Here is a 116,250-nt window from a genome sequence, read left to right as displayed (position 1 = left end):
TTGCTTGTTCTCTGTATGCTTCGACTCCTTGTGCAACGGCTGCATGTTGAAGGAAGACAACAGGGCAATGGAGATGGAAGTACACAGGGAACTGACAAGGGCAACAGGAGAAGCAATGAACTTCCAGGAGATCTCAATTGATTTGGACAATGTTTCAAACACTGCAAAAGTTGGCCTTCTATTACTTCTTGTATTGATGACTGTGAAACCAAATGGGATGAATTTGAATGGCTTGTCCAGCACACATGCTCTTTGGGAGACTTCAGCTGTGAAATAAGGATGGCAATCCCTATTGCACACACACAAAACTGCACAGTCAACAGCTGGCCCTCTGTCCTCTTGAGTGACTCAAAGCTGAATGTAAGCCAACTCTTCACTGAAGTGGGCTATTTCCTAGTTAGTACTTCTTTCACAAAGCACAAGAGATGTTAAGATCTGGATGTTTCTTTGAATATGTATTGCATGATATGAGAGTGACTCATAGCAGGGAGTGACTTTCCCTGCTAGAAAGTTACAGGCACTGAACTGCTTCAAATTTGTGATGAGGTGTGAGAGAGTTACAAATCAGCTTTCTATTGCTAGACACAGAGATTATCTATTAAGGATAATAAATTGATATTGTAATCAATATTCAGATGTTGCATTTTATTATTGTAACCTAGTAGAGCTATTGCATGTCATATCTGTGATGAGTTCTTGTCATTTCCCTCTTATATTGTAACAGTGAAGAGCCTGGGCTTGCAAAGACATCCTGAAGGGACTGACATTCCAGAAGGTACTTCAGCTTTCAAGTGCTCCTTGCAGCCACAAGCTGTCCAAGTTTTCCTGTTGCTTTCTTGACTAGGGGCAATTGTATTCTTGCCTCTTTCTGGAACACCAGAGGCTCCTCCTCTACAGCTCTGGCCCACTTCCAAGGCAGCACAGACCCTACTCTTTACCCACTTGTACCTTAGGGATGAAATACCAGACACAGTTAAAACAGCAGCTCTGAACTCCCACAGCCCTGACAGACTCCTCTTCCTGTGACAGCAAATACTTCCATGAAAAGATTAAAGAATGCAATCAAATAATAATTAGGAATGTCATTCTAATTACTGCATACATTTTCTAATGCTAGTAGTGATAGGAAACACTGTCTTCTGTGGAATGAATATTTAAACTTGTCAGAGAAGTGGGGAAAAAATGCCAACTGCAGATACACGTATATTGTAACAGTTTAATTTTTAAATAATATGGCACCCTATTAATAAAAAGGCACAGAAGATCTGTACATGAAAAAATAGAAAATATATGATCACAGTGACCTCAGAGCACAGCATTCAAATACAGTTACAACCCCCTCAAAACAGGCTTGAATAATATATTAATAATTACATGTGGTTATTTTAATTAGCTTTTCCTGTTCCTCTTTTTTGGATTCATAGGACTCTTTGAGTCAACTAGACAGGTTTAAAAATTAACTCTTTCTGAAGTATTAAATTATATTCTCATCAATTTAGAGAAATTCAGGAATAAGAACTTCAAAAATATCTAAAATTGCGAAAATTGGCACACTGCAATCAAAACAGCTTCTGAAGGCATTACATGCCCATTTACATTTTTCACTTTTCTACTGAGCAAATGTGATGACACTGCTTCACCAAGGAAAAGACTGCCACAGGTTGCAAATATTTAACAGTTTGGAATAGTAGCCAAACTCCCAGTTGAACTGAAATAAGTTTAGAAACAGCCAAACACTGAAGTTACTGCAGGATGTAAGGCTCAGTACACAAGTATATGCTAAAGATCTGGACTACCAGCTGTCATTGCAGAACACAGACTGCAGAAGTAATATGCAAAGCCTATTAGGAACACAGTGTTAAACAGTAAATTAACTAGAATATAAAATCAGAGAACAGAGGACATATGGTTCATCTACTACATCTCTTCATGTCATCTGCTGTACTGCAGCTTAGCACAAAAATATAAATACAAAAATAATAAATCAGTACCTACTACATACAATAAATAACCTTTTTGTATAAATTATGAAAATACAACTATGGTAAAATCAGTGCAAAAATGACCAAAATGTAGTGAAGGAACACAGAGTCCTGCCTGCCAGAATGTGCATCATAGAAAACCCATATGGACCTAGTGCAACCAAGCACTGACAAAAATTAAAAAATGCAAGATGCACATCACCAACTGTGCCATTCTAAAATTACATCTATTTCCAATATCAGACAAATCAAATTAAAACAACACACGTTACTTGAACCATACACTTCATTCTTCCTCATCATTTTACTGAATTTGAAATAACTTCCTCTTCCCTAATTGATACTCTAAATGGAAGTTGCTCTTGTGAGTCCATGTTTGCACGAGCAGCCTTTTTAGAATTAAGAAAGTTCTTTTTCTTTTTCCTTGGAAAATTATGCAAAGCAAGTTTTGGATCACTTGGCTCACGGAACAAAAGGATCTTCTCCCCTGTGTCTAACAGCTCTATGGCTTCAGCAGCTGCAGAGCTCAGAGAAACTGGTGGATCAGGCTGTTCCACGGGAGGGTGTGCAGGTGAACATCCCAGATGAATGAATGCTGCTTTTTCCAAGACAGCAAGTCGCTTCTTCTTAATGAAACTACGTTAATGAGAAAAATTGAGTTGAAAAGTGAAAACTGAGGCAAAAAATGCACAACATCCTATGTCATATCTTGCCACCGAAGTGGTGACTTTGGAAGTTAAAGAAAATCATATTTAAACAGAGAGAATTGTAGTTTTCATTCTAATTCCCAATAATTCACATATCATTTTCTGAAATACAAAGTTGCAAAAGGAAAGGCAACCTCATAATAAATAGATCTAGGGAAGATGAGCAATGTATGTGAAAAATGAGAATTTTGTGGATGTGTACAGAAAAATCTTTTTAGGTATTTACTATATTGCTGATTATGTGAAAATATGTTGTAGGAAACACAAGCACTAGATAGAGCAGTGTTAGAAAATGCATACTTATGAACTAATTTTCTGATTTCTAAGAGCTTTAAGAAGAATCTTGGGACATTAAATAAACTATAAACAAAAAAAAACCAGGTATGTTTGTTCTGGTTTTCTCCTTACCTGTCTTTTCTTTTGTTTAGAGAAGAGATCTTTTCTAAACTTCTGTTTATCAGATCTTGCCTTATTTTGTTCTCCAGTGTTTGCCACAACTCTTGGCTCTTCCTGAAGGGGCAGGAAAGAAAAATTCCCAGCAGCAAATCCCCAAATACACACATTTTTCTTCCCTCTCTGACTTTAGCTACCAAACCCATGATGGCAACAGCACAAATGCAGTCAGTAAGAGTGTTCAAGTTCTTTTGCTGCCCTGCCACAAATCATTGAAATCAGTTAAGATCACACCTCAGGGCATGGTACGAAGGACTCTTATCTGTTCCTTGAGAACCCACAGCTGCCAAGGACTGGGCTCAGTGCCACATCATCTGCTTTTGTCTCCTGCCCAGGCCATGGCAGGGAGTTGGGAAAGCAGGTCCTGAGCATCCCTTGGTGTTACTGCACAGAGTTCAGTTCATGTTAATGGGGCTAAAGGGGAGTGACAAAGGCTCTGAGAGTCTACCAGTGTCTGTGAGAAAAGGGAAACTCAGTGCCCACTTCAAACTTAAGTAATTAACTACAAAAGGACAGACATCTGCAAGGTTGCAACTTTCACTATTAGGAAGGAGGATCTCCTTTACATCTTTAAGAGATACAGACACCTAAAACCTGGTGCGTCATGAACATTATTAAAAAAAAGTGGAAGGAAAAGATTTTTAAAAACACCAATTCAGAAAACAGAAAGAAAATGATCAGAACATGATTTATAAATCTATGAAGTAAACGTTTAATTAATAAACTTATAAAATTATATTTTAACTTTTTATGAATAAATTTATTATAGTTAGAATATTTCACAAAATAAGGTGGCAGTTTTAAACTATTTTTACCCCAGAAAAAGTTCAAAAGGAAACTTTTGCACCTGTGATTTTTTTCTATAGCTGTCAATCTCATTGTCCAGCAGACAGATGTACACATAAAACAACAATCTTGTCTTGTAGTAGTCTACCAGAAAACATCACACCTACCTTTTCCTACAGCTGCCAGACTCCTCTGCATTACTGTCACTTTCAACAGCACCATCTGAATATCTACTGATGGAATCGAGGACAGAAAGAACCTCACTTTGTGAGCTGGAGGGCAGCAGCAAGTTCAGGACTCTGTGCAACACCCCCAGCGGCACCCTTGTCAGTTTAGCTAAATAACCTGCCAGACGGAGCTCCTAGAGGATAAATGAGTAGAAGACAGATAAATTCAGCATTGAAAATAAATGTCAGCCAATCTTAGTTACTGTTATTAAATAAATAGTCATTATGGAAATAAAAAATATTACTGGAGATTATTTTAGTAGTGACAATTTTGGCATCAAGTGCTCACACTTCCATGTTTCCTGTTTCTACCCACAGTGGCCCATTTATATCATGGTGGTTCCTTTCATTTGGGATTTTGGCAATGTAAATGCTAAATAACCAGTTGATCTTGGCATATCTGCTTAGGGCATGTACTTGGTTTGAAAAATAATAAGACAATTACAATTCTAACATGTAAGGTTTAACTAATTCATGGATTCTACTACTATAAGGAAATCATTTCAAGATAGCAAGGAAGCAATATGGCATTCCTTGGTCTGTGAAATTATGGAGGGAAAAATAGTCTTGAAAAACTTTACACATTGTCATGGTAGATCACTTCATTGTTCAGCTTCTCCTAACACCAGATTTTTTATAAGCTCAGAGAACAGCTTGTTAAAAGGTGAAGGAAAACACCTACTTTTCTTTTGGTAGTATTTTTTTATTTCCAAACGTCCTGCCCATTTTTTGCCCTAAGGTCAGTAGTAAAGCACATTCATACAATGTTCAAATAGACTGAGTTCAAATTTAGTTGTTCCATAGACACCCAGCCAGCCCTATCTCCTGCCCCACTCCAAACATCAAAATTCCATTGCTATTTTCTGCTCTTTTGTCATCAATACAGGGTCACCAGGGTGTTTCTGCAGATCTCTTGTGTGTATCAAATAGGAAAAGTCTACAATATATTGAGGACTACGTGAAAAGGAAAGAGTAAGGCAAATAAAAGCAAGTTAAATGTCTCAAAGAATGCCAGAAAAAAAGTTGCTGTTGTCTATTCAATCCATACGTGTAACTCAGGTAGCTGAATTTAGGTAAGACATGACAAACGTGATGACTCATGACAGCTGAGTTATCACTGCTCTGCAGACCCTCCTGCAAGAGTTGATGGAGGAGATGACTACAAAGCCCCTGTGACATAAAATCCCACAAGGTCCCACCATGCAGGAAGACAGCCAGGTTCTTTGTCCACAATAGTTTCAAAAAGTCACAGCATATGTTTGCCTCCTTTACTGTATGACAACTTTTCAGAGAGTGAATTCACCTAGGAGATCCTTGGATTATCTGAATCCTCTTTGGAAGAAACAAAGCATCACCAGTAAGGCAGTCTTAAGCCAAATTTAGACAGCCATACCAAATAAAGAAATCAATCAACCTCATTTCCCCTTAGTTGTCCTTCAAGCAGAGAACTCTCTCCAAAAGGTAAGAAAACACTTTCCAAAGTTTTCTGGCCTCTTTAGTGTTGGTATAGATTTTACAAGGAACCACTGAGATCACACAGACTTAACAAGACAAAATCCTAAGACTGATGAGAGATTAGTAAATTCGTACAGTTCTTAAAATATTTTCAGCCTGACTAGGCACCAAATTTGAACACCAAAGAGATGTTTGCTCAGACTACTTAGTGAAAGAAATTATTTTATTCTTCTTTGGAGAGGAATGCAAATAAGAGTGTAAATCTTAATACAGATACCCAAGTCTAATTTCTATAGTACTGTCTTGTACTTCTGGTCTTTAAACACTGTTCTTCTCTAAACTTACAAAATGCAACATTAAGTGAGAATAAACATGACAGATCTCTGAGACCTATTCTGGTCTCTTTGGCTAAATCTTCTCAGGACCTTTAAACCAGTTTTGAAAACAAGAATGAGTAATGATACTAGAAAATTTAACTAGCAGTCTCTGCTATCATTTAATTTTGAAACACAACCAATGCAAATAATTCTTACTGCTCATCAAAATCTAAACAAGACCCTTTTTTCATTACATGAAGATTTGACTGTAAATCTGTTTGCTAATCAGAAAATCAGGCACTTCAGCTCTCCATGGAAAGAAATGCAACAGGACAAACCCTGAAAAGATTTGTAAATGAATAAGCAGAAGTGTAACTCAGTAAAATTCAAAAGGCTGAAAGTAGCTCAGAATTAGCTGAAGTGACTGACAGTATAGGCTGCAAACTGGTAGCAACTACTAGCAGAGAGTAACTCTAAATTCATCTAATGGTTCCCATAAAAGAAGAAAAGCTGATATCCAGATACAGCTGTAATTTAAACTTGGAAGCTTTGTTCAATTTCATGCTTACCTGACTATAAATTGCCAAAAATGCATTCGTTTCTATATTTTCCAGGAGATCTTCAAGCACCACGCAATTCCATTGCTCATCTCTCAAGCTGAAGTGAAAGACAGAATTAACATTGAAATCTTCCCAGGTGCAATGACTGTATCATAGGAAACAAAATTGGAAGGTCACCCATTTGGGAAGCATATCTATCTGTCAGCAAATCTGCTGTGAGCAGCCTAACTTCTAAAACATGCCAAATTCTCTTCCCTGCTTCCCTGAACCCCCAAGCAACCATCAGAATCTAAGGCTATGCTATTGTACACAATTCAAATCTGGATCCCTCCAAAGCAATGTGATTCAACCTGTCCCCATCCTCTTGCCTTCTTTTTAAATTTCATCCCACTTTAAGGCAAGTTGTGGGTCTTTTTGTAGCTGAAATATGATATGAAACAGTAAACCTCCTCACTGCTGGTGATTATTTTATTATTTTTTCTTTTCTAGACAAAAACACGATGACATCATGTACCAAAGTACAAACCTTGTTCCTTCCAGTAAGTTTTCAAGTAAAGCCTAGCTGCAGTTTCTTTGAGGTTTCCCTGATAGGTTACCAGCTTGTGAATACTCGTGCAGAGATTTATCTGATCGTCTACTGACTCTTTACTTCTGCAACAGGAAAGCTGCTCATCTAAACTGAGCAAAGCTCCAGCTTTTTCAGAATTAAAACAGACTTACCACTATCACAGCCATTTTTAATATATCAGTGGTTTTATGGAAAACCACTTTCTAATGGAAAACACTTTGAGGACATTACATGAAGCTTGAAATGTGCTAGGCTTTTAATACTATGCAATACACATGGAAATGTCATTTCTACCTCCTGTAACCCTAATAAAAGTAATACAATAGGCTGCAATTTTGCAAATTATCACCCATTTTTGCTAGGTAGCCATTATGGCAAGACAGATATTTCTATACACCTCCCAGGAGGCATTTTATTTGTCGCTGATATCTTTACTTAAAAACTGGCCAGGGAAAATTGAAATTGAAGAGGAGTTTATACATCTCATCAAAAATAATTGTGTGCCAGGGAATTCAGTCTACAGTATGACAATGGAGATGGAAATTCAATTTAAATTGTCTCAGCTATTTCCTCTGACCCCAGCAGATCATGTTGCTCTAAAGTCCCTCCCTATCTTCCTGGGAGACAAAGTAATAGGAATAAAATTATTTTCCTCCTTAATGCTAAGTAGTATCATTATTTTTCCACTACCCCTGTCAAAAAAATGGTGACTGCAACGCAATACACAGCACCATTTATATGCTACTAAGTTATGATTATTTCATGTTTCTTATTTCAATATTTCCAATTCCTCAGTTATGCTCTGGGCCACAGCACAAGAAGGCAGAGATCAAATACAGATGCATGGTCCCTCCCCAGTAGAGCAGAACATTCCTCCTGCTGTTTCTCCAGAGTATCTTATGATCCATAAGAACTGAAGTAACATAGTAAAAACTGAGACCAAAGAACTTACCTTTGCTGGTACAGGTTTATAAACTGTCTACATTTATTCATGGCCTGTCTTAACAGAACTGTCACATGTCTTTCTGCATTAGTGTCCACAGCTTCATTTGAGAGTCCCAAACCATCCAGAATCCACCTCTGCCTACTCATTAGATGCTGCTGCACTGACTCCTTATGCAACATCTCATACTCCAGCTTCTTTTCAAGTTCTTCAATCTCCTAGAGGTTGAAAACGCATGATGATAAGAAGTTATAATTTAACTTGAAAGAACGAATCTCATTTGGAGTGAAGAAAAAAGATGATGGTATCAGATTTTCTGATATTACTTTATTCATTTCTTATTCTACCCAGCCACTTGCAGTCATTACACTTTTCAATTCATTGCACAGCTTCAGTAAACATGACTGGCACGTTATATATATATCAGAACAATGAGGAAAGCTATGACTCAATTTTCATTGTGTAAAGTCAATGCTCTCTGAAACCTTCCACTGTAGAGGACATCCAGCAACTAGACTGTCAGCATGGCTGAGATCAAAACTAAGGAACCATTCAAATTCATTTGTAAGCTGCATAAACCCACTGAAACAGCTTGAGAAATTCAGACTAACTAATTTTAGTTATACCAAATTAACAGCTAATATCAAAGGGATTTAAGTTAAAAAGCAGTAATTCATAATTAGTCTGATAAAGATAGGGTTAAAATAAAATGCTCAAAAAATTGAAAGGTTAAAATCCAAAGACTTCAGGGGACTGGATCCCCCATACTAAAAATCTCACTTTGGTCAAAATGTCAAACTGGACACCAGAAGGAAAGCTTCATAGTCCCATTTCCAATGTCACTTGTCTCACCTCAACTTTTACATTGCTTACTGTCTCAAAGCCCCACTTCCTAACCTGCACCTTGTACAAAATGCTGAATTTTAATCCATTCCTTTACCTCATCAGCTGTATTTAACTCTGTGTTAGCTATTCTAGGTCTCACTTCTGCCCCTTCTTCAATCCTTTTCCCTCACCTGTTCAAGAACAGAGAAAGTAAAAGAAACTTCTCTGAAAAGCCCCCTCACACTTATGGCATAAAAGGCAAAAATACTCTTCCTACACTGAACTTTCACTATTTCCTACAGCTCTAACACAAATTCAAGCAGAACTGGAGGCATATAAGCATTCTAACTGCCACTCTATGAGAAACTCTGTAGAGATGACCACATTAAAATTTAACAAGGAATTTTCACAGCAGTAGCTGTCTAATGATGCCCTCTAGCAAAGAGGTTTTTCTCAAAAACTCATTTTGTTTGTTCTACTCCAGTGCTCTCCCCAAGCCTCACTTGGATGGTTTTGAATAGCAGATGCAGAAAAAAAAGTCCTTGTGAAAACAGAGCACTGAAGTATTAAAAAAGGATTAGAAAATTGGCACATATCAAATATGTAATAAATATGGTGAAGGGAAGAGGTTTTTTCCAGATTTTCTGCTATTTAAACTGCATGAGTGTGCCTGGAGTGAGACAGGTAGGAGGTTGCATAGATAATCTCTAAAAACTTCACAATTGAAGCATATCCTGTGGTTATGGATTTTGCATGTGGACAGCATTATAACATGAGTAATTCTGTAGGACAGACACAACAATTTACTCTTCTGTCATGAGTCCAAATCACTTCTCAACTGTCTTTCTTTCAATCAATAAAATATTAAGTAGCCACCAAAATACTGCCCTTTCTGCCTGCATGCAACTGTAACAAAAATAAAAAATAAAAATACACCATCTTCCTTGGCTCTCCTTCTCTTTATGTCTTTTACTGAATGCACTGAAGTGCACATACTCATAGAAATTAAAGTCTGGGCCACCAGAAGCTGCAAACCAGCGGCTAAATCAAAGATGCTCTAATAGTGGCTGTTTCCTAACAGGATTTTTTCCTTTAACAACTGCATTACTTACAGGATTATGTGCTTCTAAAATTTGAACACATTCCAGTTTTGACAGGGTTTTTGATGCATTCAGTTGTTCAAAGAGCAAAGCTTGCACATTTATGATAGCAGTATACAGCTCCAGCATTTTGGATTTTTTAACAGTCTTTTGAAAGGCTAAAGAAGCACTATACTCTCCAAGTTTGTTTTCCAGATTGCGCAGGTGACACTCTTTTTCAAGCTGCAACTCATACTTAATCTAAAAAAAAACAAAACCAAAAACCAAAACACAAAAGATAGATTAACAGAAACTCTTACATGCACACTTATGATTTTAGTACTCTGTAAATAACAAGCAGGATTATGACAGCAAAGAAATCAGTGCTGTTATCTTATAATGTAATACACTGTTTCAAGAAGTGCTTTTAATCTTCAATTCCAAGTTTTTACTGTAATCAAAAAAACTACAGTACAGTCAAATACTGTAAAGAGATCAGGCTTTCTTTTTGAGTAGTCAAAACTGAAATATCAAGTGTTAAGCCAAAACAGAGGGTCTATATAATTTTTATTATACTAAAATTAAAAGCTGGAAACGCAAATAAATCTATGGTTACCTATGGTTAAGATAAAAATATGCCCTTTTGCTTAGAAAAAACATGGAACTCACAGAAAGACTGCATCTAGCTTCAAATTGGCAAGTGTCAGTTAATGCTGACTGATGACATTCAACCATTCTTTGAGCAAATAACAAAAAATCTTATATAAAACAGAGTTAAACTGTAAATCAAAAGTCTATTGGCAATGGATTTCAAATAAGATTAGAACTGGATTGGATCAACATCAAACAGCACAAAATCAAAGTGATTTAACCCAATAACTGTGTTGCTGCCACACATTTGATGGAACATCCCCAGAACCATTCAAGGGTGAAAGGCAAGTGCAGCATGTGCAGGCACACGATCCAATGCATGTGACTGATGAGCTCCCCATGCTTTACCACTGACACTGAGAGCCAGGGACACTGCACTGTGACTACTCTTCTGTGGGATAGTGTCTATAGCAGCCAGCTGCAATTACCTCCTTTAGGTGCCTCCATCTGAGTTTGCACTATAAGCTCCCTTCACACTCAAAGAAAAGATACTTCTCAGTAGGTTGCATATCCTAAAATATGGATTTCCACTGCCATGTAAGAGGGATGTCTAGGTTAGACACTGATGGCTCCACTGCATATCTAACATTTAGGTACCTGAATCTTCAAAAGACTACAGAAACAATTACCAGTTTGTTTTTAGTCTCTCCCCCTTTACTATTCACTTGGGCCCAAAGAGTTGGATTGTAAGAGAGAAAAGACAGAGAAAGCACATGCAGCCCTGAGAGCTCCAACTCCACTTCTTGATGTTTTAAAACAGTTAGAAATATTTAATCTTATAAATGTATTTATAAATGCATACTTTAAATTAATATTAAATTAATATAAATATTTTAAAATAGGAAGGAGTATTTCACAGTATTTTACAATGAGAGTTGTGAAACACCTTCAACATTATACAGCAAATGAACTCCTCTTAAACAAAAAAATGCTGCATCACTCAACTGGTATTGCTATCTACTCCCAGCCACATCAGTTTCTTTCTGACTCTTGCCAGCTCTGAAACCAGCCATACAATTAGAATGACAACAGCTATGCCAGATGGTGCATATAAAACTGAACAAAGAGGTTTGGAGAAACTAAATTTCCAATTTTAAAACAAGATTCTAATAAAAATGTAAGACAGTATTTACTGCCTTACATTTACCAAACAAGTACTCAGTACTTTTTTGCCTCCAAAGTTTAGCCCATAATCTGATGTACATCCAAGGAAGAGAACCAAAACCACCTAAAGTTTGAAGATCGGGGCATTAGGTATTGATGTCAAAATTACAATGCCTCTATTGAAGGATTAGAAAATTCTCAGACCACATTTATTAAACTTGTGAAGAGTGCTAGAACACACTTGCCTTATGGTTGCAGTCTTGCCCAAGAACCTGCTCTCACTTTCAAAGATTGGGTGCTAGACTAGATAAAAAATTCACTTTTATCATCTGCAACCAAATCAAACAATGTCTTGCTCTCACATAAAAGTGAAATTATTTCTGAATTAACATGTTGACCCATGAATTTTCATTTTTCAGGATACAGGTATAAGCATAGGAAAGAGGTATAAAAATAGCTTTTTGTCCAAATTGGTACTAAAATTGATACTGCAATCTCTTTTGAAACTATTTTTTTTGTCTACCAGTTTTAATTACCAATGACACCTGCTTGTCATGCATAGTTTCTACAGTTGTGCACCATCTGTGTTTAACGAACTTATCATTGCAATGTCCTCCTGACATGCAAAACTAATATTATCCACATCACATACATGTGAAAGATCTCTTGGAACATCTACTAGCAGGGAAGTAAAAAGCCTTCAAATCCTGTATTAAGATCAGCCCCACTGATTTCTCAAGGATTATCCTTAGAATGTGTGTTTTTAAAAGGGGGGGGGGGGGGGGGGGCTTCCTTTCAATTAGCTCTGTACAAATAAACTCAGACCCTACCTAAAAAGCTTTTGGATCTAAGAATCCATTTTTGGATTTTCAGCAGCATTAGCAGATGTCCAGGAACAAAATGCTGCTCAGCTGAAGCATGCATTGAAGCACCTTCCATGTTTTGAGAGTCTTCCTAGACAACCACAGGCTCTAGGGGAGCCTTGCAATCTTGCACACACCAAGCCCAGAATCATTGGAAGAAAAAGGAGTGAGACATGAAACCAGTTCTGTCATTAAGATGCAAAAATCAAAACAAAGCAAAAGCTAAAAGCGTGAAATACAAAATCTTGATAAAGGCAGGCAAGAGTAGGGAGATGCATCATGCCACTATACCTTACACCTTTTTCCTCTGGTTCTTATTCACATTGATAGAATACTGTTAATCTTTAATTACTAAAGATCTAGATTTCGACCTCAGTCCAGAAAAGATTGTACTTACCCTATTCAAATTTTCACCTTTCACTGAGTCTTCATAAATTAAAATTTTGTCCTGTAAAGATTTCTTCAGAATATCTAACTTATGTTTATTCCCGGATCCTGTTTTTCCCATTTTAGAATGCTGCTGTAACAAGATGAGCAAAAATGCTTTATTTGTAAGAGATATATGAGGATGCTAATGTTAAAATTATTACTTGGTATTATTGGCACATCCCAAATAATCAAAAACTTGGAAAATATGACTTTCACTGAGAAAGTATATCTGAAATGAAGGTGCTGCCTATTTATTCAGAACATTAATTTTGGACATTCAGACAAAGTTAGAATTTTTTTAAAAATTCTTTCAAGTAGAATTATATATTCATCCTTTCCATGAAAACTCGTAGCATATAAATTTGATTTTAAACAAGCTTTAGCAGTGATAATAAGAGAAGATTTTAACTGATACGTTGTCTCCTCAGCACAGTTAAAGATGAACAAAGAATATTAATTTAACATCTACATTGTTTTCAACACACAGTCTGTGAATCACAAATGAACCATGATAATATTAAGAAGCACTGTTCCATGTAATCAAATTACTCTTGACCTTTCTATTTCTTTACAAGAATACCAACTAAGTATATGTACTCTTGGGGAAATGATAACATCTGTTCAACTGTAAGGTTTTGCAAAGTCATTTCTCTCCTTTAATACTTTAGGAACTATTAAGGCTTTGAACTAGGCTAATTCCTAGCACAATTAACCCAGCATAGTTTACATGTTTAGAAAACATAACTGAACCAAAACAAAGCAAGGGCAAGCTCTCCTTTTTAAGATGGCATCAGACACAACTAATACAGGAAACATTTTTGGCCCCCATACTTTATAAGAACTGAAAACAATTTATAATTCCAAAGCCTTTATACTTTACTGAAGGAATTAAACACCCCTCACAGGGTTCTTTATAAGGTGCCAGATTCAATAGGCAGATAGACTCCCTGTTGGAAACATTTCTCTGAACTTTGACTATGCCTTATCTTCTACATATTTAGATGTGGGGAAATAGCCCCAAACTGTCTGCATACACTTAAATCTTTTGGAAACAAGAAACAGAAATCATGCCAAATTTCTTGCCAAGAAAGGCCGTCTAACTCAGGAACTTTACTTTCCTAAACAGACAAAACAATGTAGAAGTTTCTTTTTCAGAAACTCCCAAAACTTTCACAAAAGCAACAGAAATGCACAGGTGTATGTGAAAAAGACCTATTTATCCAACTGCTGCCCAAACAGTTATCTTTAAGTCCAGTGGTCTATGCAAACAGGAAAAGTGTACACTGCTCTTGCAGCTATGAAGAAGGTACAGACCCAGACCTGCTGCCATGGCAGCAGCCACAGGTACCCCCAGGAACCCCTTTTCCACATCCCCACACCGATCCCACACTGTTCCCACCTGTTCACTGGTCATTGCTAAATTCTGCTCAACTTTCAGCACCTCAGCGTCCCTCTGCTCCACTTCAAAAGCCTGAAGCAAGGTTCTTGCTCTTATCTTGGGCCAAGCTAAGCTGCTGTCCACCTGAGAGAAGCAGCAGTGCAACTCTTGCCTCATTCTAAGCAACTCCTCTTCTGAGAGTGAGAGGGGTAAACTTAGCAGTTGCCTGTTAAAAAAACACAAGAGCCATTTGCTGTTTAGTGATTTAGGCAATATTGCATAAAATGTAAGAGACATGCACATACACTTTACTCAGCGGTGATCATCCTTTTTTGGTCTATTTCATGTATCACTTATTGATTCCACACACAGCAATGAACTGCTCAGCATGTACAAAATACTCTTGAGGATACCATAAATTCTGCATACAGAGCTTCCTGGGCTGTAAAACTTCATTTTCAACGGAAAACAGTTTTTGAATATTTTAAAAATAAATTAATATTTTTAACACATTTCCTATGCATAGAATCCTTCCACCTCTTCAGACAATACAATCCCTGAACTTCAGCTGAAATCAAGATAAAAGCTTCCCATAAACCCCCCCTGTGCTGTTTCCCAGCACTCAGCAGCCACATCTACTGAGAAAGAAAAAATAAAATCTCTCTCTATTATAAATGCATATGCCATCTCTTCGATCAACAGATAACAGTGGTTCCAGCAGTTAATTGTAAAAAAAGGCACTCTGCAGTCTGAAAAATGCAATATATTTTAAGAGTAATTTGAATTACTCAAAGTTCCCATTTTGCAGAAATAAGGTTCTCAACACAGATCTCTAAGGAACTGATCATTGGGTCAAGCTGAAGTTGACTTAAAAATAAAACATGCTCAGTTCTGATTAACCATACACTACACTCATCTTCTTACCTTGTGTATCTTATTTCCTTAAGAATATTTCACAAAAAATAACATACTTTTATTTGTTTGGAAATTTCTTTTATTCCACAAAAAATGTTTGTATTTAAAATATGAACACCATGTTTTTTAAAGAGGACTTTTCATTGACAAAAGTATTATGCTGCATGTTTCATTAGTACTGATACTTTTATTTAATGTATACCAGACCTATACTATTTCACTAAAATATTTGAGTTTAGAAATCCTTTTTTCTTTCTACTGATTAAGCAAAGAATAGTTGATACACTTTTAATGCATGAGGTTTTTCCCTTCAAAAAGTTGTTTAAGACAAGACTACTCCAAATGATTATTTATAGTATACTTAACCATTTTTCATCTTGTCTTAGACTGATGGAAGAAAAACCATGCTATAGATCCACACATATTGATATATATAGAGAGATATGAAATAAAATATAGCAAATAGAGTTTTGCTATATGTCTATATTTAAAAAGGACTGTAAACATTAACAAGCTTCACACATCCTTTGGACTAACCCATGGTCTCTTTAAAAAGCAACAAAAATGAAAAGCTATCATTCAAAATAATGCTTTTTGAAAACTAGACAGCAGATGAGAACAAAACATGAGAGCTGGCATCTGTCATCAAAATACCATAACTGACAGACAATGGACTGGAAAAAGACTGTGACAGATTCTAAGGGGCTGTTGGTAGAACAGTTGTTGCTGCATTTTCTGTATATATTTTCCTGCATTTTACTGAAAAAAAAACCCAAACAGCTTACTGCTGCTTCAAATAAAGATAGCATCTAACAAATATGACAGGCACACTGCAGGTTGGAACAGAGTTATTATGGAATACTAACTTAGAAACAGTAAAGTCCTGCTGGGTCATACAATCTACTTCCATATTCCTGCAGGTCTGCTCTTGGCAATGTAAGCAAGAGATAGTTAAGACAAGCTAGCAAATCCGTATAAATGACTCACAGAAAAGTATTTAAAATGCTGAAAAAAATAAAAAGTCCTTGAAATTAGAACCAAAACAATGGGAAAAAATGGAATTTTCTTCTTTAGCAAAGCAAATGCAATGGCTAAAGAGACATTTCTTTTTACACTCCTGTTATATGGTTTTACAAAATGTGGCAGGAAAACTTATTCTGTCTGAATAAAACTGCCCATACAAATCTATTTTGGTTTAAAGAAGAGATATAAAGAAGAAACTTTAACCAGTGTCTTTTTTTTACTTTTTTTTTTCTTTTTCCCTGTTCAATCTCTTATGCCTGGTACATTTTCTTCAGAGCTACACAGCTTATTATAGGTTTGCCTGTTACAGTTGCTTCCCCCTACAGCTGCAATTTTACTTTTTCATGTTCCCATGTCTCTAACAATGTCTCTTATTAAATAGACATTGTATAGGAAATGTACTACTGCAAATATTCAGGCAATCAAACAACCAGACATAAATGTACTTGAAAGCTAAGAAAAAATGCTCACCAACATTCCCTGATCTCTCAGGGACCTTGCTGCCTGCTGTGAGAGGCACAACCACCCCTGGCCACAGCCATGGGCTCTCCCTGTGCAAGTTCTCCCAGCTGTGGCAAGGCCACCACCTGCTTTCCCACCTCCCCAGGGTCACATTGTAGCAGGCAGCAATGGCCCTAACACTTCCAGGGGCCAGAACTCCTCTCTGCAGCACTGCCTGTGCCACTGCCTGTGTCTGGCTCAGGGCTTGGTGCCAGGGGCTCTCTGTCCACAGGCCAGAGCAGCCCAGTGTGACACGTGGAGCCATGTACTGGACAGGCAGATACTGCACTGTGTACTTAGGGACTACTTCTGCCAAAGCCTAAACCAAACCTGATGAGTAAGGCTTGACTTGTGGCTAGAAGGAATATATTCAACTTAGACTTGGGGCCAGTTAGGTCTGACATACTAATTGGCATTTCCAATGTGTGGGAACTCAAAGACTGAGAATAACAATGAAAGATGTGTAAGTGATACCTCCCATAGAATGAATGGAAGTTTAAAACCTTTATTCCACAATTCTATCTTCAAGACTGCTGCTTCCTAGGATTTCCACTGCAGTGTTCACCCACTGGTACTGCATGGGCTGAGGACTTTGGGAAAAAAAAAAATCAATTCCCAAGTGCCCAACAGAGACCTGATCATTAGGAATTACAAGTGGACAGGTGTGAAAACTCCCAGTTCCCTTCTACTTGCCATAGTAACTAAAGAAAGAGTGCAGAGAGATACTTGCATGAATACTGACTGCTCCCAGCTCCTTATTTTCTTTTGTTCCAAGATGCCTGTTTCCAGCTCTTGGCTTAGCCTCTGCCTGGTGAGCTGAAGCAGCTCTTCAGCAGCCATGCTGTTCTCATGTTCTTCCCTTTCAAGCTGTGCATGTTTAACCACCATCTCTTTTTTGTGCTCCTCCACAGCTTCTAGCAGGAACAACTTTGGCACATTGAGCTTCACCAGCTCTTGCACAACCACTCCACACTGAACACGTTTAAGCTCTTCAATGGCTTTCTCTGCAAGGCTAAATAGAAGCTCCTTCAGCTCTTCGCTGGCCTCATTGTCAAGCTTTTCAGTAAGTTCTTCAAATTCAATGGTGTGATCACTCAGAAGATTTTTCCAGGCTCTCAGGTAGTGAGAGATCTCATCAGCAGTTTTGAAGGGGTCTCCAAGTGACAGCTGCTCCTTCTGATGCTCTTTCTGCTGATTCATTTACCAGAAGGAGGAACAAAGTTAAGAAAAAAGAACATTTTGAATTCTAGCTACTCAAGTATGAATTTCATAGCAATGCAAAATTTCATACTTTTGCTTTTCCATGTTCTTGAAACTGCTTTTCATTGTCCAGAGGCTCACCTAGCCCTCAACAGATTGGCTTTGTGAGCACCTAGGAGGTCTGTGATAACTCTGACTGTTGTTAGATACAAGGGCTGTGATAATATGGACTGTTTCTAGATAAAAGAGCTAACACCTAAACAAATGCATCATCATGTGGTTTGACAGCTATGAATTACTGCATGACTAATACAGAATATGGTGGTACACAGCTAAAACCAACTGGCACTTATTTTATACCATGCTCAGCATGCAGTGCTGACCCCTGCTATAAGAACTACATCTTATTTTTCAATTAATTCAATTTCTAATTCATGATAAGCCCTATGAAAATAAAACTATTGAAAATAATTACCTTTTGCAGCATTTCCCGCCTTCGTTTGGTAATGAGCTTCTGGCAAAGCTTCTGCTTTTCTTGTTTTAAATCATGATCAAATTTCTGTTTAACAAAATTAATTTCAGCCTCAGCTCGGTCCAGCAGGATTCCCAAATGACTTTCAGGTAGATGACCTGCTCTGTAATAACAGTGTTTGAAGGCTGTTATCCCAAATTCTTAAGAGCAAAAGGATATATGAGGCAATTAGCGCCATAAAAAGGCACAGCAAAATAGACACAAAGAATGATCTTAGTTTCTTTAGCAGTGATACCCAGGAGAATCAAACAAGGAAGGGGATAATTAGAGGACAATCTCAGAGAAGAGCACAGAATTGAGGCAGTTTGTGAAGGTGTATAAAAAGAATCAAGAAGAAGGATGGATGGATGGGAAGGATAGACAGAAAGGACAGATGGGAAGGACAGGCAAGTGCAAAACCAATTACACATCAGTTTGTAATGTAAGTGATTTTCAAATGAGACATTTTAAACCTTATATATTAAGCATATTTAATTTTTTTCATTCAATACCCCTGGAGTGCCATTTTATATGTCTTTTACAACTCCTTCTCCTTATTAAAACAAATCTCTCTTTGAAATATGCCATCAAGTAAAAAGAAATATTCTTTTCAATCATATCCACAAAATACTTATATTCATACTTTCTACTATTTTTACATCAGAAGAATTATAAAAATTTTGAAATAACAGCAAAATTCAATTATCTGAAACACAAATTGTCAGTCATAAGCCCACAGTGCTTTCAAGTGAAGTTCAACACTATGGTCTACCTCCAGCTGCTACAGTATTTAATGTCAAAGAGAAAACAAGATCTCGACAGTGGCTGCAACAGTTAAAAAACATCTCCATCTCCACAAACTCAAATTGAATTTCAGGACTTACCTGCTATTACATTTACACTACAAGTTCCCCAAATCTTTCTTATTCAACAGAAGAATAAAAGAACATCTTAATTCAGACCAGGCTGTTGGATATTTGTGAGTTTTAATTTCTATTAAGCACAGTGGACTTACAAAATATGATGTTGAAAAGGTCAACACAAAACTTTGAATTGAAAGCACCAATGCCTGACCTGAATTAAGATGTTATACAGATACCTTCTAATTTACCTATCCAGTCCCCATTTTCTCAAAGATTACAGAGTCAGGACTCAGATGAATCCAAGCCTTTCAAGGTTTCATTCTAGAGTGATACCTGGCCCAATTCCTAAATTAAAGTTGTATCTAAATGTGGTAAGCAAGCTCTTCTCCAGAAAGGAGAGTCTTATTTTGGTTTATTAGGATTTATTGCTACGGTGACAACTTAATTCCAACCAAAACCCTCAAAGTAAGAGCTAAAATAAAGCAGAAGACTACCAAATTAGCTTGTTTGCACCCACTGCACTGTAACCAGGGTGGCCAGAACCCATAATTCACACCTCCTGTCTTCTGCTCAAGCATCCACAACTATCTGAGCAAGCCATGAAACATCACTCCTATATAATGTATGTGCTGGATAGAAACTCAGATGTGCTTTATAACAGTAATGTCAACAAAACAGATCCTCCTTTTGCAGACCTTTTTCAAAGTCTATTGCATTTCTTTAATCTGCAAAGAGGATTAAAATACCTTTCAGTATTTTGCAAGTAATCCACCAAGCATCATTCTTGGCCAGGTAATTTCTGCCTTAAAACTAATCAATCTTAAAATTCAGTGTTATGTCAAAACCTCCCTAACAGCCCCAAGTTTTTTCGGTAACTCTAAGTCCTCCCCCTCCTTTTTGACTGAACCCAAGGGAAAAGATAGGTGAATAAAGGTAATTAATTATGGTGAGAAAGCGAGGAAAGATAATAACCAAGATATTATTTTTAACACCTTCATCCTTTCTTGTACTGAGGAAATAAACCCAGGCTCGCTGCATCCAATTAAAATCCTTGTCCAGAGCACTGAAAAGAGTCTACAATAGAAAAAGATAGATGTGCTGGAACCACACAGCAAATGAAAGTTTAAGAAAAGTCATGCAACACAGAATGATAGGAAGATGATATATAGCTACCTATTTTTAGGATTAAAAAAGGGCTACAGTGTTTCAGTTGGTTTATTTAGAGATCCAGTATGTCCACAGCTAAAACTGCAGGTGATGCAGTGTCCCACCACAGAAACTTGTCTATGTGCCAGCTTATATTAATTGGTGCTATGGTAATTCCTAAAGGGCTCAATCCTGGCAAGACACCTTCATTTCTGGTTTCATATAAATACAATATGAAAACAATTAGGAATAAAAAATGTCTCAAAGAACTCTCAAAGAAATGCAAAACAAAAGGAGAGGAGAAAGGTAATGAGACAGTATATAGTGTATGATAAAACTGCCTGGTCTCAACATACCAGAAATTTAATCACTGAAGAAATGTGCAGGCACATATCTTCGAACAAAGAGAATTTTAATGAAGGAGAATACTGTAGTAATGCCAAGGATCTTTAAAGGGAGATCCTCCCAAAGGCAGTGAGCACCAAGGAAGGTACAGAGATGAAGTGTGTGGCCAACAGCAGCAGTATCACAGGTCAGGCAGAGAGAGACCTTGACTTCTGTATTAAATGAAAGTCAACAACTTAAGGAACAAATACAAAGTGAGAGCCCTGAAGTGAAAAGCAGGACTTTGATGTTACAGGGAATCAATGTTCCAGGATGCTGGACCCCAGCAAAAGAAAATTGTTTTATGAAAGCTAGAAAAGGAACAGGGGCATCACTAAAGCAATAGGGAAATCAATATAAAGCAGAAAAGCTGTACAGGCCTGAATGTACATGGAGGCTGAATCACATCACTATAGAGAAACTACAGAGAGAACTTGCATGACTCAGCCCCTGCTACTCCAGCTACATAAGGATTTCACCTGCTGAATTGGCATCTTGCGGTAAATAATTCAGGGCAATAAATCACCCCTCCTATGTAGCAGAGTGCTACAAGCAGAAAAGGTTTTAAGAGATATTAGAAAACTTCATACTGATGCTGACTTCCAGAAATGTCCAGCCAAGACCTTGCTGGAAAACTACCTTCTATGGACAAGGTCCATATAAATGGGGATTATTAAGAAGAATGAGACCAGCATAAGGTGCTTGCTTTAATCTTTTGACCACTTTAGAAACACAATACACAGGAAATCCTGAGGTCTTAAAAAAATTTAAGTTTTGGGAGAAATTTATAAAGAAGCTTGCAACTGTTTGTATCTAATGAGTCAGAAAAACTGCATTAGACTTTTAAGAGACTGAAGATGGATGAAAGAAATTTTAAAGAATTGAATTCAATTTTTAAGAGACTGAAGAAGAAAGACATATCTTGTGAACAAGAAGATACTGGCAAAAGAATAACACAGTGTTTTACCAGTGTTATAGTTTAAAACCATCAAGAACCTTGCACCTCTGTTGATAGCAAGAACAACCCAAGATAAACACTGCCTCAAGTATTGCCCTTTTGCCCATTATTCTTTAAGAAAAAGTGTAAAGAGCCTATGTAGCCATGCCTCAAATCCATGATTACAGATTTTATTTTAAATTCTCCTTTCCTGCTTTTTGGCACTGCAATCCAGACTTGATTTTCAAAAGACACTGAGTACTCAAATACTAGTCCAGACAAATGGGAGATTTTATTTAAATACAGCATGAAAACTCTGGCTGCTCTATTTCATTTACAATGTTCACAGCCCTCCCTAGAACTGATTTGGTTTTATTTTTTTTTTATAACATTCATTTCTAGCCACACATCCTTCTCACATTAATTTGAAATTCCCTAGCTTTTTGATAAATTTTAAACATACTAGTAAAGCTTCATTTTAAAAACACTTCTCTCCTCAATATCTATCTGCTGGTTTATCTTTCTGTGGTATATCTAATGTATATCTTTTCTCTCTTCTCCATTTAAGTTTTGTATTTTAGAATTCCATTTATAACAGAAAGTTTAAGGCACTCTTTTATAAAGCTGGACAAAACAGATTAAGACAGAGCTGTATCTATATTTAGCAAGCAGATTCAATGGTAAAGTGAAAAATAAGAGGATACTGTGGTTACAAATTTAAAGTACAATTCAGACTGGACTGCTCTTGCTGCTCAAATTATAGTGCTCCAATTTGTAAACATTCCCAAAACCAAATTCTAGTAAGAAACTGAAATACAAGCCTATGTTATGCAATTAGGAATTTCTCATGAGTCATACTAGGCTATTTCAGTTTGCTTATAGAAAACGAAACAGTAGCAAATAAACTGAGATACTACATTCTGGAGTTTTATAACCACACCAGCTAAAGAATGAATTGTAAGAGTTTGGCCAACATTTGTCTGAGAAGAACTACTGCAGTAGGTGTGGGAAGTTACAGGAAAATAACTACTACTAAGCCCAGAAAGTCACATGGGATTTCTTCTCTCCAAATGATATCTCTAACTATTGGCACATGTCCTTTCTCCACAGACAACCAACGAATGCATACTCCGAAATTTTAATAGGAGAGTGCAAGAAAAATTAATTCTTCATCTTGGTAATAATACTTGCTGCTTTTGGAAGTTTGGGGGTTTTTGGAAGGTTTATTAATACATTTAGTAAATTTCTGGGGATGAGATCCATGAGGTCTTCGATTAATTCTATGCCTTTCTGTTAAATAGTTGATTTATTTTGTGACTGTTAGGTGGAATGATAGTCATTAAACAATGGGTGAAACCGATTTTTCCAGTTAAAGAAGTCCCATTTGTTCACTGCAATAGTCATACAGTGAGGTTCTCACAAAGGCTTTTCACATAACCACATCATCAGAGAAAACATCTCAGACCTTACAATACAATTCCAAAGAGAGGCATGAACTGATGGAAGGGAATTCTCTGTGAAAGACATATTTCCTATTCCAGGACTTTGTCTGTGAGCCACACTGCTGCAGACCTTAACAAAACATGGCAAGAATACTGGAAGAAGCTCTTTCCAACCAATGAATGTGGGGGCTAAATCCAGAGTGATTCAAGCTAAACTTAGAGTATGATTCCAATGAGGCAGAACACAGGACAATCAAAAAGGAAAACAAGGAAAAGATACCTAAATACCCTGATAAATTGTTTTGTCACATCAACAGATGCAATCTTTGATAGCTTTTAACAGACTTCCTGCTTCCTAATATTATGTTACTTTTAAATTAAGTAAACATTATGGAAGAAAAAACACACCATAAAGATCAGTGTTCATCTAGTTCTCTTAATGCACATTTCACATAATGTCAGTGACTGACATCAATACAGACATCTCAAATGCACAAATAAAGCTGCATGCACAGGACCAACAGCAGCAGTGCTAACATATTTTGCAGCCCTGGCAGGCTCCTCACTAATCTCTCCATATGCCAAATGAACACAGTTCCCTGCATGGCAGCACAATGCCTCCCTCAGTGCTCCTCACAGCCACACAATTCTTAATAACTACGTCTCTGTGTGTCTGCTGAGTCACCATTTCTACCTCTCTACCTTGACTCTGAGTACCCATCACAGAGTACTCAGTCAACCTGGGTCTGGTATGATATCCCAAATAAATTAAATGTGTGTATTACAACCGTACATTTCCAGGTCTACTTTTTACTTCCCTGACATCTACCTTTTAATTTCCTGCAAAAGGTGTATTCTCTGCTAGTCAAAATCCTCCAGTTAAATTATTTATAAACTTAATCTATTTTCTTTAGAAAATACTCATGATTTCCAGTTCAAAAAGAGAAACTATATATCCAGCTCCTCAAACACAGTCAATCACAAGTGAATCAAAATTGCTATTTTCTGTTAAATCCAGATATTTGTGTATAAAGCATGCAGACAAATGATCTTCACTAGTACATGTTGCAATGGACTCTGGCATGAGTTTTCACATGACTGACTAGTATTCACACAAATAATGGATGCATTGAGACATTGAGAATCTTACATGAATCTGGTTCCTACTGAACTCAGAATTACAATCAGGTACTACATATATTTCCAGCAATTCATCTGTGCTGTACAAAGTGGACACAGACAACAAAACCTCACCTTATAACCCGCTGGAATTTAACTAACAAAGTCAATCAGTTACAAAATATTTTCTTAGAATTAACTAAAAGATAACATTTTATGCAACTCTCCCGCTAGGTAACACAGAAAAAAGACTTTTGAAGAGCCTGTTGACGGTGAGATAATGTAGTCAAATGGCTGACAAGTAAAGATTTGAGTTCTTTACCTTTCTGTCTTGTTAATGAGACTTGATATCTGGGCTGCTGCGGCATTTATAAGAGCAGAGACATGAGAATCCCTTGACTGTATCTTACTTATAAGATATTCTCTGTAAGAAAATCTTTTACTCAGATGATATTTCTTGAAAGCTTGCAAAAAATCCATTAGCTCTTCAATGTCACCCTACAGGAAAGAATATGAACAAATGTGAACATTTAATTAGATGTAATGCTAATTTCAGCTAACAACCGTGAGTATCAGAGCGGATTTGTTCGTTAACAGGGCAAAGTTTAAAAACTCCTACAAGTGTAAAATAATAAGCTTCTATCAACTTAACTCTAATGATCACATTAAATTATTATTATTATTTCAACAACAACAACAAAAAAAAAAAAAAAAAAAAAAACCAACAAAAAACAAACCAACAAAAAAAAAATGTTCAGAGCTTTTGGCCTGATAATACTGTGTGTACTTTCCTGAACAGCTAGTGCATCTCCTAAGTGCCCTGAGTTAACAGGTCATTTGATCAGATATTCACAATTACATACACATGCAACCCTACCAGTGTTAGCAGAACTGTTCTTTACAATGTACTGTACAATTACATAAAGGGTCACATCTTCAAAGGTGTCTGTAAGTTTGCTTCAAAGCCAACTCTTCCACCTATGTTGAGTATAGCATGGGGAAAGCCAAGCCCACTACACACAGGCTGGCTTAGAAGTTCCCCCTTCCAACAGTGGCAAACAGGAAGGCATTAAATACCTACAGGTGGGTCTGGGCAGAGACCGGAGTTAGGCCCACAGTGCTCTGTAGCAGACATTCTGCTAGCATAAATAGCCAAGACAAGTTACATGCTAGTTACATGACCCATGTCTGAGCAGCCAAAACATAGTCAAACCTTTTTTCACCTGCTCTACCTCTTTGATCTGGCTGCTTAACTATCTTCTGCACAAAGTGCTTGCTGCATCTCCCTTTGCAATGGCCCCTGTGTAGCTTCTGTATTAAAGGTTGTGCATCAGGTTTTAGGAGTGGGCCTTACATGCTCTGACAACTACTTTCCAGATGTTGCTTTTCAACCTCCCCCTCAACCTGCAGAACCACAACAATCATACTCTTCCTCAAGAAGCAGCCAGAAGAAAAATGCCCAGAAATTTTGTAATCCAAAGCACTAACTTTCAACACAAATGGAGTAAAAAACAACCAAACAAAAAAAAGCAAACCATGAGGAAACAATTTAAGCTACTCTACTGCGAGAGGTTTAAAATGTAGCTGAAAGCAAAACTTAAGTCCTGAACATACTCTTCATCAGTATCCATTGATAATATAACCTGGAGATACTCAACCTAAGTACATAATCATAGTACTTCAGACACACCACAATTTCAATAATCTACATATTTAGATTGGGGAGCTCAGTACATCTCTTGAAGTATATAAGGGCACTTGGTGCCTAGGGGGTTTTGAATATGTGCATGTATCTCAATATTACAGTTGTGTAGATGTCTAGATGTGCATAATGAATGCATTATAATTTTTAAATACTTTCTACGAAAGCTTGTTATGAAAGTGATAACATTAATCCTGAAACAATTCTTGAAAGTTCCTGCAGGTTTGTATTTTGTATTCTGTCTTTAGGTTAGGAATGGAGATATCATCCTATTACCTGTACTTTAGAGTAACCTTCCACCAATGTTTTAGCTGCTTCCACCTTCAGTTCTCCCTTTGAAGTGGCATTTGTTATTTGCGTAAAAAAGATGGTATGCAGCTCTTTTCTTTGGGTAACAGCCAGCTCTCTATAAGCCTTTGCAAAATATTCCTCCTGCTTTATGAAAAGGAACCTCTTCAGGCAGTCCTGCTGCAGCCTGTGAAGTTTGTCCAGAAGACTTCTGTATTCTATAGCCGGCTGGAGAAAAGAAAGAAATAAATGCATCAGAAGTGATTTTCAGAATTCAACATATTTTAAAGTATCAGTCCTACTAGCTCATATAAATTTTATAAATATTTTAGTTACTGTCATTTTAGGTTTATGTGAAGGCTAATATTGAACCAGTGTACACTTTGCATAGTTTTCACCTGTTTGGATGGCAGGGCTGTATAGTTGCCAGTTTCTAATCCAGATATCACTTCCAATCATAATAAAGTCCTTTTAAAATTCATAAGTCTTATATCACACAAATTATATAAAATGCCATGAAGTTCAACACAAAGACTATATATTAAATTAATTTTTTAGGTTTCATGAATCCTGAAACATTATTAAAATTAAACAGACTCAAACTCATATAGCACATACCAGTTATATAATAATAAGCATAATTTTAAAAACAACATAAATTAGAAATAAACCCATTCTACTAAAAATTTTGAGAAGTTTTTTATTATTGGTGACCCGCTTTAACCATCAGTTTCTACAAATTAATCCAAGAGTATTGTTTTAAATTTACATTTACAACCATGGAGCAGAATTAAACGGCAATTACTTTAAAAGCTTTTTTGGCAGAAATACTTCCTCTCAGTTCTCTAGTAAGACTTACATATTCATAGTTTTAATCTCAGATGGCATAAAGTCATTATAGAATCAAAACATACATGTCCCACCGAGCAAAGAATGCTTCTTATGCCAGCAGAGCTACCTAACAGTCACAATGTCAGTTGTCTAAATTTCATACCAATTATCTTGAGCAGAACTGCCCTCCGCACTTCACTTCTCTTTCCCAAGAGACACACTGCAGGCAGCAAATAATTAATCAAAAAGGAATAGAAATTCTATGTCTTGGCTGAGAAGGGGAGGAGGTTATTGCTCTAGTTGTTTTCCACTGCCATCCCTCGGGTGTCAGTACACCTGCTGCCCAGGAGAGTGGCTGTGAGCCAACCCTCACGCTCAGAATGTCCTTCTGCACCACGGGCTGTGGCACATATAAAACCGGGTCCTTCTACAGACAGAAAAGGCAACAGCAACGGCAATGATAGGATATGGTAAATGGATCAGGACAGTACTGGACTGGCCTTAATTGCTTGCTTGACTCCTACTATTCAGGATTTTCAGTACAAATCAGACTGACCCAACACCAATACATTTCTTACAAAGCAAAGCCACTTTGTTGAGAGTATATTTAGTGCGGGTTCACACACTGAGTTTTTAGTCTCTCTCTGCAAAGGCAGGACTTTGTGAGGTCTAGGCTCCTTCTATATCCACCTGAAGGAGAAAGGGTACAGTTCACCTCATCCTTAAGAAGGTGTCCCCAAGTATCTCTCCCTTCCCACCTCTTGCGTATCTAGCACCTCTAGGAGCTAGTTCAGGATAGGCATATCCTACAGGCATGGAAAGCTACACAGTCACAATTTAAAATCCACCTGAAAACACCAATGAAATTCTACTGGCTCACTAGCCTTGTGCCATCAATTTTCTCTACTTAACAGCCTGATAAAACAAAGTACTTCCTGAGAGCCTCAACATACTGGCGTACCTTTAATGGGTCATGATCTGCAAAAAAAAATTATTGTGTCAAAACTTTAAGAATGAATTGTCATAAAAGACCTAAACAATTATGGGTATGTGATATGCAAATACCACTTGTGATCCAGAAGCAAAGCCCCACTAGTAAGTAACAAACTGCACTATTTGTTCCCACCAAGTCACCCTTTTTAAAAACATGAAACATCAACTTTGGGCATTTTGGCGTTTTAAGCTTACAGAGATGAAATATTCAAAACTTACCAGAATCCTTCCAAGCTACAGGAAGTTGTTAAAAATAATAATAAAGGGTGGGGGGAAATCAGTTTTATTGTAAACATCCAATATACTCAAAAAAAGACATGGAAGACTGGAGCATTATAAAGAATCATACTCTGACTTCATTCATTTATTTATTTATTTATTTATTTATTTATTTATTTATTATAGAGAGGCTATTTCCAAGAGAAGTCTACTCCTTGCCTCCTTGCTCTGTCTAAAATATGGATTGTTCACAGAATTCACAGCAGGACTAGGCTGGAAGAGACCTTAAAGATCATTTGAGTCCAACCCATGCCCTGACACCTCAACTAAACCATGGCACTGCTTGCCTTCACTCATTTCAGAGGGAAATCAGCCTTTGCTTGTGCTTATATTCTAATTTTCTTCAAAAACAGAACATAAATATTAGAAGCTTTTTACCTAGACTGTAAGGTTTATGATGCAGGGAATTTGTTCTGCTCTGAATATGCAAAATACTTCACACAGTGTCTGAAATCTCAGAAAGTGCTGCAGTAAAACACAGTAAATAAAAGTACACATCTTTGCAATAGTATAAGCGATTATACAAAATCCCCAAAACAAAGAGAGCAATGACAACCCTTTGTCTTCAGATGTCACAGACTTTCTTCAGAAAAAATCATTTTCTGGTGAATTAAACACAAGAATAACTACCCTGATTATGACATCTGAATGTTTGAACACATTTCATTGTAGATCTTTACTCTTCTAGGAGGATAACTAAGCTATTCTAGTCTAAAAGAGAAAACATCTCCATAAAACTACATATGATGCAAAACATCTTGGTTTAAAACCAGATCTACCTTTTCATTAATTTTCTTCATTAATTCCTCAGCCTCTTCATTTGCAGCTCGTGCTTTCTGGCATTGAGCCTCCATTGTTTTTCTAGTTTCCAGATTACACTCAGCTGTTAAAGCCACCATCTTCCTTTCATACTCCTCTTGAATCTCTTCCTCCATTGCAAGAAACTGCTTTTTGAAAACTGAACTTATTTTCTTCTCCACATGAGGAAAGAGGCTGTGATTTAAGACCATGTTCTTCAACATCATAGCAATCACTTCTTTACAGATCTGTGTTCGACTGGCCTCCAGATCGGCATCTGCCCGTGTCAGGCTGGCAACCTCCAAACTGTGCAAAGGTAATCAGGACTGTTAGAAATTGCAGATTATGGGACATTTCTGTCAGAAAACAAGATCCTTGTACCTAGAGCATTCAATCTCTAGACTGCATCTAGATTCATTCAATAATGGGTAATGAAATGGCAGTCAGAGATGTGCAGAAATATGACAGTATATGAGTTTATTAATCATGATAGTAATCATTCATTAAACAACAGGGTGAGTCAACTTCTACTACAGCAACTTTAATGAAGTATGTCCACACTTCAATTTCCAATTCAGACAGAAAAAGAAAACTCTTTTCTTTACTAATACTCAAAACATTCCCTCAGACAAAAGCCAATAGAAATGTCTGAACCCTGTCCCCCTTCCCGCCTCCCCCCCAAAAAAAAAATTAACCCAAGCTGCTATCCCTGTTGGGAAGCAGATCAAATGGGCACCTGAATAGACTATAAATTTTACTGACTTTGTAAAATAGTTCTAAACTCACTGACCCATCTAGATTGATACATCACTGTTTCATATTCTTGGCTGGTGTACTCCCTTCTCTGCAGGGAAGAGTTTCAATTTTATGCTAATACAAATAAAATAGCTGGTATCTGTCTCTCATGAAAATTAATAGAGTTCTAGAAAAGAGATCAAAACCATATAGAAAAACAAGACTTTTAGAAAATGTAATATGTCATGTTGCATATAAATACATTCTCATTTATCTGTGGAGTTAAATTGGAATTATAATTATTCTAATTTAATATACAATGTAACTACTCTAAATTCTATACCTGAACTCAATTCCACACTGGAAAACTCAGTGGATTTTGCTCCTGCATGTCAAATTACATGAATACACAACACTGTGTACTTCTGTGTGTGGACCATGTATACATAAATTTCTTTGTGACCTAAAAACATATTTTTAGGGGCTTAAACCCTTTTTTTTTTTTTTGCTTATGCTAAATTACTGGTCTAATTTTTCTACAGAAAAATCTCAGAATATATTTTAAATCCATAGCAAAGATCTTGGCAAGACTTGCAAGAGAGTGGAATGATACTACATTCAGAATCGTATAAATGAAGACATGCAAATCTAGAAACACTTTGCTTTGTCCAACTTTCCTTTCCTTATGAAAGCAAGTAAAGTTTAATTAAAAGTAAACCACTGACATATCACCACTGCCTCCCTGACAGCACAAGAGATGTATTCTCCCCATCCTGAAATTGATGGGGTGGAATTGTTTCCTCACAATGACTCAAATACTTTAAGTATTTGGGAGACTAGCTTTGAAATGTAATCATCTACCACAGACTGATTTTCTGTTACAATTTCTTGACATCACAGAAACACCCTGGTGATGGCTGTCCTCATCATGGCAATCTGCTGCAGGGCTGGCTGGTTGGCTGCAGCTGCTAAACCTCCTCCATTTTACCCCCTCATATACAAGAACAGAAATTCCTGCAATTGAAGTATCGTGAACCTGAAACATTTCTCACAGTAATCTGAAGATCCTCTAAGAGCTAATACTTGCTATAATATCCCCAAGGCAACACAAGCATCCAGCTTCTCTGTCCTGTCTACAGATGGACACTGCAGCTGGAGGTACACAGCTTTCTTGGGTAACATTTCACCTACATTCATGGTAAAGTACCTCAGGGCACTGATTCCTGGGCAGAGTCCTTCTTGCTCCAGGAAAGAGGGCAAGTGATGGAGGATCAAGGTATCAGGATGTATATTTTCTCTTAAGTCATTTTGCTTACAGTCCCAGGACTTTTGCTGACACAGCCAGCCATTATCAAGCTGTTTTTGACAACTTGAAAAAAAGAGTTGTATAAATGCACTTAAACAAAAACAAGGAATCAGAGAAGGGGAGCTTTTTGCTATAATATTTCTCTAATGACTGTGAGGCAGTGGTAGGAGGCTTTCCTTCATAGATTCACAAATTCATTACTAGCCTGTGTAAAATCCAAGCCACCAGATTTATTTTTCTTTTTTACTTCCTGCTCTAAGTTCAGCAGCTCTAATTTAATTGAAGCATATCTGTATTCTCTGAGAAACATCCTGGCTTTCAAGCATCCCCTAACAAACAACTAAACATTTTAATCAATTGTTCCACTAGGTAATTTCTCCAAAGAATGCCTCATCCTCAGAATTTTATTAGTTACAACTTTCAACTTTCTTTCTTTGCTGTAACAACAAGTTCCTTAGTCATTATTTTTATGTTCTTCAAGCATGCAATGATAGATGGTTGCCCCAGCACCTACTAACCCTTTCTTACTGAGATGTGAAAGACTGAATTCCTCATCCCTGTCCTTGGAAAGTAACATTTCAAAACTCTACCACATTGTTACATAGCTCATAACACATAATTTATTCCTTATCACCAATACAAGATTTTTTTAAAGCATGCCTCAAAGAAGATTAAAGCTATTCCTCACCCACCTCCCTGTTACTTTTCCACTCTTCTTCATCATTGATCCCAAGAATGAAAACCAAAATGAAACACCATCAGAACATTTCCTGTTATCTTTCCCTCAGTCTTCCCACAGCACTTCTTCCTGTTTGCTGCAAGTCACTACAGACTCAACCTGATTCCATTTTCAGCAAGATTCCCATGCTCCTTTTCACCCTCAAGGAGAACCACAGTACCCCAGTAACTCCACATGATGAAAAATGCAGGAGGAGCAATGGTAAAAATCACCTGATGCTGCTGTGTCAGCAAGTGAATAATGAGGCCCCTGGGATCTCAGGTGTATTTAACCTGCAACTCACACTCTTCATTTTCCTGACAGCACATTGGTGAAGAAGGCAATGGAAGAGAAGTTTACGAACTGTTCCACCAAAGCAAGGATAACAGCAGAGAGAAAAGTAATCACAAGCCATAGCTCTCCGAGGTCACATCTTTGAAGATAGCACCCACACCATCACCTTTTGGCAGTAGCAGCTGAAGAAAGGTTGTGGCTGTAAAAGCATGAAAGCTCCCCTCCATCTGATGTGCTCTGCTTCTGGTCCGTGATCTTCACACAGCAGCCAGCAGAAATGAGACAAGCTCATCACACATATCAGAAACCTTGCTTCAAGCTCTTTACTCAAAACAGAGAGGTTGAGGACACCTCTAGCATGCTGCTTCACACCAACAGTCAGTAAAACAGGAATCCTGTACATACTGAATGCTTTAATTTGGTTTCATTCAAGTCCCTCAGAAGAACAATGTTTACAATCAACCAGATTAAACGTTTCATGTCACATAGGGAATAAAAATTCTAGCCTGACACTCTGTCTCCTCAAGTCAAGGCACATTTAATAATTTGCTTTAAATGCTCTGCACTCTGCTTGTTACAGTAATTGATGTTTAAAAGGTCTTGCCTCACTTCCTGAGCATATTCAGCATCATAGAAACATGAAAGCTAATGAAGTACAGCTAGCTGATGGCAACCTATTGATGAAAAAGTTGAAAGCTTTTGCTGGACAAAGCATGCAGAGAAAGGATGAGAACAGTACAGAGGGCAGGGGACACAAAAGGGTAGGGGAAGGAAAGCTGAACAGACATATAGAAAATAAAACTTCAAACAGCAAGTGCAAAGCTTTTTCACTCACTTGAAGAGAAAGAGGTTTTAAAAATCTGTTAGAGAGATCTGGAAGGGGAGAATCCCAGATGTCAAACACAGAGAAGCAGAAAGAGTTCCTGAGCAACTGATGTCCTCCACAGACCTAATGAAAGAATACAGGAAAGCAGCTGAGGTCAGGAAACCAAATATACTTAATTCAAAAAACAGACAGACCAAAACACAACACACTACAAAAAATTGAAACCCCTCATTAATGACCAAGTAATTGTGTCTTTAAGTCATTATTCAAATTACAGGCCCACAAAGAGAATTTTTGAACACGAGAACTTATAGCTGCTGAATTTAACAGCCCTAAAAATAACTAATGGCTTTCAAACACATTTTTAAAACTAATTCTGAATTTATAAAGATAAGAAACTACTGTGACACAACTTTCTGAACTCTAAAAGGGAGAGAAGCATTAAAGAAATTCCCCTTCGATGACATTTTCTCATCAAAACAGAAAAGCCTGTCATTCTCAGAAGGCTCATCTCTCCTCTGCCAGTGGAAGCTAATTAGTAGCACATGTATTAAAACAGTATCCAGAGGAGACTGGAGCTCTCTTGTAGATGTTTTTGTAAAAGTACTGCTTCAAATACACAAGGCTCCTGAAAAGATGTAATTAAGTAATTTAGATCCATTTGTGGACACTTTGTCTCCACTGTTTCCACTTCAGCAGTGACTCAGAGTCCCCAGGCACAGCAGTTGCACCAATTCCGAATGGAGAGAAGAATGGAAAGAGGGAAGGACGGACAGACAGACAAGCACCCCAGCCCAGTGGCATCCACTGTTACAGCCAAAGCAGCACATGTCCTGTACCCACAGTGACGATGGGACAGCTGCAGTGAGGAAAGAAATGGGAGAACAACATCCACACATTATGGTCCATGTTGCCTTGTCACACTTCAGAGGAGTGCAGATGGAGAACGACAAGAAGAATCACAAAGAAAACTGTTCCTGCAGTGCTGGCTTTAGTCACAGTAAATAAAGAAAGCCAATTTGAGCATAATGGCATTAGAGGTCTTCGAAAGCTATTGATGTGCTGTTTCACAAATTATCCATTTATTAGTAATACAGCATCAGTAAACTGGGCTGTCTTTTGGTTTTTTGTCTGTTTAGTTTGTTGCTGTGTTTTGTTGGTGGTTCCTTAAAGAATGTCAATGTGACCCCTCTGTGTAGCCCCATACCCTCCTCCCTTCAACACTTCCCTCCTTTTTTCCTTCCTTTACATTCCAGGCTCTTCTCCTAGGTCCAGTCTCAACAGAGGCTGTAAACACTTCAGGGCTGGGATTTACACAGCTGCAGCACGACAAGGCACAAACCTCTGCAGGAGACTCAAACTGTACTAAAGTAGAAGCAGAGGCAATGGCATGAGGTCTGAACACCCACCCACAGCTACTGGCTGCCCAAACCCAAATTCTTCTGGCACTCCTGTGCCAGAGTGGGATGTGCTGTATTTCCCTGGTCCCTGCCTGCTGCCAGGCTGTGTTAGCACAGGTCTGAAGGATATTCTGTGATACACCAGCAGCTGTACTGGCCTGCAGCCAGCTCTGAACTCGGGGAGTTCATCCATCAGTCCTGCGGCACTTACACAGCCAAGCGTGAACTCAGCACAGCTCACGCAGCAGCCTTACAGGGAATACAAACATCAGACCAGCAAATGAAATTGCTAAGAAAGGTACATGAGCACTATCTAAGGATGCTTTCACATCGGTGAGTCATAGGTTAAGTTTAGCTTTCCAGAAGTCAGACTGCTGACAAAACCAGCAGTCTTCCTGATATACAGCCGAGAAATAATAATTAAATAAAAAACGGAAAAAGATGAAAAACTGAGCTAAGAGACCAGAAGCTCTTCAGAAAAACAAAAGTTCATGAACACCTGATAGAAAGTCTAAACATCAGATCTGGCAGCAGTTTCACCTATCAAATTCCTTTAATTCTCCACAGCAATATAAAGAGAGTATTTCAATTCTTATAATTATCTGTTTAGAAAACATTTTTAAAATACAGCATTTAAGAGACTGAGAACCTCTGCATTGCTTGCAGAAAATAAGAAATATGACAAATCAGCGATCTTCAAAAAATGAATTTTAAAAATACATCTACCTATAATACTGCTGCTGCAACACAGTTCAGAAAATGGTCATTTCACTCTTCTGCTCAGAAAAGATACTATGCAAAAAGACTGTATGAAAGATTCCAATTCTGCTTCTGCTGAAGTCATTCACACATTCACACATTTCACCACTGATTTCGAAAACAGCAACTTCAGCCTGGATGCTAACAAAATAAGTATTATTGCTATATGCATTATGCATTAATGCCTGAGGAGCTTCCAACTCTGCTATGATTTCCTCAGATTCTTCTGATCTATCCACACAGGGTGAGTATTTGGATGACAGAAATGGTAGAACATTTCAATCTTCATTAAAAATTATATGGAATAAAGCATTAGGAACAGCACAACTCTCAAAAGAAGACTCTCTTTTGGATGAGATAAATTGTTCCAGGTAGACAGCAGAAATGACCCTTATAATTCTAAACACTGCATAGTTAGCCAACATCAAAGAAAACTGTCATTTTTAAGGTGAAGAAAGATATGCATTTATCAATTTTAAATTACTTGTTTTATTCAGCTCCCCAGTCTTATAGGCTCCTATCATATACTAAACAGCTGATCTCTGATAAAAAAAAAAAAGTATAGTTTACACACTTGTGAAGTCTCTAGCAGCACTCATAACACAGAACCACAAATGCAGGGTTTGGAGTTCATACCGTGAGCATTCACTGCATCTTTTATCAACGTGATTACTGTTTAGTTATATTCCTGCATTGTAGACATTTCACAAAAAGAGAGTACTGAATATGCTCTCCCTTCAAAAATTCTAAACTTTTAATCACATTCTTTTCATGTTATGAAAACCAGAAGTTTAGCTCCTCATAATTTTTTGTACTAACTATGCAACTACTTCTCATCATTTTCTGTGTAGGAATAGTCAAGTCTAGGTGCTATGACAACATGATCATTTATTCCTCATCCCTGGCAGTGTGCAAAGCCAGGCTGGACAAGGCCTTGAGCAACCTGGTCTGGCGGGAGGTGCCCTTGCTTATGGTGGGAGGGTTGGGACTAGAGGATCTCTAAGGTCACTTCCAATCCCTTAAGATTCTATGATTCTGTAATTCTTACTTTCCATTTAAATTCAGGGTTCAAAAAAACAAGAACATTTGCTCCATAGCAAATCAAACTGGCATGTACAGCAAGAAATTTTCATTTTAAAAGAAAAAGTGAACTTCTAAGATCATGATAAATAGTTTTTCTTTTTCTATGAAGGCTCTTTGGAGACAGTTTGATTCTGCTCTCTAGTACATTGGCCTCAATGTCCTCTACCACAGGAAAAAATCAGCTGCAATATACACATATTACTTACTCATTTACTAAAATAATTGGCAGTATGTATTGTGTACCAGCAGGCAAGTTCATATTCAGCTAAAGCTTTGACAAACTCAAGGAAGCACAGCTTAAAAAATGAAGATTAAAAAGAAAAGGTGTAGTAGTGAAAAGCCATTTAAAGAAATCAAGTTCACTTTAACACATCTGTATCTTTTGAGACTATGAGAATGATCAAGCTCCATCACACTGGACACAAACCCAAATTGCTCAGCTTTCTTCATATTCTCCTGCAGACATAAAGAAAGAGACCCACAACATTTTGGAACATTATCTTCTAGTATGCATGTCAAATATCCAAATCATATAGCTTCCCCTCATTAGTACTCACTGCCCAGAAGCCAATTTTCAGTAATACACACTGCAAGAAACTTACTGAGAATAAAAGCCAAGCTATTTTGCTGCATAATGTACATCAAGGATATGTCTTATTAAGACAAAATTCACAAAATGAGTAACCAAGAAGCTTCCTTATGAAACATTAAAAGTACGCTTTGCTCTCTACCCAATCCTCCTGACACTGCAAACTGTCTACACTCCAAAGCTGTCCCTGTCCATAAATATTGAACACATGCTCCTAAACAATTTGGCACTGTCACATCTCAGAAGACAGAACAGCTTTATGTTGCAAAGAAGAAAACAACATGTGGTCTTACTTTTCAGAGTATTTTTCTCATTTGTATCTGAAAGATCAGAATGATTCCAACAATGAGAGTGCAATGAAAAGGATGCTATCAATTATGCAGGCAAGCTTGTATGTGTGTCACACAAACAAAAATGAAACATACCTGCACCAACACACAGAAGGAATTACCAAGCTAGCATACAAGCTAGATGATGCTGGTTGTCTGAAAATACCTATCACCCCTTCAATCATCTTTCGTAGCAGAAACCACTACAACTCTGGATACCTTTGTGGTCTACCTGCTATCCTCACCCTGGAAAAGGAAAAGATAGCTTAGAAGGTGAAGCAGGTTAGTGAGTGCTGACTAATGGGCATCTACTTTATTCACTGCAATACTCTACCTCTTTAGAGGTAAACAAAACAGAAACTGAGGAAGGAAAAGGAAGCAAGAGACATATGCACTAACTTCATAAAAACATTAAAAAACTTCAGCCTCTGGACACATATTCACACAAGGCTACGAATCCTGTTTTATAGGTTTAGAAATAAACCTGTTATAAAAATAAACCTTTAGAAAGGTCTGCAAGAATATTTACCTTTCTAATCCATAATGTATGTGAAAATAGCCCAGAAATTTTTTTCAGCCTAGCTAGATACTAACTATCCCTGAAATAAATTAATGCTAAAGTGAGTTTAAAAAAATCTTTGATCCTGTTCTTCTTAATATTCACAAAATTATTTTCAGGATAAGCCTTCTCAAAACCTGAGTTGCTATACAGTTATAAAAGCAAGGACCAATGTGCAATTTATAGAGATAAATTCCCAATTATCAGGGAAAGGCAGAAAATAATAATGCTATTAGTTACCCTTCAAGAAAGAAAATTCCATCCACGGTCCTGTAATTTTTCAGTTTCTACAGATTTTATAGTTGCATAATACTGCCTTTAAGCTCACTTACCAGGAGGTAATGATATGACTGCATAAACATTTGCTCATCCTCACATAAGACCTTTTTATAAAATTCAGCTGAAGAACAGATGACCTTTAGCAGTAGCATGTTTCTGTCAAAAAGCCTTTCAACAGTACCAGGAGTGTTTCCATGCTCTAGCAAGGGGTCCCAGCAATCACAGGTACACAGTATCTTTCTGGCAGCATTACAAACTGTCACACCTTAGACTCTGATCCAGCTGTTTTCAAAATACACTGCTGAACAATAATTCACTGGCACTCAGCAGGGGCTCTCTTTTCTAGGACAAAAGCCACCCTTTTGAAAGCAGAATGTGTTAAGCAATAGTAGAATACTGTGTTTCAACATTTTCTTGCACACCAAAAAGTTTCCTTTCACATAGTGAACCACAGGGAGACAAAGCAGAGTGTTTATTTGGATTGGAAACTTGCATGTCTAAGGCCTAGATGGTGTTGTGACTTCTACAAGTGAATCAATATGAAATATGATGGCTTTCCCTTCCCATAGATGATTGTCTAAAACAGTTCAAAAACCTAAGGTAGTTCAGTAATATGTGTAAACAAACACTATTTAAAAAAAAACAATAAAGAGGAGATACTCAAAACATATTCAAAGGTTTGGCTGATGATAAAAATAATAAATGTGATGTAATAGCAGTGAATTCTTACTCTTCTAAAGCCTGATGCATGTCCCCAGGTTCTTCAAAGGACAGAATATCAATGATTTGGTCATTCATAATTATATCTTCACTAAAGAGATCACCTGAATTAAATTGAGAATGCTCCAGTTTGTGATTTTGGCTTAAATCAGGCTGTATCTCCTAAAAAAAGAAAAAAAGGGAGAAAAAGTAGCAAACTTTAGATTATACAAAAAAGGAATAATGAGTGTCTGATCTAATTTTATTTTAGTTTAACTCTGGGTGAGAAGGTTTCTACTTCTACAATCAACCTGTAAAGCTGGAAAGAGTAGAAAGAGGTTGTGCAATTCAGAAATGCATCTGAAATCAAATATACTAATTTTATTTCAGACTGATATTTTTTAAGATATAACTGATCTGGAATACAGATTAAGAAATGAAGAACACAGAACACTTGTGGAAGTCATCTAGGAAGTTGTCTTCCACTTCAAACTTTCTAGGTAATTTTTTAAAAAATTGCCATGGTATACAAATTACATACGGCAATATTACAGTATTATTAGGTGAACAACATGGAAAAATGAATCCTATCCATGATGGAAGTGACCCAGTTCACAGAGACTTCAGACTGAGGGCTAATAATATTGTGTAAAAACCCCACTATAAATATCTGATGCTAGACCAAGCTGGACCTTTATTACTAATTCATTATCACTAATTCTTTTGTAAAAGGAAACAAGTCACATCCTTTTCATTGAAAGATATTTATTTTTCAGACCTAAAATAAATAAAAGTTACTGATGGTGTAATTTTCAACAGCAGAAAGGCTGTAAGTGATTTGTGAGCTACTCTGGTCAGTCCAGAGGGATGAGAGATCCACCACCTTTTTGGCAGACAAGGGGTTCAAAGCTCTCAGCAAACCTCTCTTAAGACTGCTCCAATCACTGTAATATTCTCACAAAGGTCACTAGCTCCCTCCCAATGAAGTTGTTAGACTTTACATAAATACAAAAATAATAGTAGGAATGGCTGGAATTACACCAACTTGATTACTATATATCAGATTCTGTATTTTCTTTCTCTGGTGCAATATATACTGAAATACTTAAAAATGGCACAGAACAATGAAAATACTTCACCCTCAATCCCATCTGTTTTGCTTAATCACTGAAGATATTATTGCACATTGAAGAAACTAAGACCAAAACTCAAATCGCTATTCCTGATAATCAGAAAAAAAATTTGCACCAAAGTTTCTGTGTTCAAAATAACCCAGAAACATTCTGCTTTTTATTCTAAGGGATGGAGGGGAGGAAGAGAGGAATATGGGAAGACATGAACAGGCAAAGGGTAATCCCCCTCTGATCTAGAGCCAACATCCAGGTACTGACAGCAGACTTTTTGCTCAGGGTATCATTCTTATACTCACCTCGAAACCTGACTGCATTTAAATTTAGAGGATGGAGAGATTACATTATCTGTGAGCCAAATCACTTGGTGGAATATTCATCTTCAAAAACTCTTCAGACAATCTTAGCAAGTTATATCATCACATATGATCAGTGAAAAAAATTAAATAACTGACCCTGGCAGACAGTACAACTCACCTGGTTTTTACTACAGAAACTCCATTTTAATATTTGGGTCCGGTAAATGATGAAAAAGACAGCACATGTCAACACAAGGGAAACGAAAAAAGCAATGAAGAATGCTGAAGCACTGATGGCATGGCTGTATAAAATCTGAAATTAAAAGATCATTTAATTAAAATGTTATTTTTAATATGTAAAAAGGTCAGTTCATAACTGTAATTGAAACTGTAATTGAAACTGTAACTGTAAGCAAACTGTAAATTATTTTTAAATGGCTTCACACAACTTCAGGATTTGTCAGCTCTATGTTATTACTACATTTTGATGAATATTTTCAAACAAGTCTGTATTTTCTATAGGTTTCCAAGCCAGCACAGTTTGATATGTTCACCCTGTCCAAATTCCTGTGTAATCCAAGCAAGGGAACCACACAGACTAAATTTTTTTGCTTTGACTTTTGGGTGCCCTGTACTTAATAGCCTATTTTCCAAAGCTGCCACTCTCCTAAGAACTCTCATTGAAATTTCTGGCATTTGATTTTGCTCATAGGCTCTGGAAAGTCAGTCAGATGTTGGCTACTTTAATTAATGGCCATTTCTTGATTCAATGAAACTGAGTAAAAACCATAGGGAGAAAGTACTAATATGAATTCAGAATAAAAATGCAACTGACACCCACCCAATCTGGGTGCAACCTTGCAGCTTCTCCTGAGTCAGAAAAGGCTGGCAGGACCATGAGCCACAAACAACTTTTCAGACCTTTCAATTTAGCTCTTAACTTAATCTTTAAACTGAATTGCATTAAAAATTAATTTTTACTTCATGCTCTATGTAGCAAAAGTTAATTCAGTGTTTGTTTAGTTCTATGAGATCTTTCAATGAAAAACATAGCACTGCTATTAGTATAATATTTCACCACGGATCATTCTGCTGGGGCTAGAACTGTAAATAATTAACATACTGTTTGCAAGCTGGGTTTGGTTTTTTCTTGGAACAGAAACCTGACAGCATTCCACAGAGTCAATGGTAATTCTGCATAGGAAATGATATTCAAACATGGCCTACAATTTGAAAATAATTTATTGCAATTTCACACCTCTGTCACATCAGGACTCTGACTGAGATCCCTCCACTTTCAGGGAACAGGAGATGCCACAGATAATACTTAGGGAAAAAAAAGCTGTTTTGAAACCACTTCATCATTTTGTCTGAACCCACTTGCATTTGTCTTATTTTCATGCGTTCTGTGAAATTTAAGGATCTCTCTAGGCTTCTGGGGAAAGCAAGGATCTGGTGAAGCTATGGATTCAGTGAAGATGGAAAGAAGCTGCTTAAGAAGCTGCTTTTCTCTTGGTGAAGAAAAAGCACTGGCTATGGAATGACCCTGTGCTTTCTAAGTAACAGGTGAGACCCATGGTGGGACAGTCAGTCTGCATGAGGGAAGGCAGTTTTGTCTGTCCTGTTATACTTAAAGAAAATGGGCTTTGGAAGGACAGTCTATGTCTTTGGGGGAGCTGTCAGTCCAAGCAGAACACAGCAGGTGCTTAATGCCATCTGAAAGAACCACAGCAGATGGTGCAGGGGAGGTGCCAGAGCCCTGGCTCAAGTCAGGGCTCTCAACCAGTGTTGGCCCTACAGAATGACCTTCAAACCACAGAAACATCAGCAGGCCTCAAAAGCCATTCCTGAAGCCAACCTCTAAAGCCATCCCAGCAGTGGGAAGAGGCATTACAGGCCCAAGCCTCTTTCAAGAGCTGATACGCCCCCACTGCTTTGCATGATGCCAAGGGAAGCAAGCCTCATAAAGATCAGTGTAAAGGAATTATTATCATCTCTCCCATTCAACAGGCTTAGATGGACAACCTCCCTTTTCAGCAGTGTCCCATTCAGCACCAAACTCCGCCAGCCAAGGGCAGAGGCACAAAATACTGACAGGCCCTGAAGCACTGTGGGATGACATCTGGCACAGATACTCAGATGAGCAATATCGTATTTTTTTCATAACCCACAAATTTACCTTGTTCCAAGCAAGCACTGTCATCCAGTGGCACAGAAGAGAAAGGGTTTGTAAAACTTTAAAGAACAGCATAGTATCTAAGTGCTCAAACAAATCATGTGAAAGCTGATGGGACCAATGTAGCATGACACTGTCATGACTACATAATTAATTCTTCACTTGTCATTCCCAAATACTGTCCACTTAGTCACATATGTCGTTGGCTTTAACATATCCATGAACAGGCTTAAATAATTATTTTTAATAAATAAATCTGAGATGGAGAACATTTATGAAATAAAATGTATCACACCTTCTCCAGCTAATACTAATTTCCTTGCACAAAGTAGTTTCATTCCAAAACACCTTATGCTTGGCCACGGCAAATATTATGCATGCGAAACATGATGTGTTAAATAATTTCTAAGCTTTATTTTTGAAAAATTTATGATATTTCCCACACATCTTCACCACACATTTTAGTTACAAAGCCTGTTCATTTACTAAGTTCAAATGCAGCTGAGCTAATATTACCTACCTACGGAACAGTTCACAAGAACTTTTTGAGGTCTAAGTATCAAGTTGAGGTCTAACTATCAACCTTCAAGTTCAAATTGGAAAAAATAATAAGCACAGTAAAAAGGTTTTATGTATAATAATAGATTGCAGAAATTTTCATGGTCAGTTGAGACCAATTTACAGTTCTGGCTTAAGACATCAGCAACTGCTGCAAATCAAATCACACCAAATTTTACAAAAAACATTCATGAGGTTATTTTTCTAACCCAGGCAGCTACTTCATGGTTTACACCTCTAAGAGTGTCCGAAAAATAGATTTATGGCAAGTCCATTTGTAATTCTTAGCTATACAAATGTCCCATCCTTTTAATTATCCAGGGATCTTTATCAGGGACTACAAATTCTCTAGCTTCTGTATAGTTTTAGTTCATATAATGTTTAATTGTAGCTTTCATTTTAACAGAATGGGCACTTGATCTTCAATTACAAGAAAGCCAAGTCCGGACATGTTATCTATTATAATAATAAAAGCTGAGAAGGCAGAGATCCCAGCAGAAGAGAATACTGGAACAAGAGGCCCCTGTGCCCGATCTCCAAACAGATTACTATTCTAAAGACAGAGAAAAACTCATGGGACAGGTACATGGAAGGAATGAGTGGTCTAGTCCTCAAGACCTATTCAGGCAAGCCCTATCCCCATGCACAGCCATGGCAAAAATGCTCTGTGGTGAAACAAACTGTTTGCTTCTGCCTGAAGACAAATAATCCCAGTACTCTTGCCGACCAAGCAACAGCTTCTTTAAAAACAACTCCTTGCAACAGTAGCCTGTCAAATTAATGAGAGGCTGGGGGAGAGAAACAAGTTTGGGGAAGGGATTACTCTAGCAATGAAACTGATGGATGAAGTAAAGAGTTTTTTAATAAAAGAACTATCTAAAAGAATAATAGTGCTGCAATCAATGTAATTTTGAAGGTTTATTTGGCCTGTTAAACTACATTTCAGAATTACTTCAGAAGCCAAGAACAGAAAGTCATATTGGAAGAATGACTAGTTAAAAAATGAAAGGAAGCATAAACTATGCCACTCTTTCTGCAGTTTCATTTATCAGGCTTGAGTATCAGCATCATGCAGAAACCTTTCCTCAACGGCTGGAGGATACTTTTACCCTTTTGGAAAAACAGAAAGCTTTCTCGTGGTGGTTAGGCACAGCAGCAGGTGAGCATAATGCTCATCACAGTTTCTTCAAATGAAAGAATGTGGCAAGGAGCATAATGGCAGTTTTAGATTTTCCATACTAAATATTGAGGTTTAAGACAAAAGAAGACCCCTTATGCTGCTTTCTTCCTCTTAAAATCTGAGAAGGCAGAACCTGCGTATGATTACAAGCCAATAGCTGTGATGAGACACAAGTACACAAGTGCATCCTTAGCTCCTAAGATTTATTTTAGATTGTCCAGAATATAAGCAGGAGAGTCAATGTAGTAGCAAAACACAGAATTTACCTTGGTCCTTTCTTCTTCTGTTATGGTAAGTGATGCTGTCAATGATACCAGATGTGTTTTATTCTGAGAGAGATATAAAAAATTACCTGTATTAAAAAAAAAGCAGAGTCCACTGGCAAAAAGCCTAGTCTCTAGAAAAGCCTCTTCTTAGAAGATTAGCTGTACTTCTCATTAAGCTTAAAGCTGAAATAAATCTGATAGAAAAACGCAGTGTACTTCAGGGTAACACTAAAAGACATGGAAGGAGCTGCCCTGTGGGATTTACTCCCCATATCCCAATGCACAAAGTATTACATTTTTCTTTGCCTATAAAATCTGGGTTGACTGAGAATGCACAGAACAGAAGCCACAGTCAGTACATAAATCTCTATTTTTACCATGCCCTGTTTTTTAAAGTTTTCCTCTCCACCACTCTAGTACCACTCCCATACACATGAAACACCTTTTCCTCCAAAGCCAAGGAGAAAGGCAATCAAAATGAAAACACATCTGCAGGCTATAATTACATGTAATTATGGAAACCACAGAAAAAACATCAAGTCATATTTAAGGATTGAAAAATTTTACTTTGGCAGATACCACTTGTCCTGTCTCTTACTCAAAGCCAGGCCGATTCCAGCATTAGAACCAGTTGCTTCAGGGCCTGATGCAACAGAGTTCTCAAAATCAGCAAGGATCGAGATTCCTCAGCTTCTCCCAAAAATCTTTCAGACAAAGAAAACTCTTACACTAAAAGGTGTCTTTCTTATGAGCAATGAGGCTTTTCCTTTGCTGCAAATTGTTTTTCAGTTAAAATAAATTATTTTATTTTAACTTTCCATCTCTCTGAGACTTCAGGAATACACATGTAAGTATGTGGGATATTTATTTCTGGGGCAGATCAATAAACAGGAGAGAAATATGAAAAGTATAAAGAAACGCTACAAGACAACACACAAAAATACTAAAGGATGTCTAGGATTTCTTAAGCTATGAAGAATAATTAATTTATTTATAAATTCATGGTAAACAATCAGAGAGCTGAAGAGTTTCATTTCATTACATGATGGCCTCATTGTTTAGGCAGGCAGAAACCACCCTGGAGACTGGTGTTTTTGTGTGAACTTGTGAAACTTGTGAAGAGCAGAATAAAATTGTGAATAAAATACCTGTGCTGAACTCCTGAAAGTTAGCTTCGCAGGCAGTGTCAAGACCCTGCCATGCCACATTTCTTCAGCATCAAGAAGTGCAGAGTAGTTGATTGCAAAGTGTTCTCCACCTATTAAAACAGGGATATGGAGAGATTTGCTTTCTTCCATGAAAATTTCTCAAAGATCCCTGGGGAATCAGAAACCCTTGGGACAAAAGAAACCCTTAGGACAGCACTGGAGCTTTTCCTTCCTGACACAGCAGATGTCACACATCCAGAGTAGACAGTTCATGGCCACCTGAGCTCAGCAATATCTTTCTTATCTGCTGCCTCTAAGAATTCAAGCAAATTCAGCCCAGGATCTGGAAACTCCATTAAATGATGCCCTGACCTACCCCAAAGCACAATTTTTTGATACCAAAAATCACATGAGATTATTTTAAAATATTTTTGTTATAAAGTGGACTGCCTACATTTTAACCACTAACTTGTTGATTCTCCCCCTGTTGACACCAAAGAGAAATCTCACAGAATTCAGGTGAATTTTCATTCACAATGCACTTATGTATAGAAAAATTATTATGGCCAACATTGAGCATGATAATACATAGGCCAGTGTAGATAGATCCTTTCAGTCCAGCCCCCATGGCAAGGTATTGGCTGACTTCAGGATTAATATAGTAATGACCAAACTTCAAAATATGCAGAAATCCAGTCGGCTGGATTTTTTTCCACTTCAGTATTTTTCATATTGATTTGTCTAGAAAAGCTGGCTTCAACTGCAGATTCAGTAATTATAAATAAATTACATAGCAGCTCCAGCTTGGCTTACTATGATCAGATACAAAAGTCATTTTTCTATTCTTTTTCAGGCATAATTGTTTCCAGGAAATATCTGTGGAAAGCCAGCAATTCCTTCACATTTCCAAAAAGACCAGTCCTGCAACCACTGCTCACATTGCTGTTAAAAGAAATGGAGTTTGGCTATCCAATTGCATTCAGACAGCAGCCCCAGGTCTACTTATTTCCCTTTTCTACATGGAAATCTTTCACCATAAAACTGTCATAACCAGAGATACTTCCATCATAAACAGGAATCAGTGAACACTTCTGAAGCTCCTGGAGAAATGTTTTGACTCTCAAAAGCAAGCTGCTAATTTTCAACATGCTTGTGATTAGGAAAAAAAAGATGAAGAAATCAAGAAAGATAAAATTTAATGCACGTGCACTGATTAAACTGCTACAAATTAGAAAAGGAACAAACTGACTTCACAACTGAAGAGGATTATTTCTCTATTACTTGCTTTGACTTTATAATTTGTTCAGTTTGGAGAGAACCCATACTGAGAAGAGCTGCCTTATTTCTGGTGAATCACCTTCCCTGTTTGTATGGCCTTTTTCAATTCCAATGCACCTCAATACCTGAGCAAGCTGAGCTGCTACACTTGGCTAAAAATGCCTCAAAATATGATTAAAATGCCTTTTGCAAAAATTTTTAAAAATACCCAAAATTAACAAATACAATTGAGAAAGACTCTCATTTTTGATGGCAACTTTTACAAAGTAAAGGAGGCTCAGTTCTGTGCCTGGAAGACTAGAAGCAGTCCAAAGGTGAGAGTCAAAACAGTTAAGAGTGAACTGACAAAATTGCAAACTGAAGGCTAAAACCCTTCCCAGACTTTTTTTTTTGACTGATAATCAAATAATTTACACCACTATAATTAATTAAATAAATAAATACTGTGATTTTAACAGATGCACTCTGACATGTGTTATGAGGGGTATTTTACTGCAGATTTTGTTACCTTGCAAGAAACTTTTCCTGTAAATCTGTAAGCCATTGCTGGTCTTATTCCCAGGGTTTTTTTGAACATGTAGACCGGTGATGTTGTCCATGAGGATAAGATCTGTGATGTTTGCTGAGAGCAATGTGTTTGTGTTATTAATCACAAGTGTAATGTATGCAGTTTGAGGGTCATGTTCAACATCCACCTGAAATCAGAAACTTAGTATTAATGATACAAGATGGCTGTATGTGCATCTTAACAGTAAAATTCATGGCCTTGATTACAAATAAAACTTCTTTATATGTGCAAACTTATTTTTTGAAGGTATTCTGAGTGATCTGCAAATGAAAGTACACTCAGTTTGATCTCACACTCCCAGTGAAATTTTATTCTTTGGTATGTCAAACTGTTGCTTGGAGACAGTGGCAGAAAGCCAGAAGGTGGAAACTCAGCTCATACAGGACCAGAAGTGTAATCAAATTCTGAATATCCCAGTGATACTGCATACAACAAAAAACCGGATCATAACTTTATAACCAGAGTTTGGAAAATTCTTAAATTTGTACCACAAGGATACTTCTCTTGCAAGCTTCCTCACTGCAAAGTAATTCTCTCCATGCAGTTTTGGTTCCTTTCTTTCACAGCAACCCCATTCTCTAAAGCATGCTGGCTGTCCCGACTTGCCCTTCCCACATGAGGGCAGATGGAGCTCCCAGCAAACTTGGGAGTCCATGGCTCTGTTTCCAATTAGCAGTGATGGTCATACACTAATCACCCATCTCTAGCAACGTGCACTCATGTGATTTTATTTACCTATTCCATTAAGCCTTTAAGTCTTACTGAGCAATTATACACTCTAAATGAAATTACTCTGAGCACAGAGTTGCTTACTGACCTCTCACCTTCCAAACTGCCTTCCTCTGTAACTCATATTAAACCAGAATTGTTTAATCTTTATAGGATTAAATATATAAATTATATATATTTAATATATATTTATATATATTAATTATATAAATCTTTATAGGATCTATAGCAACATGGTGATCTATAGTACATTCATGATGATTTATGAGGTTTAAATAATGACATTAAATGAATAGCCCTTTAACTGACAGAATTATGATTCACACCGAACTTCTCTCTTTTTAGATCTTCCTTTTAAGGAAATGTCTACACTGTATCTGGACACCAGCAAATAAAAAATAACAAAGCAGTCCCCACGGAAAATGAGTTCTAAAAATATGAATTGTGATAGACTTCAAAAATCACACCAGAGTTCAGGGTATCCATAGGGTTCAATATATGCAGCTATGGTCTCATTGTGCACTGATCTCTGCATTTCATACTAATTCAGCATAGAACCAGATGACAGTTTTAGAAATTAAGGGACAAAATTCCCAACTATTTATTGTACTGGATGCTGCAAGCAATGTATAAAAATGTATGTATTAATGCATGTATAAAATGCATGTATGTATTAATGCATGTATAAAAATAGGCTTAGTTATCTTTCTGAGGAAACCATTGCCAATATCTTATGCTTGTATATCATGAGTTATATCCCAGCTTCTGAGAGTTAAAATCATCAAGTATCAAAAATGTGTTATATTTTGGTCAGATTTTCTCTCTCCTGGCTTCTGAACTGTCATGATGCAGTCAAGATACCACCCAAAATTTCATGTGCAATCACAAAGGCTAGATACCTGCTTTAAAAAGCAAAATCAAAATGAAACAAGAAAAAAGTCTCAAAACCCCATTTCTCATTAATATTAAATCCATGTTTTTAATTCCTTATTTTTGACTGGCAATCAGACTTCAGCTCAATTGCAAAGGGGTTGAAAGAATTCGTATTTTTTTCCCCTGAAATGAGCAGATGAGAATCAAGCAACAGATATGGTTTGCTACTCGTAGAAAGAACTCCTCTACACAGTGCTACCCCTGTGATCAGTGACCACTGGTTACCTTCTTTAAATTGCTCCTCTAATTTGCCTGAAGATGTTTTTTCTTGCTTTTGGGGCAGATGGTTAGGCTGCCAAGTACCTACAGGAACCAAACCCAGTGGCAGCCACTGATGATGCATAAGCACCTCCTCTATTTTCTCTCTGCTGCTGAAGTGCCCCATGTGTGTCATTAACCCCTGCAAGACATCTCACTTCAGGTACCTGGGAGAGTGGCATGAAAGACACAACAGGAGAAAAGAGAGGAGGAAGGAACTGCCACAAAAATTGAAAGGAATGGAGGATCCTTGTTAGGAATAAGTTAGAACAACTAGAGCAGGAATTAAAGGAGAAAAAAAGATTAGAGGATCACTGATATTCTCCAATGCATGAATGCTCAGGAGACTAAGAAATAAGACAGGTAAAAGTGTTAGAACGCAAGCAATTAAATTGAAAGATTTATTTCAGCTCTGCTAAGGATTCTTGTCACTGTGAAGTACTGTTACAGAAAAGTTCACATCATACTATGGAATGAAGCTCCTGAAGAAACACATTTCTGAAAAGAAGGAAGACAGTGGGTGCTGGAAGCACTGGTAAAATTTAAACACCTCAGTTTCAGTAAGGCTATTTCTCCATTAAGATCCTGATTCCAAGAAGCAAACATAAGATACCTCCATGCTCTGAGGAGCAACTCCTTGCAGAAGGAGAAAAATGTGCAAAATTCACTTTTTTCGATTTAAAACAGCTAAAGAGCACCATATGGCCAGTCTGTCTCTTAGCATGAAAGCATTTGTTCACTCAAAATAGCATTGAAGCAGAAGACAATGTAAGCCAAGGAAAAGTAAATGTGAATTGTATTTGCAGGTGGAAGGCAATCACATATAATTTTATAGTTTTCAGTAATTTACAACTAATAGCACTACAAAAGTATTTTCTGATAAAGACAGCATCTACAACAGGTTACTTTTAATCTCCTACAGCAATTATTTTGCAGCTTTTAATGAGCCTGTGTGAGGCTGTGTTGTAAACAGCAGAAAAAACAACATGGGACTGTTTCAAAGCCTATTCCTGAGAGGCTTTGGTATAAAAACTGGGTATCCACAGATAGGAAAGCAGAAGATTCTGTTACTACTTTTATGTCTGAAATGCTTACTATTGAGCCTCATTAATCCTGATATGCTGCCATTTCAATAACAGCATTAGAGGTAATTAGCACCATGAGATGTGATGCATATTCATTCTTCTCTACACAGATGATCTGGTGAAGGTTATAATGTCACCTCTTCTATACTGGTTACTGAATCCTCTGTCCACATAGGCAGCATTTCAGTGGCTGAATTCAGATTGGTCCTAAAGTTGGATGTGTTCTCTCTCTCTCCAGGAGACAGCTAAGTTGAACTGACTGTAATTATAAAAATTCATAAAGTGCAAAGAAAGGGAAAATAAAAAAGGGGAAAAAAAGAAACGAAAAATAACAGTCTAGTAAAAATAAAATGGGAAGTTAAAAAAAAATTCCTTATATTTGCTCCTTAAAAGCATTTACACAAGTGAAACCTTTTTCCATTAAATACTGTACTGCAGGTGAGTCCCTGAATATTCCATGACACAATAGATTTGCTTTGATTGTGTGTTAGGATGCCCAAACACACAATGGGCAACACAGGGGTCAGTGCTTCATCCTTCAAAAGAAGTCCACACTTGACCCAGGTAGGGCACCCATGGCTGGGCAGGGGAGTATCTCAGAAGGTTTATCTTATCTTGCAAAATTTGTCTATCTCTACCCAGCCCCTTGACTGATTACTTGGGAGTTCATTGGTATTTGCCCATTTGCAGTTTTAGAAATTGACAGGTTTTTACTTCAACCACAATCCAATATGCCCTGAAGCCTGAGAGATTTCACTGACTTCTGTTTTGAATCAACATTGCAAAACAGTGCCTCTCAGAGAGTGGGACCATTGCAACATCAAAATGCACATACTCCCAAAAACTCAACATGGCCACAATCAGGTTCCCACTTTTTAAAAGTCATTTGGGCACAAACTTCCTACCAACAAGAGAAATGTAAGAAAACTTACCATGCCACATTTCTGAAGGGTTATTCCAAATTCAGAAGACACTGATATATTGGATATATCTTCAGGCTATGGAGGAAGGGAAAAATCTACATAGTGTATGAAAACACAATTCACAAACTTCAGCAACAAGTTAAATTATATAAATAAACAAATAAATAATTTAAAAAAACATTTAGAGGTACCAATCGCCTTCAATTTAGGAGTTTTATTATCCCAACAGTTTAATCTTTTTTCTAGTCCAAATGTGTAAAAACTACTTATTTCCACAAGTAATTATTAGAATCTTATTGATATTTTCATCTTTTGACTATCATGAGTCATAAAAAAACCACACTATGCACAAAGTCCATCAGACTATACAGTTTCTTTTCATTACTAAGTGTCCATCAGAATTTACACAGCACTCACACAGCTGTAGGTGTCATAGGAATTCTTTGTAAGTCCCAAAACTAGCTGGTGCTGCTGAAGTCACGTCAAATGAACACAATCATCTGAGACAGAACTAGAAATGTACTAACTGGATAGTAAATTCCCAACATTCAGTATTTACAGAATAGCGACAACCCTTACAAACACTGAAAGTGACAAACCATCTGTTACTGACCGGAAGGTGGCTGAGGTCTGACTCCCGTTTGAACATCACTTTCTTCGTCCAAGAGGGGATCAGGGCAAATAGAGAATGGCTCCACTGGCTGTCCGAGGCTGCAGAGCTCAGCAGCTGGGGAGGGGCTCTGCTGGCCTCAATGACCACAGGTAGGGGCACTGCTGAAAACCAAGGCAACATCCAGCATTAGAGCTAAGGCTGGGTCCAGGCAGGGAGAGGGCTCAGGGCACCAGTGCTCTGTGTGCAGGCAGAGCCAGATACTCTCTCTCAAGGCACTTAAAATCATGACAAGCAACAGAGACTGAGGCCAGCCAGGAAACAGAGATGGGATTTGTCCTGCAAAACCCAGCAGGAGCCAGAACAAAATTGTTTCCTCCCTAAGGAACTCATATATACCCCACAGAAAACTTCCTGCCATTTAAATGTAAAGCATTTAATGCATGAATTAAAAGGTTTAACCCATAAGTCAACTGTTAATATTTTCAACACAAGGAAACTTTTCAGCAAAGCATAAAGAATTCAAATAATCCACAGTGTGAAGGGCATCAGTGCTAAAGGTGTTCTGCTTTAAAAATGCAGTCTTCCAATTAAGCACTGACCTTGCCAATACACATTCAGAACTGAAATGCTTCTCAGTTGAAGAGGGGTCTCAGTTACATTTCAGTTGAACTGCCATCAAATCAAATGCTCATAAATTTAGTAATAAGCAATATAAATGCTAGCTTATACTCTTAAATTTTTATGAAAGATTAGTCAGTGATATTACACAAAGTAACAGGCATAGTTTTGAAATCATATCACTTTGATCTAAGAAAGTAAAAGCACTTATGGCATTAATAAAAGAAGCTTATACTAAAAATAAATAATTTAATATATTAAATTGCCAAAAGGTAAAGCTGCCGAATTAAGAGAAATATGTTATGAAAATTTAAATGATAGCTGGTTGTCTAGGTTCAAAGAAGTTTTTTTTTTCATTTTTTGCTCAATATTATTCTCATTTATTACTCATTTTTAAATCAATTTTCAGCAATATACATTAAAATGAACAAAAACTCCCATTAAAAAGGCAAGTAATTTTTTGAAATGACTTTTCCATGAAAAAGCCTATTACATATTAATAAAATATGAAAAGCTGAAGACACTAAAATCTCATCAATATGAGTAGCAGCAGTTTTTTTGAAAAGCCACTGCTCTGTAAGAAGAACAATATAGGGAAATACAATTAGTTGCAAATAGAAAAGCATGGAAAGAGCATTCAGAACTGGACCCTTAAAAGGAGCCTTAAAGCATTAATGCACATGAATCACTGAAAAAAATTCTGTTAACAGGATGAATGAGATGTAATCCTCTTGCTTATAAACCCAGGTGGAGATGCACTTGGGGAGCTGCCCTGTCTTCCCAATGTTCGTTTGGAAGGGAGTAGCATATACTTGACTAAATTGTGAATATATAGGCCAGGGGAAGTTGGTGTCTATATTTTATGACCAGTTTTAATTAAATTCTCTAAGTTTTACTTAAGTATTTAAACCACTCTTAAACAATGTGACAGACTTGGACTAATTTAGGGACTGTAAAAACAACATGGCAAACTTGGTGAGAACAGGAATATGTAGAACTATAACAAATGTCCACATATCTTCGGGGTTGGAATTTTTTCAATAAGCCATGCATGGCTTATTTAAATTTCAAGACTAAGCAATGCTGCAAATCACTCAGAATTAAACCAGAGCTGAATTTTCAGTGCAGTACAAACCTGCTAAATACCAATTTGAGCACACCTGGCCATGACACTCCCCAGCAGATCCAAATATACTGTATCTCACCTCCAATGGCTTTAAACCTGTTTCTTTCTGACCATTGAATCAAGCCTCTTTGCATTTTTGTATAAATATATTCATACACTGAAAAAGATTAATTTTATATATGCTGTGTCTCTCATACATTAATGCAATGTGACCCCATTCCTATGAAAGTGGAGCACCAATTCTCCTTTTTGTTTTCTTGACTACAGGAAATGCACTTTACAGTAAAGAGAAACCCTCAACAAGCTTCTTTGTAGGGCTTTACAAGTCAGAAGTCAAAATGACAAAATGTATGAACTCTGTTGAGCAACTACTACCTTTAAAGTGCTTCTTGTTTAGCAGATCATTTCCTTCTGAATTTGGGATGAGGGTGGTCAGCCAACAAGAAGTGTGCAACTGCTTCATAGGGTATCTTTTGATCCTGTGTCCTGTGTAGTATAACATCTCCATGAGCACGCCCAGCTGCACTCTACATGTGACAGCAAAGCTTGATACTCTCCCTCTAAAGAGTATCAAATCCACAGGAACCAATTTAATTAACTGATCATGTTCCCTGACTGGGAATGAATCTCAGCATTACTAATTACACAGATGAGTCTGTTTTCAAGCCGTGCTTTGTCATCACTTACAATCCCAAGATAATGTTCTCAACTCTCAGCAGAAGTCTCCAGGCATGTTATTTGGCTGCTCCATCATCAGCAGCTGAAGTAGTTGAACTTTTTATGTTAAGCAGCCTCAACACTGATGATGATGACAAGGATGTTCCTGCAAATCCACTTGTATATTCCCAGTGGAAGGTTTTGCTTAAACAGATTCAACCAGTATGATGCATGTCCATACAGCAACTTGTGCCACTGCTTTTCTCCAGAATTTTTCTCATCCTTCCTATTAATTTTTAACATTATAGACTCTTCCATAATAGTCTGGATCCACTGCCAGTAAAGCTGCACTTTTCTGCGGCATTCTTGTTTCTAGTATTGATCGTCAATTAAATAAAATAACTTTTTCTGATCCACACATATTTAAATATCACTGGACCAGCTAATCTAAAAGAACTTAACTGCTTTTCCACATAACTTGCTGCATACTCAACATCAGCCAACATAATTGTATTTAGCAATTCACCTACTGTATCTTTTCAGGTAAGTTCTTATTGTAGATGTAGGATTGTAGATGTCTACTGGGTGCTTGAAAAGCTAGACTCTAAATAGCTGAGAAAGGATGGTACAGGCATAACATATTCTATCTTTTTCACATATATTCTAGATTTCTGTTCTGAAGCAGTTTTTTTTTTTTTTAACAAATAGATTAATCAGACTTTGGAAAATACTAACACTTGACTGCTGAAACCTTTCACTGAAAAGCCATGAGCTTTCTTTTGAAAGCTGCTCATAAGTGCAATTTGTTTCCATGGTGCCATCAACACTGCCCCTTCAGAGATGCATCCCAGTGCTGACAGTGACTCTGAGGTCTCTGTGTTCCTTCCACTCTTTTCTTCCTACAGCTTCAATCTTCATAATTTTTCTGACTGTTTTCAGAAAAGCCATTATCAGGCTGCAAGGTCATAATTTTCATTGGTTTCTAAACAGTAACAATTCCCACCCCATCTTGAAAGAAAATCTCTGAAACGCAGGGGAACATTTTCAGCTTTCCACACAGCCCAAGCAGCCCCTCTGAGCCGGGCTTGCCAGGCTGCCACCAGGCACTCCCTGACTACAGCGCCTCAGGCCAAAACATTTCACAGCAAGCAAACTACCAGAGCATGGGGCTTCATCTGGGGTTTTCCTGTAAACATCTCCAAAGATGCCAAATCAAACAGTTCATCATAGAAAGACATTTCACTTTCTTTTGAGCTGTGAGACAATATTACAATCTTTAAGAAAAAACTTTTTTTTTTTTATTAAGAATTCCCCTGTTTTACAAGGCATTATCAAGCTGTTAAATATTTTATCTTACTTTTAATTAGCACATTAATAAAATGTTTTCCCATGATTTAATTCTACATAAACTCAATACAAATGGATACATCAGAACCCTTCTTAAACTGCATATTCTTAGCTAATTACCAGTGCTGTTAGGTAGACTTTGTATTGAATTTCAAAATGAAAACACAAAAAACATATTAATATAGCTGCAACATCTGGAATATTGGTGTAACATTTTACCTCTCACATTCCTGTAGTATTCACTCAGTCCCCCACATGTGCATTCCACCACCTTATGAAATGACAATGCACAGTTGATCAGAGCAGTCTCTGCTACTTAATGTTCAATTTTCTTTGCTGTTCTCCCTAGGTCATTACTTGCCACTCCAGCTTTGTGCACTATTGCCTTGGGTGGTGACCTGTTGCTCTTCTGAGCTTCCAGCTGCCACACTCAAGGCACAGGCAATATGCTTAGGAAGGAGAGCACCCACTGCCAGCCCTCACTGCATTCACTTGCTGCTCAGGGAGCGCAAATACTGAGGATCTGACCCGGTACAAAAGGCACCTGCTGCATAAAGAGTGTGGTGGAAGTAGATCTGTGTTCATACAGACTGGGGTAGAAGGATGGGTATTTTAAGAAAAGAAATTTTCCCCTGATCATGGTCGGCACGCCGTCCTTGACTTTGAAATTAGTTCTGTGTAAGGACATGGACCTGGCCCAGCACAAGCCTTGACCACCAGACTCAGGGAGCTGAGTCCTGAACATGTCAGCGGCATCGACCACCCACCAGCAGAACTGCACACACAACATCACAGAAGTTAAGGTGAAGGTTACTCTTGGCTACAGCAATTAAACAGAATAAGAGAAAATTAAAAAAAAAATCTTACAATAGGTTCACATCAAAAACTCCAGTATGTCCTTAAGGCTTCTATACCTTTACAGCCCATTCTAAGCAGTAGAATGCCAAATTACAATAGGAAAGCAAAGACACTGACAAGTTTGTGAAATTTCAAGTTCAGAATTAAAAATGAGAAAAAAACCCCACCAATTTAACTAAGACATTAATTCTAATTTATGACTCTCAAGGGCTGAATATTTCAATTCAGATTCCAGAATCTCACTTGCTTACCCACCACAAATTTATCAGCGAAGCATTGAACAATTTTGCTTTCTTTCAGTGGGTAAGACAGGAGTGAAATATACTCGCTTGCTATATTTTTGTTGTTGTTGTTCTAAATTACTCCCTGTCTTGAAAACCATCCAGAATACAAGATCCAATTTGAAGTCCTTTCAATTACACACAACAATGAACAGGCAAAGGTAGCAATTTAGGGTATTCAGTTTTGAATGTTGCCATTAGCTCTTCTTGTTACAATGTCAAAGAAACTATGGGCATCAACAAGAAAAACCAAATCTACTTTCCAGGTCTGTTTTGAATAAATTACAGCAGACTCCAATATAGCTCTGAAAAATCCACTACGTTCCCCAGTCACAGGAATATTCTGGGATTGTGTTTTCTCATCTTATGGAGAAACAACTCGAAAAAGCTTCCAACAGAAACACTGAGATCAGTGTGCTGTCACAAACCATTTCACACTTCAGCACACTGCCAGTCTCAATGACAAAGGTTTTATGCATCTCTCTGCTTTCATCAAGAACTACTTCAGTAAAAACTTTTTCAGTAAAAACAATGTAGCACTCTGATTAGGCAAATCACTAAAACCATAAGTTTTAAATATGTTAAAAGTTGGTAATTACGAGAATGGGACAGTTTTCAGTTATAAAATGAAGCATATAATTCAGTGCTTGTAGCACTCATTTAACACATATATTTACCTACTCACAAAATGCCAGAATTTCACAGAATCACAATTATTGAGTTTGGAAATGACCCTTAAGATTAAGTCCAATTACAAACCTAGAGCTGAGCCACTAAACCATGTCCCAGAGCACACATCTTTTAGATACCTCCTGGGATGGCACAACGACTCAACCACTTGCTTGGGCAGCCTTTTCCAATGCCTGGTAACCCTTCCCATGAAGCCATTTCTCCTATTATCCAAACTAAATCTCCTCTGGCACAACCTGAGGCCATTTTGTCTCATCCTGTCACCTGTTACCTGAGAGAAGAGGCTGACCCCCACTTCACTACAACCCCCTTACAGGTATTACAGAAAGTGAGAGGGTCCCCCCCGAGGCTCCTCTCCAGGTTAATCAACCCCAGCTTCCTCAGCTGTTCCCCTCAAGACTCATTCTCCAGAGCCTTCACCAGCTTTGTTGCCTTCCTCTGGACACACCCCAGCACCTCAATGTCTTTCTTGTTGTGAGGGGCTAACTGAAGACAAGGTTTGAGATGTAGCCTCCCCAGTGTCCAATTCAGAGGGATGCAACTTCCCTCATCCTGCTGGCCATACTATTTTAACCACTAACAAAATGATACTGCATATCAAAATCCTCCACTTTTTTTTTAGGGGCAGAAAGTTTTTCTTAAGTAGAAAACCACACTCATTTCCTCTGTTGGTGGATGGTACATGAATAATTTGCAACCCATCACAAAGCAGGATGCACACAGCAGAGATGACATTGAATAAATACTGGAAAAAAACCAGCTCAGCAAATCTGAATTACTTGCTTTCATATTTAAATTAATAAACTCATTTGTGAATTAGCCATGGCACAGGGCAAAGAAATTAGAGGTATCTCACTTGATAACTGCTTCAAAGCATGTAATTGCTAGGCAAACACATGTCATGAAATAATCTCTTGGGGAACCATAGTGATGGAGAGGTTTGTTTAACAGAGTGTTGCCCCGTTAATGTGCTATATGAGGACATCCTAACCTTTATATTCATGTCTACCATGCTCAGATGAAGTAGAACACTATTTATAATACATACTTAGAAATTAAAGAACAGACTCAGAGAAACAAACAGAGTGTTTTTCTCAAATTTACATAAAGAGCCTGAGGCAGTCAGCCCTCAGATGCAGCTACACCAAGCTCAAAGTGACTTCTCTAAGTTTTGGGGTACCTTGTTTCAACAAGATTAGTCAACTACCACTGGAGATGTTCATTGTACCTGAGATCACTGACAAAAATACTTGATATCTGCTGTGAAGAGTTACCAGCATCCCAGCAGCACGTCTAGATCCACTATATCTATCAGTCTTTAACCAACAACATCTAACAGTCAAAGTGGTCCAGCCATTGCAGTTCCAGAGGTCTATAAAAATAGCTTCAAGAACAGGTATTGCAACACTGCTGGTAAATGCACAGGGGTTAAGCTAGCTTCTGAAAATGAACATCTTGATCAGCTTTAAATAGTCTGGGTTTTTCACAAACCTGGGAACTCTAGACATCAGAGGGTGCTCCCCTATACCATTATGTTTAATACTGAAAAAGGGCTCCTGAAAATGATTCAGAGCAGGGTATGAAATGAAGCCTTCTCACAAAGACTTCATTCTAGATGAGCCATTTAGTGAACCTAAAGAACCCTTGCTCCTAATTTCTGTGCAAACACTCCCCTGTAGCTCAAGACTGAGAGTCCCACTGATGTCAGCAGGCCACCAGGGTGCAGTTCCAGGACCCTGCTCATCTTCACACACATGCCTTGTGAGTCCTGGGACCCCACAATGCTGAAAAGAGAGAGGTAACAGTTGCATACCTGCCATTCCTAGGCATCCCATCTCTTTCTGAAGCCACAGATCATCTTCAAAAACCTGGAAGAGAGCAATTATAAAAAAACCTTCTTTTCATAAATATCTATTATTGAATTTTTACACTGAGTTTATGCTTCACAAACACACAGAAGCCTATCCTACAAAGCCTCGAGTTTCTCCAAAATTAACTATCAGAAGAGACACAACTTGGCTCTAGAGGTGTCCCACAGCTTGTTAAGCAGTATGAGGCTCTGCTGCCCAGTGTGGACATGCATGCTTGGGGCTCAAATTGTACTTACATTTCATATTATCAGGATGAGTCCCTGCACAATAGTGGAGCTGGGCTGCCTATTAGTTTGCTTTCACTAAATAATCCTTATTTTCATTTTCGTAGGCATATTTGAGCATGCAGGAAAATCTGATCAGTAGGAGGCAGCAGGAATGTGTCCACATTAGATGATCTAGCTCACTGACATTACACTCATTTTTCCTCCAGAGATCTACACAGAGCCTTTCAAAGGGGCCACAAGCTAAAACTGCAGCTTGCAAGGCAATCTGTGACAGCCTCCTGCCTGTGCCTGGACCACACAGACTGCTAGAGAAATTGCAGCTCAAAACATCAGTAGAAGAAACCAATGTTTTTAAGGAGTTTTATTGCCTAGTGTTTTGATCAAGATGCAATAGTCACACAAGCAAGTCTTGTTTATCAAAGATTCATCCTTGCAGGAGCTAATAGAGAGGTAGGAATGTGGGCAATCAACAGGGATCTAACTCAGCCTGGTGACATCAGCCACATTCACTGTTTCTGTTTGCTACCAAGCACTGCATGTGAGTAATGTTAAGTACTGACTTAAGTCAACACCACTGTTACAGTACAGCATGTTAAGGGCAATTTTCTTCTTTGCGTTCTTCTGGTAAAGTAATTGGGTGTGCTGTTTGTTGGTTTTGGGGAGGGTCCTGGTTTTGGGAGGGTTTTATTTGTTTGTTTTCCAGCAATACTATTTCCTGTTTATTAGTCTTTCTGTAATCCTACCAACAAACTACATTTGTAACTCACTCTAATCCCCACTGTACAGTAAGGGCAAAAGATAACTATGTCAACACATTTTGAGATGGCGTGACAGACACAAACCTAGATAAGGACAAAGAATGAACATAAAAGCTCCATCCTAACAGCTATTGCACTCCTCATTGGAGACTGACACCACTGAGCCGTGGTTCTGTGACTAGATAAACACTAAGGGCCACGGCTCAGAAGCACAGCGAAGCAGAGACACAGCATCATCAGGGTTGGAAGGGAACTCTGGAGATCATCTAGACCAATCCCCTGGTAAGGCACGGTCACTCAGAGCAGGTGACAGGAACACATCCAGGTGGGTCTGGAATGTCTCCAAGAAGGAGACTCCAAGACCTCTCTAGGGAGCAGAGGCAGTGCTCTGCCACCCTCAACGAAAAGAAGTTCTTCATGTTGAGGTGAAACAACTTCTGTTTTACTCTATGGTCATTGCTCCTTGTCTTGTCTCTGGCTACCATTGAAAAGAGTCTGGCACCATCCTCTTGATGCCCTTTGAGATATTTATATGTATTAATGAGATCCCAATTCAGTCTTCTCCTCTATAGAATGAACAGGCCCAGCTCCGGCAATCTCTCCTGCTAAGAGAGATGCTCCACATCCCTCATCGCTTCCGTGCCCTCTGCTGGACCCTCTCCATGCACTGAGGACCCTGTCCAGATCCTGTCGGCTTTCTCACCACGCCGGTGCCTGGCAGCTTCCCGGGCCGCTGCGCCCAGCTGCAGTGCCGGGGAAGCGGCCGCTGCCGGGCCGGGCCCCGCTCCCGAGCACGGCCCGCAGCGGGGGCTGCTGCACCGTCCCGCGGGCCCGCCCGGGGCCCGCCAGCGACCGCCGCGCCGAGGGGCCGCTCACCAGCCGCGCACCGCGGGCACAGCGCTTACCCCAGCCGCCGTCCGACCGCAGGGCTCCCGGGGCGCGCCCCGCCCGGTGCCCGCTGCGAGGGGCTGAGCGGGCGCGGAGGGGCCGCCGGGCAGCAGCGCCAGCAGCAGCCCGGCCAGCGGCCACCGCATGGCAGCGGGCGGACCCTCCGCGGGTGCGGACGGCGCCGCGCAGATTTCTCCAGGCGTTGCCCCGAATCAGGCCCGGCCTCAGCCGCCGCATCCACCCGCCATCGGTCTCCTCCCACCGCGGCGAGGGCGGAGGGGAGAGGGCCCCCGAGCAGCGGGACCTCCCCTCATGCCCTGCCCTCTCCTCGCCGCCGGCCGGGCCCCGTGCGATGGCGGCGGTCGAGGGCTGCCTGCGGGCCGTAGGGCTGCAGTTCTGGGCGGACTCGCTGCAGGCCCTGCCCGCCCTGCTGGCTCCTGCCGCGCTGCTGGGGCTGCTGCTGGGCGCCGCCGCCGCCGCCCTGCTCTGCCGCTGTGCGCTCGGGCCGCGCCGGGGCGGAGAGGTACGCGGGGCCGGCGGGGAGGGAGGCCCGGGGAAGCAGGAGTGCTTCGCGGAGGTTTGAAGGGCGGAGGGCCCGGGAGGAGTCGCCCGCCGGCTTTGCCCGCTGCACAGGACAGCCGGGGCTGCCTCGGGGCGAGCGGCGCGGCGGGGTGCGCGCTGCAGCGGGCGTGGGTGCGGAGCCCCGTAATTCCTGCCACACCTCTGCTGGAAAACTTTCACTACTTCCTTTTAATAGTTGCTGAAAGAAATGGACAAACTCTAAAAGGAGGCTGGTGAAAGTGTTGAAGTGTTCTGAGTGTTGCCCCCCTGGCCTGTATCTCTAACATATGTGACCTGCAAGTTGCTCCTCGCAACCACCGCTTCGTGTACGAGGCAGTGTTGCTCTTGGGGATAATAGAAGTTGTACCTGGTTTGCAGAAGCTTTGTGAGATAATTGAAAATAAACGCCGGTTTTTATCCTGAAGCAGTAATTTCATTTCCAAAGTTTTTTACAGACTTTTCCAAAGTTCATGTTACAACACAGCACAGAGTATTAGTACTAACCCACAGTAATAACTGCACTGAGGATATGCATATAGATACCTAAAGAAATAAAGGAGCCTGAGCACTGCTGACGGTTTGCTTGATGCCAGACTAACAGGGTTTTCTAAAGTGTGTGATTTTGTTAATAACATACTTCTTGTTCTCTTTTAAGTACTGTGGTTCATATCTTTTTTATTTAATAATGTTTGTTTGGACTCAAAGGTTGCAGAGGCAGCCCGCACCCACCGAACCAGGCAGGCACCCATCTAGCAGGCAGATATATTTTCTTAGAATTGTTATTGATTTATGCTTTATTCTCCCATCGCACTTAGACCCAGGTCATGCTGGACTGACTGGATGTAGCAGTGGTTGGTGCTGGCACAGCAGGGGGATTTGGAGTTCTGCAGGGAGTTCTGACAGCCTGCAAGTGTGGGGTCTGTTCCTGCTTGGTTTTTCACCACACCTTTTCTGACTTATAACAGCTCTGCTGCATGTGTGTATCTGCTAGTGTTGATCATCATTAAACATGACATAGGAGACAAATTCTCTAGCTCCCAACTACTTTTAAGTTGGAGGATTGAAGTTCTGTTTGAAGCCAGACATTAGGTTAGTAATGGAGGCGCTTCAAATGCTGGATCAATGTGCAAGTACAAGCCCTTCTGATTCAATTGTTCATTTTCCATGCCTTAATAGGTGTATCTTTATTGTACTGCTACTGCCAACTCAAATGTGCAATTTTGTCCTTTATGTCATATATGTCAATAGGGAATAGAAACTGTCAGCTCTCCCTGGTCTGGATATTCAGATGCATTTAGATGTTTAAATGCTATTAAAATCAATGCTGCTGCGGTAAAAGGGTTATTTATTTTGAAAGAAAAATAAACTGCTTGCTGGTGTATACAGAGCACATTGCAGGGTGGGAAGATTGTATCCTGTGGGTCCGATTTCCCTAGTTGAACAGGGCAACCTTAGGCTGTTCCTCCTTCCCACTACCTGCCCCAGCAATGCTGTGGAGCAAGCAGGTGCTGAACTGCACCTGTTGCAGCTTTCTGTATCCAAAGAAAAGCAGGGATAGCTTTCCTGAGTATATGTTCCATCCCAAGCAGCTGAATTATCCTTAGCATGGTAGCAGGGCAAGTACCTGGAGTCTGAAGCACCTTTAAGCATCACAGTAAGTCAACACATTTGTCAGCCTCAGTTAATCTCACTCAGCCTAAATTATAGCCTAAGTTATAATAGTTTTAACTATTTTATAGATCACAGCCCAAATCTATGAGACTTGGAGGCATGAAGGATTCATAAGTCCCTTATTTGTTGATTTGTACATAGGATACACTGGGATAGTTTTAAGAAGAACTCTTTACCATGGTAACAAATAAATTACAAGATTGCTCAGGGAGATTTGTAGCTGGTTTTTTCTCATAAGTAGATTTTTAGGAACCAGCATCTGCGCTTCAGCACATCTAAAAGGCTAACCCAAAACTATAATTGAATTATTGCACCCTCTAAGATCCAGAGGTGACAGAGGCAAGTCGTACAGGATTGTGTTCCAAAGCTGGGCTGTTCTCTGTGTTCTGGGAAAATGGACTGCTTTACATACCAAATGGCCAGTGGATTGAAGACCTGAAAAAGAATTTTAAAAGTAATCCATGTAGTGTGGCTGCTATCTTTTCCTTCACAAAAAAAAAAATCCTTCCAATGCTGTGTTTGGAGGGAGGCACATTACTGTTGTTTTCTGATCACTATAGTGTGTAGGGAAGATCATGTGTTAGCAGGAGTTCTCATTGTCACACAGTATCTGTGTCCCTACCAGTGGCTGTTTGTGTTTGTGATGTAAGGCCAATAATATGGGGTGCTTTTGGGGAAGAAAGGTGATGAACATTTTCTGATGGCTACTTCTCCCTGACAGGAACTTCCACACACATAAAGCTTCTTTTAGGAAGTTTGTCTCATGGCCAGGGACAAAAAATACTTAGCATTCTCTTTATTGCTGGTAATTACAGACAGTTTTAGTTAACTTGCTGTAATTGAGATGTTTGAGCTCAGGCCATAAGGTTGACTCCAAAGTCTGTAGTATGACATTTTCAGAACAGATGGATTGATTTGACAGGTTCACAGCCTCTTAAAACTTTTTTAGAATAAAATTCTACTTCTGGAATGACAAATTTAAAAGTTCATTAATTTTAATTATTCCTTTCTGAATATGTAAAATTTTCATCCCTTTTCAGATTGTATTTTTCCAAAAGTTTCAACTAATACTGGAATAATTTTCATGATGGAGACATGAATGTATCCAGGCTGCAGTTTCCATTTAACCTGCATGATCTCAAGTGTTACATTTTGTGTTTTCTCTTGGAATTTCAGAAAGATGATTCTCAACGACTTCTGGAAAGCTTCAACACTGATGAAAAAGAGCACACACTCACGAAAAGTAAAGCAGAACCCTATACGTCAAAAGAGGAGATGGTGCTGGAGGTAAAGCTCTGCTCTTGTAGGTGGATGTCCATTTGCTGCATGTAGCAGTGAGCATGTTCAGGGCCTGCTCCAAATTGTCTTAATTTTAGTGGCTTTGGAGAGAGACTTTTAAAAGTGTTCAGAAAAAGTGCAAGATGGAGAGTGGGAGTTGATTGCTGCTTATGAATGCAACCATTTCGAGCACTTATTCCCCTTATGAATTCCATTTCTCCTGAGGCACTCTTTGGATATTTTAATCAAGATCCTGAGTTCTTTTTGGACAGAGACTTCTTTGCTTTCATCTCTATGTTTTCCTTAGTTTCAAAAGGCTGATGGGATAAATTAACACTATTAACATAAGAAAAGGTTTCTAAGTACTGAAAGACCACTGTGGTGAGCTGGGATTCAAAGACGATTAGAGAATTTGTGAAAAAAAGTAGAAATATAAACTTAACAACTCACTCTCAATGGAAATATCAAGTAACTTGAGTAGGTTTTTTTTTTATAGTCCCAGAATAACTGGAGAACCAGTCCTACTGTGTAGTCATTAGATCACTATCTTTCACCCAAAGCTGATTTGACTGGTCTTGCTGGAGCTAAAGATTGTGATTTAAACTGCTCTTTTAAAAATGTGCAATTCAGCTGGTTCATTCAGTCTATTATACATAAGTTAATTTCATGGATAAAATGTCAGTCATAACCAGCCAGTCTAGTGCTTAGCTTGTAGCAAGAGCTGATTTCAAGAAAATATTATTGTTAACATTGAAACTGTTGGTTGAAATCCTGACAGGTAATGAATCTTCATTTCACCTTTGTGATCAGGAGTGGTGACAAAACATGCTTGGTCATTTTGCTTGAGTTAAAGTAGAATATAACAAGTGAGCATGGATTAGGCTATTTTTTGAAGTGTATATGTTGTGGGAGAGCTTACACAATTTTACATCTTCATGCTTATTACCAGTGTTTTTGAAATGGAATCACAGTCTTTTAAAGGTGATAATTCACAACTCTATCCATTTCCATAGCATGGCTCATTTATAAGACATTAAGAGGTAACCTTGTTATTTGAGGGGACTTTCTCCCACATATCTGTCTAACTACTGAAATTATATGTATTTTTTTTCTACTAATTTGTTCCAATTTCCAGAAGCTTTTGCTGTTACTAGCATCAAATTGACATTTTATGAAGAAGCATAGATGGAAAATGCTTTTAATTAGGTTAGAGCACTTCAGAAAAACAGATATTTTCATTCTGAGACTTTTCACATTGCAATAATACCATAATTACTGTATTAATAATAATTGTGTGTTACTTATGCCTGCTGAGAAGCAGGATGGGTTAGTTCTAGCACACTGCAATACAGCTTTCCAGCTTTGCACTGGCTGCTCTGCCTCCAGTCACTGCAGGGCAGTAGCTCTGTCTACTCCTGTCCCTGATGAGATACTGCAGTGCTGGGACTGCTCATCAGAGACAACTTTATCAGGAAACTTTATCAGTAAACTCAAAAATGGAAAGAAATGAAATGGAGATGAAAAAGTGCAGTGGTAGATGTCCAGTGAATTACATAGTTTGCTCTTCTCTTTCAATTTCCATTTTTAGACTCTATTAGTGCTTTGATATTTCCTACAAAAAGCTTTATGAAAAACCCTGTGTTTTGACAAATCAGTCTTTCATATGACAAAACCAAAAGAGATAAAATAGGAAGTCCTGGTGCTTGAATTTACACATTTTATCTGCTACTTATAGCCAAACTTTTATTAAGCCATTTCTAACCTCTCAAAACAAATTATGATCCCATTGCTCCGGCATATAGAAAAAGGAAGTAACAGAAAGTCAGATTATGTGATACAGAAAATTGTGTGGAAAGAATTCACTATCTATTAAAAGTTCATTGGAAAAACATGGTTATTTTTCCTAGATTTTGGGTAAGGGTTGTATTGTATTATATAAGTTTTTCCTGGGACAAAATGATTACTGTGTTTGCTTAATTTCTTGTTTCTTTATTTAAAATGAAAGACGGAATTTCTGGCCATGATGATATCTGTGTAGTTTATTATCCTTTAGTATAGTCTCATTTGTAAAATCTTTAGCTGTTGCTAAGGGTATGGAGGTGGTGACAAGATACAAAATGAAAATACCTTGCAAATACCAGATACTACCTATTTTCTCCTGGAGAATTAAAAATATTTTGTAGCAGTGGTAATGACAAGAATTCCTTTTTCAAGTTTTCCTACTTGGAATGAGCCTTATGAGAAGACTTTTTGCACCAAAGCAGGGACAATCAATAAACAGTTATCAATAGGAGCATTTAAGTTGTGTAACAAAAAGGAGCACACGATACTTAAAGTGAATAATTGCCAGATCTGCTGTTGTTCTCAAATGTATTTTGTTCTTTTCCATACAGGAAGGTGAGTCTCCTCTGAACAGTAACATTGCAGCATTTGCATTAAAGGCAAAAGTGATCTATCCCATCAACCAGAAATTTAGGGTAAGGTTGTCGATTCTACTTGAAAAAATTAATGGCAATCATTCTGTGTTAGAGTAAATTGCAGAGTCAAGTAATGGAAGAAAATTTACTGCCAATCTGCTTAACAGGGATCTTTTTTTTATAGTCCATTGACTCAGGGCTTATTTTGTAAGGTGTCAGCTGCTTTCAGCTCCCCTTCATTGCTGGAACCTGCAATGCTTTACCTGGTGTCCAGTCAATTTTCACTGTATTTAAGAGAGCCTGTCTGTCCCTTAACATTCATGGAAGTTGGATCTGTCTAAGGAGCCATAAGAACAACACAACAAGGATTCTAAAAGGGAAAGCATGCACCAAGCAGCCAACTACAACAGAAGAATGCTTTCCTGGGCAATGCAAAAGCCTCTTATGTACATGGAAACACTTTTGCTGTGTATACTGTTTAATTTTTCCCTTAAAAAGTAAATACTGAAAATTGATGTGGTATTTGTCTCCTTGTTAATTGACCTTGTGAATTTCCTTTGACTCGTAGCCTTTGGCAGATGGCTCATCCAATCCATCTTTGCATGAGAATCCAAAACAAGCAGTTCTGCCGAATCAAGTGGTGGAGACATCCCTGTCAGGCAGCCTGGGATCCCTGAGCCAGGGAGACAAAGAGGACTGTAGCTCCTCCACAACAATACATTCCACAACAAGCGATGACAGGTTTCAGGCCCGAGCCTTTCTAAAGGTGGCCAGCTTCCCTGAAGTGCTGACATGTGAGAGGTAAGCATAAACCTGCCCTTGTTTGATCAATTCCTGTGTTTTTAGGACAGTCAATCAAGGTGAAAGGCTGGGCATGAATGCACACAGTCACCACATCAGGACAGGGTTATCTGCTTATAACCCTAAAAAAGTTGTTGGGAGATTAATACATTAAGCTGTTGGAAGTCATCCTGTTCTTGGTGAAATTTTGGGAATCAGAGCTGGCCAAAAGCTGTCTCGTAAAGGGTGTGTAACTGTTAGGATAAGGAGATGTCTTTGTTATGTCTTGTATGCTCAGTTCATGGATATATGTTAGGATATATGATATTACAGTGCTGGGGATGGAGCTCTCTGTACTGTGCAATGACATCTCACGCTGCAGGTGCCTTGAGAACACTGAGTGTTCTGTTCTCTCTGTTTTAGTGGGTACTACTCATGTCTTACTCTGGGAAAACAGTTCCTCTCTGACACTGCTGATGAGCAGTTAGAGGTAATTGAAGTGGACTGTCAGCTCTGATTTCCTTTCAGCTGCACCATGGCAAGGTACCCCTAGATGAATACATGTGTCTGCACTCTCATTAGCAAGAATAACAAAATCATATTTGTGTCCCAGGTACTGGGAAAGGTACTAGCAATGAAGAATGTGTACAAAATATCCACTCTTACTATGGCTGTTTCAATTTAAAGCCACGTTTTCCCTGATTGTATCCACTCATGCCTATGTTCACCTTGTCTTTTTCTAGAGGAGACTGCAGTGCCGACTTTATTAAACGCTCTATGTTTTGTTTGGTTTTACATACAGAAATCTTTTCTGAAAAAGGAGGCAATGTAGAAATAAAGTTATTCTGTTTAGGGGCAGTGTTTTTAGGAGGATCTAGTGGTTAAATGAAACTTATATTGTGTTGTCTTCTTGTGTATATGTCATTTAGATTGCTATTAATGCATTTTAATCTTTGTTTTAGTTTTGATGTTAAGCTCTGCCTTTGCAGTCTTACTTTACAAGATCTCATGCTTCTTGATACTGAACTCAGAAAAGAAAAAAATGTGGTAGGTATTATATCTCATTTATAGCTCATTGTTTTGAACATCTTAGTTGAATATTAGTTTAGGAAATAACGTAAACAGCTGGCTAGGTGAGATATAGTGCAGCAGAGCTGCATTTCCACATTATTGACTTTTTTTTCCTCCTACTCTGCATATATATGAGCTTCCTAAGGAAGTAAAATATGATGAAGCATACTGGTCTGTAAAATACCAATATAGCAAATACAAAAAATTGGTTTTAAACATTACTCCAGAGATTAACATGCAGCACTTGAGGCTACAAGAAGAGGTAATAAATTATTTAATAGGTGAGTTTGTCTTAAGGACAAACTTGCTTGTTTGTGTGTTGCGACTCCAAAGACTTAAAGCTTTTGGGATAAAATGGAAAATTCAGTTCATCTGAATCAGTGCCATTGTGGCAAGTACAATCATTCTGAATTTTTACAATTGTAGGATTAAGGTACCATTTAAACCATAGATAACTACCTGCATCAAGTCACAGCATCCAAAACTAACAAGGAAAAAAAAAGAAAAAAAAAAAGGTATTAGGATTATTAAGATTATGGGATATTCAGTAATGATTGTTTGTGGTGCCCAGCCTTGATCAGCACCATTACTGCTACTGAGGTTTAGCTCAGTAAATACAAATCTGGACATAAACTCTACAACTTTTTCCTCCCCTCTTTTCTTGAGCTCTGTTTCAACAAAAATGGTAATTTCTGTTATAATTTACCAAATCCACTGAGAATATTTCAATGTGGATTTTCTGAACAAATTTCTACACAAGCCAAAGGAGGAAACAGAAAAGTAAACCTGGGAAGCAGTTTCTCATCTGATGAATTATCCACATCTAGTTAGATGAGAAAGGAAACTTGTGATCAGATTCCAGAAGGAAGTTTAGTGTGGTTATAGAAGGTTGAACTTGATGTCAAAGTTAATAAGCAATTTCTAAAGGAAGGTAAATAGCAACATAGTGATGTAATCACAGAAACACAGAGAAAATGAGCACTTAAAACGCTTTGTGTCCCACTAGAAATTCCCACAAAGGAATTAGACCTTTAGCTGAATATTTAACTAGCTTTATATTTTTGCCAGAAGGTAAAAAAGGGAAAAAAATAAATCAGTCTGAGAATAATTTCTTTCTTTCCCACTCTGCTGTCTTGGATTTCAGTTTTTCTTGGCATCAAGTCTAAGGAAATACATCCTGTTCTATCAGTCTTCTCTTGAATGCTTTTTTTTTTCTTTTTACTGTATATGGTATCTTGGTAGTGTGTTCAAAACTTGACAAACTCCTGTCCAAAACATTTGCAAATGAGATCCAAAACATGACTGCTATATGGTGTTCTCTTCTATTGGGCTCTAATATAATATATTTCCCAGATTTCCCACCTGACATGGGCTTTAATAACTGTTTCTATATGTAAATATGTATTCATTTATGTTTTTATATGTTTTACGCGGGGAGGTTCTGCATCATCTAGTTTTCAAGATTGTAAGGAACAGGCAGGTGGCTGTTAATTGTCATGTATTTTTATTTCCACACTGGAAAATGCTGCAGCAGTTACTAATGAAATGAATTAACCTTACACTGAAACTGTAATTGAGAAAAGAAGGGAAAAGGTTAAGCAAAAGTTTTCCCAGTGTTAAAAAATTCAAAAATGTGTTTTTGAAGACACTGGTATTACAGTCTTAGAAAAAAAAAAGGCACACAAATGGAAAGTGAATATTTTTCTTGGAAGAGAAGCTAGCTAGAACTTGAGATAGTTTCTTTTGGGTCATATATAAAAATGCTTGATGTATTATGTGGCTGACTACCGTTGAAGTCAGAGTAATGAGTCTTTAGTATCTTTTGAATAGTTAATATCTTCCAGTTTAGGGGTTCATTAAACTTTTAAAAAATGGGCTTTGTATTTTCAAGTGATCTGCATTTTCTCCAGTCAAGAATAGTTTAAAATGCGTCTGTCTGGTTACAAGGATATATGAGATTATGTGTAACAATATCATCCAGTATCTCACTGGAGCCAAAACCAGAGAATTTTTCACAGTGCAAGTACTGGAGAGTTGCTGGTGATAAATCTGTTAATTTATCTGTTGTTTCACTTATGATTCGCTATAATCTCCCTGACTGATTTAAATGAGCAAAAGTTATCACAAAGATGTTCTTACCATGACAAACAGGCACTTAACCTGGGTGTTGTTTTCTTCCTTTTAAACAGATGTTTATTCAGGTTTTCAAGATATACCTCACAGACTTCCATCGTAAAAAGAAGATTACTGGTGGTTTGTTGAAGAAGATCCTTTTAAATCAGGAAAATGTAAGTGGGTTTGTTGGTTAGTATTTAAGACCACACAAAATAAGAGTTAATTTTATTACCAGAGCAGGCATTTCACCTACTCCTTTTGAACAGCCATGTCCTTTGTAATCTATTTCTGAAGAAAATGCAAAGAAAGTCCCTTTTTAATTGTTTTTCTACATTACCTTGTATGCTTTTCCTCTTTGTTGCTATGTGAAGTGATCTACGTAATCTGTTAAAGATAAAATACTTTGTAGTTGAGTCCATTTAAGCAAACAGAACATTTTGAACCTTATTCACTCAGATTTAATAATTTCTAATTATCAGGGGCTTTGTTTGATCCCAGGTATCTTGCTGATAGTAAAATAGCAGGAAATAAAATAGCAGTATGACGCTCAAGGCTTTCATCAGGGAAAAATATACTTATTTTCCTCATCATCTTTTTTTATTTCATGTACTTGTATTGTAGGCCATACGCCACTTCTGAACTGGAAGACTTATATTGACAGTCAGTGTGTTTCAGATAGAGTCACAGTACTATTGTTAAGGTTATTAGAAGGAACAAAGTGCTTTACAAAATTATAGAAAATAGGAGAGCTATTGGTTCCACTTTCCAGTTTAGAGTCACAGAAAAATCTGGATTGAGAAGCATATCTTGAGACTGTCTGGCCCAGCCCTCTGTAGAAAGCTTTTTCTTCCAAGTCTTGGCTGTTTGTACTGAGAGCAGCCTAATCCCTGCAGCAATTATGCTTTTCTTACACGTAGTGGAATTTCACATCTGGACATTTGTCTATCAGCTCATAAGCTCTAGTTTTTGAATACTTTGTACAGTCTCACAATCTGTGAATTACTATTAAGAATTTTTGTAGTTGTACCCTATGATTTATATCAGAAGGTATTTTGCCTTAAAGCGCTTTTCTGCCTTGAATCCTCAAGTTTAGTATTAAAACTTACTGTATTTACTAGATGAAAAGTGAGATTAGATGTGCAAAATCCTTTTACTGGTGGTCTTCTGGTAATGACTTCAAGTTTTAAACAGAGCTGATCTAGAATAGGCATGTTTCCTAATAGAACCTAATCCTCAGTGAAGTTTGATGGCATCAGTGTCCTCATGCTCTAAGATGCTGCAAGACAAGGACTAAATCCAAATAATTAGATGCAATAATTGTCACAGAAGTCCCGTTGTTTAAGTGCCAGTATGTGTGCCACAGGGTTTTCTGTGTCCTATATGATGGAAAGATCTTGTAAACCTGACAGTCTTAGAGGTGAGATATTATACAAGGCTGTTATAACCACCATGTAAAAGAGATGTTACATGTTTTATTGCAGCCTTTTCCACTTTTAATTCTGCATCATAAAAATTAATGGGATTTTGATGAAATTGTTAGTGAAGCTTGTCAAACTCTACTTACATTTCTTTAAGGCATAAGGGTATCTAGTTAATGCATTGATATCCAAAAGTGGATGGTGTTGGAAGCCAGTGCTTGCTATGTAAGGCATGTTGCAGCGAAGGAAGAGTCACCCTTTTTGGTATCAGTTTACTAGGCAATGGCAGCAGACTAGTATTTGTCAGCAACATCAGCTTTCATAAAAAAATCACCCTGGTTTCTAAAGGACTGAGAAACTGTGAAACCTCATGTAATCATGCAGCCTATAATTTGTCTCTTATGAGCATTACAGGTATGTTCATCCACGTGTGTTCATCCAGGACTCTGCAGGAGTCACTATCTGATTATCACCTGGATACTTACCTGAGCTTTTAAACAAAGCATGTACATTCATAGCTGCCATTTAAGATGGGGCACATGCATTAAAATAGAAATATTTGCAGATAGATCTAGGGGTTATTAGTGTAAAAGCCCTTGAAGCAGTGTTTACTAATGAATTCAGCAGAGATGGACTACAGTCTTGACTACTCTCATCCTAGTGGAAATGTATGTATTTGTATTAAGTTTACATCAGAGCTGCCATGTATCTAGAGATTTCCTTGTTTGCTACAGAAGGTACATTACCAAGAGGCAGAACTTTCTGAACACTCCTGTTCAGCTTCCTTAGCCATGAGCCAGAACTGACATACAGATTCACTCTCAAATTTAGAAGTTATGTCTGTTTATCTGTTTAAGAAATCACTTGATTTTTTTCTCCCCAGGATTTTGAAGAATTACAGAAACAACTTGACTCTAGACTTCAGAATGCTGAAATGTCAGGAGCCCGTAATTCAGAGTTCCAGACTCTAGAAGACCTGGAAAGGAGGGAAAGGGAATATTCCGAGCACGTAATAGATAATGTAACTGTCTAATTTTTTCTAAAATTTTATTTTAATGTTATTCTTTTGCTGGGGAGTTCTTTAGTGCAATGGTTTTTTGAGTAGTCCACAGTTAGTATTTTATATGTGTCCTGAAAATATTTTTACTTTGCCCAGCAAAATATTTCCACCTCCCTTTGGGTGTCAATATGTTTTTATAAATAAAACATTTTTTATGCTTTTTGTAAAACACTACTATTCTATCAGCTGAGAAATGCCTGGTGCTTGTCTGAGGATAAGTTTTATTTCAAGCCTATATATAGCCTGACTTTTAGGAATGTTATCCTAGCACCTTACTTTTGTCAATCCCTGTAACTGAGTAAGGGACTAATAAGAGCCTACAATTTTTTTCCAGCAGAAAGGAGTACTAAGACTATAGTTGCTGCACAATGTTTTAGTATGTTTTGTGCATTTACTTCAGCAAAGCCTTTTTCTTTAGCAGCTTTCTGAGTGAGAATATATTTACATTTTTGATGTGAAAATACCGTTTGATAGCAGGCATTTGTTTTTTTTTTCTCTAAAGTAGGTTCACTGTGTCAGTCTAGAAAACTGGAGTTTAAGAACATTCCATGACCTATTCTCCAGTAAACTGAGTAAATTTCTTCCCAGCCCTGTTTTTGAAGTTTGAGCAAATTGACTGGTGATGAAATGAGAGAGTGACAGCTCTGTGAGCGGCCTGTGCTGATTGACTGTGGCACTTCAGCCCTGGACCAAACAGCCCATCACCTTAGCCTTGGGCCTTTTTCATACTGGAGTTAATATTTTTTAATGTCTGGTGCTTAAGTGCTTCACTGGGAATTTTCTCTGCTTTCTCTGAGCCCTTCACTTTATAGTGGTAGTCCTGGTAACATTGGAACATCTGTGTCAAGTTTCTTTTGTACTTCAACTTTGCTGAGTGGAAAAATGATTGTTTAGAGTTTTCCAGAGTTAGTCATGTAAAAATAATTGCTGGCAACCTTGCTGAGGAACGTGAGGCATTTATTCACCAGCAGCAATCATCCTTCAGTAGGTCTGTCACTCTTGTGCCTGCAGATGCTTTTTGTTGTACTGAAAATAATTTCCCTCTATGCAGATTTGTATAGCTCAGTACCTTGAACTATTCCAGTCTTCCTTTGAGAATATAAAGGGGTTTTTGCCCTACTCACAGATGCCATAATCACTTTTTTTTCCAAAATTCATGGGTACTTAATAGAAATTGTGGTGATGGATGCATTTTTTACCGTCATGTGTACGAGTAATCCCACAGAGCACAGAATATTGACAGTGTGCACAGTCATGTTTATGGAATCAGAACCTAAGACTAGGAATTGTCCATATAATAATCTATTAGAATTGGCACATACACTGTGCTGACATAAAGTATTTAATTCAGCAAAGTGATTATGTAGCATCTAGTTGTGAAAGGCTTTGATGGTGTAAAACAGGAATAATTTTCAGTTTTCCTTTTTTTAATAAAAATGTTTTACTAGAATACCTGCTCCTATGGCTAAATAAACTTCCCAGAATAAAAGGGATGCAGTTTATCTTCCAGGTTTTTACCATAAATACTAAGAACATTATAGGCTCTTATAGATGCAATATGTAGAGAATTAACAAATTCTTAGCTAGTTAAAAAGAATTACAACAGTTACTTTAAAAGGTCAGGTTTTACCTACTGGTTGGTTGCCACCACCAGTATATTATATATATATTTTATATATAGAAAATATATAATAGTCTCTTTATCTTTGCAAATTGTTCAATATAACTAATTCTGAGAGCTGTCTGTGACTTGTATTTCAGTAGACTCATATATATGCCTCTTTCTGTAATGAAATACCAGATGATTAATGAGGGAACATGGGTTGTTTTTTGATTCATATTCCACAGATGGAAGCCTTCTGGAAGCAGACTGACAAAGCCCAGCAGGATTTTTTGGACCAATCAAAATGCTCAAGTGCCAAAGCCACAAAGATAATGATGGATCTGACTGAGAAGATGATTGCAGTAGAAAGCTTGTTAAGTGAATCTCAAGACTTGCAGGCAGTGGTAAAGTAAAAAAGAAATAAAAGTTGAGACGGATTTAGTCAATGTGAACAGAAAGAATTATGTCAGTGCAGAGTCTGTCAGTCCTGCCTCAGGAGTGATGTAGACTGCTTAATCCAGTTGTCTCTTTGAGCTTTATTGCTGAGACCTCAACTTCCATTGCACTTTAGGAAGATTTATAGGAGGGTGAACTCTCTGCACATGAGTTCGAATTCTCAGAATACCATTTAGGTAGTCATATAAGGAAAAAGTATTCTTAATGCAGATAGTGAATCAGGAGTGAGAGCACAAGATCCAATGGGTGGAGAATTGTTACTGTGGGCATTACAAAATTTCATTTTCTTTCAAAATATTTATTTCACTTTGACTGACAAATCCTAATTTAAATTTGAGGGTGATTCTGTGTGTTCAGTGACTTTAATTTGAATTGAAAACTCTTATCAGCTCTTAGGAATATGGTCTGAAGAGGGAAAACTGTGTTCATAAATGCACCAGCACTGTGCTTTATGCTGTGTTAAATCTTAACAGATCCTTCCTTGTTTATTGCACAAGATATGCTGAAAGAGTTACATGTAATTTGTAGATCAACATACAATTGGAATCACTGAATTTATTAGTAATTTGGTGTGTAAACAGATACAGTAATTATTAGCTTGTTAGTTTTGCATTGGAGCAGCTCAGTAGACTGAGCTGGCCAGTTATGAAAAAGCTTTTGCTGCTGGTCACACTTGACCCAAACTGAGCTGCTGCACAGGAGGTTCCTCAGATGGGCAGACTGCAGATAACATAATCTGGATACACATACAGGAGATATTCCTGCCTGAAGTCACTACTAGTGATGATGCTAAGATCTCATTGCAGAGGTCATTGTAGGTGTATCTCTGTTAATTACAGTAGGTCAGAGAATCATAGAATCATTTGGTTTGGAAAAGAGCCTTCAGGTCGAGTCCAACTGTTAACTTAGTACAGCATTGTCAAACTCTTTTTAACCTTGCAGCATTGCTTAAAGCAGCTACACTTTTACCTGAGAAATCTTTCCCTACTGTGATCATTGGCTACTTCTTTAATAGTGCAATAAAAGCTGCTAGGCTGTAGGCAATTATACTGATTTTTAGTATATGTATTGAACTCTGTCTGACTGTGTATTTGAAGGAGTCACAGCATTATCAGGATCAGGTATGTGTCCTCATTTCAAAATGAAAACCTTTACTGGTGTGCCATATAGTATCTTGAAAAGAGGTCCTGGATTTCTATGTTGTCTTCTGTCCATCTATCCTCCTTGAGTATTTAACTTTTTTCTGCAAGGCTTTTATAATATTTTACAGACTTAATGTCTTCTTGACAGCTACAAATTATTAAAAACACCAATAATTTTAGATTAGCTCTTGCAACTGCACACACAATAAACCTACTGCTAGCCTGTGCTGATCAAGACTTTCAGTATTATTTAAGATGGTTATTTACATAGTTTTGAGAAGCCTCAGCGGTTTTCTTTGTGGTTTGGGAATCAATAGTTCAATGAAAGGAAAGCACAACCAAAGATACATGCTTAGTTTCTAAACAGGACTTTATGTTTGGTTTAGGACATTCAGGAAAGGTTATTCAACTGGGAGCTTATGGTGAAAATGATCGATTCACTGAAGTCCTCTATACCAGAGGAGTGTAAGGGCAGATTAAATACTGTGTCAAATATTCTGGACCACTTAACTGTAAAGAAAAATCTTTCAGTCCGACAAAAGGAAGAGCTTCTAACAGACCTGCACAAGGCCTTCTGGGAACAGCTGGCACATTACAGTAATGGTGAGTACTTAGACTGGAGCTCATGACTTACATGAATTCTCATAGTTTTAAAGAGTAAAAAAAATTAGTTTCAGCTGTATATACCTCTCTGTTTGAAAAAGATACTAATGAGTTGACCAGGATCAGTTTTATTCTGGAGGGTGTAGGTTTGGAATGGGAACTTTGGCTTTAGGCCTTTTATGTCTTGTTCCAGGTATTACTAGGTACTTACTCTGTAATTCACGTAATCTAATTCCATTAATTTGAATTGTACTTGCTACAAGTATTTGTGATATTGCTCCACTCACTGTTCACATACTTGGCATTGCTTGTCATACTGGCTGACATAAGACACTGTCTTAGGATTTCTTGGTAGCATGAAAGGCCAGAAGCAGTTGTGCTAAATACAAAGTAGTTGTGCTATCACTCTTCTGAAAAGCTAATGCTAAAGCTTAAGATCTTCCTATAAATCTCTCTTTTCTTATGTCACGCTAAAATACTTCCAAAATGAAGTATTTCCTCTTCCTTTTACACCTCTTCATATTGCCTATCTGAAAAGTACACAGTCATAATAAAGTCTAAGCTGACTGCTCCACTGATTTAAAGTTCTCCCTGTGTCATTTTGTATGTTACCTAATGCCCAATGTTGAGAAATACAGCCCCATCTTCTCTGTTAGGTGCTGTTTCAGGGCTCAGTGCCTCCCATCAGCACTCACAGCAAATAACGGTAAACATTTAGCCAGAAGGAAAATAATCTAAACCACTTCAACACAACTTCCAGAACCATTTCTGCTATTTTTGGACATATTTAAAGAAAATTGTCGCAGCAAAATGGCATTAGGTTTAGAGTTCAGTGAACTGAATAGCCAGAATGAATACAGTCTTGTTGCAGTACATTCTTGCTGCAGTGCTGCTCACTCACTTCGGGCCCAGTAGTGATAATTTGTGCCTTGTCTCATAGTCATGAATACACAGAATCACAAAATGGTTAAGGTTGAAAGAACTTCTGGAGGTTGTGTGGTCCATGCTGTCTGCTTAAGCAGGTTGAGCTACTGTTGGTTGCCCAGGATCATGTTCAGACAGCATCTCTCTCCAAGAATGGAGACTCCATCTAGGCCACCTGTCCTACTGCTCAGTCATCCTCATGGTAAAAGGAATCTCCTGGGTTTCAGTTTCTGGCAGCCGCCTCTGGTCCTTTTGTTGGGCACAACAGAAGAGAACGGCTCTGTCTTCTTTGCACCCACTCTCCAGGTGTTTCTATACTCAGGTGTTTATATACTTATGCTCAGATCCCCCCTGAGCCTTCTCTTCTCCAGGCTGAACAGCTCCAGCTCTCTCAGCTTTGTCTCATAGGAGACATGCTCCAATCCACTCATCTTTGTGGCCCTTTATTGAATTCTCTTCAGGATCTCCATGTCTCTCTTGTACTTGGCTGTGGAGCACAGAACCGGACACAGCACTCCAGGTGTGGCCTAACCAGAGCTGAATGGAGAGAAAGGATCCCCTCCCTTTATCTGCTGGCTTATGTTCAACCTGATGTCCACCAGAACCCCCAGGTCCTTTCCTGCCAAGCTGCTTTCCAGCTGGGCAGTCCCCAGTGTGTGCTTGTGCCTGGGGTTGTTCCTCCCCAGGTGCAGCACTTTGCACTTCCCATTCTTAAACTTCAGGAGATTTGCATCAGCCCATTTCTCCAGCTTGTGAAGTGCCCTATTGATGGAAGTACAAGCATGTGTGGTGTATCAGCCACTCCTCCAATTTTTTGTGACCTCTGCAGACTTGCTAAATTTGCACTCTGCTCCCTCATCCAGGTTATTAATGAAGCTACTGAGGAGAATTGCACTCAGTATTGAGCCCTGGGGTACACCAGTAGGTGCTGGCTTCCAGGCGGACTTTGAGCAAGTTTTCAGTCCATCTCACTGCTCATCCATCCTCTGTGAGGATCTGTCAGGAGACTGCATTGAAAACCTGCCTGAAGTCAGGGTAGCCAATATCCACCACTCTCCGGTCATCGACTGAGCCAATTATTTCATCACAGAAAGTGCTGCAAACTTGATCTTTTTTCAGAACATCTGGCTGTGTGATCAGTTTGCTGATATTCACAAATACATGTATATTGTGATATAGTTTCTTTCATGGATGTTTGTTTCTAAAACTGTCTATGCCTATGTTCACAGTTTTCACATAGGTTAAGCTACTAACAAGCATAAATGGTTGTCTCTGGGTGGTTTTTCCTTCTTTTTGTCAATTTTCACTTGTTCCTAAGCAAAAATACCTCTGTCAAGGCCTTTATTTTATGCAAAGTAGGCTTTTATAGTTATATATAGCTATATATTACAGTTGGTATGTCCTGTGCAGAACATTATCAACCTCCTGGTTTTAGATAGAAATGAAACTTGTTTTAAAAAAAAATATCTGGAGTGCAGCATTTATTCCAATAGAGCCTTATGTTGACCTTTCTTATGAGCTTCTAAATACAAAAGTTAAACTGTACCTATAATTCACAAACAGAGCACAAAGCCAGCAAGACTGTGTTCCTAGGGTACAAAATAAGGAAGTATTTAAGAATCAATAGTGTTTAAAAGTAAAACACTGCTACATTTATTTAAGTGATATTTTCATTACAGGCTTTCCTGTGCTTTTGGTAGACCTTCAAGTGTTCTGTCAGTGCACCATCAGCCTGTGGATAAACACAATAAATTAGCATGGAGAATAAATAACATTCTTGGTGCTGCAGTACTGTGCTCCTTTTGTTTCTCTACAAAATAATTACTTGTAGTTAAAGCAGCTTGGTGTAGTGGCAGAACAGCAGTCACAGGTGACTGTTCTTTTGCATCCCCATTTAGCTGCTTGTGTCAGGGGTGAAATACTGCTCTAGGGCAGGATAACTGGGGGAAATTAGTAAATTTTTTCTTAGATGGACGGGCAATGAGACATGCAGTGGCAGAACATTTAAAGCAGTGATTGCACTAAGCAGCCCAGGATGCAAATAGACTTGTTAATTTAGATATCACTTGGAGCTGCAGGGGGAATGAAGTGGGGAGGAATTTAGTCCCAAATACTTCACATTAGTAGCAGGAAATTGGAGGGACCTTGACAACTTTTACTGCAGGTTCTTGGATGAGTCACTTTAGAAGTCTGGTATATATGGCTGCATGCCAGTTCAAACTAATCTGAACTAGCACTGCTTTAGACCTTTTCTCCCCACCATATGTTACTGCCCCTGTCCTTGCAGCAGTATTTGCATATCTTCAGTTAGGTAATGAGACACTTACCAACCTTCCTGAAGCAGGAGGGGGAGGTTTGGGGGGCTGCATGAGGCAATCTGTTTCTTGGACTAACACATTGCCTTTGCATAAACAGCAGCAGCAGTGAAAGGGAGGGTGCAGGATGGTAGCAGTCTAAAAACCTGATAGATTTAAGTGCCATGTAACAATTTAGAAGTTCACATCTAAAAAGGCCATCAGGGTAAGATGCAAATTTCAAATCCTGCATGGTGATTGCTTGCCTATTTCACTCACTAACAGATCTCTGTGAGCTTATGTTGTGTGACAGCAGCAGATGCTGCTTTCTCCCTGTGGAGTTGTGGTGCCTAACTGTTTGTGGTTTATGTTCCAGAGTGCATGCAACAAAGTAAAGACCTGATCTGGAAAAGGCTGGAGTGCCGTGCGAAGAAGAAGGAAGAGTTCAAACGCAGACAGGAAGCTGAACAAGAGAGTCTCCTTAGCCGAACTTTTCTTACTGAAGATGTTCATAATTTTCTCAAGGTGAACAAGTAAAAGCTTATTTCCCTATTCTATTAGTTTTTAAAGCCAAATGTATTGCAGATTTCTCCCAGTTCTGTAAAATTGGGAATTTTGGGTCCTTGTGAGAATTGTGTGTGGTAGCACAGGTGGACAGGGTCAGAGCCCCTGTTGCCATGGCTGTTCCTGCAGTGTTGATGTTGTTGCATTGGAAGAGAATGCCAATGGGGCTTATGCAGAATGGCATATTTGGTAAAAAAAATCTTTTACTTAGGTACTGTGTGTTTGCTTTAAGACAGGAAATACCTGGAGGAAAGTACCCAGCCGGCATTACAAAAGAAAACAGTCTGCACTGATCTAATTGCTTTTCTGTGAGTGGGGTTACTGAGGCTCAAAAGATTTACCAAATTTCAGAGAAGTGGAGGAAAAACTAATTATGATCTCTGGCAAGATGCCTTAGAGGAGGTTTGAAATGGATAATTTAATATGGTATACAATGGCCAGTGTAATGTTTTCGTGTTCATATTTTCTATAGAGATTTGTTATTATTGTTCCAAATGAATATACAAAATCAGAGTTCTTACCTGTGAGTGCTGAGAGCTGCAAAACTCAAGTAACTGCTGAGAGCTGCAAACCCAAGTTATTAAGAATTAAAAAAAAAATCAATACTCAATTTTCATGAAAATAAATAATTTAAGGTGAAAGTGGTTACATCCAGCAGCATTGAATTTTTGATGAAATCTAATAGTTTAGATAAAATTATTGTATGGGAAGACCCAAATTCCAACTGCAGCAATCCATCAGAATTTATTGGTCTTAACACTGCAATTTTGCACCATGGGGCCATATTCTTTAATTATATTGTATGAATGGGATAAAGCAGTTACTATTTCTGTATGCACACCTACATGGCAACACCTCACTTCAAAACAAGTAGAGCACTTTTTACACCTTTGGCTTTTCATAAAGCCAAACTTGAGACAAATAATTGTGTCCCACATTTTTATAGCCAGTGTGCACTTGTGAATGTAATTTCCTTTTAGGCATCATTGGACACTCTTGAACACACCCCAGATGCATTGAACAAAGCTTAAAAATTTTGCTGTAAGACCCCTTCCCTACAAAGGTAGAGCCACACAGCTTTGTGCAAGAGATGCTCTATTCTGTACACCTGATGAGCAGATCATTAGTCTAGAGTTTTACTAAGCCTACTCAACAGCTTTCTGGCAGGCTGAGCAGGGAGGGGCAACTTGCACCTCATGCTGCAGGACAGAACACAGCTGAGTCTTGGGATTATGAAATGCCTGTGTACAAATTATTAAAGTCTGAAATGTAAGCATTTCTGCTGCACAGTGGGAGAGTCTTTTGTCCCAGAACAAATGGGGTCTTAAATGCTGAAACTCTTCAAAGAATAAGAAAATTTGTACCTGCAGCTCTTATGGTTTGACTTAAATAGTGGTAATGATGGTTTGACTTAAAAATAACTTAAATAGTCCGGTAATTATTTTGTGAGTACAATCCATTTGGCTCTGAGGAGCTATTTTAAGTTTGTTTCATAATTTCACAGCCAGCCCAACAGTAAAGGAATTGATTGCAAAGCCTCACCATGAGCCCAGAGCTGTACCCATCAAAACCACTTCTTTTCTCGGCCTTTCTCCTTCACCTCATCAAGGGCTCACACCACCATGGTAGCAGCTTCGCCAGTAACTGATCTCTGCTGAATTTTAAGTGTTGCCAATTATGATGGTGGATCTTACAATAAACTTCATTCACATCAGATTGCTCTGAACACAAGTAGGGTGGTAACAATTGAGTTGCAGCAGATCTGATTTTTTTTATAAGACAGAATGAGATATATAGTAAAGGTTAGAGTTCCTGTATCATTCTTTCTCCTTCACCTATGTTTCTGTTGGAAAAGAAGGATTTTAATTTTGTCTTTTACTGCAGAGAATACAGGAATGATCAGTGAAGAACACAAACCATAAAGTGTCAGTTACAGTAATCGAGTCTGGCCCTGCCTACCCACTGTGGAAATACAAGTTTAGCAGTTAATTTGTCAAACTTTATCATAAAGTATGACTCCATGAAATGTGTGAACTTTCAAGTCTACCTCTACAAGAATTCTGAAGCATTTATGGGCACCTTGGTCTTCTTTAGAAGAGCTCTAATGACATACCTAATGAAGAAAGCCATATTTGCAATGGGAGTGATAGAGAACACTTGGCAGATAAAATCAAAATATGGAATATTTATGTATAATGGTACTCATTAGTCTATAGATTGAGGTAGTCTTTGCCTGTGAAATATAATTTTCCATGAGCCTGCCAACACATCCACAGTCACAGTTCTTACCTGAAAAAAAAAATTGCATCCCTCTTAAAACTGTGACCAAGGACCAAGCCAGGACCACATCACAGATCAGCCTTTTAGGAACCACCATGGGAAATGGTGACCAGCCCCAGTGCAAAAGCCCTGTACAGTGTGATACAGCTGCAACTCAGGTGTCTCATGGTGATGTCAGATGGCTGTTCTGCGCCTGGTAGTAATGGCCATGATATAGTGATATAGTGATATTCATACACTGGAAGGCAGGTTTCAAGTCACATCATTTCACATGTTTTGTAGTAGTTTTTACATATTATTTAACCCCGTATTGCTGAGGCTAAGAAATTTTATACTCAAGACTGGATAAGCTCAAATTAAGGTGGTAAGGCAAGTTCCATTTCCCCGTTTCCCTCTGAGTCATGGTTCCAGGTAAAGAATTACTGTTGTAGTGATACATGGGAAGAGCATCAAGGAAGAAAAGAGAAGGATCACAAGAAACTATTAAAATATTTTCAGCTATTTAAATATACCTACTGTGTTTCTTTTTAGGCTTACCATGGGCTGATGGAGAAACACTGGCAAGCACAGTGGGATCTGGAGGAGGAGGATGACTGTGAGAGCACAGAGGCTGTCGCCGATCTCTACAAGGTGCCACTTCTGCTGATAAATGTCATTTGCTAAATTAATTTTGAAGATTGCCTAACCCCACTACAGTGTCAGGCCTTGGGGAAGATTGGGCAATTGCAGGAAGGATCACATCCAGGAATTACAGCTCCAGAAAGCCAGGCTGACAAAGCAGAAGATGGAGGCAGGACAGTCTTCCATATTAGCTTGCCTTTTCCATTATCTTCCCAAAACACTATGTTTCCTAACCTCATATTAGTCAAAAAATGCCTGCATGGTGTGCCAAAACACACTGCCCAGGTGGCTGACAAGACTGCAGTAATGTTGAGAGCATACAATGTCATTACTACAGGAGGGAGATTTCATTTATGTGGCATAATTATTTCTTCTGCACTGTCACTGGATGATGCTATTCTAAGTGAACTTCATCTCCAAAGACAATCTCTTCAATCATTTCTCACAGAGAATTTTTTTATTCTAGTTAGTTCCATGAAATAGGTTCAGATCTTTGGTGTAAGTAATATTTTTACATTTATTTTTGTTACTGATTTGGAAAATTCGAGGTGCTTCTTGCTTTTGCATCATCTTAAATTATTTTCTGTCTATGCAGAAAAAATATGATAACATGATCTGTCTGGTGAAGCCCAAAACCATAGTCAGTAGTGACCTTTAATTAGGCTGGAACTAATCACTTTCAGCTCAACAGGATCCTTGTCATGATTAATTATGACCAGATATGGATATTGTGGAAACTTGTGGTCCCTATCACATACAGCTAATATACCCATACAATCTTAATTAGCAGTAGTCCACATGCACTTTTTCAAATAAATTTGATAAAAAAAATAAAGCCACTCTAAAATAGTTTTGCCATGGGTTTATGCAATAATGCAAGCAACAGATAATTTGAGAAAAAATACTGCTTTGGAGAAAGGAAAGGTTTGCTTGGAAGGCTATACTAGTGAATCAGAGTAGATTAAATGTACAAAGCTGTGTAATATGAGATAAATCATCATGTTTGCTGATATTACTCTGCTCAGTTCATCATCCATAGTTACTAACTTCTCCATCCCCTTCCTCAATTCATGTGAAGTCCGGAGACTAAATAATTTTGTTTTATCTTACACAGTTCCTCCTCATTTGTGAAATTATATTGCTTTCCTTTATTGTGTACTCCAGTAACGCTAAGACAGGACTGTTTCTTTTAGTACTAAGCTATTTTCTTTTCCACTAAAGAAAAATTTGTTTGGGTGAATTAAGTTTTTCCAGAATTGCCAGGTAGCCAGGAGAACTGCACAAACTTGAACTCTGCCAGTTCACCGAGTTCTAGGCCATTATATTGCATATTACAGCTGCTCTCCTATGCCAAACACTGCCAGACACGAAAAACTTTATGTACTGTGTTCCAGCTGGCATCTGTTAAATGAGGGTCCACAAATCTTTATTTCCACCTTCTTTTTTCTGCAATAAAACATTTTTACTGTGATATTTAATATAATGAGCAACTACACTTCCTCCCCTTAACCCCAAATACAGATCCCATGAACTGTTTTAAGGGAGGAGGCTGCTTTTGAATATACCTTATAAGCTAGAAAGAAGGGATAATACAAATGAGCACAGCCCCACTGAAGGTAAATGGGGCTGTGCTGACTTCTACAGCTGAGGACAGTGCAGTGGTTACATGTTTTCCATAGCCAGGAGCATAAAAGCAAAAGTAGACTTGCTGTTAAAGGAAGGAGGTGCATCTCACAAACACAATGTCTTTGCTTCTCTCCCTGCTCCACCAACATCCAGAGCAGGAGTGCAGCCTGTACAGGCACAAGTCTTTCCCTGGGCAGCAGGACTTTGCCTCTTCACTTGCTCCAGTTTTGTTACAGGAAGAAGCTCTGCTGCTATTGAGAAAGGCAAGGTATCAGTGAGAAGATGGCAGAGATTTGGGATCCTCCACAGTGCAGTTGTGTGACTACAGCTCAAGTAGAGCAGGCATTAACAAGCTGGGTATCAGCAAGTATCACATGGCAGCAGTCAGCTCTGTGCTACACACCTATGTCCCCACTGGGTTTGGACCACAGTCCTTTGTAGAACCAGCTAGTTTGGGCACTTGTGTAAACACTACAGAGCTTGATGTTGCCTTTCCAGTAGATCTGCACTCCCTGAAGCTTAACTGACAGTCATTTACCTTGCAAATGGAGAAGCTGAAACATGATCTCAAAGAAAAAGGTGATGTTAAAATATAAGGAATAGGGCACCATGTGGCTGGGGAACCAGTGAGTATTCTCAGGACAGAAGAAAAGGTGTTACTAACCTCTAAGTGCCAGTCCCTTGTGGAAGATCCTTAGCTTGTTCTCACAGTGCTCTTCTAAGCCCTTATCAAATTCCTATGCCTTTTCCATTTTTTCATTTTTTGCCCTTTAAACAGATCAAGATAGATTTATATAACCCTCTAGCACTAGAGAAGTCTGTACTGCTACAGTACATGGAAGAATTATCCAAATTGGTGAATAAATATGTAAAAATTCAATGATCTGGAAGCTGAGTGTGTTTGCATAGAATAATTGAGTAGGTTTGTTTTGTGTACGCATGAATAAATCAATTAAAATGATTTAACCAAGGTCAATGGAATCTGTTGATGCCTGAGTGAATGAATGAGTTATATTTGGAGGATAGTGTAGGACTTTTCAGCCACACTAGTGGATTAAAAGAGTGTACTGTAGGTGAATAGTCTATGTCTATTTCTAGACACAGACCAGGGTCTGCAGAGTTACCCTGCATACAAGAGATTTTGTACTGTTTTAACCATAATTTTCTATTACATGGCAGCAATAACACACACCACCCACCCCACTCCCTGCCCCAGTATATCCAGTTCTGTGTCAAACCCGTCTCAAGGTTAATATATCAGGTAACACCAACCTTTACTATTTTCCCTCTTTTTTCTTTTTGTTGTTGTTGTTGTTGTGTGAACTACCAGTGTATTTCAGTAGGGAAAGGAGAATTGAAGAGGTTGGGGGATAACACTATTATTAAGAAAACAGACATGCAGATTGCACAAAGGAAATCAACTAACAGCTAGGAATTACATAGTACATGGTAAGATAGGTCTTTTTCTTCTGCCTTAATTTCAAAAGTGTCAAAACACAATTTATTGTCATTTACAATTCCCCTTTGCTCATAGCCATTCACCAGAATGTTATTTCATTTGGCTTAACAGGGGAATAAAATGCACAAAAATTTAGACTAAAAGCTATTAAGTCATGAGTGTTATCAGTGGGCAAGGCAGTAGACATTTTTTGAATGGGGAGACATAAATGTGAGTTTGAGGAAAAGGATTTGATTTTTTTCTGTTGTTAATAAAAGGGAGAAAAATATTTTTGACAAGATAAAAAGTAGAGATTCTCAGAGACTTACTCTTTCATTACTTTCCTTATGTAATTTTGTTAACATGAGATATGGTTAGGGATGCTGGACTGCAATTTTGGGTACCAAGAGCTGGCATCTTTTTAGGGGGAATCAGTCAGTTTGTCTCAGGTGGAAATCCCTATCAAGAGGCCTCCACCTCAAAAGCTCACTTTTGAAATTTTTGTCCTGTAACTTACCCCAAAAATACAGCATTATCTGATAGATTAAATCTGTGAACCATGGGAGCCCATTCTGGTTCTGGGTTTGGGCACTATTAGATTTGTTTTGGTTGCCTCAGTCAAAGCTGATACAAGATGTCTGATAGGGGTAGCCTTCATTCTGAAGTCTTCCTCTTGCCTTACTGCATAAGAAAATGGATTTTACCACTATACAGATTCACAACTGGCTAATAGCTAGATCTCGTGAGGGACATAACCTTAGCCACAAGGGCATATTTCTAAAAAAGGAGTACCAAAAGAGAAGATTGAAACTGCCTCCTGAATAAATCAAACACCAGTGAGGGGACATGACTGAAGTTTCAATAGACCTCCATTTTAAATATGTGGAAATCAAGCAGTGGAGCTTTCTTATTAACTTGTGCTAAGGATGACTTCAATGTCACTGTGCTTTTTGATGCTAGAATGCTTAAAAGCAGGTAGGGTTTTCATTGTCCAATTGACTTTCCAGAATTCTTCACGTGGAAGAGAGAAGTAGATGCATCCAGCTTTTCTCTGTTTTGAGTGGTGTATCTTATGAGTGTATGTGAAGTATCTTCTAGTGGCCAGTGGTGTGTGTGTCCAGGGTCCCAGAATTTTTGATGTACTTATGGGATGTATGATCTGAGTATTGAATCTCTGTCCCCCCTTGTAAGATACAATATGGTTTGGGAGATGAATTTTTTACCTCCTAACCAAATGTCCTAGCCCCTGAACTTCCGGGGGCACATGCAACAGTGTTCCACAGCTTTGATCAGATACTTAATTCCTTCAGTAAAATGTTCTATCACAAGTTAACAAGTAGTTGTGCAGTAGCCTTTTTGAGACAATGTATACTCTTCAGTGGCTGGCATGTAAAATAAACTATAACCAGCCTTTCTAAATACATTTTCCTGCTTCACAATTTCACTATTCACTCATCTATATGTAGGAACCTTTTAATCTTTTAGGTTTAAGGGGGAGAATTAATGTTGTTCTTTGAGTGAAATCTGATAAGCTATGTATTTCCCCTGGTTTTTGACAAAATTATATATTTACTGCCTTGTTTAAAATTCAGATGCACTCAGCATTTTAATCTAAGCCCATTTTATTTCCATGTATACCCCATGGTATTTCTTTATGCTTGATGTATTTCTCTGGGGATTTTTTGAAAAGCTTTGAGATTGACTGCCAGGTACTACAAACAGGTTCATTCAATACTGCAATCAGCTATTCTATTAATAGAATCAATTTGAATAAATTTCATCAAGTCAAAAACTCTAAAAACAAGAAATGGTACATCAGGAAGCTTGTAAAAAATATTTGTAGAGGCTCTAGTCCAATAATAAGATCCTGGAAGCAGTACTGATTTTCATTTTCTTCCCTGTGGAAAATAACTTTTATAATACATAGTGTGCCATCCCTGCTCACAGACAGACTTTACTGCAGTTTGAAATCAAGTACATTCCTTAGAGTACAAACAATTTTGAACTATTTTGTTAGCTTGAGTCGCTGGGTAGAATTCAATCACATCTGCAATGTTCCCTAAATGTAGACTTAGTATTTCCCCTCCCAAAATTTTAAAGGCCATTTTGCCACATCTTTTGAGTGCTGCATTAAACAGCATGGCCACTGTGTTGTCCCTGTGGTGTGGCCTCTGGGTACAGCATGCTGTCCTCGTAGGTCTGGCATGCAAGGGCTGCCTGGGCTCTGATGTCCATGTGATTGTCACATTAATGAGGTGATGTACATAACTAATCCTGTGGGAACAAGACCTTACCACATTTTTCTTCAGTAACTATCCCCACTGTGCTAGTGCCAAAGGGAAGCATATAGTATAATTTGAAGGTGCAGGGGGTACAGGCAGAACAAAATGTCATTGACAACAAGGAACAAAATACCATATTTTTGTTCTGTGCAAAATATTTCATAGCAAATAATAACACAGAGCTGTGAGCGTGCCAGGGAAATGCTATCAGTTCCACAGCAAAATGTGTTTAAAAGGAATTTAGCTGCCATTGTTAAAGAATAGAATTCCTTAACACCCTGCCTGAGATCTTTTGATCTACTGCAGTAGAAATGCCACGGACTCCTCTAGACTCCTTCTGAACTGTTTCAGACCCAATAGAAATTCTTTTATCACTAAACACCCAGTAAAGGCAGGAGAATTAATATGTCCTGAAAGGCTGCTAAAGCTCAGAGGAGAGATTACAAAGATAGAGCCATTATTCTTTAAATGTTGTATGGGATATTTAGATTAGAAGTGTAATATCTTTGAGTTTATGTTAAACCTGAGGACTTGGAGTCTTGGATTTAAAAATAACAGCAGAAGAGAGAATTCAAGCAAATCATTTGGCATTGCTTTTTCCAAGCTAAGCCAGGCCCACAACTACACAGATTATTAGGATGGTATAAATCATACTTCTTGTTGTAGCAGGAACTTGTAACTATAATCATTAAGGAGTAGGGGCAACAATCCTTCAGCACAGGATACACCTGTGTAGCGAGTGTTCCCCTAATGATTCTTTCATGTCTAAATTGTGAGCAATCACTAGAAATGGGAAAAGTATTATCAGAAGTTACATATTATGTTGGGTCTTCGACTACTAATTCTCATAATTACATCCAGTAATCATTTTCAAAAAGCTGTAGTCCAATTTGCAGGAATTTAGAATACTTTGAGATTAAAGAAAGCCAGTGGGAGCTGGATTCTGAAAATCTTGCCTTCTTTAAACAAGTAAGAGAGTGGAAAGAGCTGAGACAGCTCATTTCAGAGGTGTAGTGAACACGTTTTTTAGTGTTGTGCCTCAGTTTTATCCATAAGAAGAGGTTACTGCAGGGAGCTGTTAAGCTATTTATTGTTTGTGAAACAGCTAATTAATATAGTGATTAGCATCCTAGAGGGATCATAGGAGGAAAATAATAATTTAGTACTCAGTGCACAGCTTGTGTATTTTACAATAAATGAGAAATATTAAAATATTTTTCAGAAATCCATCAGTTCAAAGGATATTTATAAAGCTAAACATGGAACAGATAAAGGTGCTGTGAAAACATTACATGAACCCCAAATATACATTATGGGGGCACAGAACTATATTTCATATTCAACCTAAGTTCTGGTCTTTATTTCTTGAGTTCTTGTCCTTGCACTTTTTTATTATGATTTTTTAATATTTTGTATTTTATGATTCAATATCTAGCAGTTGGAATGGGCTCTTACTCAATAGTACATTATAGCAGTGCATGCCCCCCCCCCCAAAAAATTCCACTAGAATTTCTGTTGTTTGTGAGCCGCAGACAAGCATATTTGACATCTAGGTAAATATCCCTGTGTTTCTGTTGAGAGGTTCTATTTTTTGATCATCTAAGAAACTGTAATTCAACCTGTATTTAAAAGAAGGCTGCATCTAGAAGACCTGACTTGTTCTTTTAACAGAAAGCCTTAAGAGAGTTTTAAAAATATCATTATTTTAAAGAAAAGAAAGAAAGATATGCGTTTTCAAGAGGGTTAACACTGGTTTGCAATGAAAGCAAGCCCAGCTAGGCAATAAAGCTTCTTGGACTGGTAGGTTCATACAGAGCTCACACAGAAGTAGCTCATAATCCTGCAGGTATACTGCAGTGTCCATGTGACTTTCCAGTGTGGTTTTGTTCCCTTTTCAGCTGGGAAAGCTACCTGTCCCCACTCCTGCCCAGAAATGATCTCAAATGGCACCCAGTTTGCCAGCACAGCTCCTATCGCTGCTATTTGACAGTGAAACTAGAGCTGTTCTAGCTTGGATGCCATCTGACTAAATCACCCCAATGCTTCTGGTGAGTGAAACAGCCTCAGCAATTTAAAACTGTCCGTATGGGACTAGTTTCATTAAAACCACCAGAAGATGTTTGTTTTCCTAGGCTTGAAACTGTTCTGCATCAGGATGAATTTGACTAATTCTGTTCTTCAGGCATTGAAGAGTGTCATATTTTGAAGTACCAACTACTGACATGACTAATGTCACTTTTGCCTAGCTAAAAGCCATACCATCCTTTTTAACTCTTCCCTCTTTCTTCATTCATTTCATATCAGCAACTGAGAAAAGGTGTTGTGCTACACCAGATTGTTTCCACAGCCACTTTCAAATTTTTATAACACATCACCATAGCCAGTAAAACAAGATATTCTTTTCTACTGCAGTCATATGTGAGCAACAGTTAGGGCACAGGGTCCCATGTGCTCTTGCCAGTGTTGCATTTTAAATGCCTTGTGTAGCTTGAAGCAAAACATTTTGGTGTTGCATCTACAAAACCTGGTCTTTGTGGCATTGGATTTTAGCTCTAGGATTTGGACACCATCCCAGTGTATTCACATGGTTCCCTCACTGGCATCAATCATGGAACATGCAGGGGAATGGCTCCTAAGGGCTGAGGGTTCACTTTGTCACCTGTTTCTCTCTGTCCCTCTCTGTGCCTCTGTTAGGAGCTGTACTCTAAGGCTTCCTGTGCTTTAGCAGAGTTGGTGACGGAGCTGTTTCTTCAGACCCTGCCTGCGGTGACCAGCCTCTCTGTAAGAGAATGTGAGCTTCTGAAAGAGGAATGGCAGGAGAATTTGGTCCCTCAGCTGGAAAAATGGCAGAACCACCGCCAGAGACGCTGGAAGCTTTTCCAGGAACAGCTACTGCAAGAAAAAGAAGTAAGATCCGTGTTACGCTTTGAGATCTCAGTGTCTTAAAAATGGGATACAGAAAAAAAAGATACTTATCTGTGGGAGTGTTTAGTGTATAAATATATAGCCTGGTCCAGACACAGCTCTAGGCTGAGGAGAAGCAGTTTTATGTGCAGCATGGAGGGAATATGTATGCTGTGCATGTAGGCTTGCATAGAGGAGTCAGAGAGTAATTACTGAACATCTGTCCACAGTGTTTGACAGCTTTGTCAGCACATAAACACTTTCTGGCAAGGCTGCTCTCTGATGTCCTCAGCTCTTGGCATCTACAGAAACACTTCAAAAAAACCTTCACCGGGTCTGTTTGGAGAGGGTATGTATAAATACAGTTTACAGGCAAGGAAGCCTTGCAATGATAAATATTTCTTACTAATTTTTATGTATTAATACTGTAATAGCTGGAAACATATGATACATACTTTTATAAACTTACTCTACTCTGCAAAGGTGGAAAAACACGCATCCAGCTTGCCTGCTCAGTGTGTGCGCCCACCACAGGGGGCATTGACACCAGAGGAGAGAGCAAGAGTAAATACTGAGACAGGTGTCTTTAGCATCAGACTGGGGCTCAAATATGCCTTCAGGTTATTCATACAGTGCTGTGTCTCTGTTAACACTGCTTCTAACACAGCTTAGTCAAAGAAAGACCTTCTCTATTCTAAGGTGTCCTTTCCTAAATGTTGTGTGTGCTGCAATGTATAGAGTAATTGGGGCTTCTTAAATAAAAGGTTAGCAGATTTCTTTAACACTAGCAGAATCATACTTTCCCTTGCCCTCATTCTCCAAAGTGCCTAGACAATCCAGTACATTGTTAATGAGGTACTGAGCAAGTCCCTAATTATTGAAAACTGCATTAAGGTGTTCAACTTTTTCACCCACTCACATTTAGGATTCTGCTGTAAAACACTGTGATTCAGGAAACCGTGGGCTCCCTGCTAAGTCTGGTAGGGTTGTTTGCTAACCAGTGTGTTTAGGACACCCTTGGCAATACAAAAGTAAACTTTTTCATTGAAAACATTGAGACATTTCCTTTTTTTCTTGTATATTTTCCTTAATCTGGAGTTATGCAACATGCACCTTGCTAATCTTTTTATATTTCCATTATTGTAACTGACCTGTTTTGAAAAACAATTCTGTTTTTCTGGTTTGGTGTCACAGGGTTATTTAGCAAACTAAACTAAACTAAACTGTGCTTGGGACCAACCACTGATGCCAGTGGGTCTGCTCACATGCTCAGTTACATTTGTATTTTCTAGGACTGTTGGCTGGCATTTAGTGTTTGATTTTGGCATTCGGTGATTAATGAAACAATGTCAGACCTCAATTTTTTTTTTTAATTATTTTGCCCCTTTTAATCAAGGATTAGATTAGAATACCTGACTTGTCAAGTTTAAACCTTGCTGTTGATTTTCACATTCATCAAGGGTGCACAAATTGCCTGTCCTTGTATGTGCATGGCCTGAGCAGCCTGGTCTGGTGGGTGAACTACGAGCACATCTTGTAGCACACAGAGCCCTCAGCAATGTGGTGGATTCACTGTCATAAAAAAACCAGAGAGAAGCAGGAGGTTCTGGTGTGCAACTTGTGAATAATGTCATGTCAGAGAGCACATAGGGCATCCCTGCTGTGTCCATTCCACTGTCCCATTGAACCTCAGCCATTGTTCAGGGCTAGAGGGGATGTGTTTAACAAACAAGAGACTCCCCACGGAGTCTCAAGTATGTTGTTTTGGTCCAAAAATGCTGTTTGTGCATTGCTCTGTTGCTATCACTGGGCACACTGTTGGGTGGAGAAACCATACCCTGGGAATTTTTCTCAAAGGATTTAAAGGATTAGTTCATCTCCAGCACTCAGCTGCCAGATAATAGGTCTTTGAGCAGCACTGTGTGATGGATTCATTGTATGTGAATTCAGGTGTTCTGGTCATGCCCAAGCATAGCTTATTTAAATTAGAAAATTGACTTTCCCTCACTTTGTGTACCCTAGCATGCATAATGTAGAGCAGATGACTTCCTAGCTGGAAAAAAAAAAATCTAAAATAAAATAATAAAGGGTTTGCTGACATCATTAACAGTAATTACTGAGATACAGAGCTGTAGAGGAATTAACTTTGCAGTGACAGAGCTCTCCCATTGGTCTCTGAGTCATCAGCACTGCAGCTGGGCTTTGTTCAATACAAAATTTCCTGAGTGGCAGACAGAGCTGTCCTAAGGACAAGTGATTCTGCAGGATAAACTCCAAGAAGAGATAAGAGTTTCTCTTAGTGAGAAATTCATCTTATGATTCCTCAAGACAATATTCTGTGCAGGAGCCTAAGTACCTTTTCTTAACTTAATGCTTGTGGCTTTTTGGAAAGGATTTGAACTGCTTTATCCTCAAAGAGAGCATGCAGGGAGATAGCTATTCCACCAAAGCTAGGCTGGTAAATTTTCATGAGTCTGAAAAATATAACAATGCATTATATTGTGTTCAAATGCAATGTGCATTTCTTTTCCCTTTCCTACTATAAAACAGCAGCATGAACATTTTAGCAATAAGCTGACACTTGCGTCCTACAAAAAAGGACACTTGGTTTCCACCTTAAGAAGAAGAGATATTGGACACTTGTGCCAGATGATTATGTCATTTGGGAGAGCCCATAGATGTTAGAGTTTTGGGTTTGACAAAAGATCCATAAATCAGCAGTCATATTGTCAGCCTTTTAAGTTGTCAGGCATTTTGCTGCAGGAGATATGTCTTTCGTTTGCCTCTTGGTAAATGTGCTATGCTGGGAGTTACAATCACCTGCTTTACAGGCTTGGGAAGCCTTAACACCAGAAGACTTTTCACCGGGGAATTTGTGTGTGCTTTTCAAAGTGGCTCTAAAAGACATTTTTCCCTTTTACTTGAACCACCTTTTTTTAGATGATCTTTCCTAGCATTTATACCTGTCTGGAATATGATGTCCTTTGGGTGAAAAGAACTGGAAAGAACTGGAAAGAAAAAAATCAGTTTCATATATAACTTTGCCTTGTAGGCTTGAGGATATGAGTGAGGCAAATGGGAATAAATGACTAATGGAAATAAATTTTGAGCATTTTCCCACATAGTCCCTAATTCATGATTTCTGTAGAGAGCAGTTTCAGGGAGCAGCCTCCCGCACCAGGCTGACACTCACTTGGCAGTCAGTGTGCATCACACCCCATCTACAGGCCGAGACGAGAAATCACTTTACTTTCATTCCCTGAACAATCTGTGCTAAAGGTGTCAAAACAGAAAGGAGAGGCATATTCCTCACCTTTATTGCCAGAAAGTAATACTTAACTTCCAGCAGTGCTTCAGAAGATCTTGTAATGGACCTGTGACTGAGAAGCAAAATATTTGGAAACCTACAGAATAAAAATAGGATGAGATTTCCGTCCATTCCCACATCCTTGCTTGTTACCCAGAAAGCTGAACTGGCCCCTGTTTACCAGTTTTGACAAGGTGGGCATTTTGTCACTTTCTCTGGTTAATTTTGTCATAGTGACTGGAATAACACTTCAAGAAGCCAGACATTCCTTAGAGCTTTACTCCCTCATTTACCATACTTTTGTCACTGGTTTTACTGGTCAAATACAGGGATCAGAGAGCCTGAACTCCATTCCAGCCCCTAAGTTTGTGCAGCAGCATGAGTTTGTCCCCTCCATACAACCTCTCTTTGAGCAAAGTGAGGCTGATCCCAAGAACAGGAAGGCTTGGAGATGTGCCTGCTGACTTGACCCAACAGTGAAGTATCGGTGCAAGCACAAAGCCTGACCTTGACACCTGCCCTGAAAAAGTTTTGAGAAAGTTTCTGTTTTGCTGGTTTTCAACCACGTGCCAACAGCCTCGACATTCCAAGAGAATCTTTGCTGTCACATTTCTGCCTCTCTGTGTGAGGTCTTCAAGTATTTTGGAGGTGGAAAATACCCAGCTCAGCTAGCCCATCCCAGTGAGCTGCCTAGGTGTTGCTTCCAATTAAACATACAATGTCCTGTTTATTCCAGCTCATCCTTTCTATCTTAATCATCTTCCTAATGGCATTTTTGAGGTGAAACGCTGGTTTGGTATTTGGTCTAATTCTCAGTCTTCCTTTTTTATCCTCATCATAAATGTGTAATGATTCCTCCTCCTTTTCTCTTGTTCTCTTACTACTTACATGACTGAGGTATTTTTAGTGTCCAGGTTAATAACTGTGTACTGGAGGAATTTCTGCTGTATTCTCACTTTGCCACTGGTCTCAGGGAGGTGCAGAGTCATTTTATACATTCTGCATATGGACTACCTCAAAGGCACTCTAAACGGAAAAGGTGACTTATTCTTTATAAGGAACTCCTCACTACTACAGAACTAGGCAGTTTCTTTGTCAACAGAAGTAAAGAACAGCTACAAGAAGCACTGTCATTGTTATCACTGACAGTTATAGGATATACTTTTGGATAGGACATACTGATAGCAAATGAGGTGCTATATTTTGGGTTCTTGGCTGCAATATTATATTATTTGCCATTCTGACTGCAATTCAGGTATCATCTCCTGAAGGTGTTCTATCTCTTGATGATGTATACCCTCATGCTGTTTGACTTGCCCTTCAAGAGCAACTTCTCAGTAAATAATCAGGTCTCCAAAAATTATGGAAACCCACAGCTGAACCGCAGTTCATTGGAACCACAGCTCCTTTCCCATTGGAAATAAAATTACTTCTGGAAAGTAAAAGGTCGTTTTCAGACTTTCTTTGAACTGCTGAAAGAGACATTAAAGTACACAATGTGATGGATTTACAAGGTGTGTGCAGAGAGGTGTGAAACTCTAGGAGCTAAATCCACAGAGCTGCTAAAGGGAAATGCTTATAACAATTATTGCTTCAAGCACGTCTTTGCCATCTGTCATGATAATACCTGAAGACCTGATAGACCTTAATTTGATGCTTGCAGCATGCAGTCAGAGAAGACAGTGTGCTCAGCTGTGCTCTGTGATTATCAGACTCACCTAGCCCCAGATTAGTTGAGATCTGACTACACAGGTATGTCTGAAGCTCTTGCCAAGAGCAGCCTGGTGGGTCTCCAGTGCCATGCAGTCTTTTGGGTTGTGCTTCTCATGCTCAGCTGCACTCTTCCCATCTGTCACTTGTTGTTGATTGCCTGCCCTGCCATCCTTGTCAGGCATCCTGCTCAGGAACATGTGTTTTGTTAAGGTTTTCTACATGGAGAGAGGTCAGTTAGATGTGTCACTGTGTATTCCACAGAGAAGGCACTAGCTATGAAAGAAATACATTTTTATTTTGAAGCCAAAACAAAGTTTCTGATGTTCTCTGCACTTCCCAGGGGAGTTCATTCTGTGCTCAGAGAGAAAGCCTCTCTCCTGCACAGATCACTGCTTCACAATGAAAAAGCTCCAGCAGAGAAAATATCCAACAGAGAGGACCAATACCACTCCTCATTTCTAACACTAACAATTGTGCAATTATGCATTTGTGCTGGCTTTAGCACCAGATGGAAACTAAACTACAAATGAACCCCTCCCCTTCCCCTGCCTGTTCTGGTAAGGGAGTGGCAAAAGCAGAGACTATGGGTTGAGATAACACTTTACTGAAAGCACAAAGCCATGGAGTAAGAAATTCACAATAACAACAGCAATATTAATAGCAAAGGTGTACACAAAGAGAAGTGTTTTACCCAGAAAACAGGAGTTCACCACTGGAAAAAAACGAGATGGCAGATGCTCCCTGTAGGTTGTGTTCACTTGGTTCCCCAGACAAAGGTGATTTGGAGACCATTCCCAATCACTACCTATGTGGCCATCAGGAACAAAGGCGGGGTGGCAAGGGAACTCCCATGGCTAACATTTCCCACACTCCCCAGCCTGAAACAATGGAAGTCAGTGACAAATAAATCCCCTGAGTCAGGCTGTGCTGCTGCTCTGCTGGGCTCACTTCTGCACAGGTGTCTGTGCCGCTGTTTCTCCCGCCCCACTGTGCTGGTCCTGCCGGTCACTGCCACTTTTCCAACCATTCTGCCACCTCCTTTCAGCTCAGCTCAGCTGGCTCAGGCTCAGTGGGGTTCCTCTCAAGTGTTCTGGCGTTCAGTCCCACCAGTCCTTGCCCCGTGGCAGCCTCTGCACGGGCTCTGTGTGTTCAGCCCTGCTGTTATGTGCGCTGTTGCCGCTGTCCTTTCAGCACCAGGTCCTGGAGCTGCAGGGGTGCAGTGGGGGCTGGATCTGCAGGGGCTGATGCTGACACCCTTCTGGAGAGAGACAAAATGGTGCCCACTTCTGAAGAGTGTGCTCATTTTCACCCCAAAACCACTCCCACCTGTATGATGTGGGTGGTATAGAATAACAACTTGGATGTGCCCACACTGCACTAAGCTTCACTCCCTCCTGCAATCAGGACAATATCTAATCCTTTTCTGGACATACTGATCTAGTGAAACCTACCTGTCTGCCATAATTGAAAATTTAGTCCCTCATGTTCTGAATGATGCTGGAACACAAAGTGAAACTGTCGGACATCCTGGGTATTATATTTAATTTAAGTCTCTGAATACATCAGCAGGTAACCTACTTTTATTCATCTGTCTGTAGCCTAAATTATACTCTTCATTTTACAGTAAGAGTTGGAAACTTGCAAATATTCCAGCTTATGACTTACTATTCCTTAAATACTGGCAACATACTAAACAAAATCTTAACTCCATATCTCCAAAAGTTTACAGTCTAATGGCAAATCCATCAAAATTCATTTAAAGATTAAATTCTTCAATCTAAATATCACTGTGAAGGAGCTGTAAACTTGCATTCCATATAACTCCCTAATCACTTAATCTCCATTTCCAATTATTAGCACTGTTTACTGTTACAGAAGTGTGATGGAAGTTGATAGCTGTATTTTGTTCAGTGCAAATAAAAACTATATTCTCTACTAGTGAAAAGATAAAAACAAATAAAAAGCCTGCTGAAACCTGCTGATAAGAGTCAATGCAGTATTTTGCACCGTATTGTTATTTTTTTTCTTGTTCCTCTGTTGCTGAAACCAAAAAATCTGTAGGAAGCACAGTTCGGGGCTGATCCAAACCAATGCAAAGCTTTTCTTTTCAGTGAGTTTTGTTTAAGATTTTGATAATTGAAAAAGAATATTCCTAAGTAGAATAATTTTAATTCAGCATGAGTTTGTTTTTAAAAGCAAGGGATGATTTTTCTAGCAAAATAAACCATTGTTTCTTTATGCAGTGACTGGCTGAAATCCGAGTATCTTATATTTGTAATTCTTTTTCCTGCTTTTAGCTCTGGATAAGAGAATATGCTCTGTCTGCTGTGATGCAAAAGCACCTGTCTGAGAAACAAGAGAAGATAATTCAAGGTGTCGTGAGCAGACTAGGATGCCTCAGTGATGAGTAAGCACAGTTTCATCCATGAGCAGTGGGGTAAAACTTCACTGTTGCATGCCCAGATAAAAACTTGTGTACATTACATTGTGGGAAGCAGTGTTGAGCACTTCAGACAGAGGCAATTGGTCTAGTTTTTCATATCAAAAGGGTATCAAGAGCAAATTTAGAAAAATAGACATATCATAACTCCTGGATATTAGAAAAAATAGTCTTACGTGATTTGTCACTGGTGCTTTATGAGTATCTGCTGTGTTTGTGAGTGGTTTCTAGAACCAGCCTCTCTCTGCACTCCCTGTGTCACAGTGGAGTTGCATTTTCTGCAAGATAAAGTGTTCATTCCAGCAACATGTAGATGGTTATTTAGCTATTTTATTTCTGTTTTCTTTTTAATTTAACTTCAGTGTGACAGAACTAGAAGTGTAACACAGCAGAACCCATTCTTCACACCTGAGCAGCTTTCCAAGGCATGCTTTGTACAAAAAGGCGTTTCACAGAGTGAAGAATAACTCTTCTCACCTTTAAGGAATGATTTTGCTGAACACAGGTGTGCAAGCAGCTTCACTGATGGATTTTTAATGGACCTTTTCACAGGTCTGTTAGCTATATCTTGCAAAAGCACCAACTTCTGCTGTGCTCAGTGCTCAGAAGGTTCACCTTGCGAAGAGCTGGAATGGCAGCCCTGGCGCGCATGCGGCTGGCCAGAAAGAAGAGCTCACTTCAGGAGCTGAGAGAGCAACACACCCTGCAGAAGGGATCCTCCCTGTGCCAAGATGAGGACCAGTGGCAGCTACAGAAGGCAGTGGTAGGTATGGTGCCCAGGTGGGTTATCTCCAGAGCTCTCAAATGCTGTGATATTTGGCATTAGAAGTGGCTGTTGCAGACCTGAACTACAAAAAACCAAAAAAAAAACCCCAGCAACAAAAACTGTTCAAGCTCCAACAAGAAAGAAAAATAGTCTCTGTCAAAAATGTGCATTGCTGGCGTAGGAGTTCCTTGAGTGTGCCTGTTGTCATTTGGGCAGACATTTTAAAATCCCTTATACTTTATTGAGTGTCCTAGCAAGCTTATTTAGCAATTTATTTATATGAAAATACTAATGCAAGAAGGATGCCAGCATGTGTAAAGGACTTCTGCAAAGCTCCTGCTTCAGGGTAAGAGAACCTCCTACTAATTCTGCTGGGGATCGTAATATGCATTTGAGAAGTTCTTACTGTAGCATTAGGAGAAGTTCTTACTCCTACCACACAAATCAATTCTTCTATACTGTCATAATTTTTCATTTTTTTCCTCTCTCTCTGTCCTTAAGAAGATCAGCATCCATTCCCAATCCTCCCAAATTATCTGGCTACTTTAAGTCATGAAGACAAAAGAAAGTTTAAGGGATTTTTAGACATGACGTTCCCATAGGTCACTTTCACATCTGTTCATGACTGCTTTTTAGTGTTGATCTATTAAGTGTTGTTGGTTATTTAATTAACTGCATTGGATATTTATGTAGAGCAACACCACATTTCATATTTCAACTTCAGACAACCCTCCCAGCTTGCCCAACCCACTGCTGCTGCACATATGGCTTGAACCCATCAAACACTTTGCAGCTCTGTGCTCCATGCTGTTGCTGTGTAATTAGCTGAGAGGTAAAATTCTCTACCCCTCTAATTTTGATTTTCATCATACAAACCCTCAATCTCCACATGGAAGAGGAATAAGGAAAATCTGTGTCCTGCTGTTTTCATATTTGAAAAATAGCAATTGAAGCAGTTTCTTTTAAGTTTGAAAATCTGAAAAACTCATTAACCTTCAGAAGAAATAAAATATAATAAAATGCAACTGCATGTCCCTGCATTCCTCTTGCTTTCCGTTACTCCCTCTCACTTAGCTCACATGGAGATGTTAATTGATGCAATCACTGCCTTCCCTAATGAAAATGAAATGTCCTCAGGTAGTAGTGTTCCTATGGCATCTCTCCATTACAGCCTCTTTCAAATTCCAACTAAAACCCATCTCCCAAGGAAGTGCCTAAGAATACGCTTGCTAGCTTCTTGCTGCTGAAAAAGTAGGGCATAGGTGTGGAATTGGGAAAAGTCAAGAGAGAAAAAACATGTTACAAACATCCTCCAAAACTAAAAAAAATCTGTAAAGAGTTCAGGAAGAGGTTAATTTACAGACATTCAACCAGATTCTTAGATACATTGTGTTGTGTTACCCAAACTTAATTTTTGCTTGGGCCAGTTTTATGCTGGTGGACAATGACATGTCTATCTATTGATTTCATATAGAATGTAAAGTGACTAATGAATCCTAGCTTGGGCATAATCACATGACATTGGGTCTCTAAAAAAAGACGAGAAACAGTTTAATGACATTCCAGTTTTCTCAAAAACCTCAGAAACATAAGTCTTAACTATAAATATAACATGTCATAACAACCCAGCATTAACAAGAATATTTCTACAGATGAATGTTCCTTTTCTACTTGCATTTCTTATTTTCAAGGAGGCATCAAATAGGTACTATCACATCTTCCAGAATATTTTTATGTTATTTAGCCTTTACTGAATGTATAAATATAAGAAAGACATCAGCAACAGATTAGGCCATCTATGGCAGACTACTACACTCAAGGATGACAGAACAGACCATGCTGGTAAGCAGATACTGCTGTTCACTAAAGAGAGCTTAGATCATAAGTGTGCGCTTTTTATGCACAAAATTGGAGGCAAGGATGGTCCAAAGACCTGAAAGGACTTGAACTCTTCAGCCTAAAAAATAGGTGCCTTCTGGAATATCCTAGGTTTTAAAACTGGCATCAAATCTGTGAATAGAGAACCATTTTTCACATGTTTCTAATAAAAGAAGAGAGCACCTAGCCATGTTACCAGATGGCAGGTTCAAAATTAAGAAATATGTGGAGAAGCTTTAGAACTCACCAGCAGAGGATGTTGTGCAAATGGTTTTCAAGTGTTATAACACACTTTTGTGACCTGTCCCAAGGGCCACTGGTACTCCCAAGGGTCTTGGTACTCCCAAGTACCAGCAAACCAAGTTTTTCTCAGATAGACCACACAGACTGTGCAAGCATTCCTGGTGCATAAATGTACTTGCCTTGCTTCTGTGCAGTTTATCAAGGCATCCACAATTGTCCCTTCCTGGACTCAGGATATTTCACATACATGGGAATACAGCACTTAGAGTGACTGATAGGACAGGATGCAGCTTTTTTGTACATATCATGACAGAGGCTATAGTTCTGTTGTAAAGACAAATGTGTTAAATGGCTCTACAAACTTCCTCTGTAAATTATATTATTATAATTACTAAAACTGTAACATTCTGAATGCAGGACTTCGTTTCAAAGTGAGGCTGACTACAATTGTTAACATATTTAAATGGCAGTGCTGTCTTTCTGTCTGATTACCAGGAGTCCCACATTCGTGAAGAGGAGGAGAAGCTTGAGGAAGAAACACAAGAAACCAATTTAGAATTTCACCAGCAGCTAGTCACAGAAATCCAAGAAGCTCTTCAGTTTCTTCAGCAGCACATGGAGCAGGTGATTGGGCAGACACTGCTGCAGTATGCCCGAGGGGAAGCTGAAAAAAGGAGTTCAGATCATGAACAGGACTTCAAGGTATGGAAAGGGTCAATAGCTGTTTTCCAAACAAAACAAGGGCTGCCTTGCACAGGTGGAAAGCAATTTAATATATGCATTAACCTATGCTTGGACGTATCAGCAGAAAATCTTTAGGACCTGTGTTTAAACTGAGCATAATTTTTTGCAAAGTATTTGCAATCTGGCACTTATGTAGCAGTACAGTATTTGCTACAGCAGCCAAAACAGGTTTTAAGTCAAACACTGGAACAGGAAAAAAATTGTCACAACTCTTGATGGCAGAGAATAACAAAAAAAAAAAGAAAATAATAGAGATTATTATCTAGTGATTAAGGGTTTGTAATTAATTAATAGATTGCATTCTACCAGCTTATTATTAATTCAAAGATAAATAATTAAAATTAAAACTTACATCATAGATCAGTAATTTTTTCCCAAGTAAATATTTGGATTTTCTTTGTAATGGAAAGTCACAGCAGAGCTACACATAGATTAGCTTGCTTTGCTGGCAGTTGGCTTGACTGTTAAAATGTGCTGTAGAGATTGAATGGATAGGGGAATGACTTCTTCCCAGATGGAGTTGAGGCAAATTAGAAAGGTTTTGCTGCAATTTTTCATATTGAAATGTTGCATGGTTTTCAGTATCTCAATCTGTCCCATTTTTAAACCCACATTTTAAATTCACAATTTTGTGTGCACATACCAAATTAGGTATGGGGTTTTTTTAAACACATCAAAACACTTTTGGGCTTGGAAAATGAATTGTGACTTGTACTGTGTGATACAGGAGAGACTGGTGGAATCTGCTGTTGAAAGTGTATATGGGACCAGCAATAATATCAATAGACTGGTGCAAAACTACTACCAGCAATTAGGAAAAATCACAGAAGAGTATGAAGGAAAAAAGCTTCAACATCTGAAATCCTTACAAGGTTCGTATGGTACTGACAACTGCAAGACAATTTTGTTTCCCAATAACTGTGCTTAGTGTAAGGCTAGAGGATTTTGCTTCTTCTGGCATCCCTTGACCAGGGAAATCTGAATTTAGTCTGCCAGGCACAGTCACAGGAGGAAAGGTGGGGAGTACCTCCCTCTCACAGCCAGCCCAGCCCAGCCCAGCCCAGCCCAGAGTACGTTCAATAACTGCTCCCTGATGGTGCAGGTGGAAGGAAAGGTGCCTGTCAGCCTCTCTGAGTGTTCAGAGAAGGTTGGATGCTCCCCAGATGAAGATGATGTACCCTGATCTGTTACAAACCCATCCATCTCCCTCCTGTTCAATTTAAATAGAGTGGTGCAAGCTCTTGTCTGTCAGGTGTGCCCAAGCCCCTGTTCAGGGGCAGAGTCAGGAGCCTGATCAGCAAATAAGCACTCAGTTACAGAGTGTGAGCAAATGCAAAAGTAACCAGAATAGTTTCCTGTCAGTTGAGGGATGTCTTGTGAAGCTGGGCACCCAGCAATAAGTCACATCTGTGTGGAGGGTTTTCTGTATAATGCATTTTTTTGTTTAGGTAATACAGTTCCTGCTTAAGGCGTCAAGGTCTTTTTAGAAAATTTCTGCTTCAAATTCCATGTTAATCACTTGGCCTAGTGGGAGAAGAAGGAATTCAGTGACATTCATATCTCAGCTAAATGATGCACAAAGTATTCTCTTTGCAGCAGATCACAATGGCAGAGTGTGTAAGAAGTACTTAATATCCCTAAGGAGCAGTAAGTTTGGAAAGACTACCTAGAATCAGGGTTAATTTGTGATGAAGGTTGTCACAACTCAGAGTTTTTAATTTTGAGCAGAAAATTTTTCAAAAACATTATTTCAGCAGAAGGAAATGAAAGGATCAGACTGAAGAATAAAGAGAATGAACTGGCACTGAAAGAAAAGCACACCAAAGGCCTCCTAAATGTGTCATCCACGGTCCACCAAAGGTTAGACCAGGCAGCAGCACTGCTGTCTGTTTAAACTTTGTGAGTGATTGCAGATCTACATGAATGTCTAGCTGAATAAATGTCTTGAGTTTGCATTTCATACTTCTCTTTGATGGAAAAGAAATACCTATTGCCAAATGATGTCTGCCTTTTGATCTCACAGAATTACATTCTTATTAAGTAAACTTTTTGATGGTCATTAGTTACAGATTGAAGAACTGTACTTAGGCAGTTTGAAAAGAGAGAATGAAATACAATGCCAAAACATATGCTAAATTTTAAAAGAAATTTAACATAAATGTGGGATGGGAACCAATGCTGAATGTAATTCACTACATTCCATCCTTTATACTTTGAACATCAAAAGTGTTTGTTAGTTTGCTGTGGAGAAAACATATACCATAATGAAGAGAAAATGCTTGAAGCCCAAAAAATACTCAAAGTGGAAAGAAGGCTTCAGTGAATGCCTTGAAAAATCAAGATTACTTGCACTAAATTTAGAGCGGAGTCCTTAAAATAAAAATATTTAATTAATTACTGATTAAATGAAAATTAAGTCCAGACAAAAAGCACTGCAATTAAAAAAGCATAAGTTGTCAGAAAAAGCTCTATGGCTAGTCATGTACATTATACATTTTTGTAATCATTTTATGTCTTTATTCTTGGTTTATCATCCAGCAAAATATGACACCTTCAATTTTGGCATTGTAAAGAAGTTAAATATTTCTTTAGACATTCTGTTTCTTCTAAATTGAAAGGTATCATTGCCCACGTTTTTATTCCTGTTTGAGTGAGTAGAGAAATGTATTTGTATAATAATGGGTTTCATAAAAGATCTGTTAGTTATTCATTACCAAATTTATCATTTATTTGACATACAAATTCACTTTCCAGCTGTTTTCTCATTTCTTTTTTCTCCTATAATCTATTCTCGTATCTTTAAACAAAGTACAATGAAATTTGTTTTCACAAAAGCAGAAGTGTGGGATTGAAGCTATGCAGCATCTAAGCTGATATCATAATAATCAGTAATCTAACCCATTTTCCTATTGCCATTATGATTTCTTTATGGTCTAGTCCTTTGTAAATTAAAGACAAAGTTTACATTAATTTGTCTAACTCCTATAAACTCGACATTGTTTTATTGTTTTATTTCTTTTTGCCCTTGGTGCAAGGTTAGGAGTGTGAGTTCAAAAAGCAGATGTTCAAAGGTAACCTCTGTAAGCAGTGAGCATTACAGTAGCAACTTCATTAAGTGTAAATGTCAGAAAGGATTTGTGTTACCTCCTTCCCTGAGGAATTTGATGGTTGATTGGCAGCATTGCTTTAAGGTAGATCAGGCAAGAGAACGGAAGAAATACAGATGCAGCAAAGTTGCAGCCATGCAGGTTGTACTGTAATAATAATAATAATCTTTAACCAGAAAAGTAAAACAAGTGAAGAATATAGCAGTTAATGCTTTCAATTCCCAAATTTTAATTACCATGTTGATGGCTCAGTCTGGTTCTGATGATGGCTCAGTACTGAAGAGGCCTGGATGAAATGCCTAATCCTTAATCCCTTATTCTCACACCTGATCTTTGAACAGATCTTTGAACATTGTTTGCCTTGGCCCTTTGGCAGGCAGACAGTAAAACTGATCCTAGAAACAGGCTTTAGAGCTGAATTCCAGTTCCCAAAATCCAGGCATAGACACTGCAAACTCCTGTAATTCCTACCTCCAAAAGGACCTTGTATCCTATGGACATCCAGGGCAGGTTATTAAAATAAGTAAATCTAAAAATCTACCACAAAATTTTCTGTCCCAGCAGAAGGTGGCTGGGCCAATACTGTTAATGAGCCTTACTCTCTACAAAACCTTCTAAATAGACTTTGACAGGATTGTATTCCTCCCTTGCACTGAGCAACATCCATACATTTACATTTCTCTTGACCAGGATAGCGCTCCAGCAGAACAAGATTTTGGCTCAGTTTGAACTGCGGCAGCAAATTCGTCTGGAGTGTCTGAAGCAGAAGCTGCTGGGATTGCACAGCCTAGGAGCTGAGCTGGAGAATCAGCTAAGGGTAAAATGGTTCAGAGATCTAAGCATTCAATGAGGAAACATGGGACAGATTGTAGGGGTCTCTTTGCTACCCTGGTTGGAATGAGTGCTGAGATTCATCTCTATCTTGTAGGAACACTTGCCTGATTGTTTCCCATATTGTTTCCTGTGTTTCTGCAGTGATGTGCCTGTTTTGTTGTACCACATGTAATAACATAACACAGAACTGAGCTGTGTTGTGTTGAGTGATTGCTGCTTTGTCCTTGCATGCAGGAAGCAGAGCAGGACTTTGTGAGTGAGTTGGCTGTGCTGACCCGAGTTCCACTGACTGTGAGGAAGAAGCCTTCCAAAAGGAGCAAGAGAGCAGGTTGGTACTATCCTGAATTGTTCAGAAAAAAACCCACATAATTCCACAAATCAGTGCAGATTTTGCAGTATAACACATTGGAGTTTCAGGAGAGATTTTTCATCAGTGCCATTTCCCTAATTGGGATGTAGAAAAGTAAGGAACCCTTTCAAGGTCACACAGTTCTCCAGCAGCACAAACAAGTATCACCTTTCCTCACTCCAGAGCCGCCTTTAACCTACAGATTACATTGTGTCCACTCAGGTAAGGCTTTGCCCTGCTGAAACCAAAACATTCTTCATGTCTTTTTCATATCCTTTAGAAACAGCTCTGTTCACCTCAATTGCTAAATCCATGGGAGAACTGCAGAGTTGAATCACCCAGCTTTCGTTCTCCTGGCAGAATGGAAGAATTGCCTCCTACACATGTACTCAAAAGTACAATCCTCCTGAATCAGGAAGCTTGATCTATTTATCTATTTTTATGAATTTACTCTAGTTTTGACAAATTATACTAATTCATTCCTCAAGAGATACTTAGGGACAGATTTTTAGAATGGCAGTCATGTTTCCCAGTCCACATTTCAGATGCAGTGTACAAGTGTCATCCTTTGAGCCATGCAATCTTTCTGTCATTATCAGAATGAAACATATGGCGTTACATTTGAAGGATGCTGAAAGGCAGGATGGGTGCCTGAAAGGGAAAAGCAGGTCACTCCCTGCACAGTTTTGAAGTCTTTCTCCCCAGCTGTTGTTTCTCAGGTGTGCAGAATTGTTTGCCTTGGTAGGTGCCGTGACTGCACAGTCAGGGCCCTCAAAGCAGTGAATTTTTAACATCATGTTCTGATTCAGATCACTCAAAAATATGAACTGGCTTTTCTTCTGCTTGGCAGTAATAAAAGGCCATTTTCAGTTACTTGCTAAGAAAATATATGATAGGGCTTTCAACTGTTGCACCACATGGAAACTCACTTCAGTGTTCAGCAAGTGTGGCAGTTCACAGCCTGCTGTGTGAGAACTAACCAGTGGTCAAAAAGCAGTAGGCTGGGCTAATGTAAAGTGAAGTGATTTCCTTGGAATAATAATAGGTATGTAGGAAAAGTTAGAGTATAACTTTTTGCTTCAGGTTAATCAAAACCAGACAAGCTCTACTATTTGTGATTCTTTCTTTTTTAATCCATGGCATTTGTCAATTCAGGTGAAAAAGCAAATTCCAAAAGACAGACCTTCCAGTCACCCGAACCAGCAGAAAAAGATGATTCTTATGAAAATATTCAAGAACCCCGTGGAATAACTTCTGCCTTATGCAGGTACATTACAGACTAAAAATATGGTATGTGAAAAGCTATTTATAAAAAAATCATTTTTTAATATTAAAACTGTAAAACGTACTTCTTAAGGAGATATGTCAATCAAACTCAAAACATAATGCCTGCACTAACTGAGCTTCCTTAATATTTACTTTCCACATATACTTAAGCTTTTTTACCCCATATTTTTTTTTAAACTTAGGAAGTTCATCTGTATTTGCCTGTCTGTATTGCTATGTATTTTATAAATAGCTTTGATCAAAGGTAGAGAAATGGGAAATACTGTTTCCAAATTTCCTTTATTTAGTTTTATTTAAATCTTAGTCACAGACAGCATAAATCAGCAGAGACAAGTGAATTCAATGGAACTAGACTGAAATGTAGCAACCAAAATATGGTCTGTGGTATTTAGGCTTTCAACTTCCACCTTTATTCCAGGAACAAAGGCAAGTGCCAGTCTTTGGCTGATGAGGGTAGCAGCTCTAACAATGATTTTCTTGATAGATGTTTCAGTTGGCTTGTGCTGGGGTGCTAACTAGAGGAGAAATGGCTACAAACCTGAAAGATGCCAGCTGATTACTACGGGCAGATCAAACCAGCCAGCTGGTTGCTGCAGCTTGATATATTGAGCAGAGAAAATCCTGCTGACAGGCAAAGCAAACAGTTGGTTCTCAGGAGCCACAGGCCTTTGGGGAAAAGTATTTATCCCCTGAGTGACCTCAGCCTGGGACTGACTTCAGGAGATGGCTCCTTTCCCTGATGGCATCAACCCTTTTCACACACTCCTTTCCCACAGCCGACGAGGGATGCGTGCGTAGGGAGCGGGGACCCAACAAAGGAACGTTTATGGTTTTGCAACTTTGTTTTGGCAGCCCCAACAGAGGCAGTGAAACCAGTGACTGCAGAAGTTATATAGCAAGAGCCTTTCTTTTACCAAAATGAATTTAGTTCAGGAGAGAAGTAGAGCATTTTAAAAACTGTCTGCGATTTTGTTTTCTTTTTCTTACTTATTCTTTCAGAGAGATGTCACAGAGTTCACATGAAGGGGAGACTGAACCAAGGAAAAACTCAAAGATGTTAAAAAAGAAAGGCAGCAGGTAGTAAAAGCTTTTGTCTGAGCTGTCTGAACACAGTGTACCAAGGCATCCTTCTGGGGAATCTCAACAGCTATAGGTACTTACTGAGCTGCTTTGCTGAGGAACAACAAAGAAAATCAATAATAACTCATAAATCTTTTTTAGCTGCAGACCAAGAATCAATCCAAACTTCCTTTAGCTGTTAATAAAACATTCCCTTTTGGTAAGGGGGAACAAGGAAGTCTTTAATACAAGCTCTTTGATACTCTTTGGGTAATATGCTGGGGAGACAGTTTTAGATTTGGAATAAACCTGAGGATAGGTCACCTGTAGGAGAACAGGTGCGCACTGGGCCCAGGTCACTGTATCTCAGTAAGGCTTCATCACAAGAGTGAGGTACTGCTTACTTTTGAGCCTGAGATGTGGTACACAGTAGCATTCTTTCTTGTGAATGCTACTTTCACCTAAGGAAAGGAAATAAAAATGTAGAGAATATGTAAACAGGCTTCAGATGGTACTGATAGATCAAAAGATGACATTTGGTCTTGCTTTTGTTATATTTTTGTGCTTCCAGTCCTATGTATGCTTTTTAAAATTTATACAAAGATTTTTAAATATCTGGTTCTCTGCCTTTGTCTTTGAATTCAAATTGTTACTTTTAGAGAAAATGAGAGAAAACTGGTTTACTCTTTTACTTTTTATGCTTCAGTTTCTATTCTTCTTCCTTACGTGCACCCTTTTGTTTCCAGTGTACTTTGTTATGCTCATTACATTTCCTATGGGAAATTCTTGTTATGCAAAGCAGTTAATTCTTACTGGCTGTACAGAGCACCTGTGTTATGTAATAAATTGCCCCATTTAAGCAATCCTACAGCTTTCATGAAGTGGGAGTATTCTGCCTTTTCAAAAATAAACATATATTTTGCTAATGAAAAGGTTGTCCTTTGGTGGAAGATGGAAAGTGCTACATCAGTTACACAGTTTGCCTCAGGCAAAAGTGCTGCTGTACAAATGAGTTCACCAGGCCTGTTGCACACGTGTGTTAAATGGTTCATTTTCATCTCAGCTGTAAAAAAAAAAATCTAAATTGTACCCTTTCAAGCATTTTTCAAGCATTTAATTCTGGTATTTTCAGCACTTCTCTATGGTGTTTCTGCTTCCCAGTCTGGACATTTTAACATTTTAGTTGCTACGTGTTCTTTTTTGGTTGGTTTTTTTTGGGGTGGGGTTTTTTGGAGGGGCAGAGGTTTTTTTGGTGTTTTGGGGTTTTTTTTTGTAACAGAATCAATGTATTTACGTAGGATTGTTGAACATGTTTCCCCCTGCAGTGCTCTCTGTACACAGGCACAGGGAGCTGTTACCATTAGAGCAGATGATGCTCTAAACCCCCAGGGCAGCAGTAGCTCCTGCCACACTCAGGATGCAGCAGAATCACTCGAGCGGGTTTCTGGTTACCCGGGAGGGATCTACCCTGCGCTGTGCCTCGGCCAGCCCGGCTGGAAATGGCTTTTTCTCTGAATTAGGAACTAATTGTCCCAAACGCAGGGCAGCAGTGCCCTCTCCCGGGCAGCCCGCGCTGCTCGCATCCCCCCGCAGGTGGAGGAGGCGGGCGGGGAGCTCCGGGAGGGAGCCGGGGGGTGCCTGTGCTCGGTGCCATCCCCGCCTGTCCCCAGGGAAGGTCCCTGTGCTCGGTGTGATCCCCGGGAAGGTCCCTGTGCCCGGTGTGATCCCAGGGAAGGTCCCTGTGCTCGGTGTGATCCCAGGAGGGTCCCTGTGCTCGGTGTGATCCCAGGAGGGTCCCTGTGCTTGGTGTGATCCCAGGGAAGGTTCCTGTGCCCGGTGTGATCCCAGGAGGGTCCCTGTGCTCGGTGTGATCCCAGGAGGGTCCCTGTGCTCGGTGTGATCCCAGGAGGGTCCCTGTGCTTGGTGTGATCCCAGGGAAGGTTCCTGTGCTCAGTGTGATCCCAGGAAGGGTCCCTGTGCTCAGTCTGATCCTAGGAGGGTCCCTGTGCTTGGTGTGATCCCAGGAGGGTCCCTGTGCTTGGTGTGATCCCAGGGAAGGTCCCTGTGCTCAGTGTGATCCCAGGGAAGGTCCCTGTGCTCGGTGTGATCCCAGGGAAGGTCCCTGTGCTTGGTGTGATCCCAGGGAAGGTCCCTGTGCTCGGTGTGATCCCAGGGAAGGTCCCTGTGCTCGGTGTGATCCCAGGAGGGTCCCTGTGCTTGGTGTGATCCCAGGGAAGGTCCCTGTGCTCAGTGTGATCCCAGGAGGGTCCCTGTGCTCGGTGTGATCCCAGGGAAGGTCCCTGTGCTCGGTGTGATCCCAGGAGGGTCCCTGTGCTCGGTGTGACCCCCACCAGTCCCCCCCTGTCTGGGTGCGGGCACCTCCCAATTTTCCATCTGCCTGACTCTCCTGGGATGGGGTTTCTGCAGACCTTTCTTTTCTCCCACGGTCACACTGGCAATCTCCTGTCAAAACACCTGCTACTCTTGTCCCTGTCAGTGACTTCAGTCCCCTTGAGTTTCCACGTGGATACCCCAACTTCAGTGTCATTTGCAGATGGGCATAGTGTGACACTTGCCATCACTGTCTGTCAGTGAGGCAGATATTGAACAAGTAACTGGACCAAGAGAAAAGTGGAGAAAGTGCCAAACAAAACTCAGAGCAGATGCTTTGCAGTTAATACTGTTGAACTTTTATGTTATGTTAGAGAATCATAGACTCGGCCTAGGGGAAAATGGGATATCTAGGCACCAGTCACAGCTCAAAACAGTCAGTTTATAGGGTAAATCTATAGAACACCTTCTCTTTATTCTGGAAGGGATAGCATGGAAGTTTGATCATGCTTTACAAGTACATATCAAAAACACTGCAGAAATTTAGGGGAAAGGTCATGCCTTTTTCCTCCTATTTTTAAACATCGAGGGTAACATCATTCCATCTCCCATATATCCCTCTCCCAACAGCCCTTACTGCTATTTCTGAAATCTACCTAGAAAGTTTATAGAAAGTTCATCACAACCATGATGAAAAATTATCCTAAAGTCAGTTTGTTTAGATGAGTGAGATTTATTTTTTTACCAACAGTAGATGAACAAGGATTGGTAGTTACTAGTCAGAGGGAAGGTAATAAGGAGCTGAGTATGGTGCATTCAGATATCCCTGATTTTTTAGAGCTCCTTGACAATTACACAGGATTAAGATACAACTTGAATTAAATCACTGTTACTCCAGACTGATGTTCTAATTATGGAGTTGTCTATATTATGCAGATTTGTGATACTTCTAATATTTAATTTTTTTTTTAAAATGTAACACCTACAGTGTTATTAGTGCCATTGTAAATTTAGATACACTGCTGGATGAATATCTCTGTAGATATTTTGTACCCTAAAGAGTTTTCCTTTGACAAGTGTTTATGTCAAGAAGATGGAATCATGGCAAACTAGTGAATTCTGCTTGCCACTCCCTTGGGTCTGTAAGGCTGTTGCCATGTGAGGTCTTTGAGAACCATGCTAGGTCTAAATGGCAAGAAATAGCTGGTGCCAAGAGGACTAGATCAACACTTTGCCACTGTGCATTAAGCTGTGCATTTCCTGGCTCCAGGAAGCCATTAATGGCAGGATTTCACATGGGTTTAAACACACCTTGGCAAATGCATGGCAGACGAATTCACTGAGAGCTGCAGGTACAATGATGCTGCTGCTGCTTCTCAAGAAATTACAAAGCACTGGAAATGAAGCAGACATTCAGAGGAGGATTAGCATTATATGCTTGCTCTTCTGACCTCCTTCAAGCTTGTGGTTTTGGCTACTGGAACTTAGAGCAGATGGTCATCTGACCTGGTCCAGTCTGAGATCTTAGTTCTTGAGGACAAAGACCAGTATATTGCCAAGAGAAACACTTAAAGGCTGGGACAGCCATCAGTTTTGGTATAGTCTTAGCATCATAATTAGCAGGCTTTGCTGTAAACACTAGAATTTAAACATGTAACTGCATTGCTCTGGTAGCAGACAAACTGTAGCACAAGACAAACCGGTCCAAAATGTGCTCAGAAAGCAATCTGTGGATCCAGCCTTCCCTTCCAGAATTTACAAAGATATTTCCCAGGCTGGTCATAGGGACTATTTTAAGCAGATCATTGCAAATAGCAACAGGGAAGAGCAGCTTTACATTATTAGAGCTACATCAGGTATTGAAAGGTCATAGCCTGGTGCAGATTTTTAGAAGTTTGACTATTCAGAAAGCCTGGAAGCTCTGCACTGCTTCCAGCTGTAGTTGAGATAACAGCAGCTCCTCACCAAGTTCACAACATCTCCCAGCCTGGTGTTCCTGCAAGGGAGCAAACACAAGTGCAGTTTCCTGTTCTGCAGCATGCACTCAGGAGCACCAGCTAATCCACATTTTCTTTACTGGTAGTGTTTTATTTTCTTAAGGGCAGGTTAGTGATGTAGGGACTGGGGCATTGCTATGAAATACACTCCAGGTAGTAAGAGAAGCACCCCTTGCCTTGTTTTCCATCCATGGGGAGTGGCACATGCCGTCTCCCTGTGGAATCACAGTAACCATCCAGGTGAGGCTGCCTTCACCTCACCTGGTGAGGTGCAGCTCGGGATCCATGGCTTCCTGCAGGCTGCCCCTCAGCAGTGCCACGGCAGGAGCAGCCAGGCTGCAGGGGATTAGGCTGCTTCTTCTTGGAGACATCACAGGAGAGCCACATTGACCTGAGAGGCACAGTCTTGTTCACAGAGGAGCACTGAACCATGAAATGCCTCTCAAAACACCCACACGTATTTATTCACAGACACTTCACAGTGAAAAAATAAATGCATGTTAACAGTGAGTCTTTGACCAGCTTGTAGGCAAAGGGCTTTTGGTTTAAGATGCTGTTAAGTGGGTAGGAAAAGTGGAATCTCAACACGAGTTACGCAGTGATCATTTCTGCTACCTCAAGCGTGACAAGCCTCATACATTGAGTGGATTTTTTAGTTGGAGGTGAGCAACCATTGTTACTTGCACAAAAACATGCAAGAAGGGCATGAGGGAAATTGTAACCAGCAGTTTGGAAATTTTCACGCTGTCAAATTTGCCACATAGCTTCACAAACCAGCTGTATTTCTACTGTCAGGGTTACATCACCACAACTGTTGCTGGCTGTCAACACTCACAGCAAACGGGCTGGAATAGGACAAGGCAGATGGAGAGTTGGCATTTCAGGATTGCCTTACCTGCTAGGCTGTAGGTTGTTCCAGGGCACACTGTCCTCAGGCTTCTCTGCTAGTGTTATTTTACTTCCTCTAAAAAACCTGAACCACCAAATGAGCAATTTATTTTAATTCATATCATATAAAATATCTGAACCACCAAATGAGCAAGAAAGCCTGAGGATGAGGGCATGCTCCAAGCAATATGAAATGTGAATTTGAATTCTTTGCAGAAGGGATTGTTCATGAAAAGCCTCATTTTCCTCTTTTTTTGGGAGCAAGCAATTCAGTTCACTGCAGACTGAAATGCAATGTTTCTGCACTGGTTCAGCTCAAAGCCAAAGAAAAAGCTGGCTCTTCAGACTAGTTCTGCTGCCAGGTTTCAGACCAAGCTGACCAAAATGGATTTTTCCAGGGTAGCAGTTCCTTCCCCAGGCAAGCTGCAGGTGAGTGTACCAGTTTCAGAATGACAGGCTTCAGGTGAGCTACATCCCAAAAACGTTATGGCTCACGTGCACTTGGCATGCCCCACACGAGCCGTGCCAACCCACGTGACTGTTGCATGGGTGGGATGGATAGGTGCTCCGTGGCCAAGCAGCACAGCTGATAAAACCACTCCAGTGACACCCCACTGCTGCAAAACTTTTCCTGCTGCAGCTTTGTCCTGTAGCTAAAGGCAAAGTAGCACAAGGGGAGGTGTTTATTGACCTGCTAATGTCACAGCACCCTGCTGCCACTGCAGCCCGCACCTCCCACAGCATCTGTAACACCGTCAGACAAGCAAAAAGTGACAGGAAACAAGGTTTCTTTACATAGCTTGTCAGAGAGTCAGAAAGCCAAGAAGAAATACTTCCTTCACTCCCAGAGAATTAAGTCCACTTCCTTCACCTTACCTGCAGCATATTCTTTTCCTGCC

The 116,250-nt window shown here is 38.9% G+C and overlaps 2 protein-coding genes across 2 annotated transcripts; one reads left to right on the top strand and one right to left on the bottom strand.

Moving 5' to 3' along the window:
• Positions 1 to 1,307: 1,307 nt before the first annotated feature.
• On the bottom strand, positions 1,308 to 61,537 carry EVC2 (EvC ciliary complex subunit 2; the record flags this gene model as incomplete). The annotated part of the gene is given in 23 exon segments (XM_084204319.1): positions 1,308 to 2,618; positions 3,098 to 3,199; positions 4,096 to 4,289; positions 6,497 to 6,584; positions 8,008 to 8,216; positions 9,936 to 10,163; positions 12,918 to 13,040; positions 14,349 to 14,549; positions 17,493 to 17,957; positions 18,442 to 18,601; positions 24,691 to 24,866; positions 26,347 to 26,586; positions 29,241 to 29,565; positions 38,867 to 39,018; positions 40,443 to 40,577; positions 44,445 to 44,507; positions 45,593 to 45,702; positions 47,379 to 47,565; positions 51,376 to 51,441; positions 51,980 to 52,140; positions 59,370 to 59,424; positions 61,318 to 61,500; positions 61,502 to 61,537. Coding segments are annotated over 23 exon segments (3,996 nt in total). The 3' UTR covers positions 1,308 to 2,281.
• A 115-nt stretch (positions 61,538 to 61,652) lies between these two features.
• EVC (EvC ciliary complex subunit 1) lies at positions 61,653 to 110,960 on the top strand (the record flags this gene model as incomplete). Its single annotated transcript, XM_084203867.1, is given in 22 exon segments — positions 61,653 to 61,823; positions 64,709 to 64,819; positions 67,204 to 67,287; positions 67,796 to 68,028; positions 68,970 to 69,054; positions 71,268 to 71,366; positions 73,495 to 73,632; positions 75,520 to 75,678; positions 77,259 to 77,475; positions 81,070 to 81,218; positions 84,069 to 84,167; positions 92,199 to 92,411; positions 99,726 to 99,835; positions 100,421 to 100,631; positions 103,251 to 103,457; positions 104,227 to 104,371; positions 105,254 to 105,359; positions 107,297 to 107,423; positions 107,675 to 107,768; positions 108,945 to 109,056; positions 110,076 to 110,122; positions 110,125 to 110,960. Coding segments are annotated over 22 exon segments (2,967 nt in total). The 3' UTR covers positions 110,175 to 110,960.
• Positions 110,961 to 116,250: the final 5,290 nt, after the last annotated feature.

This window comes from Fringilla coelebs (genome assembly GCF_963513975.1).
Source record: "Fringilla coelebs genome assembly, chromosome: 4".
NCBI lineage: Eukaryota > Metazoa > Chordata > Aves > Passeriformes > Fringillidae > Fringilla > Fringilla coelebs.
The sequence above is the reverse complement of the archived record's forward strand: the minus strand, read 5'-3'. Positions and strand labels throughout refer to the sequence as shown.